At 36.0% G+C, this 144,179-nt stretch overlaps 5 protein-coding genes across 5 annotated transcripts; 4 read left to right on the forward strand and 1 right to left on the reverse strand.

Annotated features, from left to right (window-relative positions):
• Window positions 1-27,763: 27,763 nt before the first annotated feature.
• LOC143588339 (SH3 domain-containing protein 2-like) lies at window positions 27,764-33,336 on the forward strand. The gene is made up of 10 exons (XM_077069395.1): window positions 27,764-27,840; window positions 30,383-30,505; window positions 30,674-30,743; window positions 30,828-30,979; window positions 31,064-31,165; window positions 31,235-31,435; window positions 31,510-31,572; window positions 32,806-32,979; window positions 33,054-33,128; window positions 33,198-33,336. The coding sequence occupies exons 1-10, from the start codon at window positions 27,781-27,783 to the stop codon at window positions 33,312-33,314; spliced, it is 1,137 nt and encodes a 378-aa protein (XP_076925510.1). The 5' UTR covers window positions 27,764-27,780; the 3' UTR covers window positions 33,315-33,336.
• A 6,195-nt stretch (window positions 33,337-39,531) lies between these two features.
• Window positions 39,532-40,829, forward strand: LOC143595055 (small ribosomal subunit protein uS3z-like). Its single transcript, XM_077074221.1, has 5 exons — window positions 39,532-39,590; window positions 39,655-39,974; window positions 40,074-40,128; window positions 40,204-40,335; window positions 40,417-40,829. Exons 1-5 carry the CDS (start codon window positions 39,561-39,563, stop codon window positions 40,615-40,617), a joined length of 738 nt encoding a protein of 245 aa, XP_076930336.1. The 5' UTR covers window positions 39,532-39,560; the 3' UTR covers window positions 40,618-40,829.
• A 3,467-nt stretch (window positions 40,830-44,296) lies between these two features.
• LOC143586876 (uncharacterized) lies at window positions 44,297-45,139 on the forward strand. Its single transcript, XM_077068353.1, has one exon. It carries the CDS (start codon window positions 44,297-44,299, stop codon window positions 45,137-45,139), a length of 843 nt encoding a protein of 280 aa, XP_076924468.1.
• A 33,583-nt stretch (window positions 45,140-78,722) lies between these two features.
• Window positions 78,723-80,408, forward strand: LOC143586972 (uncharacterized). Its single transcript, XM_077068416.1, has 4 exons — window positions 78,723-78,831; window positions 78,888-79,117; window positions 79,211-79,368; window positions 79,448-80,408. Exons 1-4 carry the CDS (start codon window positions 78,723-78,725, stop codon window positions 80,406-80,408), a joined length of 1,458 nt encoding a protein of 485 aa, XP_076924531.1.
• A 35,171-nt stretch (window positions 80,409-115,579) lies between these two features.
• On the reverse strand, window positions 115,580-116,671 carry LOC143588437 (small ribosomal subunit protein uS3z-like). Its single transcript, XM_077069458.1, has 5 exons — window positions 116,613-116,671; window positions 116,229-116,548; window positions 116,076-116,130; window positions 115,869-116,000; window positions 115,580-115,787 (listed from the first exon to the last, which is right to left on the reverse strand). Exons 1-5 carry the CDS (start codon window positions 116,640-116,642, stop codon window positions 115,587-115,589), a joined length of 738 nt encoding a protein of 245 aa, XP_076925573.1. The 5' UTR covers window positions 116,643-116,671; the 3' UTR covers window positions 115,580-115,586.
• Between the last annotated feature and the right edge of the window lie 27,508 nt (window positions 116,672-144,179).

Below are 144,179 nucleotides of genomic sequence, written 5' to 3' on the forward strand. Positions count from 1 at the left end.
TTCTCTTTCAAAACCATTAGAAATGTTGAGTAAGAACTTGGAAGCACACTTTTAATAGTGTCAATTTTATCCCTTTCAGAAATTTCCATTTTCATCTTGTCCATTTCAGCAATTAAATGACTAAATCTTGTAGTCATCTCTTCAACTGTTTCTCCCTTCAATAGATTAAAGTTTCGAAATTGAAACTTGAGCATCACTTTCTTACTTTCAGTTGTGTTTCCCATGCTTCTCATACGCAGATGTTAAAATAAAGACGCACATCTCTTGATACTACCAACTTGATGAAAGATATTTTCTGGTAATGCCATAGTCAGAGTAGAATAGGCTTTTATCTCGATTTCTAAAGCTTTCTTCTCTTCTTGTGAATATTGAGAAACAACTTTAGGAGTATACCCAATAGTATCATCACCAATCATTGGTGCCACATAAACTTCATCAAGACAGTAAGAACAATCAGGATGAATAGATCCCAAATGTGCACGAAACCGAGGTTCCCACTTGGCAAAGTCACTGAACTTCATTAATCTTGGACATTTAGAATGCGAACCTATCTCGGTATCAAGTTGCAACATTTGTTGCATCAACATGTTTTGAGACGCTAATGCATACATACCGGCCATATTTGAAAATTAAACAAGTTTAAAGAACTAGGTTTAACGAACTGTGTAGCGAATTGTGAAGTATTATAGCGAACTGAGAACAGTTATAGCGAACTGTTAACAGTGTTTAACGAATCAACTCTTAACAAGGTTAAGATTGACCAAATGGCGAAACAGATAACGAATGAGATGAAGGTTTAGCGAATCACAAGTCAACTTAGCGAATCACAAGTCAACTTAACGAATTGACCAAACGAATCACAAAGGATTAGTTTACCGAATCACAAAAGATTAGTTTAGCGAATCAGATGATTATCAGTAACGAATCACTAAGGAATACTTAGCGAAATAAGATAACGAATCAGCTACAGTTGATAGCGAATCAACTATAACGAATCAGGTTGTTACAACCGTTTGTAACAAACTCTGACACCTTATGCCACGTGGCAAAGGTTGTTAGGACACAAATTCCAAGAAGAACCCGTGTCACACGAATCAGTTAATCTAGATAACGAACTAGATTACACGAACCAATAACTCACACAAACTGGCTAACGAACAAGGTAACGAAGTAACAAATTTGATAACGAATAACGAATAAACATATAACGAATCACCAGGAAGATGATAGCGAATTACGTTCATCTTCAAATCTTCAAATCTTCAAACAAGTTTTCCAGAAAATTTGAAGATTAAACCCAGAATTTTTAAATCCGTAATACGACTTCGTTATTCAACCAAATCGCACAATCGACCTACCAATATCCTCGTAAACCAATTCTGAATCCAGTACACAAAATCTCGTAACCGATTAACACCCTAAAACAATTCAGTTACACCAAAAACTATCCCCTGTTTCGGACTTAAACCGAATCCAAAACCAATCCACACAGATCCAATTCAAACCTCAATTCCACCTCAAAAATCCTTACCAATACCTTAATCAACCCAAATCCAGTCCAAATTGTTCATAATTCAAACAATTTAACCATAAATCGATTCAAAAACGCTTAAACAGAAAAATTAATAAAAACGATAACAATATCAACACCAAATCAAGTGTATGAGCACCAACAGCTCTGATACCACTTGTTGGAACCCGATTGAATCGTATCAATAACAGTAACAACGAACAGATCTCAGATCTGTGTTTATACTATTAATACTATTAAGAATCTAGCTCATAATTAACATTGATTCAGTGTTATATATGTATATCTATTATCAATATGTTATCTTCAGTGTTTGTATAATATTAGAGTGAAGCTTGAGAGAGAGATTGGACAGCCATTCGTTATTTAATCTCTCTAAAACTTAATAAATTGTGAACAGGAGTTCACTATATATAGAAGGCGATCTGGTTCGCTAACATCCCCTAGCGAACCAGCATTTCCTTCGTTACATACATTAACATAGCGAAACACCCCCTGATTCGTTAACATCCCCAAACGAATCAGGAGGGAATACATTTAATGTCTAGTTCGCTAACATCCCCTAGCGAACTAGACTATAACTTAGCGAACTAGCTATTAAATAAACTAATTATTACATTAATTAATAAACAAAACATTAACGATAAATACAAAGACTCTAGACGCAAAACCGTGCACTAACAAAAAGTACGCTCTTGGGGCTGAGGTTGCCATGGCTTTGCCGTGGGAAGACCTCAAGAAACTCATGCTCGAAAGGTTCTACCCAAATTATGAACTCCGTAAGTTGGAAGAGGAGTTTTCTAACTTGAAGCAAGAAGGTGGTAATAATGTCGCGTACAATAATCGATTTCACGAATTGAGCCTTCTCATCCCGCATATGGTCACTCCTTTAGAGTCGGCCATTGATAAGTACATCTCGGGTTTGCAGATGCAAATCCAAGATTCCGTACTGAGTCGTGACCCGAAAGTTCTTCATGATGCCATCACTATAGCCGGTACCCTCACAGAGAACCATGTTAAGACTGGAACCTTGACCCGGAAGAGTTCTAAGAAACTCAATGATAAGCCCACGATCAAGCCCACTAAGGAATCTAAGCCCGAATCCTCTCAGCCCGGATCCTCCAAGAATAACAACCATAACAACTCTTCCCACTACCGCAATAACAAGAGAAACCCAACTCCCAGAATTATATCTTAGCCCAACCGTAAACCCAACAAGCCCCTCCAAACAAGAAGCCCTGCATCGGCCCACACCCATTGAAACATCGAGAAAATTTCGAGTTCAAATTAATAACTTTCCAAAGTCTAAGGACCAAAAATTCCAAAATTCCAAACCTTAGGGTTTAAAATAAAAATTCTGTTTTCTTGTCCTATCGCGATACGCGACGGGAAAAAAGGACAAACCATCGCGTATCGCGAAGGTCTTGGTCAAAAGTTTCTGGAATGGTCAATAGCGATACGCTATCGTTATTGAACCGACATCATCGCGTATCGCGATAACGTGGTCGTACACAGTGTGACAAGTGTGCCACGTGGAAGACGGTGGCACAGTGTGTCGCCACGTGACAACACGTCCGCCACATGTCGCCACACGGCACAACGCCTGCCACATATTGCCACCTGGTAGGTCTACGTGGTGACGCAGAAGGCTTACGTCGCGATACGCGACGGGCTTGGCCAGGAGGCCATCGCGTACCGCGATGGGTTCCAAAATTTTGCCTATAAATAGCAAGTCCGGGTTCATAATCTCAAATCCCAAACTCAGCCCACTACACTCTCTCTAGCATCTCTCTATGATCCAACAATCATATACTCGAACCACCTCGAAAACCATGTCCCGATTCCTCGAAAAGCGTGCCTCGATTCCTCGTTTGTTGTGTTCGTTTCCTCGAAGTTCGTGCCATCTTCCACCGATGTATCCATCAAGAAGGAATTTGTGATTTCCAACACCATGGTGATTAGTCTCGAGAAGTGTGCTGACAATTGGTGAAAGCATCAGTGATCATCGTGTGGTGTGCCAAGGAAAGGAAAACGAGAAGAAGATATTGAACGAGGAGGAAAGAAAGATGAAGCAGGCGTTGGGTTGCTGCTCGAGTTATTAGGGTTCCATAAGCCATCAAAGGTAGGCATAACACCAATGAAAATAATAATTATAAAAGGCTTGAACCTTAAGTCGAGGTTATACTCGATACCTCGATAAAATAAAAGAAAACATAACAAAGAAAGAATAAAAGATAGAATTATAAATATGTATATATGTGTGTAAGTATATATGTATATTCTTTGTTATAAATATTTTTTAAGGAATAAATAACTATTCTTAAATAATAAAAAGAAAAGAATACGTTTCTTAGATAAGAAGAAACGTCGGGTTTTATAAATAAACTAAAGGTTTATAAATTACTTTCAAACTAAAGGTTTTTAAGTAAAAAGAGATTTTTAACTAAAGGTTCATCGAGGTAGAGTTTATAAAATAAGACTAAAGGTCTTAAGCCGGATTGTATATCCGACTAACAAATGTTTATACTCGTACTATATGTGCGAGATAACAAGGGAAAGACCCTCAGACGGTGTTTGAAGCCGATCCCAAAGTGAAAAGGTGAATACGCCCCCAAACTTTTACAAACTTATTTTTAAACGAGTCAAACATGTTATATGAAAATTATTTACAAGGGACAACGTGTTCCTAAAACCGTTATAAATAAGAGTATAAGCCTAGCCCTCAGTCTGTAGTATACGTTTGTCTGGATCCTTAAATATGTGGTAGTACGTGGTGGGCACATCGCACCACACCTGGTCGTAGGACGCTTTCCTGCGGGGAGCACGACCATGTGTATACATACAGGTACCTAGCTAAGTCGAACGTTGCGGTGTTTTCTGAGGTGACCTAGTGTTGAGACTCAAGTTTATAAATGTGTTGTTTTAACTTTGTTATTCCTAAGCCACGATGGGCCGAAAAAAGGCGTGGTCTCGAGGGGTAATAAAGTAAAAGAAAATATTTTAGCGTCAGCATATCCACCAGCATTCGTTGCTGACGTATTTTATTTACATTTTGCAGGTGAACAAGGATAGCGCTTGGAGTGACGAAGTGCCATAGATATCCGATGGCTCGGATCTTTTCTTTTAAACTCAAATATAATATTAATGATGGTTTTGTAAATCTTAAACAAGTAATACTAAGCGGGAAACTTTTATATCCCGTTTCTTTTGAATATAAATATTTACAACTTTAATCCACATGTTTTATAAGACTTCCGCTAATAACTCGTAACTCTGATTTAATTACAAATGTGGTACCAACATATTTGTTATACACCTAGGCCGTGGTTTGGGGTGTGACAAGTGATGGTATCAAAGCCATCGATCTTAGCGAATTAGGTATTACAAGATAATACCTAAGCTTCGATCCAAGTATAGGAATTATTTGTATTACTTGTTTTAGGGATAAGATAAGCTGGTAACCTTTTCTTTCCCTCTTCACTCTAAACCACCCAAAATTGTTAGATGTCTTTCAAGAATATGATGGCAAGTTTTGTGCGCAAGGCCAAAGAAGTTGGAATCGCCGAACCATTCCCCGAGGACAATATGAGTGAGGGTTACTATGAAGCATACTTTGACCAAGATGTAGAACATGACTTAACCAAACCTATATACTACCCCGGAAGCAAGCATTACCCAATAAATGTTCCCGATAGTCCACCGAAACAAAGAATTGAACCACCGAGGCACTCCAGCTACCATCCACCAACAATCCATATGTCCAATATCTCAAGGAACTCAAGAACCAAGATACATCAAGTTTTCCACCGTTCCAAGGCATGGTCCCAACTGAAGAGGAGCAAGCAAACGAACTCCGAGAACAGAATGAAGTCGCTGAAGCTTTCTTCCACTACCCATCTGACGTGACAGCATCCCCGTATCCAGAACCAAGAAATCATTATGAAATGGTGACAATGGGTTTCCGCGACCCACCTCCGAGATATGGATACCCCAACGAAATTCCGCATTCATACGAGGAACACTTGGACCGCGCTTTGCATGAGTCGGACGATTGGAGGAAAAAAATGGCCGTTGAAGGAAAGAAAAAGAAGAAAATAGGAGAGACGCTTCTTCGAAAATGCAACAAGTTGACGAAGGTGGTGAGGAAGTTCATGAAAGATTGAAGATGGAGAAGAATGTAACGGAAAAGTTGTGTGTGTAAAATAGTTGTATGTGTTATGTGTTAAAATGTAATAAAGAACGTTGAGACGTTCTTATGTAAAGATAGGTCTATCAATATATATATATATATATATATATATATATATATATATATCTATGTGTGTAAAATGAATATATATATCATTTATGATATATATATATTGTTACGAAATAAAATGTTATCTTAAGAAAAGAAGATTTGTTAATTTCAGAAAAAGAAAAAGATAAAAATGTCTGAACAAAGTAATAACAATGAGAATGCACTAAAAGAAGAGGAGTTAAGAAAAGGAAAAGGGAAAGACCCCGTAAATAAAAAATATGACCCGATCCCTGAAAAATACATGAGTCAAATACAAAAGATGATTAAGGACGCGGTTAGGGAAGAATCTGTGGCTAGGTCCCAATCGAAAAACTCAAAACATTCTCATTCCGTTAATCCTTCCCGAAGATCCGTGAAATCTCGTCCGAAACCGTCTCGTATCTAGGAAAGTGTTCATGAGTCCAACGCTGATGGTGAGGTTAGGCAAGAATTCAAGAAATTGAAAATAAGTGGTTGTTCGTTTAAAGATTTCAAGTACTATGGACCAAGGAGTTTCATGGTGATAAAGGATCCATCACAACCATGAGGTGGCTTGAAGAAATGGAAACAATTGTTATAACAAGGAAGTGTACCAATGAAGAGAAGATTCAATATTCCGCTTTTAAGTTTAAAGGGGAAGCACTCGGGTGGTGGAATACAATGATCATGAGTAAAGGAAGGGAGATGATGTACAATCTGACTTGGGATGAGTTCAAGGCAATGTTAATGGCGAAGTTTTGTCCCATGCATGAAACCGACCAAATTCAAACTAAATTTATAAATCTTAAGGTCGTGGGGATGAATCTTCGAGAATACAACACCAAGTTTCATGAGTATTGTCATTTGGTTCCCCAGCTGGTTAGTCCGGAATCCAGCAAAGTTACAAGATACATTTGAGGACTGTCGCGGGAAATCCGCGACATGGTGAGATCACACTTACCAGAAACCGCCGACTCCGCGATGGAATTGGCTGGTTATTTGATGGGCGGCATGATCCGCAATAAAGAGGAGGATAAGAAGGTTGTGTCAACTAACGAACATAGAAGGACTGGAGGAAACAATCGATTCAAAGGCAAAGGTGTAAACCAACACCAAAATAGATTCAATTCAAATGCTACGTCGTGCAAAACATGTAAAAGGTATCATAAGGGTCGATGTAACTTCGCTTCGCCTCCAAAAGTTTGTGAGTCATGCAAATGAACTGGCCATGCAACGGTCGACTGTTGGAAGAAGAAGATGACCTGCTACAACTGCAAGGATATGGGGCATCTAAGCTTTGAGTGTCCCAAGAACAAACCCGTGACTGGTGGTGCGGGTGGTAGTGTTCAAAACAAGAAAGGAAACGCAAGAGTATTACTCGACACAAAATAAGCCGCTGACATGCCGGAAACCATCACCGGTACGTTTCTAGTCAACGACACCTATGCTAGAGTTTTGTTTGATTCGGGTGCAAATTTGAGTTTTATAGATTATAGTTTTTGTAGTCTATTAAACGAACCTTTAACAAAATTAAATAAAACTCTAAGCGTCGAGACTACTAGCAGTGAAATCGTTAAGATCTCCGAAGCCCTTGAAAACGGAAAAATTCATTTAGCTGGTTATATACTGCATATCCAACTCTTACCAATGGCACTAGCTGGTTTTGATATAGTACTTGGTATGGATTGGTTATCCAACAACCATGCTTGTATCATCTACAATACCAAAACCGTTGAACTTCAAGCCCCCGATAAACGAACCATTCGAATTGAAGGGGACAAAGACGCTGGCCAAGTTAGCATAATTTCCATGATTAGGGCTAACAAATGTTTGAATCAAGGATGCTTAGCATTCATGGCCTACGTCACTAAATAATCAAAGCCTAAGGAGATAAATGGCGTACTTGTCGTCTCCGACTTTTCTGATGTTTTTCCTGATGAACTTCCCGGAATACCTCCCGATCGGGAAGTAGAGTTTAGGATCGATCTTATTCCCGGTACTGCTCTGATCGCAAAGGCACCATACCGACTCGCCCCGACTAAAATAAAAGAGTTAAAGAAACAACTCGATGAGCTGCTTGAGAAAGGTTTCATTCGATCGAGTTCGTCACCATGGGGAGCGCCAATCTTATTCGTCAAGAAGAAGGATGGATCTATGCGTATGTGTATCGATTATCGTGCGTTAAACAAAGTCACAATCAAAAACCGCTATCCACTCCCTCGAAATGATGATCTTTTTGACCAACTTCAAGGTGCTAGATTCTTTTCCAAAATCGATCTTCGTTCCAGCTATCACCAACTCAAAGTCCAATCCGAGGATATCCCGAAAACCGCTTTTCGAACAAGGTATGGTCATTATGAGTTCACTGTTATGCCATTCGGACTTACTAATGCGCTAGCCGCGTTCATGGACATGATGAATCGTATCTACAAGCCTTACTTGGATAAATTTGTTATCGTATTTATCGACGACATACTTATTTATTCTAAGTCTAAGGCTGATCATGAAGTCCATCTCCAAACCTTGCTTGAAATTCTTGTAACCGAGAATTTGTGTGCTAAATTTTCAATATGCGAGTTCTGGTTACACGAGGTACAATTTCTTGGTCACATCATCAACGTCAATGGTATTTAAGTCGATCCTGCTAAGATTGAAGCTATATCTAAGTGGGAGATCTCAAAATCCCCAACCGAGATCAAAAGTTTCTTAGGTTTGGCCGGCTATTACCGCAGGTTCATTGAAAACTTTTCCCGAATTTCTGTTCCCCTCACTTCTTTGACTCGCAAAAATATCAAGTATGAATGGGGAGCGAAACAACAAGAGGCGTTCGATATACTCAAACAAAAGCTCACCCAAGCACCTATACTGGCCTTGCCAGAAGGTACTGAGGACTTTGTGGTATTTAGTGACGCATCTCACTCCGACTTGGGATGTGTACTAATGCAACGCAAGAAAGTAATCGCTTACGCCTCTCGTCAACTTAAAGTACACGAAAAGAACTACACAACTCACGATCTAGAGTTATGCGCCATAATCTTTGCACTTAAGATATGGAGGCACTATCTCTATGGAGTAAGATTTACCGTGTACACTGATCATAAAAGCTTAAAGCATATCTTTGATCAAAAAGAGCTTAACATGCGCCAACGACGCTGGATGGAAACTCTCAACGACTATGACTGCGAGATTGTCTATCATGAAGGCAAAGCCAACGTTGTGGCTGATGCCTTAAGTCATAAAGAGCACGAAAAGCCAAAAAGAGTCCGCGCGTTGCAGCTAGAACTTCAAATCGATCTTTTCGAACAAATCAAATCTTCCCAAACTCAAGCGATCACTGAAAACCAAATCTCCGACGAAAAACGTAACGGCACCATTGACTCACTAGTCAAAGGTGATGATGGTATTCTTAGACTCAGCAATAGAATTTGGATACCGATCGTTGGAGACTTGCATGAGAAAATTTTGGACGAGGCTCACAAATCCAAATATATGATGCATCTCGGGAGCGACAAAATGTATCATAATCTCAAATCAAACTATTGGTGGAATGGGATGAAAAGGGATGTCGCTTGGCATGTTGTGAAATGTCTAACATGTTTGAAAGTCAAGGCTGAACACCAAAAGCCTTCGGGATTGCTTCAGCAACCCTAACTTCCCGTATGAAAATGGGAGTTAATTACCATGGATTTCATTACCAAACTCCCTAAAATGACTCGACAACATAATGCAATATGGGTTATTGTGTATCAATTGACAAAATCCGCACATTTCATACCCATCAATGAATCGTACTCAATGGATAGACAAGTGCGTATAGATGTGAACAACATTGTTGCTTTACACGGATTACCGCTGTCTATAATTTCTGATCGAGTTAGTCGTTTCACATCTCATTTTTGGAAAAGCTTCCAACAAGCCTTAGGCACAAAGCTTAACCTTAGCACTGCCTATCATCCGCAAACTGATGGGCAAAGCAAAAGGACAATTCAAACGTTGGAATACATGCTCCGCGCTTGTGTGATTGACTTAGGTGGAAATTGGGATGACCACTTACCCCTAATGGAATACTCGTACAACAACAGCTATAACACAAGTATCCAAGCCACACCCTTCGAGGCGTTATATGGTCGTAAGTGTAAAACGCCCGTGTGTTGGTCTGAAACTGGAGACAATGAATTATCTGGACCTGAAATTGTCCAAGAAACCACCAACAAAATTATTCAAATCCGAGAACGATTTAAGACGGCACGTGATCGCCAAAAGAGTTACGCCGATGTCCGTCGTAAGCCATTGGAATTCAATGTTGGTGACAAAGTGTTATTGAAAGTCTCGCCCTGGAGAGGTGTAGTTCGCTTCGGTAAGAAAGGAAAACTAAGTCTTGGATTCGTTGGACCCTTTGAGGTACTTGAACGAATTGGCACTGTTGCATACCGTTTGCGACTGCCCGAGGAAATGCAAGGGATACACGAGGTATTCCATATCTCAAATCTGCGAAAATGCTTGACCGACGAATCTATTTCGATGCCATTAAAAGATGTTGAAATTAATGAAAATTTAAAATTTATTGAAAAACCAATTCAAATAGAAGATTCGAAACTAAAGAAACTAAAAAGACGAACATTGAAAATTGTGAAAGTTAAATGGGACTCACAAAGAGGACCCGAGTATACATGGGAACTCGAATCAGAATTGAGAAAGAAATACCCCCACTTGTTCTTGTAAAGCAATCTCGAGGACGAGATTTGTTTCAAGGTGGGGAGGATGTAACATCGAGAAAATTTCGAGTTCAAATTAATAACTTTCCAAAGTCTAAGGACCAAAAATTCCAAAATTCCAAACCTTAGGGTTTAAAATAAAATTTTTGTTTTCTTATCCTATCGCGATACGCGACGGGACAAAAGGACAAGCCATCGTGTATCGCGAAGGGCTTGGTCAAAAGTTTCTGGAATGGTCAATAGCGATACGCTATCGTTATTGAACCAACATCATCGCGTATCGCGATGACGTGGTCTTACACAGTGTGACACGTGTGCCACGTGGCAGACGGTGGCACAGTGTGTCGCCACGTGTCACTATGTGACAACACGTCCGCCACATGTCGCCACGCGGCACAACGCCTGCCACGTATTGCCACCTGGTAGGTCTACGTGGTGACGCAGAAGGCTTACGTCGCGATACGCGACGGGCTTGGCCAGGAGGCCATCGCGTACCGCGATGGGTTCCAAAATTTTGCCTATAAATAGCAAGTCCGGGGTTCATAATCTCACATCCCAAACTCAGCCCATTACACTCTCTCTAGTATCTCTCTAAGATCCAACAATCATATACTCGAACCACCTCGAAAACCGTGTACCGATTCCTCGAAAAGCGTGACTCGATTCCTCATTTGTTGTGTTCGTTTCCTCGAAGTTTGTGCCATCTTCCACCGATGTATCCATCAAGAAGAAATTTGTGATTTCCAACACCATGGTGATTAGTCTCGAGAAGCGTGTCGACATTTGGTGAAAACATCGGTGATCATCGTGTGGTGTGCCAAGGAAAGGAAAACGAGAAGAAGATATTGAACGAGGAGGAAAGAAAGATGAAGCAGGCGTTGGGTTACTGCTAGAGTTATTAGGGTTCCATAAGCCATCAAAGGTAGGCATAACACCAATGAAAATAATAATTATAAAAGGCTTGAACCTTAAGTCGAGGTTATACTCGATACCTCGATAAAATAAAAGAAAACATAACAAAGAAAGAATAAAAGATAGAATTATAAATATGTATATATGTGTGTAAGTATATATGTATATTCTTTGTTATAAATATTTTTTAAGGAATAAATAACTATTCTTAAATAATAAAAAGAAAAGAATACGTTTCTTAGATAAGAAGAAACGTCGGGTTTTATAAATAAACTAAAGGTTTATAAATTACTTTCAAACTAAAGGTTTTTAAGTAAAAAGAGATTTTTAACTAAAGGTTCATCGAGGTAGAGTTTATAAAATAAGACTAAAGGTCTTAAGCCGGATTGTATATCCGACTAACAAATGTTTATACTCGTACTATATGTGCGAGATAACAAGGGAAAGACCCTCAGACGGTGTTTGAAGCCGATCCCAAAGTGAAAAGGTGAATACGCCCCCAAACTTTTACAAACTTATTTTTAAACGAGTCAAACATGTTATATGAAAATTATTTACAAGGGACTACGTGTTCCTAAAACCGTTATAAATAAGAGTATAAGCCTAGCCCTCAGTCTGTAGTATACGTTTGTCTGGATCCTTAAATATGTGGTAGTACGCGGTGGGCACATCGCACCACACCTGGTCGTAGGACGCTTTCCTGTGGGGAGCACGACCATGTATATACATACAGGTACTTAACTAAGTCGAACGATGTGGTGTTTGCTGAGGTGACCTAGTGTAGAGACTCAAGTTTATAAATGTGTTGTTTTAACTTTGTTATTCATAAGCCACGATGGGCCGAGGCAGGCGTAGTCTCGAGGGGTAATAAAGTAAAAGAAAATATTTTAGCGTCAGCATATTCACCAGCATTCGTTGCTGACGTATTTTATTTACATTTTGCAGGTGAACAAGGATAGCGCTTGGAGTGACGAAGTGCTATAGATATCTGATGGCTTGGATCTTTTGTTTTAAACTCAAATATAATATTAATGATGGTTTTGTAAATCTTAAACAAGTAATACTAGGTGGGAAACTTTTATATCCCGTTTCTTTTGAATATAAATATTTACAACTTTAATCCACATGTTTTATAAGACTTCCGCTAATAACTCGTAACTCTGATTTAATTACAAATGTGGTACCAACATAGTTGTCATACACCTAGGCCGTGGTTTGGGGTGTGACACCCGTATTGCAACACTTGCCAACGCCACCACCCGGCCCAAGCCACTTGTCGAGTGTGCACCAATTGCCACCGATTCGGCCACCTCACCCAATATTGTCGAGAAGCACCTCTTGTGCTAGCCGCTCCACCACAATTCGCACCAACAAACCAACCCAACCGAGCCATCCCTCATGCTCCAATCATTAACCCCGTTAGGGCCGGCTACAATTGTGGTGACACAAATCACCTCCGTAACGTGTGTCCTCGACTCGCTCAAGCCCACCAATCCTATGTTTCACCACAACCCTACTACACCTCCCAAGCCTATCAAGTGCAAGCTTACCAACCCCAAATACCCCAACTCATGGCTCCTCCAACTCTTCAAGCTCAACCTATGGTCATGCAAGCCTATCAAGCTCCAACACCTCAAGCTTCGACTTCTCAAACCCAAGCACCTCAAGGAAGACACGCTCACCATCAAAGCTCATCAAGCCCGAAACTCGAATGATGTGGTGAACGGTACGTTTCTAGTTAATAAGCACCATGCTTCGATACTATTTGATTCGGGAGCCAATAGGAGCTTTATTTCCTTTGATTTTGAATACATACTTGGTGTGCCCCGTAGTAAATTATCTAAGCCCTTCACGGTAGAGATAGCCAATGGTAGTTCGATCACCATTGACTCCGTTATTCGAAATTGCACGATTACCCTCAATGGGCAAAGGTTCTCTATCGACCTTATCCCTATGCAAATGGGTAGCTTCGACATTATCATTGGTATGGATTGGTTCTCTCTCCACCATGCCGAAATTTTATGATTCGAGAAACTCATTCGAATCCCTATCAATGGGGGCATGATTCTAACCGTTCTCGGAGAAAGACCCTTCTCAAAGCTAAACCTCATGTCGTGCCTCGAAGCCCAACGTTACTTGCGCAAGAAGTATGTCGCTTTCTTAGCCCACGTCGCCACAAAATCCGATGAAGAAAAGAAACTTTCCGACATCCCGATTGTCCACGACTTCCCCGAAGTCATTCCCGATGACGTTTCCTGACTCCCTCCCATTCGTCAAGTGGAGTTCTGTATTGATCTTGTACCCGGAGCAAACCCCGTCGCCAAAGCACCTTACCGTCTTGCACCTTCCAAAATGCAAGAACTCTCCAACCAAAGCCAAGAACTCACGGACAAAGGGTTTCATTCACCCGAGTTCGTCTGCATGGGGCGCACCTGTATTGTTTGTTAAGAAGAAAGACGGTACTCTTCGTATGTGTATCGATTGCCGTAAGCTCAACAAGCTTTCTATCAAGAACTGTTACCCCCTTCCGCGTATCGATGATATTTTTGATCAACTCCAAGGAGCCGCATGTTTCTCTAAGATTGATCTCCTTCGGGTTATCACCAACTTCGTGTCCACGAAGATGACATACCCAATAACGCCTTTCGTACTCGCTATGGCCACTTTGAGTTCCGAGTTATGCCTTTTGGATTGAATAATGCTCCCGCCATTTTCATGGACCTTATGAATCGTGTTCGTAAACCCTACCTCGACAAGTTCGTGATTGTTTTCATCGACGATATCTTGATATATTCTAAATCTGAGACCGCACACGAAGAACATTTGCGCGCCATTCTTGACTTGTTACGAAAGGAACAACTTTATGCTAAGTTCTCGAAATGCGAATTTTGGCTGAAGCAAGTTCAATTCTTGGGCCACATCGTCAACGAAAAGGGTATTCACGTTGATCCTGCTAAAATTGAGGCCATTAAAAATTGGATAACCCCCTCCTCTCCAACGGAGGCTCATTCATTTCTTGGTTTAGCAGGGTATGACCGTCGTTTTATCCGCAACTTTTCGAAGATTGCTTCACCCCTTACCGCACTAACCCACAAAGCGAAAGTTTATGAATAGGGTTACGAACAAGAGGAAGCGTTTCAAACTCTTAAGGACATGCTTTGCAATGCTCCAATCCTTGCTCTTCCCGAGGGCAACGACGATTTTGTTGTCTTTTGTGACACTTCTATTCAAGGTCTTGGTTGTGTTCTTATGCAACGAGACAAGGTCATTGCTTACGCTTCGCGTCAACTCAAGGTGCACGAGAAAAATTACACGACGCACGACCGCGAACTTGAAATTTTGGAGACACTACCTTTACGGCACGAAATGTATGGTCTTCATCGACCATAAAAGTTTACAACACATTTTCGACCAAAAGGACCACAATATGGGACAAAGACGATGGGCTAAATTGATAAGCGATTACGATTGCGAAATTCGCTACCACCTCGGGAAAGCGAATGTCGTGGCCGATACTCTTAGCCGTAAGAGTCATATTAAATCCGTCTTGCTCCATTGTGTCACCATCCAGTCTGACCTCCAATACCACATCTTCGACGCACAACACATCTTCATCACCGAGGGTAACTTACACGACGAGATGTCGTGTGGCGCCGAACTCCAACTTGAAACCAAACGTAATGGCTTACTCGATTATTTGGACCATTTATGGGTTCCCGATCATGACGGTCTTCGCATGCTCATCCTCAATGAAGCTCATAAGTCACGATAGTTTATTCATACCGGTGCGGATAAAATGTATGCTGATCTTCGGTCCATGTTTTGGTGGCCGGGAATGAAGAAAGATATCGTGGTGTATGTATCTAAATGCCTCACTTTCTCCAAGGTTAAAGCTGAGCATCAAAAGTCGTTTGGTTTGCTCGAGCAACCTCCGATACCCGTTTGGAAATGGGAAGACATAACCATGGATTTCATTACCAAACTCCCCACTACTCAAAGCCGCAATGATAGTATTTGGGTGATTGTTGATTGTTTGACCAAGTCGGCTCACTTCATACCGTTCCGTGGAAAGTCCTCCGTAAGTAAATTAGCCCGACTCTATGTCAAGAACATCATTTGTCGCCATGGAACACCTTTGACCATTATCTCTGATCGCGATGGTCGGTTTACCTTTCATTTTTGGAAATCGTTGCAAACCGCCTTGGTTACTCGTATTGTCTAAGCACCACTTATCACCAGAAAAATGATGGTCAATCCGAGAGAAATATCCAAACTCTCGAAGATAAGCTCCGCTCTTGCATACTAGATTTTGGTGGAAATTGGGATACTTACTTGCCACTTGTAGAGTTTTCCTACAATAATAGTTTTTACAATAGCATTGGCATGGCACCTTTTGAAGCTCTCTATGGCCGAAAATGTCGTTCCCCGATTTGTTGGAGTGAGGTTGGTGAATCGCAAATCACCGGTCCCGAGCTTGTTCAAGAAACTTCCGATCGAATCGCTTTTATTCGTCAAAATCTTCTTGTCGCTCGTAGCCGTCAAAAGAGCTACGCCGATAAGTGTCGTAAACCTCTCGAGTTCAATGTTGGTAATCGAGTTCTCCTTAAAGTATCTCCTTGGAAAGGGGTAGTTAATTTTGGTAATAGGAATAAACTATCTCCTCGTTTTGTTGGCCCGTTTGAGATCGTTAAAAGGGTTGGTAGAGTAGCTTATCGTCTCGAGCTACCCGAAGAGCTCTCCAATGTTCATCCAAATTTTCATGTTTCCAACCTCAAGAATTGCTTCGCCGAGGGGAATCTCCACATACCCCTCAAAGAAATCCGAATTGATGAATCTATGCACGTTATCGAAAAGCCTACTGAAATCGTGGATCATATGGATAAAGAAACCAAGTGTAGCCGTATTCCGTTTGTCAAAGTTCATTGGGAATCTAAACGTGGTCCCGAGTTCACTTGGGAGCGTGAAGACCAATTGATGACCAAGTACCTGCACCTCTTCCTTACAGCTTAATCTGTAATTTCGGGACGAGATTTCCAAATGTAGGGAATGCTGTGACATTTCGGGTTTTCATTTGTAACCATTACCCAACCCGGATTCGGGTTCGGGTAGTTTATCAATAAAGTTCGGTATTTGTTTAATATTTTTATTTGTTTTCTTTATATAATTGATTATAACTATTAGACTTGTACAAAATCAACCCCAAACTAACAATTTATCCACTTTTGCATCCAACTCCATAGATCAAGAACCAAGTTGTAAATAAACAAAAATAATAATAATATCCTTCCCTCCTTTCTCTACCACCATCGTTGACATACCCCCCCCCCCCCACCTTTTTCTTGAACCTTAATTTACGGAATAATCAATGAAATTGATCTAGCCAAATCAATCTTTAACCTAAATCGTGTACACTGACGCTTTTAATTGTAGAATGTATGACCAATTGACAGCTAATAATATCAAAAACGAACCGCGGCTAACCGATTCCTAATACCCTATATAAACTCGTTTATATTTCAATTAAATCACACACACCACCTCTGCACCATCGCGAACCCAAACCTTAACTCAATTTTGCTAAACAAAGCCGCCAATACCCGTTTTAAGATCAAAACATAGGCGCGCCTATTGCTCTTCGTTCCCCGTCAATTCTTCACCATAACATGTAAATATGTAATTAAAGCATGCTTCATGATCGCCTTTAACTAATTAAGGATAACCCCAACTCAATTTAACCGATCTATGAACGAATGGGACAATTTAAATTCTAGGGTTATGGTCGAAATTGGGCTCTGTGAGTAACTTGTTTTATTTAATCAAACTGATAGTTCTAACTGATTAACACACCAGCCTGATGGCTGGTGCGTGCATGGATAAAACTCTGGAACCGGTCCAGGCGCGGGTTCGAGCCCCCTGGACCCGGTTTTTGTTATTTATTTTTTAATACTTTTAACCAAGTTTCTTTTATATTAATATGTTTTTATAACATTTAATAAACGTAAATTAGATAAACTGAACCTCTAGTCTTTTTGTTTTCTCGTCATTGAACTTTAAATTTCTCCACAAAATATTTATATGTATGTATGTATGTATGTATGTATGTATGTATGTATATGTGATAACAACTCGCTTAATAACCCAAATTTTTGTTCATTATAAAGACTCAGTTTCGTCTTAGCTTTCACGACTTTATGTATATATTACTTTATTAAATATCTATTTTATTAATGTAAAGAAAGCAAGCATAAATAATAATAATAATAATAATAATAATAATAACGTTAATGATAATAATCACAACAACTATAATAATATGACAATAAGACTAATAACCCCATCAAGACCCAAGATCCGTCATATTATTTTGTCATTTATATTTAACTCACTTTATCATTAACAACGAGGAATAATTGTCGGCAAACCTCGAGGAGCTTGACCGTTTTCATCCAAGTTCTTTTTATTATCTCACCTTCACTAAATCCACTTATTAAGGTAAGTAAGTTCACATCCCTTTTTTTACCGTTTTACATTTTTGGGGACGTTATGCGTTCACAATCAAGGTTATTATAAATTTTCATTACGATTCCAATATGCGCGTTTATTGAAATTGCTCGACTAGTTGATACGTGTGAATGACTATGTGTTTACATTTGTTATGGTGGTTGGTATCTCATCCTCATCCTCATCCTCAATAGTATGATCATACGTCGTCGAAATAACTCGTTATCAATATGATTCGGGTGAAAAGACAACTTTTCATTATTGTTATACTAGTTGTAGTATTTACAGTTATCGCATGGAATTATCTTTTTAAATATTATATATACACAAAACTGTGATTTACTTGTTCAACTTTATGTTGACAAATATATATATATATATATATATATATATATATATATATATATATATATTCACGCATGACGCAGGTAATTTTATTGGATGAATCAAGTATTGAAGTTAAATGATACTTTGGGTTGCTATGATGAATGAAGAACACATTTATTATAAGTTATTTATGAATTGAATATTTATTTGTAACGGTATTTCTTTTGAGACAATGTTTGTGCTTTTGAAATTTGATATATGAATGAATAACTTAGATATTGATACGTGTATTTCACTTAGTGTCTTCTGAGTTATGATACAATATTGTCGCCCCCCAGCATGTTTCGCCGTAGGTTGGGGTGTGACACAAGGAAGCATAATACCGACGGTGGGTACTGACCAGTTATTGACTCGTCATATATTAATTTGTACCTGCAAACACGGCACTCGGCCGACGGATGGTGGGCACCGGCCCACCGTAGTAAAGCTCTAAATCCGCCTCTGCTCACACCTCGAGCTAAAAACACCAGACTTCATGAAACGGTAAAGCATCCCCACTCACCCTATTCTTATACTACCTCTCTGTGTTTTACACTCTTGTATGCGCTGAGAGACCATTCTGAAGGTGACGATAACGCTTTTTATGAGTTGTTCTAATTAGGGATGGTACCGACAGGGGCAGATCTACATATGTGTGTACGGGTTCACGGGAACCCGGCCACTGAGTTTCAGATTTTATATAGAATGCCTATATAAAATATGAGAGTGAACCCATATAGAAAGTAAAACTATGGTCCGGTTGTAAACTCTTTCCCTTCCTATTGTGGTAACTAGAGTTCGGTTCTCTATTTAAGCGGATTTTTCCTATTTTTTATTAATAGTCAGTGTGGAAATATGGTATGGTGGTCTTTATTTTTCCTAATGTTTATCACTGATCAAAGTTGAATTATATTACGGTGGTAAACTCCTTTCCATCATATTTTGGTCACAAGAGTTCGATTTCCTCTTTGGGCTGAGTTTTTTAAATGGTTAATAAATATGGTTTTGTCTACTCTCTATCCTCAAATAGACCGGTATATATTGTTCCTAAGATTTTTTTGGTATGATATATGAGAGAACAAAAATATGCTACCAATCAATGTTTCTCAAAAATAATTTTTATAAAATCGTAGCTTGTGGAACTATCATATAAAACATTGCATATTATAGCTTTCATCCTGCTTGTATGGAAATGAATCAATGATAATTGATGATCCGAAGAAATAGGAGCAACTTTTGTGCTCCGATTGCACCTATGATAATGATGCAAAAGGAGCACTGATTTCGTTCCCGGTATCATGTCTACCGAGGTTAAGGTGAGATCCGTCTCATTTACTTCTAATTTTCTGTCTCGAAAGGCGAAAATATGGTATTTGGCCAAAGTGTGAAACTATCGAGAACTTTTGTGGTTTGATATTGACTTGATCAATAACACTACCACCATCGTCACCCCAGATCCATCGAAACCCAACACATAACATATCCACCATCGCCCGACCACCATCTTCACCACGTTGCCCTCCGCCTCCCCATGACCCTTCAGTCCTTCATGGTAAGCTTATATTTCATGTGTATTTGATGTTTTGATTCAAATATTTTTGTTTATTTGTTGAAATTAGAATTAGAATTGGAGTGAATGAATGAATGAAAGAGATTAAGTCGAAATTTGTTAATTTAATTAGACAACTAGTTTATGTGATAAGCCTTAAACCGACCGAACCGACTTGAAGAGTCGAACCGAACAGTAAACCTACTTGAAAAAATTCTTGGATCAGTCACTGAGTACTGATACAAAAAAATTGAAATTATTTAGTACCGGTACCAAAATGTAGGGCTGTCAATTTATGACACATACCTGTTAAAATGACACGACACGGGTTTTAGCAGGTTTGGGTTTGAGATTAACATGTTTCGTGTCTTAAACATGTCAACATGTTTAAGACATGTTAAAATTCGTGTCCTAACAGGTTAAAGACATGTTAGCCTGCAGTGGCGGATCCATGTTTTTTACCATGTGAGTTCACAATTTGGGTTGGTTCAGCGGTTCGGTTCAGTTTGAAGGTTCGGGTTGCTTCGACGGTTCAGATTGGTTAAGGTTTATCACATAATAAAAATACGAATCAATAACAAAAAAAAATCAAATCAAATGTCAAAACACCAAATAAACAAAAAAACTTCAACAAATTTCAATTAACAAATCTCAACACAATCGTTCATCCTAATTCTAATTTCAGTAAATAAACAAAATATTCAGATAAAAGTCAAAACACCACAAACAAATAAAAATAATCACATGAACTAAACTCTGAAGGGGTCAAATGGGTGGCTCGGTTGGGGTTTGATGTTGAACGATGTGGGCTGAGGGCTATGGCCTTAAATAATAGCAGAACCACTTAAATAAAGTGAGAAAAATAAAAGCTGGCCATATAAGGGATTCAAACCCGGCAAAGCAGGAACCCAAGTTGTTTACCACCATGTCATTGATGCAATTTGTGTATGGATTCACACATAAAATATATATGGGTTCACTCTTATATTTTATATAATGTTTTATATAAAATTCGAAACTCAGTGGGTTCTCTGAACCCGCACCATTCTACCTAGATCCGCCCATGTTAGCTTGTGTAGATTTTTAATTTAAAAAAATATATATATACACACCTAAAATCTTAAATTTAAATAAATAATATATACGACATTTCAATCATGACTGTCAGAACCCGTTATTATATTTTTATTATATATGTTATGATTTGCTTATACGATTTTTGTTTCAAGTACGTTATGGATTTACTATTTTTTATATGTTAAGAATTGTGGTTTTTTTATGTTATAGATTATTTTATTTTTGTTTTGAAATTTTTTGTTTCACTAAATAATGTTTAAACAGCTTAACCTGCTACTAAACAGGTTTGTGTTCATGTTTGGAAAAAAATAACACGATTAGTTATTGTGTCGTGTTCGTGTTTAGTACAACATGTCATCGTGTCTTTCATGTCGTGTCTGACATGTTATGACAACCCTATCGAAATGTTCGATTCGGTACCGGTATGATACCGATATTTCGTGCAAAATTCGAGAAATATAGGTACCGTACCGGTACCGAAAACTCAAAACTTGGTACTTATTCGCTTCAGTCGCGACGATATCAAATTGGTACCAAATTCGGTACCAGTAGCGGTAATAAAAACAGTGTTTTGAAAACAGTGTTTCTAAACCGGGTTGGGTCAAGGTATATGGCCCGTTTTCTAAAAACTCTGTTGGGTTTTGCGGGTGGCGGTCGGCCCGGACCCGGTGACCCTGCGGGTCAACCGGTAAAACCTTTTTTTTTTCATTAAATCCAAAATGAAATGTGCATGATGTGATTCGAACTTTGGTCCTTTCTTAGATGGAAGCTTTAATAATTACACATTAGCCAACCAACCAAGCTTCATTGATGTCTTTATTAATCAAATATTAATCATCTTACTACTATAATAAAAGACTATTATATATTGCCACTTGTCATCCTCTAATCACTCCTCACCTTTTTTAACCCATCTACCTATATAATACATCTACCTGTATAATAAAACAATGAAATATTCGTAAATTGCTTCAAATTGCCAAATGTGATTCTCAAAATTTGCAGTCCAAAGTGGCAATTTTATCTTAATTAGAGCATTCTCATCCCACCCTCTATCCCTAAACTAAAAATTACACTAAAACTCACTATATTTTCTCTCTCTATTTCAATTAAATAATACTTTTTATACCTTTTATCATTATCTTTTCTCTTTCCTTCACTCACAACCACTCTCAAAATATATTAAAAAATTGTAGGGGATGAACAGTAACTTTTCAAATATACAGAAAAATCACTACTTTTTCTAAAATATAAAAACTTTTCACTCACAACACCTTAAATCACTCTCTAAATTATAAAAACACCAATCACGTTAAATGAGGGGTTGGATGAGAATGCTCATATCTATTTTCTCCTTTATTTTCTCTTTTTTCAAAATTCATCTTCGCGGCTCCTCTGCACAAACCATCTTCATCCTTCAGCCTTAAACCTAATAATGAAATTAATCATCATCTACCAATTTCTAATGACTGGGCCTAACCCTAATGTTTGTGGATTATTCAATGTTCATAAGAAACCTAATGTATGTCGATTGATTGCCAGATCTCTTTTCATTCGATCAAATATTCAAAATCATTCAACATCAATATCATCATCATCATCAAATATTCACAATCGATCTCTTTTTATTAACGATTCACAATCGATTTCGGTCGGTTTTTTATTGTTTTTTCTCTTTGATTTTCATTCATGGGTGATCCATCTCCGCACCATATCTACCAATCTTTTTGTTGCCATTATTCCTTTGCTTCTAGGGTTCCTCTGTTTAAATCTTATATGATTTAGCTTTCATTTATTTTCTATGATTTAGGTTTTTATGTGTTAGTAAAAATGTTAATTATAAGGATCTATAGTTTTATACTGTAATGCAGAGTTTTATAAGCTCCTATTTAGACTTTTTGTGATTGTCCATGTATAACCAGTTTGAAGACTTATAATTCAAATGGGCTTTTGTAACCCTTGAAAGATTCAATCAATCTCTAGGAGCTACATTGAGTTTATAGATGATCAAGATGTTTTAGATCCCACTGAAAGGGTTATTTATCTCTTATCTCAAATTGGTTTGTTTTTAGCTTTAAATTTAATGTTGGTGTTTTTTACGTAGATTACAAATGTTAACAATGTGTGCCATTTATCAAAAAATCCATGTTTTCAGTTATTGTAGTCTTACATTTTAGTTGTGGGTAGCTTTGAATTACATATTGTTTGTGTTATAATTTTGATCTAAGCTAAGTTAAAAGTTGATTCAGTAATATGTATCTTAGAATCACGGGTCAGTTTTTTAGATTTGCTAAAATTTTGATTGCAGGACAGTTTGGGCCTAAAATGTTTATATTTTTTATTTTTTATTACAGTAAATGGTATCTTAGAATCATAATACAACAAGCACAAATCTATGTTACAGTTTTTGTTGATTTATCTTCTTCATTCAAGTTAGGATATTAAATATAGGCATTATATGTGCATAAAAAATTAAGGTTCTTCATCAGCGCAGTTGGAAGCACCGGTTGTGGTGACGGAATTACTGGTATAGCAGCAGAAGTGGAAGCGGCTGTGGTTTTATTGATGAAATTGATAACATCAGGAGTGAATCAGTTACCGGTTGTGAATTCACAACTGCTATACTACCGGATAATCAGTTGGTAATTTTCTTTTATAAATTTTTCATAATCTCTATGTAGGATTACCGAATCACTATCTGAGTGACTTTTGATTATAGGCCACCAGGTCATTAGCGATTCGCCATCGATTCACTTTCAGTTTTTTATGTATACTTTAGATTAGGGTTCACATTAGGGGAAAAATGGCCGTATTGGTACTGAGGATTGCTTCTATAAGTTTGAGTAGACAAGACTGCTACTAGTGGGTTCACTCCTGATCGCGTTGTTGTGTGTATTATTTGTTGCTCTTTTCAGAAGTAGTGGTTTTTGGTGTGAGTTAAGTTTTGTGTAAACTTATGGTGTCAATTGGGTTTTTGGTTCAGTGTGAAGGATGGTTATGTTGTTGGTTGGTTTTCTTTCTGCTGCAATTGTCCTAAAGCTTATCATGCTTTTTTGTGTTAATTGGGATGAAGCTTTCTTCCAATCTAAGGGTCATTGGAATTGTGATAAGTAATCTAATATGTTTGTAAAAACCTTTATTTATTTAGCTGTTTTAGATCTAATACTACCATCCCTGTTTCATTTTGTATTAATTTTTTAATTATAGCCGGATTTTAGGCGATGGTGTATTTAGAACTAGAATAGAGCTTTTCAGCTTTTGTTTCAGTTAATTCATGGCTTTATAGAAAAGTATCTATTGAAATTATATTTATCAAACATGATTAGCGAATTGTGAATAGGTAGAGATTCTTTACAGCTTGCATATGATTAGATTATCCTATACATTGCCTTATTTATAAGATATCTTCCCATGATCAGGTCCTGAGGAAAAAATGGACAGCTTGGATCGAATGGAGCCATCCTAACATGCCATGGGATCGATCCCAACTTTGTATTGATTGCATTAATGACAATGGGTAAAATTATCAACGTCATTTGTTGTATTCTTAAATGCCTAATTTACCAAGGTGTCGTTAATTTTTTTATTCATGTGGGGTATCACATTAAAAAGTTACATGGTTTGGTTTGATTTTTGTTTCGAGTAACTATATTTATTTTCACCCACAAACAACTTTCAAAAGTTTTACTATAAAGGAATATCCAGTTTGCCAAATCTGTGTTGGTATTGACCGAAATATATGCAGTGGAGAACAATACCAACAATTACATAATGATATTTGAAAATTTGACCTTGATAAATTCTTCTAAAACGGGAGTAAAAAAACACATATTTCATCGTTACCTCACTAGACTAATCCATATTAGGGGTTTTTTCAGATTCATATATCACTATGTTTAATCCATATCTCATTTACATATATGACTATATGAGTAGGTATATTAAGTTAATTATTTTAATATAAATTGTATTTTACTGTAACTAAAAGGCAAATTTGTATTCGATTATCAAGGGTTAGTGACATTCATCCAAACAAAATCCTTACATCTATGTATAATTTGGAACAAAAACAGTCCATAAAGATTTGACATAATGGTTCTTTAGTATTTGAAAAAAATAATATAAAAAAATATCAAAAGAGATAATTGAGCTAAGAATGGAAACCAAAAGTGAAAGGAAATGCTTCTATGTTTCCTCTTTGTATTTCTATTTTATCCAACATGCTTGAGTTTGTGAAATATAGTCTTTGGTGAAATGAGTTTCTTTTGGATTGTAAATGGGGACTTATTATGGGCTAGAATATTATATAACTAAGTTTGTCAAATGGTAACGAGTTCTAAAAAACATTAATTTGTTTTGGATAAAAACAGGTTATAAAAAACATTAATTGTTTCGGTTCAAAACCGGTTTGAGCAATATAAGCTCAAATCAAAATGGTTGTTTTCCAATGAATTATTCAAAAACCACTATCAATAAAATGTTTACTATTAATTTGTTAATATGAGATGCCACACTAATATGTGTTTTGTCTCTTCAGAAACAGAAGGCACGTAGCCACCATTACCAATAAGAAGTGTAATGGTACGCAAGGCTGACCGTCAGCACCATTGGCAAGAGCCAAACTTGCTAACGTGTTGTAAATCTACAAATGTTAGATACAAAAAGTTATTTAGAGAATCATTAGTTGTAAATTATATTACCAAGTAAAATTTAATTTAATGTTATATGGATCTTTGTTTCCATATATTTCTCTGTATTTCTTAATTTTAGTGGTATGAATCGAAATTTACATTGTTATAATATTTTTTTTGTTGTTTTTGTATTATTGTATTATAACAATTCCGTGTTACACCACTCTATATGTATGTCTATTCAAGTGAAATTAATATGTAATTTGTGAATTAATATTATTATTTATTATAAATTATTCTTTAATTTAAAAAGTTTGGCGTCAAGTCCTGTGTAGTACACGGGTTATAACCTAGTATATATATATTAAAAAACAATGTATGAAACATAAATAAATATTAAAATTTGTTATTATTATTATATTATTATTTTTGCTTATTATTATTATTATTTTATATTTATGTGAATTATATATATAAATAAATATATATTTAAATTATTTATGTTGTCATCCGGGTCAAACACCAGTCCGCCCTCCTGGGTCGGTCCGACCTTTGACCCGGTAAGGCTTCCAGGTCGACGTCTGGACCGGGTCTGAAAACATTGCTAAAAACGTTCATCCCTAGTTATAATCATCACCACACGATTGTTTTCCTTGCATCTTTCTTCATTGCAAATCCCAATACTCAGTGCCCTCCAGATTCGGGACTCTCGACTAACAACACCCTGTGAAAATACTCGTTCAGCCTCACGTTTCATTGGAACTGAAATGAACCGATGATTTAAAACCAAACTCGAATTCGATTATGTTTTCGGTTTCAAACGAATGCGTTTTTCTAATCGTTATTTATTATTGTATTGAGTTAGGCTAAATAAGATTCGGCTAAATTTTTATTTGGATTGAGATAAAACTAACATAACTATTATTTGTTATTCGTTTCTATTTAATGTTAACCAAATAAGGATATTTTGAAACTGAATAACCAATTCAGTCTCAATTTATAATTGATTTGAAAACTGAACATGTGATTTGATCCAGTTATAAAGGCTTCCACTTACGTTCATTTACGCATATAAATATTCGTTTATTAGATTTTTACCATCGCTAATTTATATATATTTTTTATCCTTAAATTTAAGCCCAAATGTGGGTCTGTTTGGTATGGGGTAATGGAATGGACGTGGTAATGGAATTGACAAATGAATGGAATGGGTTATTACCATTCCAATGAAATGTTTGGTCACTACATTGGAATTGAATGAATCATTACTTTATATTGTTGGTAGGTAAGAAAAAAATAAAATTAAAATGGTAGTGAGTGGTGGCGGTGGTGGGAGCGGTGGAGGTGGTGGTGGCGGTAACGGTGGAGGTGGTGGTGGCGGTAACAGTGGAGGTGGTGGTGGGCAGCGATGACGGTGGGCGGCGTGTGTGTTGGTGAGGCGATGATTGATGGATATGGTGGGCGGCTAGAGGTGGTCGGTGGCTGGCACTGATGGCGATGGTTTGTGGAGATGGGTGGTGGTGGCGGAGGACGCCGATGGTGGTGATTGGTGGCAGTGGCGGCGGTGGTGGGCAGCGGTGACGGTGGGCGGCATGTGTGATGGTTGATATATGCGGCTGGCAGCTGGCGGTGCTGAGTGGCTGCCACCGATGGCGATGGTTGGTGGCGGCGGTGGGCGTCGATGGTGGTGGCTGGTGGCAGTGGCAGCGGTGGTTGGTGGGGTGGCGGGTGTTGATGTTGGGTGGTGGTGTTGTTGGGAGGGTGGTGGAGGTTATGTAGGGTGAAGGAGGAAATGGAATGAAAAAAAAAACATGGGGTATGGATGGAATGAAATTATGGTATTTTAGTGGGAATGAAATGGACTAGGTCCTTTGGTCAACCAAAGACACTATTTTTCATTCCCTCACAATGGGTCATTCCATTCCATACCCTATTTTTACATACCAAACGCTACTTTAAGGAAAGTTTTAACTTCTGGCTTAAATAGTTTGTCAATTAAGTTTAACAAATTAACACCAATGAACACAAACACAAAATTTATTTCGATAAAGCGTGGAGAAACAAACAAACCGCCGACCAGAAACCAAACAGAGACGAAGGGTGAAAACTTATTAATACGAGGACAGGCGAGGTGAGATTTCGTCAGGGAGGTTGAAGACGACTATTCAAATTCAAAGTCATCATCGATTTACTTACAGACTGGTAAATAAATCTATCTATCTCCGATCAGTTTGTGAAGAATGGAAGCCATCAGGAAACAGGCAACGAAGCTTCGAGAGCAAGTCGCCAGACAACAACAGGTAGGTAGTATTACTTCATTTTCACCTCTGATTGATGTTAATATTGTTGGCAACTGTTAATTAATTTAGCTAAGATCTGATATCAGAAACTACAAAGTGATGACGATGATTTGTTATATATATATATATATATGCAATTAGGCTAACGCTGCCAGAGCTGGATTGGATCAACTCCTTAACCTAACCTAGAACATTTATCTTTATCTTACTGCTGGATTCAATTAAACAGCATCAATCAAAATCTCTTACTTATAATTTACTTCTTTAAACCTAACCTTGTAGTTTGACTCACTGCCTCAAGCTACTCGTGGTGATGTTACTTACATAGTTTATAGGAGCTGTATAGTTTTCAAATTTATCAGTTTTTTTTTTTTTTGAGAAATAAATAAAGCAACTGCTACCGGAAAACCAACTCGACAAGTTCATTTGGCTAAACATCCAAATACCTTTATTTTTGACAAACTTCTCAAAACTCAATTAAAATCTCAAATATCGATATTTATAATCTAACCTATCCTATCACCTTAGGCTACGACTAGGATTGTCTCTCTAATTATCCCTTAAACATCCAACCCTAACTCATATAGGATGCTAGATAATTATAATTAGTTTAATCTGGGACATGATAATTATCCCTAATAATTAAAGAAATCCTAAACACATTATATTATTCATATCTATCCACTTCAAATTAAGCTTCTTACTTAATCTTGCACGTCAAGTAACTCGTTAAACCGAAATTCCCAACAATAAATTGCCAATTTCTGAGGTGAGTTAGTGAATGGAAGAAGCATCTTTGATAATCTTATTGGGTGATTTGGAGTCTTGTATAGCCAGTGTAATTTATTTGATGACAAGGTTTACATTGTGTGACATGATCAAATGGCTTATTAAAGTGGTCTTGTCTTGAATATTTGTTTTGCTTCCAAAATGAACACGGCACAATTTACTCCTAACAGAAAGGACTTATATAAGTATAGGACGTCTTTGCTAGGATCAATGGGTCATCCAGTTTGAATCTTTTCACATCATTATCATAATCAAGGATATTATATATTTAAATTAAAATTTTCATTTCATAGGCACCAAATTACTGAGCATATCCTTTCTTACTAACTTATAAGTCTTCTTACAGGGCACACTTTGTATGTGGTTTCCAAAAGATATTGACCTGGCAAAACTAGATACGTGATCCACTTTAGAATTGGGCTAATTACACTAGTACCTTTTGTTCAGCTAGTTTTGAAAACTAGCAAGTGATGATTTGCTTTCAACAATTTTAATGCCAGACTAAATTTGATAGGATTTGATATGTTCTGATTGTAATTGGTTTAAGTCTAGAGAAGAGAATAATAAAGACAAAGGACATATTACGAAAACGTAAAATGAAAAGTTACAATAGATTCCCGGGCCTAGCCCTCTCTCACCACATACGCAGGAGCCATGGCAATGCCATCTTATACATAAACATACTCTCCATCTCCCTATTAGCTATTAATACCTATATATTTATAGAAATATAAGTTGCACTTGACCACCTCCCAAAATAGATAAACGACATTTAAGTTAGAACTAGAGCATGATTCCTATCAAAATTCCAAGAAAATATCTCTTGTTGCCCAACAAACCTAATTATTAATTGGGAACAACCTGTCTAGGTGTCCAAGATACATATAACATACTTTATTCAACTTCAAATCTTTAGTTGCAAGTAGGGGTGCTCATCGAATCGAATAACAAATTTTCAAGTAATCGAATCGAATATATTTTTTTTTGCTGGTATTTGTATTCGATTCGTATAAAAGTTGGATTATTCGATTCGTATTCATATTCGTATTATATCCTATATTCAAAATTCGATTTCATTTGTATTTGAAACTCGAATTTTAATTGAATTCGATTTGATTCAAGTTCACCTATGTCAAAAACTTCAAAAATCATAATCATAATTGTAAAACACATAAAATATTAAGTTCAAAATTAGAGTATTGGCAAAATTAAGGAATATCTGTATGGGTTATTGGGTTTAATTATTATGTGTTGGACATTTATTATTTACGGATTTAACAATTAAATATATATTAATATATTATATAATTTGAATTGAATATTTCAAAACCCGAATTCAAATCTTCATATTCGAATTCGAATCGAATTTCGAATGTTTTGAATTCGAATCAAATTTTGAACACCCCTTCTTGCAAGACTGAAACAAAGCAAATCAGTAATTTAGAACTCATTTTTGTATATCAGTAACTTCATATGTTTACAAAGTACATTGGTTTTGCTATAGATAGAAGTATAAACCAATAAACAATATTTGTAATTCCCTTGCAATCGTAAACATACATACATTAATAAAAGTATGTATCTACAATTCTACTCATGAAATATTAACTGCTGACATATGACCAACCTCTAGCTCCTAATGGTTATCAAGAAAATTAACATGTTCAGAAACTCTATACTTTGTTACTGATTTGATATTATACTACCTAATTACAATGCAAGAATATATTATAAAACTTGGTTTCAATTTCAGGCGGTTTTCAAGCAGTTTGGTGGTGGAGGTTATGGAGGTTCAGATAATATGGTGACTGATGAAGCAGAACTAATGCTTCACCAGAAACTCGAGAGACTATACATATCTACCCGTGCCGCCAAGGTTGCTTCCCTCACATATTAGTGCTGTATGTTTCATATATATATAAAGTATGAAGTAGTTCATCAGTTATAACATAAGTCATGAACAGAACTATTAGTATTTTATTCTGAAGTTGAAGTTATGTTTTACATTCTTTTCTTGCCATCTGCTGAGTTTTTTACTTTTCAGCATTTCCAAAGAGACATTGTTCGTGGAGTTGAAGGATATATAGTCACTGGTTCCAAACAAGTTGAAATAGGCAAGTTTTTTATACTTTCCGGTTTTAGTTGTACTTTAAGAATTAAGATTATTATAAGCATTTATGAGTGTGATATTTTCACAGGAACTAAATTATCAGAAGATAGCAGAAAATATGGTACTGAGAATACATGTACTAGTGGAAATACACTATCAAGAGCTGCAGTCAGCTTTTCACGAGCTCGTGTCCAAATGGAAAAAGAACGAGGAAATCTACTAAAATCTTTTGGAACACAGGTTTGGAGTAGATTTTGTGTCCCCTTTATAAAAGAGTATATTATTATTTGTTTAATTGCACCTTTTTACTATCAAATTATGTAGGTTGCAGAGCCATTAAGAGCAATGGTGATGGGAGCCCCTCTTGAAGATGCTAGACATCTTGCTCAACGTTATGACAGAATGCGACAAGAAGCAGAAGCACAGGTTGTAATTTGTAAATTATAGTTTTCGGAATTTAATAATTGTTCAACGTTTAATATTAAAAAGTGACAGGTTATTGAAGTTTCTAAACGACAAGCAAAAGTGATAGATGGAAGTGGGAATCCTGACTTATTTTCAAGACTTGAAGCAGCGGAAGCAAAGTTGCAAGATTTGAAGTCCAATATGGCAGTATTGGGAAAGGAAGCTGCATCAGCAATGGCTGCAGTTGAAGCTCAACAGCAAAACATGACACTGCAAAGACTTATTTCCATGGTAAAGCTTTTTTTTAATGGTTTATTTGAATTTCACATGTTATGATATGTTATCTGAAACACGGATTTTGATAGATTGAATCAGAACGTGCTTATCACCAGAAGGTTATTCAGATTCTTGATCAACTTGAAGGAGAGGTATGCAGCTGATCTGTCACCCTTACCATCACATATTTTCCTTATAGCATGTGCCCATGAAGAGATTATATGTGTATTATAGTTAAACTGTTAAATGCGTAGATTTGAAGGATAATGATGTTATCACGTAATTGTGACTCTGCATTAAAAGGAAGTGTTAGTGATAAAAAAAACTGGCAAGAAGTGAGTAAAGTGGTTTTAGTTGCTTTGGAATAGGACAAAAAAGACTCAAAAATGTGCTATGCAGTCTATATCGCCGAGAAATCACCGATATATCGGTTATTGGTCCCTTAGCGAAGTATCGGTGCGAAATATCAGTCCCAATAATAGCGACAATATTCAATATTGGACCGATATATCACCGATTTTCCTGATATCAGCTTTTTAAGTCTTATTTGTCAATTTTAAGTGTTTTAAGTATTAATTAGCTTCTACTTGCTACAATTGTTAGTGTTTTGTAAGTTGCAAAAGGTTAATTTGTTAATGGTAGGATTCACTGTAGGAGAGTATACTGAATTGTTAGTGTTAAATTGCTATATATATAAACTCTACATGATATGAAAATTACCGATATCTCACCGTGATGACTGGTATCTCAAATATCGGTCCTTGACCAATATCCGATATTATTCCACATTAACTGCATAGAAAATTTGTATGGAACATGGTCCAAACATATTTTGGATCAAATCTAATACTTTAGGTAACTGGTAGGTTAATCACACAAAGGCCGAGTGCCGTATGTTAGGTTTAAATACCAAGTGCTTGAAGGAGACAGATAGACAGTTCCAGATTTAAGCCTAAATTGGTTATGGTATGACCCTTGGCAACCTTTGAGTTTGACAGACAGATTTTTAATAATGCCTGGATTGAATTTTGTGTCCTAAGAGCGTGGGTTCCGAGTGTCTTTCTTTCTATTATTTAATTGTATGGCAGTTTAACTATGCAGTTAGCAAATGCAATGCAAATTTTAGCTTTCAGCTATAGCAAAAAAAATATCTGGTTTTCGGATCATACGATTAAACATACCCATAGTGATTCCTAGTTACTTACCAAACACCCCCTAAGTTTTAATTTAAACGTTCACTCTTTAGTCATATATTTGGTTTTTGGATCCTACTTTCTGGCAGTCTATATCCTAAGCGAGTAGAATGTTTGTGTTTTTCTGTTTCTAAGCTTAATACAAGATTTTTGTTTTAATAATGTTTAATGACACGGTTTATGAATCATTAGATGTCATCTGAACGCCAACGGATTGAAGCAGCTCCTTCTCCTCCTCCTCCTCCAACTGTGGAAACACCTTCGTCTCCGCCCCCACCCCCGCCATACGAAGTTCATATTAATAACATGTCCTCCCCTCCAATGCAAAATGGTTCCAGTTATGATGTGGATTACTTTTTAGGAGAGGTTAGTTTTTCTCATGTGTCTTTTTTCAAGTAACTTATATTTTTGTACTGTTATTAAATCATTTCTAAATGCAGATTATGTTCCCATATAATGCAGTATCTGATGTGGAGCTCAGTTTATCATCTGGTGATTATGTTGTTATCAGACAGGTATGCAGCTCATACATATTATTGCGTTTTATTATTATTTTTAAATTTTGTATTGTTAATGGTTTACAGTTGGCAAAGAATGGTTGGGCAGAAGGTGAATGCAAAGGGAAAGCAGGATGGTTTCCGTTTGAATACATCGAAAGACGTGAGCGTGTTCTGGCAAGCAAGGTTACTCAAGTCTTTTAGATTATGTTCCATCTTGAATTTGGTTGTGTTTTTGTTTGTTTGTTTGTTTGTTTGTATGTAATTTTTTTATATAAAAAGATGACATTGTTTTTGTTCTCACAAGACCTCCATCATCCTTGTCTGGTTTTGATTTGATGGTGTTGTAGGAGTTTCAAGTTTAATAAACTTTTGTATGTATTGTGGTTTTTATCTTTATATAATTATTATTATATTCTTTTTTCTCTTTGGTTTAACAAGCCCGCTTTGTGTTGCCATGATAACCTACCTCATCACAACTGTAATAAGAGATCTCTCTCGATGAAGTATATGATATCGTATCAGAGTGTGTGATTAAAATGAATTCTTCGTTGATAATAACACTTGTGTGTTTAGTATAGTGTTAAAACTTATGAGTATGTTAAAGAACATATTAAGATAATCGACTAACATCTCATTGATATTTATGGGTCACATAATATTGAGATTAGTTGGTCATGAGCTACCGGTGGTAGCATGTGAGCCAATATAAATTTGTTTTTGTTTTGCAAAGAAACATACTTACTATAAAGGAACAGTAGTGGTAAAGGGCAATTTCATATAATAGCAACCAAGTTTCAAAAGTGTTATAATTTGGTCACTTAACTTTAAAAAGTGTTCAAATTGGGTCACTCAACTTTCATATTTTATTAAATTAAAGGTTTTAAAATGTTTTTTTAACGTTTTTGTTTTTTGTTTTACATAAGAAATCTTTTTATCTTTTTTTTATGTTGATGTTGAGTGACGACGTGGATTTTATTTTTTATTTTTGAATTTTAATATAATTAACGTTTTTTAATTTTTTAAAAATATAACTACATATATTGCAAATTCCGACCCCCACATCTTATCCTCCATTTCTTTCTTAACAAACAAAAAAATCAGGTAGACTCGATTTGAAGATTTAGTGACCCGATTTGAGAAAAATATGCATAAGTGACCTAATTTCTTTCTTTCTTACTGGGCATGATTGATTGATTTAGTGACCCGATTTGAGAAAAAATCAGTGACCTAATTTGAAGATTTAGTGACCCGATTCCGACTCCCACATCTTATCCTCCATTTCTTTCTTACTGGGCATGATTGATTGATTGATTGATGCATAAGTGACCTAATTGGAACACTTTTAAAAGTTAATTACTATTCTATGAGATATTCCCGTAGTGGTAAAGCAACAACACATAAGCTAAGTTGGACATAAAGTTAATAAATAATCAGAATCATGGAAATAAAAAAGATGTTATAATGAATGTTTTAAGGATTAATTTCATATATACCCTTACTAACATTACAAATATCATATATACCCAAGCAAAACTTAAAATATCATATATACCCTTACAAAGTAACTAAAATATCATATATGCCCTTATTAACACAATTAAAGTATCATATATACCCATATTAATTAATAATAATTTATTAAATGACCATTTCACTGTTATTTTTCAAAAAATTTAACTTGTATATATGCTAATTTTAACGAATAGACCATACTACCCCTTTCTATTACATAATGTGTTTATACCCTATGTGATTATTTTATTTATTTATTTAGGGTTTGATTATAGAATAGGTAGGTAATCTAATGATGATGCTGTTTGGAGTTGGCCACAAGATCCATAATAATCCGGCCCATATCAACAAGAACCAACACCAACACCCCATTGGGGTTGGGGTTATTGTTTTCACCATCCACCTGCAACAATACATCATTACCATCATCAAGGTTTAGGTTTATACAGAGATACTCGCTTTCCTAAACGAAGGCCTCTTGATCTCCCCCGAAGGAAAAACCCTAACCCTCCAGGTTTCTTTCTTTCTTTTTTTATTATTATTATTGTGTAACAATTGCCCATCCTCAAGCAGTTTGTGTTTATAAAATTTATTAATTATTTCTCCACTAAAATCATCTTGTCTTAAACGTAGCTTAACTACTCAACATGTTGCTCTAGCTGATAAGTGTTGAACCATGATGAAGATTGAAATAATATATGTTTCAATGATTCAAGACTTTATATACTAGAATATACAGCTACCTACCTACAGTATTATTCTTATTATTATACATAAGATACGAATTCCTAGTAGAAACATTATGAGATTCTCTTTTTTCTCTAATAGGCCCGATTGCAAAAACAATGCTGAATTCTAGATTAAGTGAAAGAGATAGTTCTTTATTTCACCTTTTTATGAGTTATCAAGCAAACAACTAGACTTGGTACTTAACTTTAGATTCAAATTCAATTGTATTATAAGCATTAATGTTAGGGGACTAAATTATGTTTTCATGCATTGTGGGGTGCTTAAGTTAACTAAATCCGGTTAATACTTTTTGACCCTAATTAGCTTATTCGGCTTCGGGTTTTTTGGACACTCCTACTTGTATATCTCAATTTTGGGGCCACTCAAAATGTGATTTGGGAGTTTTTTTAATACTTCGGTGGTCCACTTCTTTTACCCAATTGTTGAGGACCCTTGTGATTGATACTCGGGAACAAGAGTCGAATCGTATTTTCATTTCTGAATTTATAAATGTTTTTTCACTGGGATATCACTTCCTTTACTGAATAAAGAAAGTTAACTTTTGTGGTTAAATATGTAACTACATAATCATACACAACATGAATCACCTTGGTCTAACTAACTATATGATTTTCATTCTTGTAATCGGTGCTCACACAAGTATCTTATTCCTCAAATCCAGAAATGTGCATTAACTCATTTTTGTTTGCTAAATTGCTATTCTATGTCAAGAAAATTTGGTTAAGATAATAAGGTGTTGTATATAATGATTTTTTTTTTATTTTGTTGGAAATGCAGGGCCTTATGCTTGGGTTAAGCATCTTCCTGGTGATTCACCAATACCTGCAAATCAACCCAATGTTGGAAGTGTTAAACGTAGAAATGAAAAAAAGCGGATAAGACTGCGTAAGGCCTTTATACTGGTATGACTTTCTCATTTTCATTTTCTTTTTTTAAACGGCTGCTTTTTTTATTCCACATGTATGTAAGGGCAAATTTTAGTTGATAACCTTATGGGTTTTCACTTTTGTGCAAATAAGGACTCAACTTGTTATTTTTTGTTTCACATGATTAAATCCTCTAACTTGATAAAAATTAATGACAAAAGGTCTTTTTTATTAAGTGAGTGGATTTCATCATGCAAAAAAGGACCTTTGATCATCTTTTAACAAGTTAAAGGATTTAATCGTCAAAAACTGGGCCATTAAACGAATCTAACGTCTGGTGAACCGGTTGTTGGGAGGTTCGTTTATTTATTATGTGAATGAACATGAACAGTTTTTTTTTTGTTCATTTAGTTAAAGCGGACATGGACACCTGTCTCGTTTGTTCATTTCTTTTGTTTATGTTCGTTAATATATTCGCTTAAATTTTTAGGTCAGTTATACTTCAATTTAGTTTTTAAAACTTTTAGGCTCAACATATCGTTGTTCATATTTACTTTTGATGGTTTTAGCTCAGTTATGTTCATCATCTATTTTCAGTTATGTTCATTTACGGTCGCGAACCATTTGTTTATGCTTTATATTGTTAATGAACTAACATAAACGAACACGTCTCTTTTCTTAATGAACGAAGACGAATAAAATTCTTTTTGTTTGTTCGTTTGTTCGGTTAAAGTTAAACAAACGAACACGAACGTGTCCGTTTACAGGCCTAGGCAGTTGTGTTAAAAACAGTTTCATTAAAGTTAAATCTTAACAAGGGATTGATTTTATAATGTAATACTAATAAATAGTAACTTGTAAAGAAGATATAAAATTTTGAGGAAAAAGTGTTTTAAATCAAACAAACAAACATACCAAAAAAGGGTGGCTATATTGACGACCACCTATAGTATTAATTAATCTGATTTGGTGCAGGCTGAAAAGAAGCAGCGAAAGGGTGATATGCAGGAAGCTAACAAGAAGAAGAAAATGAAGAGGATAGAAAGGAAAATGGCAGCTGTAGCAAGGGATAGAGCATGGGCTGAAAGGCTAGCAGAGTTGCAGCAGATTGAACAAGATAAAAAGGCAGCAGCAGCCGCAGCTATGACTTAATTTCTGCATCTTCTTAGTTGTCTTTTATGCTTTTCTCAATTGAGTTTTCTATTAAATAAATTCATGACTTGGATATCATCTGATGTTTGTTTCAATGATGCATTTTAATGTGTACTTTTTATTTTTATTTCAGGAACAAGTATACCTTTTTTCCAAATAAGTTATTAGTTTGTGTATGTTGGTTGGTAATAAACTTTTTCATTATATATTACAGGTTGTATTATTCTATTAAGAATCAGAACATAATACTTGTTATGTAATTAAAGGAAGGCACATACAATTTTTAATTTTTAGTCAAACAGAGGTTAGAGGTAGCCTCTCATATGCCTTGAGACCATGGGATTGATTATACGGTTTCTGGTGCGGTTGTTTGTCCCTAATGTCCCATTCCTCATGTCCTTAGTTCCTGCTTATACGAGAAAATGTGAGTTCAAGAGAAAGTTATATCTAATAACTAGGAATAAGGGTAAATAAACATGTATAACTGCGTACACAAAGCCTTTTTTTTTCTCCGTTTCTTAAAAGAACCCATACTGGTTTTCTCAACAACTGTGTGCTGGTAGGGCCATGTTGCGTACACGACATGCCCGTGCCTATCATTATCATAGGTTAATTAAGAAAGTTACCCAGCTGACAGACACACAGACATACGAAATCGATCTACTTGGCCTTCACCTACCGTTGTTGTTGGGTTCAATTTCTGAAAGCGTAGGTGTGGTGATTTGTGCAGTCATAGGCTATTGTTGTAGGGTTACATTTCATGACCCTAGGGCTAGGTGGTGGGGGATGTGCATGTGCTGGCTGTTAAAGGCTTTGGCTTTTGATGTCGGAAAACCCTAATCCATCTAACCCCAGGCTAATTTGGTAAATTAATCTTTCTTTGTTCATTAAACTGTTGATTATTATTAGAATATCATTGTATCTATAAACGACCGGATGATTTAGGGTTGTAATTGGACAAAATTAGGTCTGGGTATACATGTGCATCATCACTTTCGACTTGCTGACACGAAATAATACATAATATTTGTTCATGCAGGTGTGGCATGCCTTATCCTTTTGGAATTTACAAATACAAAGGCCTTATTATTGTGGAATTTACAAATACCTGAAACCGGGTATTTGAAAAACCCTTCTAAATTGGTATGGTCCAGATTAGAGGTTCACGAAAAACCCGAACCCGATAAAAATACCCGAACACGTACCCAACCCTCTAGGGTACGGATAGGGTATGCATTTAAGTACCAAAACTCGTACCCGGAACCGGACCCGTTTTGTACCCGGTAATACTCGAAAACCTGAACCGCTTCCATACCCGAACCGGGTTTTACAAATATCTGGAACCGGGTTTTTCAGATACCCGATATTACCCGGAATAGTAATCTTAAAAGGTGAAACCTTAAAAAATCCAATATAAGCATAAAAAAGCAAAAAAAAACCCCGAAAATAGGGGTTTTTCAATACCTGGAAATAGGGTATTCAAATACCCGGTTCTATACCGACCCGAACCCGATACATAGGATATGTGTTTTAAAGACAGTACCCGGACCTGAACCCGAACTGGTGTTGTGGCAAACTCGAATCCGGTTTCATATCCGTCCAGAGTATTTGAAAAACCTGATTTGTACACCTCTAGTCCATATAGATGATAATGGGCTAGCGGCTGGGCCGTGTGTATGAAATACAATAATACCAAACCAAACCCTACCCTACCCGTTTCCTTCATCTTCATTTCTTGTCTTGTCTTGTTGTTCTGTTGTGTCTATCATCGCCGAATCTACCTTCCAACTTCATCGAGGTGCGATTTCTTTTGCCTTTAATGTAGTGATAATCTTATCTCATAACCACTCTTATGTTAGATTATTATTATTATTATTATTATTTGTGCTGGTAACTAATTATGATGAAGCACTACTGTTATGTTTTTTTGGATACTCATTACTAACTATTTACATTCTCCATGGATTTTATTATGCCAATTAACAAATCATATACAAATCTCTTAACTCTCATTCACTTTCAAATAACATTACAATTGTTTGTTTGTTTGTTTTTATTTTTCACCCAACTCTCAATTGCTTCAGTGAATTTACCATCCAATTTTAATGACTCTGTTGAATCTTGATATTGATAATCAGCACCAGTCTTTTAAAGTCTGCCGAACGAAATGGCCTCTCAATTGAGCAAAAAGCGAAAGGTTAGTATCATATCACAAGTTGAAGTTATCTCTTCATTTTTACTAATAATTGTTTTGGCCTCAGTTTGTTGCTGACGGCGTGTTCTTTGCCGAGCTGAACGAGGTCCTCACCAGGGAACTTGCGGAGGATGGCTACTCGGGTGTTGAAGTCAGGGTTACACCCATGCGCACAGAGATCATCATCAGGGCTACCCGTACCCAGAACGTTCTTGGTGAGAAGGGAAGAAGAATCAGGGAGCTGACCTCACTTGTTCAGAAGAGGTTTAAGTTCCCAGAAAACAGTGTTGAGCTTTATGCCGAAAGAGTGAACAACAGAGGCTTATGTGCCATTGCTCAGGCCGAGTCCTTGCGTTACAAGCTGCTTGGAGGTCTTGCTGTTCGCAGGTTCTTTTTCTCTCAACTGCTAATACTTTAATAATAAAGCAGCAGCACATTGAGCTTGATAAGATACCATTAACTAATTTTTTTTTTTTTCGTTTTCAGGGCTTGCTATGGTGTTCTAAGGTTTGTTATGGAGAATGGAGCTAAGGGGTGTGAGGTATGTATGTATGGTTATCCTTTTGTTACTTTATCTATATGGCAAACAATTGTTACATTTGTCAACTATACTCAGGTGATTGTTAGCGGAAAGCTTAGGGCTCAGCGTGCGAAAGCAATGAAATTCAAGGATGGATACATGGTATCGTCTGGTCAACCAGTCAAGGAGTACATTGACTCTGCTGTCAGACACGTGCTTCTTAGACAGGTTGGGAATTCGATATATTGTTTTTATATGTTATCGTTTAGATGTTTATAGAATTAACAGATATTGGTGTAAAACAAACAGGGTGTTCTTGGTATCAAAGTTAAGATCATGCTTGACTGGGACCCAACCGGAAAGCTTGGGCCTAAAACACCGCTACCAGATAATGTTGTAATCCATATGCCTAAGGATGATGTGGTTGCACTCCCACCCAAAGAGGTTGAGGAATACAGGCCACCACTTGTGCTTGGTGACGAGCCTTTGCCCATGTCGGTACCCGTCTAAATCCTCAGTCTGCAACACAAGGTTAGAAATCTATGGCAATCCAAAACTTTATAAGTTTTGGATATGCTGCTGGTTTTACTTGGACAACAACACTTTTGTTTTCTTTACTTTTGTAAGAGGGTGAGTTTTTTTGAACCGCTGTAACCTAGTTTTGCTAACTTGGATGGTTAATGTAAGATTATATATTGAATTCCAATGGTTGTTTTATTTAATTTCTGCATTTAATGGGACAAAACAACTTGTTTTGGTTAGATGTTTTGACACCTTTTTATAGGTTTATATTATTATCATCTTATAATAAAATCTTTTAGTGCGTTATGTATCTCTCTTGACCTCACGGAATCCGAGTTTTCACCAGGCAGGGGCCGATACATCCAAAGATGTTGGACCAAATCCTCCTTTAGTGCGTTATGTATCTCTATTGACCGCACGGAATCCGAGTTTTCGAGTCGTTGCTCCATACTTGCCGGAGTCCGTGGTGGATCCGGGTCCGGTATGAAAGTTGGACATATTACTCTTCCCTCGTCCTCGATGATCATGTTATGCATTATGATACACGCATACATAGCACATCTCATTCTTTCTAAAGACCACAGACGACAAGGATTTTTAACATAATGCCATCGTTGTTGAAGAACACCAAAACACCTCTCGATATCCTTTCTCGCAGACTCTTGCACTTTCTTAAAATACTGTCTTTTTTCATCCATCGGGTCTCTGAATGTTTTAACAATATCGCGAACTCTGGATATATTCCATCACTCAGATAGTACCCATGATCGTAGAAGTTATCGTTAGCCCAAAACGAAGCGACGGGAACGGTCCCAGATATGTAACTCTCCATCACAGGAGACTGCTCTAATACGGTTATGTCATTGTTGGAACCGGGAACACCAAAGAATGCCGACCAAATCAAAAGGTCGTATGAAGCGATCGCTTGAAGGCTGACCGTTGGTCCCTTTTGGTCACCTCGTGTGAATTGACCTCGCCATGCAGTTGGACAATTAGCCCATTCCCAATGCATGCAATCTACACTTCCTATCATGCCGGGGAAACCATGCACCCTTGTACGTGCCTCGTAAAGACGTTGTAGATCGTTAACGTTGGGCTCTCTCAGATAATGTGGTCCATATAGTTTAAATATTCCTATATTTTACAAAATTTTTATAAAATAAATGATCACAGTAAACAAGTGATAAACTATTTAAAAAAAAACAAAACGTACCGTAACAAAAATACTCCAAGGTGTCCCGGGTTGTTTTTTCGGCCATCTTTAAATAATCGTCGTTGATGTCGGTCGTGTTTCCGTAGGCGAGCACGCGAACGGCTGACGTAACCTTCTGAATAGCCGTGAATCCTAGCGTCCCTCGAGCGTCAGGCTTTTGCTTAAAGTAATCAAACTCACGTTCCAAATCATTGGTGATGCGCATAAATAAATTTTTAGACATCCGAAAACGGCGCCTAAAGGTCTTCGGGTTCTTGTATCTCGGCGTGTCGCAGAAGTAATCCGCCATCAACCGGTTGTTGGCTTCGGCATGATCTCGTTCGATATATGCTCTTGTTGAAACGGGGGGTGGAGAGCTAATCGCACCCGTAACGGAACTCATATACTGTGTCGCGAGCATAATCGCACTCGTAACCGCCTGTTCCTCCTCCACGTCCTCGGCTTGTTGGTCGGGCCCGAAAAACTGTTTATATATAGATGGAGGATCCATATATAGTGAATTTGGTGTAAAGGAATTTTTATAGAGTTGAAAGATAATTTTTATAAATTTGATGAGGTTTGATTGGGAATGAAATGGTTTAATATATAGAAAATAAATTTTTTTTAATTATCCAACGGTCAAATGGTTTAAAAAAAACGGTCAAATTTTGATTTACGTGCCATTTCTCAGCGTTTTATATACAACGCACACAAAATGGAAATCAACATAACGCAGAGGGGGGGGGGGGCGGTGTACCCCCGGCGTTTTGCTTCACAACGCTAGGGCCAAAGCCACCACTACGGGTGGTCTTTAGGATGAGTGTCTTTTCGATTGTTCAATGGAGATGTAAAAAGAAGCTCGTAAGAATTTTCTTCCCTATATCTGTAACAAAAAAGTCGTAGTCTTTTCATTAAAATAACTATTAACTTAACTAACTGCAAATAAAAAATGATATTAATGACACACATTTGGACAGTTGGCTGGATAGGTAGTTTCCACTGCAATGTTTAATGCTTACTGACCAATAATGTAACAGTCAACTGATCAATTTTAGTCAACATAATCTTGTGTGCAACTTCTTCTAAATTTCTCAATAGAAAATGTGGCATGCTATAAGAAAATAAGAAGACAGCTTAATGTTATCAAACAATTAGATTCAAGTTTCCCATAACAAATATATTTTCCTGAGCATGAGTGAACCGTATCATTCGTCTCATGAGTGTAACAAAATCGTGAACTCGTTATCTTTGCAAGTCGAATATTCACGGGGACTATGTGTAAACATCACACGTGAAAGGTTGGAGTCTTTGATGTCTTTCTGTGGAAAGATACATGATTCAGAAGTAGATGATATGCATAGCGAACCTATGGTGTGGATTGGGATTTACATCACAATAGCGTCAGGGTTTTGCATCCTTGCTATATTGGCTGATTTATTAAACGGTTTAAACGCAAGAAAATATGGTTTCCATGTAAATTGTTCTCACTCAACGCGACTTCTGTTACAGTCATAACTGTTGTGATGAAGCTACCCATGGATCTGAGTGGTGGGATGCCTGGTTATGTTGACCAAGCAGCCAAGCTCGGAAGTATGGCTTTCTTGTGCACAATGATGACTAACTTCATGCCTTCTGTAGCATCTATGGACAGCAAGGCACTTGTTTCAAATGTTGTAGGTTTGGTCATTCTTGTTATCACCATGATTGTGAATGTTTGCATCGAGATTAGTACCGGCGTTATTAATCATGATGATATCATGTGTATAGCAAACACTTACATAGCTATAACAATCTTGTTACTCATAATATTGATTTCTTTAGCTGTAACAGTTCCAACAACTAAGCGAATTCTAGAAATGAAATATCAAGCAACATGCCAAAAAGCCTTAGATGATCAACATCTACAGCATACAAGAATGTCTACTGTTGATAAACTGAGAATATATTGGTTGATGGCAGAAACCGGTAGCCCTCAGTTTGCGATGGCTACCAATCCATTATCTTTCGCTTCTAATGTAATTTGTGTGATTGGTGTACTTGTCTACATATGTGTGGTGCAACCAATCTTGTTAAAACAACGTCATGGGAGCGCATACGGGTCACAATATACTTCCGTGTATGGGTCACAATATAGGGCGGCAACGATTTCAATTCTTGTATCACAATCAATTGGAGTTATGGTGGGTGCCATTGCCCCAATTCTTAGATGCTACATGGTGTTGAAATGGAAATTTTTGATGAGATTAAAGTAGAAGAGTATTGGACACAAAAGTTGTATGAATGGAAAGAAAGTGATTTACCTTTTGTATCAAGTGACCGTGATCTAGAAGAGCACTTGTCCACAACTTGAAAAAGATCATTCTAAATCTTTGGATCACATGTCAGAAAGTAATTGTTGTATCATACAAAATGATAGTGATCATGGTTGTGTATTGTTCATACTGTTGGAAGCCAGTGAGTGTAGTTTTTTCCACCATGTCTATTGCATCAAGCGGTGACAATACGAGCGAGGATGTTAGTGGTTACGCTGTGCAACTTGAAGACGGGATTCATCCTACTCAAGAAACTATGATAGGCATTTCAAGATCTTTCAATCATTTCATGAAAAAGGCTGAAAAGAAACAAAGCAAGAATCTTCTGAAACTTGTTGAAAAATCTACTTCATTTGAGGGAGTGATGAACTTTGACAATTATCAAGTTCAACTCTTGTTTTCACCCCGGCTCGCGAACACTTGGAGCTTACCAGTAGTGAGCCTAACATGCATTGCAATCACGTTTCCAAAAATTAGTAAGGGGAAAGCTCGTAGCTTGTTTACAAGTGTCGGTGAAGGTCTTTTGTACACGGGTATGGTAGAAGAATGCCTCAACACTGCAAGTGAATATGCAGATATTCAAAAGGAAACTGTTACCTTATGGCATGAGGTCCAAGATAACAAGAAGTGGTTGGAGAATAGTCTAGAAACACACGCTTTTAGACGGAAAACACTAGTTGAGATTCTTACATGGTTTGTTAATAAAGCACAAGAAATTGTGACAGAAATAACCAACAAAGGTTTCAATGCGAATAATCCTCCTAAGAAGTTGATTGCTGCCAATTCAATGTATCGTGTTGCACAAACAATCATGCTCGACTACCAAGGAAATAATGGATCAATTAGCGAAAAAGAGTTGTTTGATTTGATATGTGGCATGATTGCAGACATATTGGCCGCCTGTCTAACCAACATACCTCTAGTAATAATGAAGAAATGTAATGAAAGCGCAAGTGAAGCTAGTGTTGAGGCTGCAGCCAAGCTTCTTGGTAGTACTAGAGAATAATTAACAAAGCTTGAAGCGCGTCAATTACCAAGGATGGATCCAAATAAAATGGCATTTATCGATGAATGGAGACTTCATTGAATCAACCATGACTTCATTTCTCTTGATATTCAACATCTTTTTGTGTTGGGAATAACTACTTTAGTGTATTGGTTTGTTGTTATGGTGTGTTAGCTTGCAACTCATCGAGTGCATGATGGGGCGCATAGACTTTTAAAGGAGCATGCGGTTACCTTAAATGTGATTAGTGCTACTTTTTCTTCTCTTTCTATGTTACACTATTATTATTATTAGTTGTTGAGTGCTCGCATTGCTTGCGGTGCTCGCATATAATGTATATATGTGAACCCTCGGGTGGGCAAAAGTGAAATTGCACTAATTTTGACATTATTTTACAAATCTCGTGAAAATAATGTTAAAAGTGGTGGAAGGTTAATCAGACATCATGTGGTGGCGTTGATAGCCGAAAGACAAGGGTACATGCACCAATCTGTTGGAATATATGGTCGTTTCGGGTCAAGTCAACGGACCGACCCGAATATGACCCGGTATGAGTTACACCGAGGGTAACGAATCTTAAACCTACTTAATCGTTAACTGGGCCGACACAACAAATTAAAAGGATTGGATGATAGATTAGGCTTTGGTTTTGTAATTGGGCTTTAAGCCCAATGGGTTTAAATTGGTTAAATCATATAATTACTTTCTATATATAGTATAATAGATATTATTTTAAAAAAGACCTAATCACTAAAAAGCAACAAACCGTAGACACTATCATCACCTCAAGCCGTTTTCCAGTGCCGTTTTCCGGCGAGTCGGTTTTCCGGCGACCCGGTTTGCCGGCAGTCAGCCCTTTTTGGCCTGTATTGCTGCTGCTGTGCGCTGCCTGTATTGTATCGGAGATGCTGCTCCACTGGTGCCGTCTGTTACCGCCAGCTGCCGCCATCTGCTCCGACGCCGACGCCACCAACTATCGCCACCACCAGATCCCATCACCGCCACCACTGATCGCTGCTGCTGTTCAGAACTGTTGCTGCCGCGCCGCCGCATCACCGCTGTCCGGACTCATTGCCATCACCGGTTTCTTATCGTGTCTAGATCTAGCGCCATTTTTTATCTATCCGTGTTCTTCCCGGTTTTGATAACCGAGGTACAAAAGTTTAAACTTTAATCTATGGTTTGGTTTATATTAATCGTACTCGTATATTGTTGTAACCGGATCCGGATTCGGGTTTCGGTTTATGGTTTGTTTTACTCGTTTAATTATCCGCTGCGTTTTTTAGTTCATTTATATATATATATATATATATATTAATATTGATTAATATTTATGAAACGAAATATACTAAAACGGGTTAAAATAGTTTGACCGTTTTTGTCTCGAACCACCGTTGAAACCCAACATTGGTATCAGAGCCGCGGTTACAACGTACGAGTCGATACCGGTTCGTTTAAATCGGATCTACAACACAAACTTTAAATTGTTTAAAGTTTCTTGATCTAGACTTGTTTTCGGGTAATTTTAGATTTGGTCAAAGTTTTGTTTATTTTATTTGACCAAGTCAAAACGACCCGAATATTATTTTATTTTGAATATGTAAATCCGGCCCGGACCTATGTTTGTTTGGTTGTTGAGCTTGTTATTTGGCCATATGGATGGTTCAAAGTAGTAAACGGTTATTATTTTAGTTTTCGGTTTTCTTTTGGCCATATTGATGGTTCAAATTTGTAATAGGGAATTTTTGTTAGTATTATAAATTTTGTAATAAAGAAGACACGAAGATAGCCGATGACGAGCTTAAGGATTTCTTGGAGTTAGTGGGAGTTCGGACAAGATGACGGGATGCACCATGAAGTCCATCCTTGTGGTTGTTTTGTGTTGTGAACCCCTTGACCCGATCGGTCTCCCTAATTGGCATTAGCGAGAATGATCACCTTTTTTGGCCATAAGGATTTACATATTATTATTTGCTATTGTGGTTGCTTGGATGGTTTATAATAAGATTATAATATCACCGACCTAATACCAAATAAATTTGAAAATAAACATTTTAATTAACCAATAATGTTTTGCAAATTAAAAGCGTTTTGATTTCCAAAACTAATAACTTAATAGATTTTCCATTAACTTAAAATTGGTTAGCCATATCGCGACAAACTTAGATTTTAATAGGTTATTTAAAACTAAGTGTCCTGAGAGATGAAAGGGTTCATCAATTTGTCCCGATAATAAATACAGTAAAATTTGACTTTTACTCTATTTGGTAATTATAAAAATTAATCACAATTTAAAAACCAATAGTTTATGCCAATCCTACTACAAGTCACACTTGAGGCATACTGCGAACTTTCGAGTGTTTGGAGCTACAACACCGCACTTGTTTTCTAGCCTATCCCATCAAGGTGAAAGCGTTTCTTTGACACATCCGGCCCTTTCACACGTCATTGTACTAGGACAACTATTACTTTACTCTCCTGTTACGTGCTACAGCTGTCTGAAGACTTAAAGTGGGCAAAGATGAGGCTAAATGTATCTATTCAGACAATTGTTGTCTCAATAGGCCTCATAACCGAGAGTTGTGCTCTATTCACAATTGGCAATCGTTGTGAGTCTGCCTAACCACTTATTAATGTTGTGTGCTACAGCTGTCTTTAATAACTGGAAGCCAGATTCTCATGCTCCTATTTTATTAATGTTATTGGGTCATTAATAATAGGACTAAAACGTCGAAAATACTAATTAAATTTAGTTTTTCTTATTTAATCAGATGTCATCAAACGAAAACTCACCCTACGCCCTTAAGTCAATCCTTGAGAAGGATAAATTGAATGGTACCAACTTCATCGAATGGCACCGCAACTTGAGACTTGTTATCACCATGGCAAAGCGCCTGTATGTTCTCGATGGACCTGTTCCAACCGAGCCTGAAAACAATACATCCGCTGCTCGAAAAGTTCTTAAGAAGCATAAGGATGACTCGGCTGATGTCTCCTGCATTATGCTAGCCACCATGACTTCTGAGCTTGCTAAAGTCATGGAAGACTTTGGTGCCTATGAGATGCTTGAGAAACTCAAGGGCATGTTCCAGAAACAAGCCCGTCAAGAACGTTTCGACACCATGAAACAACTCATTAGTTTCAAGATGGCAGAAGGGTCTCCCGTCAGTGCGCATGTTCTAAAGATGAAGGGGCACATCGATCAACTCAAGAAGCTTGATTATCCCCTGCCTGATGATATGGCAGCGGATTTCATCCCCAACTCTCTCCCCAGCTCTTACGGCCAGTTCGTAATGAATTTCAACATGAATGTCGGGGTGAAGACAGTACAGGAGCTTCACAACATGCTCAAGACGGCTGAGATGAACATTCCTTCAAGGACCAATCATGTTCTGATGATCCGATCTGCTGGTGTCAAGAAGCCTAATCCCAAGAACCGGGGTTATAAGGGTAAAGACAAGAAGAATGTTACCATTGCTGCCCCTCGTGCCACCAATTCTAACAAAGGGGTTCCAAAGATACCACTGCCGCTCCCTGAGGAGCGCCAGTGCTACCGATGCAACCAAATGGGACACTGGATGCGAAACTGTCCCGAATACCTTGCTGAGATCAAGATGAAGAGAGCCAGTGGTGAAGGCTCCTCTCGAGGTATTCCTATATACGTTATTGAACTTTTCACTGTCTCTAGCAACATATGGGTATTTGATACCGGATGTGGTTTCCACCTCGTTAGTGTCTTGCAGGAGCCTGAGAAGTGGAGGAAACTGAATAAAGGCTGCATGGAACTCATCATTGGAGATGAGAAGAGAGTACCAGTTCTGGCAACTGTAGTTTTTCATTTTACTTGTTCATCTGGCCTAGTTTTTCATTTGAATAATTGTTTGTATGCTCCTGGCTTGACCAGAAACATCATTTCAGTTTCGTTGTTGTTTGAACAAGGATTTAAGTATGTTTTTAATGACATGGTTATTTCTGCTTACTTGAATGACATCTTTTACTTTGAGGCTAACCTCGAAATGGTATTCATGAGATTGATGTTCAAACTAATAATAACGTATATAATCTTTCAAAACGTATCCGTCTGGCATCAATGATACATTTCTATGGCATTGCCGACTTGGCCACATAAGCAAGGCAAGAGTTAAAAGACTCCAATCCGAAGGGATTCTTGAATCCACAGGACCGGACTCTTTGACGATTGTGAATCTTGCTTAGCTGGAAAACTCGCCAAAGACTCCTTCACTCATAAAAGTGAACGAGCAACAGATCTGTTTGGACTCATACATACTGATTTGTGTGGACCTTTCAGAACCATGTCTAGAAACCATGAAAGATACTTCGTTTCTTTTATCAACGATTTAGACAAACTTAGAAAGTTGTTGTTGCTGATACATCAGACATAAACACGAGCGCTCGCAGAAGTAGTAGGACTCCCGTACCAAACTCTAGATACTTATTGCATCTAGATGGTCCCGAACTCTTATTAGTAGCCAAGTCTGGCGACGAACCTACTAACTACAAATCTGCAATCTTGGATCCGGAATCTGAGAAATGGCAAGATGCCATGAACGCCGAGATGCAATCTATTCATGACAATCAAGTCTGGAACTTGATTGAGCTACCCCCCGAAGGTCGGGCAATAGGGAGCAAGTGGATTTTCAAACGAGCATCTCGTAGCTGGAATCTACATTTTGATGAGAAAATCAAAGAGTTTGGTTTTATCAAAAATGAAGATGAGCCTTGTGTTTACAGAAAGGCTAGTGGGAGCACTATGTCATTCCTCATCCTGTATGTGGGTGATATACTGATAATTGGAAACAACATTCCTATGCTTAAGGAAGTTAAGCACTGGTTGGGATCTTGTTTCGCAATGAAAGATCTTGGTGAAGCTGCTTATATTATGGGAAGCAAGATCTATCGAGATAGATCTAAGTGGCTTCTAGGGCTAAGTAAAAGTACATACATAAGCAAAGTCATGACACGCTTCTCAATGGACAACTCCAAGATAGGAGTTGTTCCGTTGCTAAAGGAATCGTTTTAGCAAATCGCAATCTCCGGCAACGGACATTGAGACAAAGCACATGCAAGCAATTCCATATGCTTCAGCGATTGACTCTGTCATGTACGCTATATTATGCACTAAACCTGACGTCTCGTAAGAGTGTTTGGAGGAGTGGAAGAGGAGCTCACTGTAAGATGTTACACTGACACTAACTTCCAGAATGACCGCGATGTTTTTCGCTCATAATCTGCGTGGATGAAGAAATTCATAGCCAACCTCGATCTGGTTCCAAGTTTAGGAAAATGATCGACGTAATATTTGATAACACAGGTGCTATTGCTCAAGCCAAAGAGCCCAATTTTCATCACATGGCCAAGCACATTTTTAGTTCCACTATGTACGAGAATTACTGGAACATAAAGACATCGTGATAAGCAAAGTAGACACAGATCAAAAACTAGCTGACTCGTTCACTAAGCCAATGACTCAGGACAAGTATGATCAGCATAGAAATGCTATCAGGATTAGAGTTGCTAGTGATTTATTTTGATTTATTATTTGGATGTATAAACATTTAATCAGTTGTACTTTTCAGTTCACTTTTGATTTAAATTTAATGGTTAAATGCAAACGTTGAATGATACAACTGTGTTCATTTTAATACGTTTAATCCATGAATATTATATTCTAAATTATCCGTAGTTGATCAGACTCGTGGGAACGATTCTGAATTAAGACTATTCTGACTTTAGACTCAAGCAGTTGACTTCCAAACTCACAGACCTCATTATGAATGACGTTGGATGTAACTCGCATCAAATCATCTTCATGGATCTTGATCATAAGATGTTTTGATAATAGTATGCTCATTTAGTATCCTTAGACCTGAGATACATATAAGAACTCTCGTTTACCAATGAATATTCTTTGATCATGTTAACCGCTGTTGCGTAACTGCCAGTCATAAAGGCATTGATTGAGAATATTCTGAAGTTCAGTGAGAGTTGTATATAGTCAAGATGGGATTCTGTACTCTTACATGAGATGTATCAGTTAGACATCTTGGCACCCTCGTTGATTCAAACTGGTAAAGTGTGAGGCCTCACCCAAACTTACTGTGTGTTTGATTGGACCACTTTGACTTTATATCAAGAACTATAATAATTGAACACTATATGAGATTGATTTGATCCATGTCTCATCGTTCAATTGATGTATTTTACAGAAAAGATAAATGACAACGATTACTATAAGTTCATTATCTTGCAGTAATGCATTTCAAGATATTTTGGTTATAAATTTAAACATGTCAAAATCGGTTCGGGACAGATATGTGTAGCTAGAACACCTCTAGCTGTCAGCGTTGTGCTACTTGATTCGATTCCGTCCAAGTGGGAGACTGTTGGAATATATGGTCGGTTCGGGTCAAGTCAACGCGGACCGACCCGAATATGACCCGGTATGAGTTACACCGAGGGTAACGAATCTTAAATCCACTTAATCGTTAATTGGGCCGACACAACAAATTAAAAGGATTGGATGATATATTAGTCTTTGGTTTGGTAATTGAGCTTTAAGCCCAATAGGTTTAAACTGGTTAAACCCTATAATTACTTTCTATATATAGTATAATAGATATTATCTTAAAAAGGACCTAATCACTAAAAAGCAACAAACCCTAGACACTATCATCACCTCCAGTCGTTTTCCAGCGAGTCGGTTTTCCGGCCGTCGGCCCTTTTTGGCCTGTCTCGCTGCTGCTGTGCGCTGCCTGTATTGTATAGGAGCTGCTGCTCCACTGGTGCCGTCTGTTACCGCCGGCCGCCGCCATCTGCTCCGGCGCCGACGCCACCAGCTTTCACCGCCACCAGATCCCATCACCGCCACCACCTGCAGCTGCCGCTGATCGCTGCTGCTGTTCAAAACTGTTGCTGCCGCGCCGCCGTTTCTCGCCGCCGCGTTACCGCTGTCCGGACTCACTGCCATCACCGGTTTCTTGTCGTGTTTTGATCTAGCGCCATTTGTTATCTCTCGGTGTTCTTCCCGATTTTGATAACCGAGGTACAAAAGTTTAAACTTTAATCTATGGTTTGGTTTATATTGTAGCACCCTGGCTAAAGCGAAAACGCCTGAATGTGACGTACAAATTGCTCAAAACACATGTGACACTATTATGTGACAATATTATCATTAATTGATTTACACATCAAGTACACAAGTTTGTAACAAGAAATACAAGGAAAATACAAGAACAATGAACATCTTGTCCATTTATTAATATAACCTAAGTACTAATGTCTTTATCACGGCAACATCTTCTATATAAGGTACCTGTAGCATATATATAAAATAATGTTAGCTAACTGAATAGTTGGTGAGTTCACAGAGTTTAAATAATATGTAAAAACCATACAATTCCATGAAAACTTGTGAAAAAACACATAAGGGTTCTTTACACTAGAAATAATGGTCCATGAGTGTAAAGAATAAATGAAGGTCTTTTCCAGTTGGGATTGTGCACCAACGTACTCAGATCGGAGTCCCTTTTCCACCAGGATCAGATGTTCCATGGGTGCAAGGGGGGGGGGCGTATGATCATACTTAACGAAGAAATCCATGCACGTAATAATTAAGCAAGTAACAAGTAAACACACAAGTCCATGATGCGAATTGTAGTTTGTAAATAATAAGTAAACAGAATTGAATTTTGATAGGATATATATGCTACCCCCAAAAGTAATAAAAATGTAAAAAGGGGGTGTGAGAAACTCACCTTGATGTTGAAGACAAACTTGAAATAAAATCGAAAGTACGTAAATGAAATCGAAGGAATTGAACGTCACGAACTAGAATTAAAAGCATAAAAATTAATATTAACTGACGACTCATAAAAAGTAGATATTCATACAAGCATTATAAGTATTTTCTAAGCGATTCCTAGAATCCTTAGTATCCAAACAATCCCATGGATTATTAAAAGTTTGACTTTCCGTTGACTTTGACCAAAAGGTCCAAGTTGTTGACCGTTGACTAAAAATATTGACCGTTGACCAAAATATTGACCGCTGATCCTAAATGTTGACTAACGACCCGTTGGTGACTTTTGACCAATTATCTAGACTTAAAATAGTCATAAGATATTCATAGTCGCAACCTAATAATCGATCATGTAATTTGTAGTTAATCATTTTTCATGCAACCCTATGACTAAGTCACTCTTTTACCAATTTCATTTCTCATAAGTAAGACCAAACATTTAGTAAAATAATTTCAAGTTGACCAATAAAGTCAAATTCCAATATAACATAACAATCTTTGTACAAACTACAACTATTTTTACCAAACAACATGTTGGATAAATTTGGGCAGATTTTAAGTCACCAAAACCTATTTTTCTAACCAGTCAAAACATGCAAATAATTTACCAAATAATTCCTACAGATACTTTCAAGTATTAGGAACAAAATAAAATTTTCTTGTAATTTTTCAACACACACAAACATCATGAAAATTCATACACTACAACAACCTATTTTCAGCTACCTTATCAGCACAATAGAATGTAAATATTTTCTAAAAATTCCATATATGTCCAATTGATGCATGACAAATTGGATTGGATTCCTAATTTAATTTATAACATTCTAGAAGTGTAATAACACCCATATCTATTTTCAATCTCAAGTTATACAATTTACAACACAGCTCAGAAAATTTCTCTTTCAATCAGGATTGCAACCCGATTTTGTAAATTAATAAAAACTAGTCAAACAAGGTCCAAAAATTATGATTCTTGACTTTCTGAAAATTAGATTCAATTTACGTAATCATAGTATCACAATCAATCAGAAACACCGACGTATCATCATGTTATACAATCTACAATCTAAAACACAGAATCTGTCAACAAGAAGATTTAAACCAAAAGTCACAAAAATCATGATTCTTATATCCTTATGATCTTTAATCATCAAGGAACCATTTTCTATAACCAAATCTCATGTCTTTTATTATTTTAATGATTTATAAAATAATATTTATGTACAAACGGTTTCTGTATTTTCTTTTATGACAAGACACACAATTTCTTTTAAAACCATCAACTTGATCATCATTTTATTTCTTATGATTACATGTGTCTGGATACTCAATCCCACAATCCCAAATCAAAGAAACATAACAAAATATATATTAACCATGCTTACTTACTTGCTTGATCAATGCTATCTCACTATTTGTTCCAAGAATCACCCAACTTGATTATGATATTTTGAGAGTGTTTTAGAAAAATAAAATGTACGTGTGTGTGATGTGATATGGACGGCCAAAAGGAAGAAAGAGAATATAACCTTAATTGTTATTTACTCATCATTAACACAATCATTAAGACATAATTAATTTTATAAATACATGTGACATGTTACATTCTATTATAAACATTTTCTAGTAACCATATGTTGTGTACTAGTCTTTTTGTTATTTGTCATGTAATATATCATAGGTTATGTTATTTTAATTATTCACTTCTCCTACAACATATAAGTATACAACAACTAATCATGTAGCATGTAACACAATTTCACCCACCACATATAATACATGTAACATATCATGTGTGACAAATTTATTATAACCTATCATATATTATAACATGTATGACAAGTTTATTATTCTAGTTATCAATAACTAGTTACTCTCACTTAGGTCAGTAACGACACCACTGACTCAATGTATGCATACATGACACTATATGCATGGGAGTTCATTAACTTAGTTAACAGAACTAACTGGGTTTACTGACACAGTCAACAGGATTTAACTGAAAATGCCGAGTGTCATATCGGGGATTAGAAATGTTGAATGTATATTTTATTATGGAGTTGGATATTATAATATGTTTTTATACATATATTTATAAATAAAAACCAAAAATTTAAAACGGGTCGGATTTTCGGGTTTGAAAAGTAACGAATGTTACAGGACTTACAACTTTTGGAAATTTCGTCCCGAAATTAAAATAAAAATAAAATTTTAAAAGAGAACAACTAATATACGAAGTTGTTAGAAGTTTAAACAATTTTATACATACATAATAAAAAAATAGAATAACGCCGATCTTTTAATGACCCAAGAGAACGCCACAAATAGAAAATATGACAAGGACACTTATATATAGGATGTACCAGCGGCGTATCCACCATGCTCTTATCATATTGTGTTTATCCCGTTCCCCGAAATCATTTCAAGTTCCGAGTTATTTCACACAACTAGACTTATTATATTTTCCATGCGAGAACTTTGATAATTACGTGTCGACCCTAATTACCTCTATCGTCGGATGGTCCATATAATGTGCCCATATTGTGTGGTTTTAAGACATAGACCTTAGATATATAAATAAAATTCTCATATATAACGTTAAAAATAAAAATAATGAATTAAAAGGGTAAAACATTACAAAACACATTGTTATACCATTCAGGCCAAGGATAACGCAAAAACACTAAGTCAAATAAATGAAATCATCATAGTCTGAACCAAGTAAACGATGTTGAAAACAAAATGAAAGAGGTAATGAAATTTAAGAATGAAAACATTTGCATTATGAACATCGTAACATGTAATTGAAATAATGGGATTGAGAATAACGTGGTGAGTAAACGTAGCATTTAACCAACGAAATATGAACATGTAATTTGTTAACGCATTGGGTTCGAGAATAGTTTAAATGAACGAAACTTTTAAGTATCAAAATATCATGATGTTTAAAAAAAATGAAAATCTCCAATAGAACATTGACGTGACCAATGACAGCGTTGAGATGAATAAACAATTATTTATGGCTATTTATATCTTACTCTCCTCAGACCGTACCATAGCTTTGTTATTGGTGAGATACGATGATGATGAGTTGTAGAGCTACTTTTTTAATCAGGGTATTATTACTATTATCAGTAATTTACTGATTTTTGTTTTGTTTTCTTTAGCCACACTATATGTTATTTGTATCGTTATTCTTTGTATTTTAAAAATGTTTGAGCCATTGGTCTCGACGGGGCATCATCTCTGTCTCCTAGGATAGATTTGATATTGTCTCATCTCGCCATCTCAGACTCTACCAATACCTTGCTATATGTGGGATTTTACTGGGTATGTTTTCTTGTAGGGTATGTTAGCTCGGTGACATTATTTTCAGATACTACCGTGACTGCTGGTATTCGAAGTCGACGTGGCTGCTGGTCTTCGAAGTCAATTTTGCTATTATCGCGCCTATTCATTTCTTCTATTTATTTAACTTATATTGATTAATTAAAAGTACTTGGCATTAGTAGAGTATTTTATATGACTCAACAAATGACATGGTGACCACTGACAAACCCATATGGCAATATGCCAATATGGCTAACAATATGATCAATGATTTAGAGTTCTAAGACGGACGGTGCCATCAAGCTTTATATGTAGCAAGTTGGGCATGCATAGGCATAACATCACATGAGTAGCAATGTTAATTATAGATATTAATAATTTAACATATGGTTTATTTGTATATTGTCCAACAAGTCCATAGATAGGTTTCTTTAGTTTTTTTTGGCTTCTATCTTCCATATATTAGCGGTTTCAATAATTTCATTTTGTTGTATTTACACTATTCGTTAGACATGTAGTTAATTTTACAATTATCTCTATCTCTGTTATATATAAAGAGTGAATGAATGACCTCTTATGTCTTTCAAAATTTGAGTGAATGTTCAATCAATTATGCAATATGTATAATTGTAAATGTTTAGGGGGGACGGGGCATCGCGTGATGAAGCTCCCATCACGCGTGATGGGTTTTTGAACACCGCCGCCACTCCGTTATCAAGCTTGATGGAGGTGTTTTGCGTGATGGCCATCACGCTTTAAGTGGGTTTGAGTGATGAAACTCTCTCTCTCTATATACATATATATACACCTCAAATACAATCATTTCACTCACATAAAAACCTATATGTATATATATATATGTATGTATATATACCAAAACCTATCACACCACACCACCCCTACCAAATTCTATCAAAATGTGATGGATTTGGGGTTGGTGACGTGGCATAGTTTGATTGGGTGGGGTGTGTGATGATTGATGCCATCACCTCCACCACCCCTCCCCCCCCCCTTATATTTTTCAAAATTTGAGGGTATTTATGTCTTTACTCAACACTCACTAACCATAATTTTCATTTTAATTCGATAGTTACAATAATTACCATTCAGTAGTTACAATAATTACCCTTAAACTTTAGATAACATTTGTAATATCTAATAATAGTTACACATCTAACCCTCATCTTTATCACAAAAACTTGACAAATTTATTTATGTTTTTTGTTTCCGTCTATATCTTTAAATATATTATGTTTTAAAAAAAACTGAACATACCAGTACGACGTGCTAATATTTGTCGACGTTTAGATATAAAAAATCTTCCAAACCAATATGTGTACAAGTTAACGAAGCATTAATGTACAAGTTAGATATGCAACTATAAATCTATAAATAAATTTACATTCTCTAACTATAGTTACAATAACTACCCTTAAACTTTATTATTATTATTATTATTATTATTATTATTATTATTAAGCTTGTTGGGACCTACGCTGTGTTTTTTGTATTTATTATGGGTGAAAGTAATTACTAAAAATACTGTATATTGTTTTGTTATAGTTTACAAAATCATTCTTATGTTAATAATATATGGAATACCGTAATGCAATGTAGTGACAAAGACAAACTTTCAAACTTTCAATGACATTGATAAAAAAGTGTTATGGTTTCACTGATAACAAAGAGATAATTAAAACTATGGAACAATTTCATACAAAACACTATACTAAATCCGTTATTACTGATTGATATTAAATAACATAATTAAAATTATATAATAAATATTTTATATTTTATATTGCTTTATGCCTTTTCTTTTTGATGTTTTAATCATGTTGGTTGTTTCGAGCTCAAGCCGAGCTAGCTCGACATGTATTCGAGTCGAGCTTGGCTCGGCTCGGCTCATTGACAACCCAACATACATGTTTCAACCGAACCAATTCAACAATTAACATAATAAACTTTTGTAAAACATTAAATGATTAAGAAAACTATTATAAGCATAGGAAAACTGTTAATCTATGAAGGGAGACAAAAACAAATAGTGTGAGAAGTATTTGTGACATCGAAAGAAACCCATAAAAATTTTCAAGAAAGATATTAAAAAAATAATAACTCAAAACTATAAAAAACCTAATATAACATAATGCCGAGAAAAATATAACACAATGTTGATTAACATAACACAATATTAAAAAAAGACACTATCAATAAAAAAAAGACACAATCAATGACGGAAATAAATAAAAAACACAATGATATTTTTTCAACATTTTTTTTGAGAATAAGGAAGAAGGGAGGAACATTTTTGTTTTTTTTTTTCACTTTTATTTAAATTTTGGGTGATGAGTTTTTTTTATTATATATATTCTTTATTCTGTTTCTTTCTTTCTCTATTTATTATTATTTTTAAGGGTTTTTTTAATGAGCACAAATCCTTTGCATCTTTCTTAATGTTATTTCATTTTTGTAGAATAACTTGAACATGTATGGATAAATACTATACACTATATCATGAAAAGATTGATAAACTAACATAAACAAGTATCAAATTGCAAATTCTTGCCGCCGCAACATCACAAAGGTTTCAAACTAGTAAAATCCTTAAGTTAAGTGAGAAATATCCTTTTTTATACGTTTGGAATTACTAGTAGGTGTGCCCGCACGTTGCGACGAGGACGCAACACGGGATCTGTCGGTATGAGTTCGGTTTGTGGTGGAGACGTAGCAGGAATTTGATGGCACCAGTGTTGTTCGTGACCGTATCGTAGTTCACTATAGGTTAACTGTTAACACAAGACAATTTGCAAGATGGTACTCGTTTATGTTAACTTGTCCATCATATTGCTTTATTAGTTTCCTAATTATTTAGTTTCCTAATTAGTTTATTTATTTTATTGTTTTATTTAAATTAAAGATTTCGAGTTAATAGCATTAATGTGGTCTATCTATGTCATAAGTGTTACATAATACAACAACAATAACAACAACAATAATAAAAATACTAATAATAATAATAATAATAATAATATCTAAAATAGTTAAATTAATAATACTAATAATTGTAATGAAAATAATAACAGAAGTATCATAAATTATAAGTAATCATAATATTATTAGTAACACTTTTAACAACCACAATAGACACTTAACAAAACTTTAATCACTAACAAAATATTATAAACAAATTCTAATTAAAAGACATCACAAAATCTAAATATATAAATATGGACTAATTTAATTAATATTCAAATAATAAATTCCCGAATATTTATGTTATTCCGAAACTTTTTATCACTATTAATTATTTAATTGGTTTTGACCATCAAAAGTTCAAAAGTTCAACTATTGCAATCAATTCCAACATATCAAAGAAGTAAAAGAAAAAAGTCAACTATGACATGTGGTTTCAAAGATAAATGCATTAACTAATGCTTATACTATAAGAAAATATAATGGTCTATTGTGGTACTTTTTTGTAAAACGACTCATTTCCACCAAGTAAATTGGCTGTTACATGTTATAATCATTGGTTAAATTGATAACTTTAAATTGGCTATTACATGTTATAATCATTAGTTAAATTGATAACTTTTTAAGACCGTACCCTTTGACCAAAACTTACTTTGCTCATGGCATGTTTTGACCCAAACACATTATGATAAGTCACTATTCTTACATTTACACAAGCCTTTTTGTACGTTCAACTGCATCTTTCACATTCAGCCAACATGGATCATGTATATTAAGATAATGCCACATGTGTCGAAATTTAAAACAACAATAATATGAACTTAAGAAAAACGAAATATCAAAATTCTCTTCTCCATCATTCAACATGGTTCCACTACCGCCATGTGATGACGTCATACCACAAAAACTGCTAAAATTCCCAACATTCTCCCCCACCGAACCCGTGGGTGGTTCACTCTCGTTTGGCACCACCCTGCTCCAGCAAATGATTATAAGCAAGTCCTTATGTTCTATAAGAACCAACAACAACAAATAACATTACCTTTGTAGCAGCTAACAAGACTATACAAATATGAAAAAACAACACTTTGTACCTCGTAAACTACTCTATATTTGGTATGCTAAAAGTTCGAAGTCGAGCTTAAACTTGAGATATCTATTATATATGGTTATTATGTATATAAATATAGCAACAAATAACATTACTTCTGTAGTTTAATACCACCCAAAACTCTTATCAATCTGAAAAAACACCACACTTTGTATCTCCTAGCTACTCTATGTTGGTATGCTTAAAGTTCGAATAAGGCGAGCTTAAACTTGGGAGATCTATTTAATGAAACAGTATATATAAGGTTATTTATGTAACTACATTATAATATCATAATCATTAAAACTTGATCATGTATATTAAGGCCTATATATAGCTAACCTGTTAGTTATATATACACAATAAAAATAATAAATAGTTCAAAAAATAATGAATGAGTCAAAAGATTTAGATATAAATATGTAGAAACTCGAATAGTCAATCATTTATACATTTGCATGAATATATACATGTCATGTCACAAACTTCTATCCAGTGTGTATACACATATACACTCATGTATATAGATAATTACATACATTGAAACCACCAATTAGGATGAAGTCGAGCAGCCATAAAACAATTGATCATCAACAGTGTTATAGTACAAGGAGAATAACTTGTTATCAAACTCTGAGACGACTTTATGAACCGATAATCTACAATATCACTTACTGATCCTAGCAATGCAAATGCCTATTTTTCATTTTTATGTTGATTCTTATGATTAACGGTTGTTCAACAAACTCGGTAACTCTGTCCACTACGTAACAAAAAAATATTAGATATTTTATTGTGGTTATTTGTGTTGATATTTGTTACACAAAATCAGCCGCGTTTACCTTGGCTGCTTGAACTTCAAGATGATCGGTCTTGATCTCACATAACGGGCCACAACACGCATATGAAGAAAATATCCGGTTTTTTAAAGGCCACATTGTGCGGGTGCCAAAAAGCTATAACTTCCAAGAATGTCGTATCAATCTAAAACACAAATACGACCCGTTAAACCCGATTCTTTTACATGTTATTACTTTAAAGTACAAGTTAAACCGGAAAAAAATGCTAAGTTACATAAAATAGTTGTACTTATATAAAAATATTATACCGGGTTCATTTTAACTTTTTATTTTAGGATGAGGTATTCGAATTAATTTAAATTTGAATTTTGACATAAAGTGATGAAACACATTTAAAAAAAAAATTAAAAAAATAATAAAAAACTAAACAGTTCAACCTGTGACCCGTCAGGTTGACATGAACATGACTCGTTTAGCCAAACGTGTTCACAGGTTCAACCCAAAACTGCCCGTGCCCCGTTTTTACTATACATAAACCAACAACATTATGAGTCTAATATGGGAATTTACCCGGGTTCATCATCAAATGCATTAACGACTCACCTTTCAGTAACAAACACGGGGTTTTGCTTGATCAATCATAACGATATGAATAACTTCCCATCTTATATGTTTCTTGCCCTACAAAACCAACAGAATTATCTATAAAACAAGGGAAATATTAGCTTTCTGGAAATGCTAATGATATTCACAATCATTAACAAATTCATCACATTTTCGTTCAAAGACTGTAGAAATATGATACCTTTGTTATAGTAGTTGAAGGGGGAAACAATAAAGGAACCAACTTTGTAGTTGGAAGTGCTGAAAGACAACATAGGACCCGTCAATGTTGACAAAAAAAACTGATTTGCATAATACAGTTTCAAATCATGAGTAATTTTGAGTTGCATGCCTGTTTTATACAGTACGTCACAGCAAGAACAGCCCATGGCATCATCTCAAATCTGCAGTTTGTGTAAACTTTGATAGTTTGATATCAAAGTTCTTGTGAATTTGATGGTAGAGTTTCATGCCATATGAGACCAAAAATAATTACTTTAGCAAACACAAGTTATGATAAAAATGACTAATTTAGATATGCTCACCCAATGGAAATCAGAGATTATGTTTCCTGATCAAGAACCCGAATTAGTGGAAGAAGGTGCTAGATGACCGTGCACATCAACTACAATGATCAGAATTTAGAAGCACAGATAGTATATTATTAATATGTTGCATTATCTGGATTATTTCTCATTCTTACCTTTATGTATAAATATACACAGGCGACCAATTGTTTATGTGGCTAATTGATTTACAAAACAACAAGGGAAAAACAAAGCATAACTGAATCAAATACCTGGAAAAAATGAACCCTAAGTTTGAATGGGAATGATCAAGAATTGTGAAAACTGCATACTTATTAAGGTTGCGGGGAATGGTTAAAAGCTGCAGAATATATGATAGTTGTTTAAGGATTTAATTCATCTACACAAACAATATAAGACAAACACACACAAAAAAGACATGAAAAAACCCCACATTTCATTCAGACATATCATCAAACAGTTAACATGCATGAACCGAACATCAGTTGAATCTAACATTGAACAATGAACAGTGAAATAAATTCGGTTAGATCAAACAATATTAGGCCGATTAGGTTATACTGAAAGTAAAATCGACCTGGTAATGAAGATTAGGTCACTCTTGAAGCCGTTTGAATTCATCAAAATACATCTCCATCATATCAATAAATCGATCGTTATCATGAGCAGAACATCGGGTGTGTTTTACGAGCAATGATCTGGTGGGCTTGATTGACCTCTCCATCATGCAAATTAGAGGGGGGTTTTAAAGGTGAAGGAAGCGCATAGGTTGTAATTGAAACGCACAGGTCATCAAATCCGATTGACTTATCAACGTTAATGCTGGTAACATAATTGCGGAGATTAGGGACTTCCCGGAGATTTGCCGGAATTTCATTTTAAGGCGTCTCAGAGAGAGAAAATAAGAAATATGGAAGGTTGTTTATATCTATTATTATAATATAATGTATATACATAAATTCACTTTATGTATAACCAAAAAGTCGTGGTCTTTTCATTATATTAATTAACCCAACTACGTACGTACGTACGAATAAAAAACATTACCAAGTAGGTTGTGGTGACAACCACATTTTCACATTTGCACAGGTGACTGCCTGCCCCTACTATAGAATATAGATCATGAATATGTTTTTCAGGTTTTAGGTGTCATTTTAAACAAATTCTCAAAATAGGTATTATAAACTAGTCGTGACGAATAGTTTATGATTGTCAACGAGTAGTTTGTATAACCAATAAAAATTTGCCACGTGTCTATAAACTAATCGTAACGACCAGTTTCACTAATCATCTACTCGTAAAGATTAAATAAGTTTAAAGCTTCGTAATCAACGCCCACGAGTAAATAAGATATCATTTAGTCGCGACGAGCAGATTATAAAACCTTAAGAGTCGCGAGTAGTTTATCAAACTATCCATGACGATGAGTTTGATTACCAAATGCATTGAACCGGTTTGTTTTTCAAATCACTAACCGGAATGGTTAATTTGTTTGGTCAACTAGTCGTTACGAGTAGATATTGGTCAACGATTACTTTACATCCATTATACGAGTATTTTATTGGTAATTTGTTGGGCCTAGTTTTGTGGTTTGAGCTTGTTTGTACTTATTTCTTTGTATTTGGGCTTGGGTTTTGGGTGCACATGTAAACCGAGAACACTTATGTGTTCTCGGTGGGCTTGGTGTTGTTTGGGCCGGCCTTTGGTTGTTATCCCTATATATAGAGGTGTGATGTATAGGGTTATGGTTGTTCATTCCTAGTATTATTATCTATCATTGTAAGTGCTTAAGCACCCGACGTATTCAATAATATACGTGTGTTTTGAAGCAATTCCGAGTTACCTTTACTGTTCTTATTCATATTCTTGAATCACCGAGTGTTGGTATTCCGCACCAATACTCGTTTGGTTGATATCATATTGTAGTGATCCAGATTCGGGACTTACAATTGGTATCAGAGCCTTTGACGAATTCAGGCTCGTTATTGTGATATCAACGATTCAAGGATATTATCTACAAGGTTTGGTGAATATTTCCGGCGAGGCAGTGTTCGGAGAAGAAAGATCAGTCTATTATTGGATATAATTTGGCTGACTTAAAAAATTAAATCGAATCCCACATTAGTTGGAAAGTTGTTACAGTTAAGTTGAAGTTTTCTCAGGTTTTCGGCCTACATAGTTCTCGGAAACATTGTGTTCTCGGCGAATAAGTGATTTCGGTCAACTAATTTGGTCAACCAACTCAGTTCTCGGTCAAAAGATTGGTGAAAATTGAGTTCTCGGTGAATATCTTGGTCAAACCTTGGTTTTCGGTCAACTATTGTTTTCGGCCAAACAGTGTTTTCGGTCAAGCTTTGGGTCTTCGGTCCGTCTTTGTTCTCTGTCAACAACTGATCTCGGCTGTCTGTGGTTCTCGGTCAAAGAATTAGTCAACCAGCTTGGTTCTCGGTTTACGCATCTCAGTGTATTCAACCCAGACTGTTTGTTTGGGCTTTGCCTTCTTGGACTTAATATTTAATTGGACCTAAAATACATCAGTAACAGTTTTGATATGGCCCAGTTAACAAATGGCAGCAACTCAACCAACTCGTCACTTCACCAAGAACTTGATTCAATCATGGGTACTGTTACACGTGTACCTCGTTTATTATCCCCTGAATGGTTCAATGAATGGAAATTTCGTTTTGAGCACTATGCCAAGATGAAAGACTCAAAAATTTGGAAAAGCATCGTGAGAGGACCTCAAGTAATCACCTACCAAAGGGATGGATCAACCGAGGTCCTTATAAAGCCGGTTGCTCAATATGATGATGCTGATTTTGAAAAGGTCGAAGAAGATGAGAAAGCTCTTTCAACTCTAACTATGGCATTCACACCCGAGATTGCACTTCAGTTTAGAGAACTCCGCTCGGCTAAAGAGTTGTGGGCCGCCCTGATAGAAGTTTATGAAGGAAATGAGGATATGAAAAGAAGTCGTCAAGATCTGCTGCGTCAGAAATTTAATATGTTTAATCACGTTCTGGGAGAGACACTGGAATCTCAGCTTCAAAGGTTTATATCCCTTGTAACTGAGATGAGAACTGCTGGAATCTTTCTACAAACCTCAGAGATTAACAACAAGTTGGTGAACTCTCTGCCAAAGAATTGGGAAATGCATGTTGCAGTCATTAAAAAGACCAAAGACCTTAACAGAATAAGTATGACTGAGATGATAAACAGCGGGCAATAAATCATGCTAGTTCTTATAGCGCTGCTGGATATAACGTTACTTCTAACAGTGCCCTCATGTCTAAAGATAGTTTCTCACTATTTAAGCCCTCTCAACTACCACCACTGGGAAACTTTCAGATGTTCTCGTCCACCCTCGGTCAATCATCGTCATCAAATTCACCTAATCCAGCTCCAGTATTTTTTACCAAATCTGGTCAGTCGGTCAGTGATTCTGGCAAAACCACTTCCAGTGTAAACTCGAGCCAGATTCCCACTATACCAAAAGAAACTCAAGAGAATATCGCATTAATGACGGGATTTATGAATTGTTACCATGCTTTTCTGGCAGGAGATTTAGTCCAACCCATGGCGGCTACTGAATTTGATCAGATTCACCCTGATGATGTTGAAGAAATGGACATCTCGTGGCAAATTGCCATGGTGGTTTTCCGTGCTAAGAAGTTCACCAAAAGGACGGGTAGAAATAATTGGAATATGCCAAATAATCAAAAAGTGGGTTTCAACAAGGAGACTCAGGTGTTACAACTGTCACGAGCCGGGTCATTTTGCTCGTGAATGTACTAATCCGGTTAAGGATGGGAATACGGAACGGGCTTTGGTTCCAGTTGGAAATGCTCGGGGTGAAGCTGGAGGTAGTTCAGGAAATAATGAAAGGGGTATGGATGCTCAAACGTTCTCTTGGGAAGATCAGATGGCTGCGCTGAACATTGGAAATCAGACTGCGAACTTCGCAACTGTTGAAGATTCTGAAGATGAAAACACTGCTGAGGAGAAGGTCAGGGAACTTCAATTTGCATACATGGCGTTCACTTCTCCGGATTTAACTGAGGTACGTTTTCAACCATGTTCTTTGAATTGTGGCGAGAAAATAGAAATGTATAAACTACATAATGACAGTTTAAATTGAGATATGGAAAGAATAAAATCAAAGAGTTTTAAACTTAAGAAAAATGAAAAGGGCTTTCTAGACAAAATAGAATCTTTTAATAAAGACATTAAAAAACTTAAGTCTGATTTTAGTATAAAAAGTTGTCATCACCTTGATGCCAAATAAGAAATCGTTGAATTAACTGCTAAACTGGAAGCCTCCAAGCTAGAAGTCTTAAATTTCACTAGCAAGTTTGAAAAGGCTGAACTTGATTTTAAAAAATTCGATGGTTCCAGCAAAGTAGTTGATTCAATGAATGAAAATCAACTGTGGTGGAAAGAAAATGAAGGTGAAGGCATAGGATATAGTCAGGTTCCCCCCTCCATATAATCACAATTATGTTCCTACTCCTGTCACCAAAGAACAAGAAGAAAAGATAAAGGGTATGAAGTATGGTAAACCAAACAAAGGTGATGGAACCAGCTCTACTGATGCTGGTTCTTCTAATCTAAAGATGAACGATTCTAATGTCTCTACTTCATGTGCAGAAAGAGTAATTGTGAAGGAATGGACTGGTGAGGATGACGACCCGTGTTTTGATTTTGATAATAATGTTGTTTCTGATGTTTCTTTAAAACTTCCTGTTTTGAATTCTGTTATTCCGACTGTTTATGTGGGTTCTGTTTTAAAGAGCAAGGATTCTTGTGTGGTTGATTGGGTTAAGACTTTAAAATCTAATAATGTGGTTTCTAATAAAAGCAAAATTTTTTCAAAAAATTCAAAAACATCACAAAAATATGTTGCACCTAAGTTTGTCAAGGAGGGATGCTCTAAAGACAAACAAGGTGATAAGTTCAAAAGGCAAAATGTGAATTCTCACAAATCTAAACAGACTGGTCCACACAACCAGTTCAGACAAGGAGCTGCCCAGAGTGATTTTTTCATAAAACTTCAGACATGTTTTAACTGTGGCACTCCTGGTCATATTGCCAGAAATTGTCCACATCGTCCGTACATTCCATACTACGGATTTTATCAAAGGAATATGCCATATGTGCCTCATAATGAATATAGGCCAGGGTTTAGACATTATTCGGCTAGTTCTTTTGACGATGACTGGAATCGAAACAAATCTGACAGGTTTAGTCCTCATCAGACCAAACCTAACATGATCAAAAGAAGGGTTAGTAAAGGTGTCTCAAGTTCAAAATCCCATATAAACACTAACACTAGACCTAAACAGGAGAAGAAAATGGTTTCATCTAATCATTCTACATCTAAAACACCGGAGATCATGACAACCATTCGTACTTATAACTCCAAGTCACACAGACATAAATGGTTGCCTAAATCTCCGGCTAAAGAGTCAACAAAATCTATTTTTGATGATCAAAAGGACATGTCATGGCAATCCGTGACAACTGTAGACGAATCAGGGTCACCCAGTGTAAGTATGGACTGGGTACCAAAAACTAACTAATCCCGCGTTTCGTGCAGGGACAGCTATGGAGGAATATCATCAGACCTTGGTATGTTGATAGTGGCTGTTCCAGGCACATGAAAGGAGACATCACCCAGCTACGCAACATTCAAACATTTAAGGGTGGGTATGTGTCCTTTGTGGGAGGAGAGAAAGGAAAGATCACTCAAAAGGGTACTGTAAGTAACGGTGTTCTAAAATTTGAAAATGTTAATTTTGTTCCAGAATTGAAGCATAGTCTTTTGAGCGTGTCACAAATTTGTGACAAAGATTTTTAAACTCACTTTACTAAAAAGGAGTGCTTAATTCTGAAACCTGGTATAATCATACAAGAAGAGTGGATTCTTGTTCGATCACAACGAAAAGATAATGCCTATGTGATCGACATGAACAAAAATGTTCCTGACGAAATAACCTGTCTGTTTTCAAAAGTGTCAGAACATAATGCGATGCTTTGGCATCGTCGGCTTAGTCATGCAAATACTAAAAACCTGAATCGTCTTGCTAAAAACAATCTTGTGCGTGGTCTGCCAATCAAGGATTTTGTGACTGTTGAAAAATGTGTGGCTTGTGATTTGGGAAAACATCATCGAAAATCTCATAAACATAAGTTAATTAATTCAATTTCGTCAGTTTTTCAGCTTCTTCATATGGACCTCTTTGGGCCGGTTCATGTCTTAAGTTTGTCTCGTAGCTCTTATTGTCTTGTTATTACTGATGACTACTCACGTTTTACATGGGTATTTTTCTTGTCAAATAAGAGTGAAACTACAGATCTGATCAAGAAATTTGTAGTGTTAATGGAGAATCAACTGAACCTAAAGCTGAAAGGAATTAGATGTGATAATGGAACAGAATTCAAGAATGCAGTTCTGAATCATTTTTGCCCAGAAAAGGGGGTGTTTCTTCAGTATAGTGCTCCAAGGACACCGCAACAAAATAGGGTTGCTGAAAGAAGAAACCGAACTCTAATTGAGGCAGCAAGAACGATGTTGTGTGACTCCAAACTGCCACTGTTTTTCTGGGCAGAAGCCATTAATACGGCATGCTATGTTCAAAACCGGGTGATAATCACTAAGTCCAAGATGAAAACTCCGTATGAGATCGTTTATGGTCATCAACCCACTGTCGCACATTTAAGAGCCTTCGGGTGTCCGTGCACGTTGCTAAAACTAGAGACCACTCCAAAGTTTGGAGCTGCAGCAGATGAGTGTTACTTTGTTGGATATGCGGGAAATACAGCTTACAGGGTTTACAACAAGTCCACCAAACAGATTACAGAATCCTATGAAGTTGGTTGGTTAGAAGAAAATGAGACTGACGCCCGTGTCGGTCCCGACTGGTTATTTGACTACAATGAATTCTTTAAACCCTTAATGTATTTCCAGTTATCAACACAGAATCTCAAAATGGTCCCATAGTGGAAGCTGTGCAAGTCAGCTCTCAGTCTCTGTCTCATATATCTCCATTACTAGATGATGAGATTGCTGAGCCGGCTAGTACTTCAACCTCAACCGACAATAAGCCTGAACAGTCTTCAGAAGCTGACTGTTCGCCAATCTCGTCTGAGAATACTGCTAATGTTGAGGGGGAGAGTTCTGTTCGTCAGATATTTCGAAGCACACTGTTTCTCGATGCCATTCCAGATGAATACGTTGCCAGCACCTCGTACTCTCACAGTACAACAACGTCTGGATGGAAAAACCCCCTTACTGATTCCGGGGAGAATGTAACAAATCTTCAATCTAGCAGTGATGTTTTCGATCATTCAATTCCTTTCAAGAATCCAAAAGAATCACCCGATTGAGAACATCATAGGTACAATTGAAGCAGGTGTGTCCACCCGAAGTCAGACCGGACACATAAAAAGTTGTATGTTTTCCTGTTTCATATCTCAAATCGAACCAAAGAACGTTGAGATGGCCCTTCAAGAACCTAGTTGGGTCGATGCTATGCATGAAGAACTGAATCAGTTTGATAAGTTGAAAGTGTGGAGATTAGTTAAGCTGCCGGAAGGAAAGAAAGCTCTTGATACAAGATGGGTGTTCAGGAACAAGCAAGATGACACCGGGGTTATTGTTCGTAATAAGGCACGTCTGGTGGTCCGCGGGTTTCGCCAGGTTGAAGGGTTAGATTACACAGAAGTCTATGCTTTCGTAGCTAGACTTGAGGCAATTAGAATTTTTCTGGCTTATGCATCGTATATGGGCTTTACAGTTTATCAGATGGATGTTAAAACAACGTTTTTGTATGGTGAGGTCAAAGAAGAAATTCATGTCGATCAGCCACCGGGTTTCGTTGACTCTAAGAAGCCAAATCATGTTTACAAGTTAGACAAGGCTCTGTATGGGTTGCATCAGGCTCCACGGGCGTGGTATGCTACACTGACTGCGCATCTACTTGACCATGGTTACAAGCGGGGAACGATCGATCAAACCTTGTTCCAGAAAATCATCGGAAAGGATTTGATTCTGGTCCATATATATGTTGATGACATCATCTTCGGTTCCACCAGTGCTGATTTGTGCAAAGAATTTGAAGGTGTTATGAAGAAAAGATTTGAGATGAGCTCGTTGGGTGAAATGACAACTTTTCTTGGGTTACAGGTTCGTCAGAGTTCAGAAGGGATTTTACTTCATCAAGGGAAGTATGTTGAGGATATGCTAATAAAGTTCGAGTTTTAAGATTCAAAGAGTGCAAATACTCCCATGGCGGAAAGACCACTGCTGTCATCTGATCCTGATGGGAGTCCCGTAGATCAAACTTACTACAGATCGATGATCGGGTCTCTGATGTATTTGACGGCAAGTCGTCCTGACATTTTTTTTGCAGTTTCCCAGTGTGCTCGTTTCCAGGCTAAACTTAAACTCTCTCACTTAACTGTTGTTAAACGTATTTTTAGATATCTGAAGGGACAACCGAAGTTAGGTCTTTGGTATCCCAAACAATCAGAATTTGATCTTTATGCTTTTGCTGACAACAATTATGGTGGAGATGACATTGACAGGAAATCCACGTCAGCCGGTTGCCAGTTTCTCGGAGACCGCCTCATCTCATGGCAGTGTAAGAAACAACAAACTGTGTCCACCTCAACCGCCGAAGCATAGTATGTTGCCGCATCCGCTTGCTGCTCTCAGGTTATCTGGATGCAAAATCAGTTGCTGGATTACGGTTTGGAATTTCTTGATACTCCTATTTTCTGTGATAATGATGCGGCCATTGCTATTGTGAAAAACCCTGTCCAACATTCTAAAACCAAGCACATCAATATTAAAGTTCATTTTATTCGTGACTATTTCGATCGAAAATTGATTCATCTTGAACATATCCACACCGATAATAACGTGGCGGACTTATTTACAAAACCGGTCGGAATAGCAAAATTTAATGTGCTTGTGAGTTTTCTTAAAATGCTTCATTTAGAGGATTGAGTTTTTTTTCTTTTGGGGATAAACTTGTACTTTTTTGTTTAGTGTTTGCACAAATTTAGGGGGAGAAAATTTAAAAAAAAAAAGTGTGTGTGAGTTGTTTTTTTTTTTAAAAAAAATATTTTGGGTTTTTCAAGACTCATTTTCGCTTAAAATTATGTCGGTTGCTCAAGTTTGAAGGACATATACTTATATATGGTTGGTCTGGTGTTCTACTTGTAGTTTCACAGGATAGCCATTTACCCAACGACTGAAAGCACCCGGGGCGACTATGATATGTTTTAGTGTTTTGTGCTCTTTCACTTAAAATTATGTCGGTAACTCTGAGTTGGAAGGACATGTGTTTCCATGCATGTTTGGTCCGGTTAACCACTTGTGGTTACAATGGATAGCCATTAACCTGAAAGCTTAAAGTGACCGGGGTGACTGAATGCTTAACACGTGTGTTTTACTCAACTCTCTGGGAAGTGATATTACTATTCAGTTGACAGCTTTTAAGATCTTTAAAATGTTTTTCAAATGGAAATTGATCCACCTTTTGGAAAGTGATAGATAAATTGTTTTTGTGTGCCTAACGGGTGAAGTTATTAAGCTTAAAAGGCTCTAGAACAGTCATTGATATTGTACGGTAGCTTTCCATGATGCGTAAAAGTTAAAGTGATATAAACTAAATTTGTTAAACTTAATGTGGAGGGTCATTTTGAAGACAGGTGCATGTCTCCAGATACATCTCTCCGAATGATAGGCAGAAAAGCAACTACCCAGTCATACACGAGCCCGTTAGTGCCTTGATCACCAAAAAAATATTGTGCTATTGTGTTTATTGTTATGAAAAAAAAAATTAGCAAAAGAGTTATTTATGAGTTACTTTTCTATTATTAAATTACTTTTAATAAAGGCTTAAAGGGATAAACTAGAACTACAGAGATGGGGGCACACAAGTAAGTCCTGTCATGTCGCGAATGAAAGGTTTGTCAGTTTACTGGCACTAAATCCAACGTTCAACCTTAAAGTCTAAAAATTTGCGTTTATAAATTTTTTTTTGATCAAGCACTAGGGGGTTGGAGTCAAATTGGGGTGATTTGGGGAAAGCCAAATACGCTTTGAGAATAGATAGAAGGCACCACAGGTCCATGAGTGACGTCCATCTAAGCTTTATGTCGAACTGAACCCTAATCATATCACTGATGCAATGAAAATCATGCTAAGTATGCTATACCTGCTATCAACCTGTCTCTTTATGTCATAATAACGCTGAACATGAATCTTTGTGACAGCCTCTTAAACAATATGATTCCTTGTTCGGATCTTTTCATAAAAGGGCGGCAGTTTTACGAAGAACTGAAATTTGATCCCGACGTTAAAATAAAGAGAGTTTGTCTTCTTGTGTGTGGATAATTTATTTTTGTTTTATTTTATCTTATTTTATTTTATTTTATCCTGTCTTGGCTAATATTACCTTTCTTCGAAATTACTCTCCTCGAAACGTTTGTGTAAATGGTGTTTTTTCTTAAAACTTGGGCTTTGAAAGATTCGGATATCATCTAATGGATCTTGAGTTCTGTTGGGCTGGTTTTTGGGTTTTAACTCACCTTGAGCCCACAAAGAGTTCTCGGCCCGCTGAGTTTGACATAAATATATTAAGAAGTTTTCTTTTTCTTTTTCACTTTTATTATCTTTTAAATCTCAAAACCCTCCCAGCCGAGATCCTAAAATATTTCTTGCCAAGATCAAAACTCTTTCACTAATCAAAGCTTCAAGTGTGTTTGGTAATTAGCAGGTACTGGAGATAATCACAAATGGTTTACATGTCACTAAGATCGATCGTTGTGGCCTCACAAACTGTCTTTACGGATGACTTGATGAACTCTGATCATTGGTGTTATGAGTAAAAAAGGGTTTTTGATGGATTTAATAATGGTTATTTAGGGGTTTTTAGCTGTTTATGTATGTGTTTTTACAGGTTTAATGGAGGTTTTTGGGGGATCTCGGTAGGTGGAAGATGATACACATATTCCAAGGTGGAATCCAAAGGGGTTCTCTGCCCAGGTGGAAAGGAGTTCTCGGTTTGACTTATGTTGACCAAGAACTCCCATATATTATCATATATCGTTCTCGGTCACATATTGACAGAAAATTCGTCTGTTCTCGGTCAATTTTGGTGACCGAGAACCCCTGTTCTCGGTTGTTTGTCATTGACTTCTTTTGACCGAGAACCCCCTTACTTGACCGAGATCCCCCCTGCCTGGCCCATATTCTCACTGCTTGGGCCCAGATTCTCATTGCGGTACACTATTGGACCACTCCAACGTAACCTAGACCGCCACAGAAGTTCTTTTAAGCCCACCATGCCTAATAATCCATTTGTACTTTAATTTATGGCTCAAACGTCTATTACTTCTATCTAACTTGCTAAGTTTGGTACAGATATGGCTGATCAAAATTCGTTAAAGTTTGTAGAGACTCATAATATAGCTGGTCACCTGTATGATCCACCTTTGGCTCACAAGGAGTTCATGTCGATGGACTGAATACTTGCAAGATCTCTCATGCTCTTCGTGAGAATCCTGTCATTTGCAAGAAGATGGTCACTGACTTCTGGAAGAATGCGAAGATCAACTCTCAGGGAGCAGACGGAGTTATTTCAATCGACTCCAAAATACAGATGAAGCCTGTTACTGTTACTGAAGCCATTATCAGAGAGGTACTTTTGTTTGGGGATCAACCCGACTACCCAACTGAGTACTCTACAGCCGAAGTTACTGAAGTAATTACAAGAATGGGGTATGAAGGCACTTATCCACCGGAAATCAAGAAACTATTTTATCCTTACTGGAGATACCTATTGCACACGTTTTTCACATGTATCTCAGGAAGAAAGGGGGGTTCCGATGAAATCAGCCACACCCAAATGTCTGCCGTTGCTGCTCTGATCATGGGATGGAACTACAACTATTCCAAGTTCGTCTTTAATGAAATGATAAGCAATCTAAGGGCAAAGAAGAAGGAGATGTTTTTGATGTACCCTAGGTTTTTACAGATGATTTTTTACTCTCATTACACCGACTTGGTTAAATCTGTTGAAACATTGGATATGAAATCTATGGGACCCAGTTCCTATGGGTTAATGAAACAGTCAAGAAAAGAAGCCAAAGTGGTTTACAGGGGATTGAGACCACTTGAAAAATTCGGTCATTTTGCTGAGACCGAAGATGAACCTGTCATAACTCAGGTTGCTGACGAACATGTGGTACCCGCTCAACCACGTGTTGCTACTTTCAAACTTTCTGATGATGAAGATGATGAAATTGAACACCGTCAGACATACACCCCTCAAAGTACTAAAGATTTAAGTGCTTTTGAAGCCGTGAAAGCATTATTACAGTCAACTGCACTGAAACCTCCTCAGTCTGTTGCTGAAGTCAATGAAGAAAACATAGCTGAAGATCCAACTGCAGACTTAGGTCCTCGAAAACGGAGAAAGAAAGATCTGAGGCCTGGAGTAATGATAAATGAATCTGAAACAACCACTACACCAACAACAAACGAAACAACCAACCCAGTTCAACTTCCCACACAACCTGAGACACATGCTTCAGAAACACAAGCTAAACAGGATATACCTGCTGATGAGCCATCATTCCATGATCTGCTGCCTAGTGATTTCGGTGATGACTTTGACTTTGATTTTGAGGCAGAAATTCCTCACACCGACACTACAGACAATCCCTCCGGCTCATCTGGCCCAGACACTCAGGGTCAGTCAAGCACCAGTATGTCAGATAAAGTTGCCCAGATTCTGGCGATGCAGGAAACCTATCTTCAGAATAAAGGTAAAGGGGTGATTTTTGAAGATGCTCCTGTTGATGTTCATGCATTGCAACGTAGAGTTTTTGAACTCGAACAAGATGCGGTAGTCAAAGATGTTCGTATTCAGGAATTGGAGGCGGGAAATTCCGATAAAGACTCCAAGATTAAGGAATTACAGTCCAATATGGGAGAGTTAATTGCACTCTATCTTGACCTCCAACAAAAGCTCTTTCAAAAGTTTGGAGATGAATTTAAAGGCAATGATGATGTAACCTCTAAAGTACCCAATGTGAGTCAAGGTGCTAGGTCTACTGCTCGTCCTGTTGAAAATATTGATGACTTGGAATCTCTGCAACAATATCTAGATGCTCCTCCTGTCTCCAAAAAGAAATCTGATAGAATTAAGAAGAATCTTCTTGAAAAAGGAAAGAAAAAGCTGCTGGTGATGAAAAACTCAAATCAGAATGTGAAATCGTCGGATCATCTAGACATGTTTGTTATTGAATTTCAAAAGGGCTTTAATAGTAAATATGGTGATCGATCGGGAGTTCTATCATGGGGCTTTGATGCGGATAAAAATATGTGGTGGGTTAAAAGGAAATCAGGGGCCACCGAATACTACAAGAAGATGAAAGATTTTGGCTCCTGGAAGAAAGTGGATTTAAGTGATTTAATCAACTCTCCATTCACTAATCCAACTAATGATAAAAGAGGTATTGATTTCTGGAATTTCCAGAAACGAGAGGTATATCGAGGCTTCCCGAATATGAAGACTTCTGAGTCCTTTCTAAAGAAAGCCAAGGGAGTCCAGGATCCGGGGACTGGAAAAACTATGGTTAACGTAATGTGGCCAGCAACAAACAAGGCTACTCACATTCCTGTTCATGACAAGATACCTGATGGCACATTGGATGATATGAGATTCTGGATATATGATAGTGTCACCGCCACTGTCATTATCAAGCTGAAAAAGGGAAAGGGTCAATACAAATTTTTTGAGCCAAGAGATTTATTAAAGCTGGGAGAACGAGACATCAAGACGCTTAATACTCATTAGCTTGTCGCAGATTCGATTTTTGAGACGGCTGCTAAAGAATTCACGAGTATGGTAGCTACTATAATCCGGTGCAAGTTTTGGGCAGGTGCTTTAAAGGATGCTGATGTTGACTACATGGAGCAAGATTAAAAACCAAGCTACAAACCAAGGGGGAGATTGTTGCGCCTAGTTTTGTGGTTTGAGCTTGTTTGTACTTATTTCTTTGTATTTGGGCTTGGGTTTTGGGTGCACATGTAAACCGAGAACACTTATGTGTTCTCGGTGGGCTTGGTGTTGTTTGGGCCGGCCTTTGGTTGTTATCCCTATATATAGAGGTGTGATGTATAGGGTTATGGTTGTTCATTCCTAGTATTATTATCTATCATTGTAAGTGCTTAAGCACCCGACGTATTCAATAATATACGTGTGTTTTGAAGCAATTCCTAGTTACCTTTACTGTTCTTATTCATATTCTTGAATCACCGAGTGTTGGTATTCCGCACCAATACTCGTTTGGTTGATATCATATTGTAGTGATCCAGATTCGGGACTTACATAATAAACTCGTCTCGATAAGTTTACCTGGTAAACATTACTCATACGAGCAGTTGATATCTAGTTAACTCCTCCTGACTAGTTTACCTTGTTTATATTCCCGATACGAGTATTTTATTAGTAATTTACTCGTTCTGATAAGTTTACCATATTTACATTAACGATACGAGTAATTTATTGGTAGTTAACTCGTCGCATCTGGTTTACCTTGTTTACATTACCGATACGAGTAGTTAATTAGTAACAAACTCGTCTTGACTAGTTTAACATAACAATCTACTCGTCTCCTTACTTTATAGTCTAAACAAATATACACCTTCAACGACTCTTCCAAAATTCTTTTAACTATCACGGTTTGCAATCCTATTTTTTGGGTCCAACTAAAACATCTTGGAATGGTTTCAGTATACTCGAAGTGTGACGTTATATATTTAACATAGGGTAGGCACTCATAAATCCATATCTACAAATATCAAAAAATTTAAATACATGTCAAAGTAACTAACAAAATATTATAGCCTACTAACCACAATAACTAAGTAACACCTACTACCTAACTAAATAATTAATAATTAATACCAAGTATATTTTATTTGATATCTTATAAAGTAAGGAGACGAGTAGATTGTTATGTTAAACTAATCAAGACGAGTTTGTTACTAAGTAACTACTCGTATCGGTAATGTAAACAAGGTAAACTAGACGCGACGAGTTAACTACCAATAAATTACTCATATCGTTAATGTAAATCTGGTAAACTTATCAGAACGAGTGAATTACTAATAAAATACTCGTATCGGGAATATAAACAAGGTAAACTAGTCGGGACGAGTTAACTAGATATGAACTACTCGTATGACTAATGTTTACCAGGATAACTTATCGAGATGAGTTAATTACCAATAAAATACTCGTATAATGGATGTAAAGTAATCGTTAACCAATATCTACTCGTAACGACTAGTTGACCAAACAAACTAACCATTCCGGTTAGTGTTTTGAAAAACAAACCGGTTCGATGCATTTGGTAATCAAACTCATTGTCATGGTTAGTTTGATAAACTACTCGCGTCTCTTAAGGTTTTATAATCTGCTCGTCGCGACTAAATAATATTTTATTTACTCGTGGGCGTTGATTACGAAGCTTTAAACTTATTTAATCTTTACGAGTAGATGATTAGTGAAACTGGTCGTTACGGTTAGTTTATAGACACGTGGCAAATTTTTATTGGTTATACAAACTACTCGTTGACAATCATAAACTATTCGTTACGACTAGTTTATAATACCTATTTTGGGAATTTGTTTGAAATGGCACCTAAAACCTGAAAAACGTATTCATAAACGCCTATTTTGGGAATTTTTCCCTAGTTATATACTGACTAACTATAATATTGCCACTTACCAATTCTACTGGCCAGAATTAATCTGTAGTGAAGCTTCTTCAATTTCAAATTTCTCAATTTAATATCCAACAAGTTCAAAGAAACAATAAAATGAGCTAGTTTAGAATCAAGTTACACATCACTTAGACAAATATATTTTTTTCAAAACATGGGTGTATCGTATCAATCATCTCAGGAGTGCGACGAAACTGTGAGCTCGCTATCGTCACAAGTCGAATATTCCCGGGGACTATGCGTAAACATCACACGTGAAAGCTTGGAGTCCTTGAAGTCTTACTGTGGAAAGATACATGATTCAGAAGTTGATGAGATGTATAGCCGACCCATGGTATGGATTGGGAACTATATCACAATAGCATCATGGTTTTGTGTTCTTGCTATGTCAGTCGATTTATTGAACGGTTTCAAACGTAAGAAAATATGGTTTCCATGTAAGTTCTTCTCTCTCAATGCTGCTTCAGTTACCATTATAACGGTCGCCATGAAACTACCTATGGATTTGAGTAGTGGGATGCCTGGTTATGTTGACCAAGTAGCCAAGTTCGGAAGCATGGCGTTGATGTGCACGATGATGACTAACTTAATTCCTTTTTAGCATCCATGGATAACAAGGCACTTGCTGCAAATGTTACAGGTCTGGTCATTCTTGTGATCACTATGATTGCCAATGTTTGCATCCAGATTAGTACCGGCGTTATCAATCATGTTGGTATGGCAAATATCTATATAAAACAATCTTTTTACTCATGATATTGATCTCATCAGCTATAACAATCGCTACTACCAAACAAATTCTAGAAATGAAATGTGAAGCAACAAGTCAAAAAGCTCTGTATGATCAACATGATATCGTAATGTCTACTGTTGAGAGACTGAGAAGATACGTGAGAAGATATTGGGTGATTGCAGAAACCAATAGCCCTCAGTTTGTGATGGCTAGTAGTCCGTTATCTTTTGCTTCTAGTGTAATTAGTGCGGTTGGTGTATTCTTTTATGTATGTTTTGGGCTGCCAATGTTGAAACAACCTTGTGAAAGCGCGCATGGATCGCAATATAATTCGACAACGTCTTCAATTCTTGTAGCGCAGTCCACTGGAGTTATGGTTGGTGCCATTGCCCCAATCTTTAGATGTTATATGGCGTTGAAATGGAAAATTTGGATGAGCTTAAAAGTAGAAGAGTATTGGACACAAAAGTTGAATGAATGGAAAGAAAGTGATATCACTTTTACATCAAGTTCCTCTAGGTCTAAAGTCCTTGCCCATAATTGTGCTATCATGCAAAATGATGGTAATCATGGTTGTGTATTGTTCATATTGTTGGAGGTGTGTAATGTGTTGCTTTACATCTATTGCTTCAAGCAGTGACAATACGAGCGAGGACGTCAGCGGTTACGCTGTGCAACTTGAAGACGGGATTCGTCCTACTCAAGAAATTTTGATAGGCATTTCAAGATCTTTCAATCATTTCATGAAAGAGGCTGAAAAGAAACAAAGCAAGAGTCTTTTGAAACTTGTTGAAAAATCCACTTCATTTGAGGGAGTGATGAACTTTGACAATGATCAAGTTCAACTCTTGTTTTCGCCTCGACTCGTGAACACTTGGAGCTTACCATTAGTGAGCCTAACATGCATTGCAATCACACTTCCAAAGATTAATAAGAGGAAAGCTCGTCGCTTGTTTTCAAGAGTCAGTGAAGGCCTTTTGTACGGCCGTATGGTGGAAGAATGCCTCAACACTGCAAGTGAATTTGTTGATATTCAAAAGGCAACTGTTACCTTATGGCATGAGGTCCAAGATAACAAGAAGTGGTTGGAGAATAGTCTAGAAACAAGCGGTTTTAAAGGGAAAACATCAGTTGAAATTCTTACATGGTTTGTTGATAAAGCACAAGAAATCGTAACAGATATAACCAACAAAAGTTTCAACGGAGAACCCGTGCATAACCCCCCAAAGAAGTTGATCGCTGCTAATTCAATGTATCGTGTTGCACAAACAGTAATACTCAACTACCCAAGAAGTATGGGATCCATTAGTGAAAAGGAGTTGTTTAATCTGATATGTAGCATGATTGCCGACATATTGGCTGCTTGTCTAACCAACATACCGCTAGTAATAATGAAGAAATGCAATAGAAGCGGGAGTGAAGCTAGCGTCGAGGCTGCAGCCAAGCTTCTTAGTACTAGAGAGATATTAACAAAGCTTGAAGCGCGTCAACTACCAAGAATGGATCCAAATAAAATGATATATATCGATGAATGGAGACTTAATTTGAATCAACCATGACTTCATTCAACGAGTCAATGGGGTGGCTTGGCATCTCTATCTCCTACGATATATTTAAGATTTGCCCTCATCTAGCTATATGTGTGATTTTATTGAGAATGTTTATTTGTTTGGCGTGTTAACTTGGTGACATACACGGTTTCGATATGTGTTAAACTTGGAATTTGTATTTGCAGACCATTTTTATTACGCAATTTCTAAAGCCTATGTATCTAGTATACGTACACTTTGTGTTTACTTTTGTTTAACAGCCACCATTCCATTAAAATCTCACTCGAAACAAAAGTATTAGTAGGATCTGGCAAGAGTGGGATGTGTGCAAATTATACCTCTATCTGCTTCAGTGAGACCCTCGACATAAAGCCATATCATGACTTGAATAGTATATTAGAAAATAGAATGGTTCTCAAGTTTCCTTTTGCATATAAACACAAAATGCATTTTTTTAACTATGAAGTCACTATTACTTTTACTTTTAAATGAGCATAAGCAAAAAAAAAACGTATGAGCTAGAAAGTTATTATTGTTAAAAAAATATGTTTATTTATAAGTTGCTATCAGTTTACAATATTATTCAAAAACTAAGGTAAGAAAAAGACAAATAATAATAATAATAATAATAAATAATAATTACTATAATTATTATTAATTATTATTATTATTATATATATTAATTTGAAAGTTCAGCTATACTCACATTTAGCTACTGTTTCAGTGCTGCCGGTATTAATGCACAGGTTATAGCCCTTATATGCGTTAGGATGTTGACATGTTTGTGATACGTGTTATTTGCTAATATCATTTATCAATTTGATCTCTCTCTCTCTCTCTCTCTCTTTAAAAGCTCCCTGTCCTAAAAAAGCTCTGTCTTCACTCTAAGGGTTAGGTCATACGAATTCGTACACGCATCAATCGGTATGTAAAGCCACAAATTGTGTATTCATTTTGATACTGAGTGTGGTAAGAGCATGATCATCCGGCTATGGGTATGAGAATCGTTGGCATCTGGGTGAGTATAAGCTTCTAGGTTTCGCTTCTTATTTCCTCTATTTTGTCATATAATAAATTTCTAGGGTTTCATAAGTAGTCAGAGTTTGCTAAAATTGAGTTTGAGAAATTGTTAAATAAAACTTACCGTGATAGACTTGAAAATATGTGGGAGATCGAGAGAAATGGGAATATGTAGAAATCATGCTAGAAGAAAGATCTATAATGGTCTTAAATGGATTTAGAAGAAGAGAATATACCTGATAAGGTTTTGTCCTGAAGCATAAGCACTAGAGATTGATCTTACTGCTACCAACAAGGTACAACTTCAACTGATACAGGTAGATTAGGTAACAGGTAAAAAATGACATTTTTTTACAAGTTGACTCGAAATACATTTTGGCCAAGATTACTGTTTTTGTACTAAATATGATTATAAAACTTCTTCGTAATGAGTAAAATGGCAAACTTTTGGGACATTTTTGAAAGGGTCGGTCGAGTAACAAGTATCAAAACTTTCGGTTTTCTTGCCAAAGGTGTAAAGCAATACATTATTATAATATAAAACATTTGAAGGTAACATAAATATTATGAATTCAAACCATATATTAGTATACAACTCAACCCATCCTCTTTTATTAACTACATATAACAATTCAATTTCCATATTAATTTGAAATTTCAGGCATACTACATTTGTTTTGTAACATCCCGTTTTTCGGGTTTCGGTTAATAAATTAAAATACAAGTTATTATGAGTCGGGCTAGTTTTGGGTTAAATGGATATTGGTTATGGACTTGGGCTATGAAAGAAAGAGGAAAGGACCATGGGCTTAACCCATGATCCATAATTATATAAGTCATTAAATGGCCATTAATCATTCATTTCACACATTCCATACACCTCCCAAAACACACACTTAAGCTCTCTCTCTCTCTCTCTAAACCGAAACCAAGAAGGAAACCGATCCCGACCCAAGGTATGATAGTATTTTATTGTATGAGCTTAAACCCGTTAGATATAAACACGAAACGACGAGCCGACACCGTTAAACCGTTTAAGTCACGAGATCCGGGTGGAATCGGGTATAAACCGAACCTATGATGAGCTTAGGGGTCACCCTAGCTCAGATCTAGATCGAACGGGACGAAAAACGGTGAAAAACGAGTTAAAACTCGTTTTTCCGCCGTGTTCGCGGTTTTCCGGCAGCCTTCCGGCAAAGGCCCGGAAAGGCGGCGCCGGAAAAGTATGTACGAGGTTAAGGGATGTCAGGGAATGTTAACATTCCCTGACCTAACCCTAGTTCGCTAAGGAATAACCAACGAATTAAAGTGATTCGCTAGCTGATTCGCCTAAGTAAACATAACGAACTAACTTCAGTTCGTTAAGGGGAAAGGATAGCGAATTACCCTTGATTCGCTATAGTTAAAAGATAACGAATTGAAAGGTCCAATTCGTTACATATACTGGTTCGCTATGGACTGATTCGTTAAGGGTCCAGTTCGTTAGAAGGGTTCGATTAGTTAAAATAACCAGTTCGTCATGACAAGTCAGTTCGTTAAGGATAAGTAACGAATTAGAAGTTTAACAGAATGACAGAATTGTCCATGGACTTAGAAAAGAATGATTTAATTACAAATAAGCCATTGAACTTTTAAGTAGCAAATTATTCTATGATTCAAAATGCTAATGGAAAACGTGTTAAGACAGTTAATGAAAATAAAACTTTTTCAGCTTAACCCCAGCCAGGGCTCTGCCCCTTGGACCCCGCTAGGGGCTGCCGCCCCTAGAACCCCGCTGCCAGGGGCGCTGCCCCCGGACCCCCGTTCGTTGTGGGTTATATAAAGATAGATGTACCATATGTAAAGAAATAGTTAATTGATGCACGTAAATTATTATACAGTTAGCCGTGCCCAACTGAAGAAAGGAATAACTATTAACGGTGAACGTAACCGACTTCAGGTGAGTTTCTAGCCCAACTTCCTTGTTATGTTTTCGGGGCTGTGTGCATACTCGATGTGATAGTTAATACACTTACCTTAAGTGGTAAGTGTATGCCTTGTATGATGTATGTATGATGATTGCTTGACGGTGCGTGAACGATCTTCGGATATTGCATACACCGTCAGGTGGTAGCTAAAGATGTGATTGCTATGTATGATGTAAGATAAAATGCATATATGAATATATATGATGTATGCATAATGTACGTATAATATGTTAATGGTACGTGAACGCTCTTCGGAGATTGCACGTATTGTCAGGAAAAGTATCTAAGAACAGGTATAATATATATGATGTATGCGTAATGTACTATGATATGTTAATGGTACGTGAACGCTCTTCGGAGATTGCACGTATTGTCACGAAGAGTATTTAAGAACAGGTGTAGTATGAAGCGATGTAAGAAAGGGTACCGGACCTTAATAATATCCGAGGATGAAGGGTACCGGACCCTAATAATATCCGAGGATGAAGGGTACCGGACCCTACTAATATCCGAGGATGGAGGGTGACCGGACCCTAATAATATCCGAAGATGAAGGGTGACCGGATCCTAATAATATCGGAGGATGAAGGGTACCGGATCCTAATAATATCCGAGGTAAGTAGGGTGAAACGCCCTTTATAATGCATGGTTAGATATGAATGTGTATGGACGAATGCTGAACATGATATGTATGTAATGTGTACCTTCGGGCACGTATATGTGTATGAAAAGTAAGTTATGTGATTAACTAGAACTCACTCAGCGTAGCTGACTTTTAGTATGCACGCAGGCAAATAGGTTGAGGCAGCTCGCGTGAATGAAGAAACATGGCATGGAATCGAAGATACTGGCATCTCGAAGAAATGTTGTGATGTTTTAAAGACTATGTTTTGTTTTAATTGACTACGAATGCTTTATAAGACATGATTTGATGGATATGTAAAATGTTATGGTTGAAGTTTTATTATTCCGCGAAAGTTTTTATTAACTCTGATATTTAGAACTGCGTTTATGAGTAAATCCAACACAAAAGTAAGGCTACCGGTAACGGGGCCTTACATGTTTACTGTTCTACTGCTAGCAGTTAACACTTGGTTTAAGTCATTGACATTTGATGGTAATAACGTGTCTGCCGGCCTGCCGGAGCCATCCTCTATTGTGAGGGCCATATAACATGTGCCGCAACTGTTGCGTTTCTGGCTGTCAACCTTTTGGTTTTACTCGATGATGGTAAGAATCTTTTTGTTTAAATAGATTATGGTAAAAACATAACGCCCTGCCATTTTCGGCGGCTCCGGTAGCCTATGGCCACAGCAGAATTAAATGAGTGCCACCTTTTGTTGTTGTTTGTTATGCCAGCGTCCCAATCACCCTCCCGGAGATGGCAAGAATGTGACTAGGCGTTGTCGTGCTGTTGTCGGCGTCTGACCATCTTTGGCAGCGGTTTTTTATGTTGAAGGATATGATGATACTTTTGGACTTATCTGATTCTCCTTAGTCACAATAACACAGTGATATCAGCCTTTGCTTCGTCTAAGAGCTAATTTGTTGTTTTATTTTTTTTTCATTTGTGTATTTGTTTGTAATTTTGTTACATTTTTTATGTTTCGTTACAATTTTGGGTTTACATTTGTTTGATTGGTTTTGGCGGAAACTGTTGTGATTACACGCTTGTGTTGTATGTGAAGCTACAATTTGTGTTTTGAATGGATCAACTATGTTATTTGATACTTTTATTGTGTTGTTTTAATGTTCCATCATGTCATAAGGTTTAGCATATATATTGCATTTTGTTTTATTTACTATATGGTCACGTTTGTTTACTTTAGTATTGCACCTCAACTGGAAACATATGGTGTCTACGATAATTAGTATGTATACTGCATTTTGTAAGTTTATTTAGTATATGATCAACTTTGGTTTGTTTGGGTCTATCTTGCTTGCTTTGGTATGCAATTAGAGTGTTTTTGTACTATCCTATGGTTCTAGGTTCTAATAATAGCTTCATGTAAAAACAATAATTTATACTCCACACACACTTGACGTAACACTAACTAATGAAACCGAATTGTCAATTTCACGGCCTGCCGTGAAGCGCGGGTAAATAAACTATTGTGAAAAAAAGGCTTACTTGTTGAGCCAAGTTAGGAATGCAGAGTTTGTAGCGAAATTCTTAGCACTCTAGGTCCACATAACCCAATGTAGAAACCATGAGCATACGTTTGATTCAACCTGCAAAATGTTATTCAAATTTAATAATTCCTTTGACATTAATTAATCCTGTAAATATAACCGAAGGCTACTAAAAAATAAAGCACAATTGTTGTGCTCCTTCCTCTGCAAGCTTTGGAAGTAAACATATGTGGTTCTACAATGGCTTACATTTTCTGTAACCAAACACAATAAGTATAATACGTCAAGACCCACAAATGGATCTTTACAGGTAAAGAGTAAAGAGTAAATGATCCACTTTTGCTTACCATGAATGAAATTTACAATCCGTTCAAAGTCCACAAGTGAAGGGGAAAAAAGGAAATCTCGTGAAGAGGTTGAGGTTTCTCCTGACACGATACATAACATCAATATCATATACACAGTATCTCAAGAACTATCCAGGAAGAGCATACCTTGAAATCGATCATCTGGTGATTCTGCAAGTTGATGTTGTAAAGAGCTTCTTGTTTGATGAGCAGACAGAGAAGACAGAGAAGACGAAGGGTATGGTATTTGTGAAGAAATAAAGAGCTTCTTGTTTGATGAGCAGATGAAGAAGGAAAACAAATGAGAAAAAGAAGAATCGACATGCAATTGAATCAATCAAAACGACTGAAGAAAGACACGCGTCCCAACAGGTGTCGGAATAAGGACACAACAGATACTTGTAAGTCACACATGAAAATCTATCCCCAAATGTGAGTACAAGCAACTTTCACAATTTTTTTGATTAAGTGATAAAATGCTTATAAGACTCATATGTTATCGCTAATTGCATTGTATAGCAAATAATATTACAACGTTTATATACCCCTTGTAATAGTCACGTATGATATTACAAAAAATACACAATTATTTATTTGTTGTAATCACGCAAACATAAAAGTTTGTTAAATCTAAACCAACAATTAGAAATAATCTATGTTACACTCACGCCCCTTTATAAGAAATAAAATAGACATGCGTTATTTAATGAGACTTTGCACGGTTTCAGAATCAGTCATGTGCTGGGAATTAGGAGTGTGCGTGGTGCGGTTTGATGTGGTTTTGGGCTAAACCGAACAAAAAATCAAAATTTCGGTTTTTGAAATTTTAAAACCGTTTGGTTTCGGTTCGATTTCGTTTTTTCGGTTTTCTTTCATTTGAGCATTGAAAATTGTAGTCCGAAAAGAAAGTTTGTCGAAAACAATGAATCTAGGTGGAAATAATTTTGTTAGTTTTTACCTAACATACTATTATACATTTGGCCAAAAGTTTTGAGTTACTTATATAATAAATCCTTAAAAATTACTTAAACTAAAAATAAAATATAATAAAATCTAGAATTTCGGTTCGGTTCGTTTTTCGGTTTATTTACCTGCAAAACAAAACCGAACCGTTAGTTCGGTTTTTACAAAAACATAAAACCAAACCATCGTTTTTGTTTCGGTTCGTTTTTTTCGGTTTGGCTATTTCGATTTTGAATCGGTTTTTTCGGTTTTTTGCACACCCCTGCTGGTAATTATTAAAGCTGCATAAAACACTAATACTTATCATATTGACGATTTAAGAGATCTGTTATATAACTGACTTATGCATGACAATTAAAACAAAACATATACATATTTTATAGAGTTAATGGCCATTTTTGTCCATGTGATTTGTTGTTTTCGCCACTTCAATCCGAAGTTTGAAATTTTGTCAATTTAGTACTCATAGTTTTAAATATTAGTCAATTACATCACATCGTCTAACAACGTCCAGCTATGCCGTTAGTTTAAGTGTATTTTTGTCTTTCTCCTTTTTTTATTTTGAGTTAATGGTCATTTTCGTCCCTGTGGTTTGATACTTTTGCACTTCAGTCCAAAGTTTGAAAATTTATCAATTTAATGTTCAGTTTTTTTTTTATCTATAACCATGAAGAGCATAATCCAAGCCCAAAACAGGTCTGTATTTACTCTACGACAACAGTAATCATACCCCCTTCTCTCGTATTTAGTTTCTAGACGGTTCCTAAACTCTCCTCCATGGTGGAATTCAATGGTAAAGTGGTCAAAACAATTCCCTGAAACCGAATTGTACGGAAAAACTAAAAATCGTTTCTTTGATGAATGCATAATAGTTAGGGTTTAGAGATTAACATATCGTAACGGAAATCGGGATCGAAATCAACTATTATACGTTAATCAAAGAAAAAAGTTTTAGTTTTTTCTGTACAATTCGGTTTCAGGGAACTACCTTGACCACTTTACTATTGAATTCCACCATGGAGGAGAGTTTAGGAAATGTCTAGAATCTAAATACGAGGGGGGGGGGTATGATTACTATTGCCAACATAGTAAATGCATACCAATATTGGAAGGGTATGCATTCTGTTATGTATATATTGTAATGCATCATTAAGAAATACAAACCCTAGCCGTCGTTGCCGAGTTCAAACCCTAGACAGGGCGGCGTACCGCCATCTCCACCGCCCTATCCCACAGTCATTTCAGTTTTGTTGCATATTATTTTCTAGTTATTGTTGAATAAAGCTTTGTTATCATCGACGATCTCCTTCTGCAGCCTATTTTCAATCCTTAATTTGTCATCCAATTTATTTATGGGGATATTACCCTTTAAACAATAAACAAGTCGAGTATGAATAAGGGTTTCAATGGTCCAACCCTTTACCCTATAAGGGCAGTAATCACGTTTCATGTTCAGCATCTACTAGGAATGAGCACGGTTCAGTTCAATTATGTTATTAGACGAAACCGAAGTCATCGTTTTCTTAACATACAAACTGATCAATTTTCAGTTTTTCGGTTATTTTCGACTTTCATTCGGTTTTAGTTGGGGTTTTTTTTTATTTTGTTTAGACATTGCAAAAAAATTTAAAAATGAAAATGATGATTTTAAATGAAGGAGGAATGGAAAGGGAGAAGGAATGGAATGAACAAGGGAATGAAATGGATCATTATCATTCATTTGTCTTGTTTGATTAACCTACGAGAATTGAATGAATTATTAGTTAATGTTCTTTGGTATCCAAAAAAATTGTAGGAATGATATATAAATAATAAAAACACTTTTATCTCAAAGTAATTTTTTTTTACCAAAAATATAAAAAATAAAATTAAAAAAAATGCAATGGCGACGGTGACTCTGGCGACAAAAATGGTGGTGGCGACGGTGGTGGTAGTGGAGGTCAGGCGATAAGGGCGATGGTGGTGGGAGGGATGGCGGTGGTCAACTGATTGTAGCATTGGTAGTTATGGCGATGGTAGGGTGGTGGCGACAGTGGTGGAGCTTAGGTGGTGGTGGTCAGGCAGCGAAAATGGTGGTGGCGATGATGGTCTAGAGCCGGCGGTGACAATGGTTGAGATGGTTACGATGAAAATAGTTGTGGTGGTTATGGTGACAACGGTGGCGCCGGTAGTGGTAGCGCTGGTAGTAAAGTGGTGGTGGTGGCGGCAACGGCGGTGGTGGTGGAGTTGGTGGTGGAGACGACGACAGTGGCGATGGCGGTGGTGGTCAGGTGGTGGTGGTGGCTATGGCAGCCGTGGTGGTTGCTGTTGTTAGGTGGTGGCGTTGTTAAGAAAGTAGGGTGAAGGAGCAATGGAATGAAAAAAGAAGAAGAGGGTGGGTAGGAATGGTTTTGATAAAATGAGATTTATGTGTAATGGATGACTAGGGTATAGTCACGTGTTACACACAGGTGGAAAAACATGTCAATAAACATAATAAATTTAAACAACAAATTAAAGCAACACAAACCTCTTCAACTTTCGGACGAAAACGTCAACCATTTCTAGATATTAAAAGTTTAAAGTTACTATAAGTTAGTGTACAACGAACCACAAAAAACATAAACAAAATATCTAAACATGTTCTTTCATATTAAACCACCATCAACTTCTTCAAATATTCTAACAAAAGAAACTCATTTTGCTTCACCATCTGAAAATTTAAAAAAACATTATCATCCAAATTAAATATACCATAAAAATAATAACATGTTTAATAATGAAAGCCCGTGTTACACACAATACAAAAAATATATTTACATATTTGTGATATAAATTTTCAGTTAATCAAGATTTATTAAAACCAATAGCAACTTAGAGAAAAACAGAAGCAGCACCATGGCCATCACAAGATCATTATATTTACATATTGACCAACATTTTTCAAAAATGTTGGACAATCAGCAAATTAGTCTGCTTTTTTTATTTATCTGAAAACTAAAATATATAAATTACACAAACATAAGCATAGAGACCAAAATTAAGCTTACTAGAGTAATGCATGACAACAAAACCCCTTTTGACAAACTTAGAGTTTTCAGAAAATTCCAAAATTACCCATGATGCAAAATAATTCAACAAATCAAAGTAACCCATAACCAATTCTTTCTTTGACCAATTAGTAGTTTAAAACAACCATGATGCCCAAAATGCCTTTTTAGAAATTTAACCTGCATAAAATTTCCAAAATATCTCTTATCCGAATGTAAAATATTAACTTGAAACATATTTTACCAAATTTGAAAAAGCTAAACCAGTATATGACTCAAAATTTTGATACTAACCTTAATGGTGCTTGGCTAGGTTTTGAGAGCATCAAATTCATTAAGCATGGTGAAAGTTTGAACCTCTATTTAACTCTGAAAGTAATAAATGAATTAAAAAAACATTTGGTATATACAAAACTTGAATTGTGTTGGTAAGAAAAAATTGTATGAACAACTTACACTGTGAATGTTTGAATCTTCATTGTAAGCTATATTTAAAATAAAATGAGAAAAGATTTTAATGAAAATACTACATTTCATATAAAAATATGTAAATAAGGGATGAATAATAACTTACATTGTAGAAGTTTGAAAGGAATAAAATTGTTATGAATGTGGAGAATGATTATAAACTCTGGTTATAAAATAGTAAAAACAGACGGTGCTATTTTTGTTAAACCTGTTATGTTTAGAAATAGTTATAATTAATAATTAATATAATATAATTTAAATTTTAATGAGTTAATAATAAGAAGCATAAATTTGGAACTACAAAAAATTACACTCGCTGAATGACCACCATAATTATAGACAATTCCTAAAATATTATAATTCAAGTCAAATTAAAGATTCGAGTACAATTATGAATTTATATACATTTCCTAACTAACAGATGTTGAGTATCATTAATAATTAAAAATAATAAAGTCAAAAATCTATCATCATAGTAAACATATAAGAATCATAGTTAAATAAACAATATATTTTACGAAAAAATAAGGTATTTTCTTAATCAACTATACGAAATATCTTACTAATTTGAAATAACCAATAAGGTTAATGTTAAAAATAAAGTCATAATCAACTGTCAAGATTATCTAGTTGAATGTCATATGAAGTATTTTATTGCTTTAATAGTATTGTAAGATATAAAAAAGGTTATTTTTGTTAAACCTCGTAAATTTAGAAAGAGTTATACAAAATAATCAAATTGAATAACGCCTATACAATAAAATATTATATTTAGTATATAAAAAGACTATAAATAACCTATAATACAAATATATGTACCATTTAATATAACCTGTATAATCTATACGTGTATACAAAATAGTTACATTGTATATATATACAAGGCCCGTTCCCGGTTCTCTACTTTGACGTTGGATTTACTCATAAACACAGTTCTAAATATCAGAGTGAATTAAAGCTTTCGCGGAATAATATTAAAAGTCAATCACTCATTACAAACATTCATAACTTGTCTTTTTAAAACATAACATAAAATACATTATCAAAACATCATGACAAGTCTTCAGATGCCAGCGTCTTCAAATCCTGCCATGTGTCCCCCTCAAGCCAGTTGCCTCAGTCTATTTACCTGCGTGCATACTAAAAGTCAGCTATGCTGAGTGAGTTCTAGTTAATCAGGCAACATACATTCATATATTCACTTACTTACATACATGTGTATCCGAAGATACATATTACATACTTAGTCTATTACCTTTCTTTCGTTCGTACATATATATACTTTCTTTCTTTCATACCTTCATACATTCATTCATACATTCTCTCATAACATCATACTTTCATAATACATACATAACTATCTTTACCATCTCAGATATTTGTAGGGTTTGGTCCCTTTCTTCTCTATCTCAGATATTATTGGGGGTCAGGTGTCACACCCCGACCAAAGGCGGCGGAACATGCCGAGGTATAACGATTGCCCATAAGCACATGACACTATTAAAGCGACAATATTTAATAAACTCATTTCATTTCACAGCATCGAAAATGTCTCATAACAATATTCATAACAAGTCATAACAAAATATAGCAAATCAAATATTGTTCATTTTTGCTAATATCCTAATGGTATTTGTGACGTTTTATTCAAGTATCCAAAATCGACCAAGATGTAAACCTGTAACATTTCATAAAATAAAGTTTGTCAACACAAAGGTTGGTGAGCAATTCATAAGTTTGAACATATAGGTATATAGTAAGAAAAATCCACAAAACTAGTATACGAAACAATAAATAAAAGCTATAAACTTGGATAAAATAGTTATCGCTAAACAAGTTAGCGACACTTAGCTATAAGGGGATGCCAAATAGTCTAGGATTTTATAGTTATCGTTAATTGAATTACGTTAACGACACCTTGCCATAAGGGGTTGCCAAATGGTCTAGAATTTATAGTTCCACCATCCAAAAGCGATAAACACATAGACATTTAAGCATAGAACACCAAATCGAGCAATTATTCAAGTAAAGTATACAATAGCGTTTGTGGTTTAAGACCCAAGTATAAAACATTTAGTTTAGATAAGATGAAATGTCACCCCCAAAATAAAAGATAAAAACGGGGTATGAAGTTACTCACGTTCAAGTAATAAGCTTGAAAGATTGATTATTTGGAGATTTGCCGGAACGAGGATTTTAACGTATGAAGCCTAAATAAAAGAAAGTCTTGGATTTAGAAAGGTTTTCTTGAAGAACTTTAAATAAAATAATTGTTGCAAAAAGTAAACAATTAAAGTTTAAGGTTTAAAATATAACTATTTAGGAATTTATAATAATAACCATTTAAAAATGTAAGTTTGCTCGAAACCGGGTTAAGTATCTAACCTTAATATTTACTTAACCAATGTTAAGTAATAAGGTGGGAAAAATGCTAAAATGCAAGTTCCATTGGGCTAAAGATACTAAAACGGGTTTTTAACGAGTGTTCGGGTTGTTGGTTCGGGCCTTGATAATTGGTCAAACCCAAAGTCGACTCTCCAAAATAATGAATGTTATGAGATAACTCAATAAAAATTTATAAGACTTAACCAAGTATGTAGATCAATTGTTTTAGAACTAACAACGTACGTTAAGCGGGTGTTCGGTTTTGTCGGTCCAAACTTTGTTATGAGATCAAGTTGGATCCAACATTTCCAAGTACTTAAGAAAATAATTAAAATCAGTTTGTAAACTATTTTTAAAGAAATATACAAGTCTTGATACCTAAAAACACACTTGTGTGTCTTAAGCGAGTAAAAATCGGATTGGTTCGGTTTCCATCTCACAATACGTTCCTTGATGGTATCCATATGCCCAAATAACCAAGAACTTGTATAGATGAATTTTAGAAACTTAAATCTAACATAAAGCATGTTTAAAACAATTATTTAACAAAACTAGTAACAAGTTCGGTTCATGGTTTGGACTATTTACGGTTAAACCGAGGTTAGTCTCTACAAACCCCCACCATGGAACTTCATAAATATGACAAACAAACTAAAAACAGCATAAGTTAAACATGGTTAGTATGTATAAACAAGTTATATAAGTATATATATATATATATATATATATCAAGAACACGAAGTTCTCCATAAAGTCTTGCCTTACGAGGTCCGAAACTTAACTAACCGGAGTCGGAGAAGTAACTACCAAAGGTAACAAGGGGTATTATTATATATATGTTGTACAACCATAAACAAGTGTTAGTAAAGTTAAATGAACAAATTAGAAAGAAATATTAAACTTATTTTGACATTTGGAAGTCAAAACTTCAAGAAAATATAAGAAATATCAACCTTGAATCTATGGAGTTTTGAGACAGTTTTTAGAGATGTAGCAAGAGTAAAATGAAGAAGATGGGTGTGTACATATAGGGTAAGAGTCAAGGCTTCTTTAAAAGGTTCTCTTTTATGTTTATATGAGAATGGGTTGGTTAAACAAACAAACAAAGCACAAAACAACAACAAAAAAACGAATATGTGCAGCAGGGGTGTAGGCGTCGCGCGGCCTCCCCCTTTCCCTTGGTCGCGTGACGCGGCGTGCACGGGGGGGGGGGGGGGGGGGGGGGGCTGGCCAGCTCATCTTTTGTGGTTCGTTTGTGCGTCTGGAAGTTCGTTATTGATGTAATTTGCTCATTTTAAGGCCGTTTTCGAATCCGTAAAAGGCGTTTTTCAAATTAAACAAATGAGAATGATTTGGTAACATAAAAATCCAATATTTTATATATCATGAGTTTCGGTTTACAAAACGGGCCGGTTTACATGTTAAACGAATACAAAAAACGAATATAAACAAGACTCGAAATTGACGAATGTCACAGTCGCTACTACTTTAGAAAATTTCGTCCCGAAATTAAGATGAAGACGATAATGCAAACAAATGTGGATACTTCTATTTCATTGCGTCTTCTCGTTCCCATGTAAATTTTGCGCCACGCCGTGATTCCCTTCGAACTTTGACTAACCGAATACGACTATGTTTGGTTTTTTTCTCGTTGAGATCCATGATCTCAACGGGACGTTCAAACATGATCATCGAATCATCGACATGTACTTTGTCGAGAGGCATATGGAGATTACCCTCGGCTAGGCACTTTTTGAGATTTGAAACATGAAATGTCGGATGAACACCGGAAAGTTCTTGCGGTAGTTCGGAAAGTTCTTGCGGTAGTTCAAGTCGATACGCTACTTGCCCCCGGTAGTTCAAGTCGATACACATCACAATCGCCCCAGATGCTTTCAGTCTTTAGATAAATGGCTATCCTGTGAATCTACAAGTATATCACCGGACCAAACATATACAAGTATATGTTCTTCAAACTTGAGCAGCCGACATAATTTTAAGCGAGAGTGAAGTTTGAAAGACATTTATTATATTTTTTTATAAGAACGAACGTACACTCTTTTTGAATTTTTTTAATTTTCTCCCCCTAAATTTGTGCAAAAACTTTTATGTACAAATTTAACCTCAAAAAGACTCAATCACCGAAACATGGCATTTTTTTAATAAAAACTTTTATGAAGTGTGATTGTCAGCCAACTAATGTACTATCATTTCTCATGCACGTTCAAGTCATTTTCTCATTTTTGGGAAACAAAATACACTATACTTGAAAAACTATACGTGAACATATTTTTGTATTTTTTTATAAAAATTTAAAATTTTAAAATATTTTTGATTGATCAATCTTTCATACCAAAGTGATACGGTTACCTTTATCTTCAAGACATCATTTTTCCATTTGTTAGAATCTCCCCTAGGAATAAGCTTGTTTTGAGATTCTGCATCCTTGCGAGTTGAATGTCTGGAACAAACCATTTTATATGCAATGTATTTCCTCATTTGTTCCTACACACTTAGAGAGCAGATTAAAAACGTTCTATCACCCTAAAATTCCGTCCAGGCAACAAATAATCCATTTCATGGTTTAAAGATTTAAAAACAATGGATATTTGCCCTGTTATGTGCCTGGAACAATCCATTTAATAAACAATGAATTTGTGGTTGCTCCTACACGCATAGCGGGATCAGTTGGACATAGGAACCCAAGTCATAAATGTCTTGGGGTTCCCTTGAGCATCAACATATGTGACCTCTTGCCAACTCATATCATTCCCATCTTTAACAGAATCATTTGTTATGACAGATTCTGGTTGCTGAGTTTTAAGTTTCCAAGTTTGTTTTGGTTTAGTGAAATTAAAAGGAACAGACTTTGAAGTGGAGCAATTCGAATTTGAACTCTTAGAACTCTCAACACTCTTTGATTTCTGAAAATTTATTTTTCTTTTAACAGTTTCTAAATCATTTGAGTGCAAACCTGTTATATTAGCTTTGAATCCTTGAGTATATGTGACCCGTTGTACAGATACTCGTGGTTTTCTAAAAAAATAATTTTGTTTAACCACTGGATTCGATTGAAACTTGTTACCTTTCACCTGAGGAGCTTGTCTATTAATAGCACGGTAGTGACACTCCTTTGCCAAATGCCCGCCTTTCCCGCAGACGAAACACGCCTTCATCCTTCTTCTAATTTCAACGGAAGCACTTGCCTCATGTTGGAATTCCTTCTTATGAAAGGTTTTTCCATTCTTCTTTCCCCTTGGAACAGCCTTCTGATTTTGCTTGTAGTATGGAACATATAGACGATGAACACAATTTCTGGCTATATGTCCTGGCGTGCCACAGTGGTAACATGTTTGCCTCTTAACATAAATGGCACCCATTGATTTATCAACACATGGAGATCCAGTGGATCTATGAGGACGAGACTGTCCTTGTTGTGTTGATTTCTTACGTTCCTTCCCTTTGTTGCCACGACTCTGTGTATTATTATTAGTACAATTTTGAGTTGTGGTGTCATCTGAGTTTGATGACACGTTAGAATGAGAGTCATTTTCACTAGCTTGAACCCCTTTACTATCAGAAGAAACATCAGTTACTATATCTGCACATGAAGTAGAAGCATCAAATATGTTCACACATTTAAAAGCAGGCTTGATTTCCTTTAGGGATCCTGATCCAACAGTTTCAGATTGAACCTGTTTACCATACTTCATGTCTTTTATCTTTTCCTCCTGTTCTTTGGTGACAGGGGTAGGGACATAATTGTGGTTGTAAGGTGGGGGAACTTGACTGTATCATATTCCCTCACCTTCATTCTCTTTCCACAACAATTGATTTTCAATCATTGAGTTGACAACTTTACTGGAGCCATCGAATTTTTTAAAATCAAGTTCAGCCTTTTCAAACTTGCTAGTTAGATTCAAGATTTCTAACTTGGAGGCTTCCAGTTTAGCAGTTAACTCAGCGATTTCTTGTTTAGCATCATTATAGTGACAACTTTTTATGCTAAAATCAAACTTAAGTTTTTTAATATCCTTGTTAAGAGATTCAATTTTGTCTAAAAATCTCTTTTCATTTTTCTTAAGTTTGATACTCTCTGATTTTATTCTTTCCATATCTCTACTTAGACTGTCATTGTGAAGTTTATACATTTATATTTTCTCACCATAATTTAAAGAACATGGTTTAAAAACGAGTTGTGAAGAATCCATTGAGTAATTAATCAGATTAAACTGATTTTCCCGCCAAAATTGTTCGATAAAATATGATCGCCAAAATTCTCAAGAAGAAAGTCCCAGTCAAGAGAAGTGTCTAAGAAAAATTTCGTTCAAGACAAATTTTTCGAATTTCCCGCCAAAATTTCACCGAAAATCACCCAAAAAAAATGTTTTCGCCAAAATTTTCAAGGATGGATTTTTACTAATAAGGAGTATTCTGGAAAAATTTCGTTCAAGAAAATTTTTCCCGCCAAAAAACTCTATGTTGACCGAAAACTTCTTTGGTCGAGAACAATGGTTGACCGAGAACCCTTCCTTTTGACCGAGAATTCAAGACTTTGACCGAGAAGTCAAGAGTTTGACCGAGAACCTGATAGTTTGACCGAGAATCTGATATTTTGACCGAGAACTCAGTTTCTACCCGAATACCCTTTATGATTGACCGAGAACTATAGTTGTTGACCGAGAACACCTTAATTTTGGCCGAGATCCTTTAAAAATGGCCGAGAACAATGGGTTTTCTGCCCTTATTGGCCGAAAACAATGACTATTTGACCAACTAGTTGGTATCTTTGACCGAAATCCCCAAAATCAAACAAATTCAGTAACAAACTCCCGAGAATTATGGTATTTTGATTTATTTCCAAACTAAAATCAACTCCTTCCCAAAACCTTACTGTTTCTTCTCCGGTCACTTTAATCACCGTAAAAATAATCAAACCACCAAGAACACTATTCTTGAATCCGTTGATATCACAATAACGAGCCTGAAAAGGTCTAAGGCTCTGATACCAATTGTAAGTCCGGAATCTGGATCACTACAATATAATATCAACTAACACACGTCAAATATGCGGAATCTAGTTAACGTGGTGATTCAAGAACAATATAAATGAAGAACACGATGTCATATGGTTTCAATGCATACGATTATATTAACAATATATCGTCTAATACATAAACCGATTCACACAGAATCTTTTGCTCTCTAGATGGTGGCTACAACTGATTCAATACTTCTATGAACTCAACTAGCAACACTAAACCCTATACATGTATTCTCTATATATAGGGAAGCTAACAATCAGGCCCAAAGTAAAGCCCAAAGCCCACCGAGATCCCTTAGTGATCTCGGTTTACATACATAGCCCAACACTAAACCCAATAAACACATAACTAAGTACAAACCATCAAATATTGACCCAACATATGTATCTTCAGATACGTATGTATGTAAGTATGTGAATGTATTGTATGTTGCCTGATTACCTAGAACTCACTCAGCGTAGCTGAGTTTTAGTATGCACGCAGGTGAATAGATTGAAGCAGATGGATTGAGAGAAGGACACATGGCAGGATTGAAGGGACTGGCATCCAAAGAAGACTTGTCATGATGTTTTAAATAAACTATTTTATGTTTTGTTTTAAAGACAAGAATCGAATGATTGTAATGAATGCTTGAAGTTTTATTATTCCGCGAAAAGTTTTAATTAACTCTGATATTTAGAGCTGTGTTTATGAGTAAATCCAACGCTAAAGTAGGGAACCGGGACCGAGGCCTTACAAGTTGGTATCAGAGCATAAGTTCGAGAGAATTAAGCATCCTACATGCTTAGACTCGAACAGAAAATGGGACTTAAGAAAGAAAAGAAAGAAGATGCCAATTCAAGATAGCCATGTGTCGCTCAAGTAAGATAAGTAATTGTAAAGTACATGATTAAATTCGTGTGTAATGTAAGAAAGTGTAAGCAGTAGCTTAATTGCTAGAGATAGGAGTAATTGATCATGTGAAATGTTTGATTGTTTAACTGTTAAGAGTAGAAACCAACACAAATAGACTCGCAAAGGGAAGTGTACAAGACACAAAGAGTAACATGATCAGCTAATCACAGCTGGCCATTGTTATTACCTGTTATCCTTATTATTCTTGTACTAAATAGTTCCTTGAGTGATGAAGTTTGTGTTTCCTTATAGAATATCAATGGCTGGAGCAAGAAAGGTCGTCGGATATGGTGGTCGCACTGGACGTCGTGGTAGGCCACGTGTTGTCCGAGAACCATCTGTTGAGTCAGCTGCTATCACAAGAGAAGAAGAAAGTGCAGCTGGACGGAATCCGAGCAACAGTGAAGGGTATCAACTTGACCCTGCTGTTCAGGCAGCCATTGCTCAAGCTGTCGCGGCTGTGGTGAAGAATTTGCAACTTTTATTAAATAACATAGCACAAAAGGCTACTTATCTTAATAAAATGTAATTTCAGGTAAACCCAAGTCTCAAACGAAGAAACAAGCGAAAAGACGCAGAAAAACGGAAGAAAACACAATAAAAACAAGAAACACGCCCCCATGCTTCTCGAAACAAGAAAAGACAAAATTCTTCAAGAATTTAAGCACATGTCAATAAAAGCACGGGGCCGTGCCTCTTTGGCCACGGGGTCGTGGCCACCTCCAAATAAAGACAAAAAAGAATGGAAGCACATGTCAAAAAAGCACAGGGGCGTGCCTCTGAAAGCACACCCCCGTGGTGAGTCATCATGTACGATCTGACTACATGCAACTGGGACACATAGACACGGGGCCGTGCTTAATAAAGCATGGGGCCGTGCTTCTATCTTCAGACATCCTATAAATAGATGCTCTTGTGTCATTTGAGAAGTGTGCTTGAAGTAGAGTTCTATACGGTTTTCACTTATAAAAACACCCCCATTACACTCATATTGAAGATCTAGTGAGGAGTTTGAAGGCTTGGAGGTTACCATCATCATCATCAACACCATCATAATCCATTATTAAGAAGAGAGGTTCATCCACATTTGGTTACATTGTTCTATTTAATCATGTGTTTGTTATCATCTTCTCTTATTATGTTCATAACAATGCTCATTATGAGCTAAACTCCATTTACCATCTATAATCTATGGAGAAGCTTTATTTTACTTGATGATTACATGAAACATGTGGTTTAGTTTGGTATAGTACATGGTTATATTGCAATTATCCATTGATGAAGAAATGTTTTATCACTTTAATTCAATACAACAAGGTTGATGATTTTATAACCATTCATGGTAAATCATGTTCTTGGAAACTAGAAATGGTAAAAATAATACTTTGATACTTTATTCAAGATAAAACATGGATCCTTATGTTGTACTTAGAAATGATGAGTTACAAGCTATGATCTATTTCTCTAGTTTTGTTAATTCTGAAATAATATTGTTAACACGATTGCTTAGTTTATCATACTAGTTAAAGAAATCATATGTTAATGGAATGTGTACTTATGACCTAATTAAATCAACCAAGGGGAGGTTGTGTGAGTTAACTACAACCACTCGAAGTTGTTAGGAATGATATTTGAGAAATCGAAGTCACTCCTAATCGTTCTACTATACCAAACTGTTTTTCTACTTAAATTGACATTCTCGTGGTAACATGACATTAGGAAAGGATGGACTTTAAAATGTGCATATTACTTTCTTTTATGTCATAGAATATGTTCATTTAGAAATGAGGGACTATTCTATCATATATTATTAGGACAAGTCTATCACATGTTCATTTAATAATCATCAAGGAATAATGGGGTGGATCCTTGATATTAGATGGTAAACCTTCGTATAATTGAATTACTCGCTTAGAAACTCTCTTCTTGTCACCTAAATATTATATATAAGTATTCATATTTTATAAAAAGTAAAAATCAACCCCAATATGATTAAAACCTCCGATTAAAGTAAAACGACGATTCATTATTAGAAACATTTGTGTCCACGGATCGATACTTGGTTCTTACCAATACTATTCTACATATATGATAGGTACACTTGCCTATTTTGTGTGTGTTTAATCTTAGTATAAGTCACTTTTTTAAATTTAAAACACGATCTTGTGCAAAAGCAAAAACACCATTATCTTATAAATATTACTAGCATGCGCAACACACATCAGAAGGTGATTCGAGTGAGGTCCGATCTGTGAAAGTTGGTGACAGAAGGAGAGGACGAGGTGGGTGTAACTATATGTAGTTCAAAGGTTGCGACCCACCGAAGTTGACTGGTTTGGGGGACGCAAGCTACTCTCCAGTGGATAACCGCAATGGACAAAGTTATCCGCATTAGCGAGTGTCGTCCTGACCAAGCAGTGGGTTATGCTACCCAATCAGCCAATCGTTCGGAGATGAAGCTATGTACTAGTGGGAGTTTGTAGAGCAGAGAAAGAGTCAAGAAGAGATTAAGGCGATGAGATGGGATGATCTGAAGGAGTTGGTGATGAGAAGATTCTGTGCCGATGCTGAAGTCGAGAAGGCTGAGAGATTTTTGAATTTGAAGGCGGGAAAGATGATACACCGCGAGTATACTACTAAATTCAATCGCATTTCGAGGTTGGTGCCTGACATGGTGAACACCGAAGCCAAAAGGATCAAGTGTTATGTGAGAGGACTACCACAGAACCTCCGCACCTTGGTCAAGACCAGTAAACCTGCTACTTTCGACTCTGTTGTAGATCTTGCAGAGATGGTTTACGATGATCTAGCTGTAGATGAAGTGGTGGTAGAAGAAAAGAAAGAGAAGAAATGGGTTGTTCCTAATAAACAACCCGGTAGTTGTGGAACCCTAGAGATAAGAAGCAGAGAGTTTGGGAGAAGAGGTCATGCAAGACGTGTGGTAAGATACACGGAGGTGAGTGCAAATGGGGTAAGGGCACTGATGTCTGTCACAAGTGCGGTAAAGCTCATGGTGGAGAGTGCAGGCTTGGGTCGAATTCCTGTTACAAGTGTGAAAAAGTGGGACATTATGCGCCGGATTACACTGCAAAGCCCGCGTGTTATAAGTGTGGTACGACGGGCCACATGGCTAGGGAGTGCACTGATGAAGCTGGAGGAAGTGGAAGGAAGGATGCTGAGCAAGCTAGGCCTAGGACTAGGGCCTACATGCTGACTCAGGAACAAGCGAGGCAGATCCCTAATGTTATCACATGTACGTTTCTAGTGAATGGTATTTCTGCTTCAGTGTTGTTTGACTCGGGTACGAATAGAAGTTTTGTAGCTACAATATTTAGTAAGTTAGCCAAAATGAAATGTTGCCGAGTGCCGGAAACTTTTAAAGTAGAGACCTCGAGTGAAACCTCGGTTAGAATAATGAAATGGTTAAGGACTATAAGATTGAGTTAGAGGGACGTGAGTTCCCTGTTACCTTGTAAGTCATGACCTTAGGAGGGTTCGATTTGGTTTTGGGAATGGATTGGTTGTCTGAGTTTGAGGCTCAGATAGTGTGTAAGAGTAGATTAATAAGATTAAAATCCTTGGATGGTGGTACGGTGACGGTTTATGGTGATAAAGAAATTTCAGGGCTTAATTTCATTTCGATGATAAAAGCCTACGGATTGTTAAGGCGAGGGTGCGGTGCCTACCTGGCGTATGTTGTAAAAGCTACGGATGAGGAAAAAGAAGTGAAAGATGTTCCTGTTGTGTGCGACTATCCAGAAGTGTTCCCGGAGGACCTTCCGATGTTGCCACCGGAGCGTGAGATAGAATTCTAGATAGACTTTATACCAGAAGCCCAACCCATCGCGAAAGCACCTTACCGCATGGCGCCGTTCGAGATGAAAGAATTGATGTCCCAACTGCAAGAACTCCCTGATAAAGGTTTCATAAGGCCGAGCGTTTCCCCGTGGGGTGCACCGGTGTTGTTTGTTAAGAAGAAGGATGGGAGCATGAGAATGTGCATAGACTATCGCGAGTTAAACAAGGTTACGGTGAAGAACAGGTATACGTTGCCGCGGATTGATGATTTGTTTGATCAACTACAAGGTTCGAGCTGGTTTTCGCGCATAGACCTTAGATCAGGCTATCATCAGCTAAAGGTGAAAGAGGCAGACATCCCTAAAACAGCGTTTTGGACGCGGTATGGACACTACGAGTTCCTCGTTATGTCAATCGGTCTAACGAATGCTCTCGCATCATTTATGGATATGATGAATAGGGTATGTCGGCCGATGTTAGATAAATCAGTTATCGTTTTCATTGACGATATATTGATCTATTCAAAGAGCGAGACTGACCATGCAGAACATCTAAGAGAAGTATTGGAGATTTTGAATAAAGAGAAGTTGCATGCTAAGTTTTCAAATGCGCATTTTGGTTACGAGAAGTGCAGTTTCTTGGTCACGTGATCAATCCTGAAGGGATTACCGTGGACCCAGCTAAGATTGAGGTGATAACAAACTAGAAGACTCCGCAAACCCGACAGATATACGAAGCTTTTTAGGGTTGGCTGGCTATTATAGGAGATTCATCGAAGGCTTCTCCAAGATAGCTACACCGTTGACCGGTATGACCCGAAAGTCGGTAGTATTCAGTTGGGGTAAGTTTCAGGAAGAATCTTTTGAGGAATTGAAGAAAAGACTCACACAAGCTCCAATCCTTTCTTAACCCGATGGTGATGAGGATTTGGTTGTTTGTACTGATGCCTCGCATCGTGGGTTAGGTTGCGTGTTGATGAAACGAGGGAAGGTGATAGCTTATGCGTCCAGACATTTGAAAGTTCACGAAAGTACTTATCCGATGCATGATCTAGAGTTAGCAGCAGTAGTGCATGCTCTCAAGATATAGAGACATTATCTATGTGTACTATCTACACAGATCATAAGAGCTTAAAGTATTTCTATGAGCAAAAGAAGCTGAACATGAGACAGAGAAGATGGTTAGAGTTGATTAAGGACTACGACTGTGATATCGAATACCATCCTAGTAAGGCTAATGTGGTCGCCGACAAGCTAAGCCATAAGAATGAAGAAGTCATTGCATCAGTGAAGTCGTATAAGTTGATTGTTAACTCAGACCTCTTCGAAGAAATAGTCAAGGCACAGTCTGAGGTGCTTGCAAATGAAGGGCTAATGAAGAAAGAAAGAATTGTTGGGCAACAAGACGAGTTCATGGGAAACACTCATGGTGTTTAATTAGGTTTGACCGTATGTGGATTCCACGCCATGGAAATATCAGAGGTCGAATCTTAGATGAAGCTCACAAGTCGAGATACTCAATTTATCCTGGATCCACCAAGATGTACCAATACCTAAAGAGAGACTACTGGTGGTCAGGGATAAAGAATGATGTAGTGGATTATGTTAGTAAGTGTATAACTTGCTTGCAAGTCAAAGCAGAACACCAGAAGCCTTATGGGAAGATACAACCCTTAGAGATACCTGAATGGAAGTGGGAACACATCACCATGGATTTCATAACTAAGCTACCCCGTACACCTACACATCATGATACCATTTGGATGATTGTGGACCGTTTGACAAAGAGTGCTCACTTTCTGCCTATACGAGAAGCCATCTCGTAAGAAGTTTTAGCAAATGTGTTCATAAAGGAAGTTGTCGCTAATCATGGAGTGCCATTGTCAATAGTGTCTGATAGAGATACTCGTTTTTACTTCAAGATTTTGGAAGAAGTTTCATTAAGTTATGGGAACAAGACTGAATATCAGTATAGCGTATCATCCTCAAACAGATGGGCAGTCTGAAAGGACTATCCAAACCCTTGAGGATATGCTACGTGCTTGTGTTATAGACTTTGGGGGAAGTTGGGGTGATCATCTACATCTTGCAGAATTCTCTTACAACAACAGCTACCATTCGAGTATTGGTATGCCATCGTTTGAGATGCTACAAGATAGACGATGTAGAACCCCTGTATGTTGGGGAGAGATTGGTCAGAAGGAGCTTGGAAGTTTGGAAGTTTTTCAAGAAACCTCTTCGAGATTTGATCAGATCAAGGCAAGAATGAAAGCTACTCAAGACCGACAAAATTCATATGCTGATAAGCGGTGACGACCGATCGAGTTTAATGTTGGCGACAATGTGATGCTCAAGGTCTCGCATTGGAAGGGAATTATTCGTTTCAGAAAGAGAGGAAAGCTAAGTCCAAGGTACATTGGACCGTTTAAGATTGTTGATCGTGTGGGCAAAGTAACTTACAAGCTGGATTTACTCGAGGAGTTAGAGGGAATTCACTCGACCTTTCATGTTTCTCATCTAAGAAAATGTCTAACCGATGACACGTCACATGTGCCGTTAGTTGACATTGAGGTTGATGAACGGTTAAACTATATCGAGTAGCCTGTAGAGATCGTTGACCGCAAGGAAAAGAAACTCCGTCACAAGGCTATTCCCTTGGTAAAGGTGATATGGAAGCATCGTAAAGGATCGGATGCCACATGGGAAGTTGAAGAAGAGATGCGCAAGTTTTATCCAGATTTGTTTTAGTAATAGTTAGGTTTCGGGGACGAAACCTCTTTAAGGAGGAAAGACTTGTAACATCCCGTTTTCTCGTTTTGGTTAATAAATAAAATATGAGTTGTCACACCCTCACTTAAGGCCTAGGCGTGTGACCCAATAGTTGGTACCATATTTGTATATAAATCAGAGTTACGTTTGATTAGCGGAAGTCTTATAAAATATAAGGATCAAAGTTGTAATTTATTTACATAATCAAAAGTCGGGATTATAAAAATACCCGTTTTAAGTTATCAAGTATTACTTGTTTTATATTACAAACCCACCATTTATATAATTAAGTTTATACAAAATAAATCTGAGCCATCGGATATATAAATAGCACTTCAACATCCCAAGCGCTAATCTTGTTCACCTGCAAAATGTAAATAAAATACGTCAGCAACGAATGCTGGTGAACACGCTGACGCTAAAACATTTTCTTTTACTTTATTACCCCTCGAGACTACGCCCGTCTCGGCCCATCGTGGCTTAGGAATAATAAAGTTAAATAACACATTTATAAATTCAAGTCTCTACTCCAGGTCACCTCAGCAAACACCGCAACGTTCGACTTAGTTATGTACCCGTAAATATACACAATGATCGTACTTCCCGCGGGAAAGCGTCCTACGATCAGGGTGGTGCGATGTGCCCATCGCGTAGTACCACCTATGTAAGGATCCAGACATACGTATACCACAGCCTAAGGGCTAGGTTTATACTTTCATTTATAATGGTTTTAGGAACACATAGTTCCTTGTAAACAATTTTCATATAACATGTTTGACTCATTTGAAAACAAGTTTATAAAAGTTTGGGGCGTATTCACCTTTTCGCTTTGGGGTCGGCTTCAACACCGTCCGAGGGTCTTTCCCTTGCTATCTCGCACCTATAGTACGAGTATAACCATTTGTTAGTCGGATATACAATCCGGCTTAAGACCTTTAGTCTTATTTTATATCTCTACCTCGATGAACCTTTAGTTCATAGATTTCTTTTACTTAAAAACCTTTAGTTTATATAAAAACCCGACATTTCTTCATCTCAAAGAAACGTATTCTTTTTTTTCTTTTATTATTTAAGAATACTCATTATTACTTAAATAATAACTTCATAACAAAGAATATACATATATACTTACACACATATATACATATTTGAAATTCTTTCTTTTATTCTTTTCTTTGTTTTGTTTATATCTCTTTTATCGAGGTATCGAGTATAACCTCAACTTAAGGCTTAAGTCTTTAATATTATATTATATTCGTTAGTCGTTACGCCTAAACTTGTTGGCGTTTTAGAAACCCTAGGAACTTGAGCAGCACTCCAACGCCGCTTCTCTTTCTTGATCAACTTTGGTATACCTTCCTTGGCACGCCAACGATCACCAATCTTCGACAATTGCAGACACGCCTTTCGAGAAAAAACACCTTCCTTGGTCGTATGTGGGTGGAGGGTGGCACAAACTTCGAGGAAACGTTGATATACAAACGATGAATCGGAACACGCTTATCGAGGGATTATGGCACGATTATCGAGGTGGATCGAGTATGTGATTATGGTATTGTAGAGAGATGTTAGAGAGAGAAAGGGAAGCTGATTTGTGGTGTGTGAAATGAAGATCCTGACCTTGCTATTTATAGGCAAAATTTGGGATCCCATCGCGGTACGCGATGGGCTCCTTGGCAAGCCCGTCGCGTAGCGCGAAGTAGGCTTGCCGAGTCACTGTGTAGGCCTGCCATGTGGCGACAAGTGGCAGGCGTTGCGCCGCGTGGCGACACGTGGCACACGATGCAGACGTGTTGCCACGTGGCGGCAGACGGTGCCACCGTGTGCCACGTGGTACACGTGTCACAACGTGTCAGGCCAAACCCCATCATGATACGCGATGGGCTTGTCCTTTGTCCCGTTGCGTATCGCGATAGGACAAGAAAACAGAATTTTCACTTTAAACCCTAAGGTTTGAAATTTGGCATATTTGGTCCCTTGACTTTAGAAAGTTGACATTTTTTAACTCGAAATTTTCACGATGTTACATGAGTTGAGTCGGGCTCGTGTTGGGTTAAGTAATATGGGTAATGGACTTGGGTTAATAAGGAAAGGAGGAAAAGACCATGGGCTTAAGCCCATGATACATAATATATAAGCAATAATTATGCATTAATCAATCCATTTCACTCATTCCTTACACCATCAAAAACACACACTTAGCTCTCTCTCATCCTACTTTCTCTCACTAACCGATATAGCAAGAAGAAAACGAGCATCGATCCGAGGTAATGATAGTATGATATTGTAGATATCCAAACCCACTAGATCTAGTCGCGAAACGGAGCCGACACCCTAAACTGTTGAAATCACGACATCCGGATAGAATCGAGTATAAACCGGTCAAATGATAGGCTTAAGGGTTACCCTAGCTCAGATCTGGATCGAACTGAACGAAAAACGGTGAAAATGGTGCGAAAATACGTTTTTCCGGCCACTGCCCGTGTTTCCAGGGAAGGCGGCGCTGGAAAAGGTGTACGAGGTAAGGGAATGTCAAAGAATGTTTCTGACATTCTTTGACCTAACCCTTGTTCGCTAACGGATAAATAAAGTACTGACAACAATTCGTTATGTCAATTCGTTAATGAAGAATAACGACTAGCTTCATTCGTTAAGCAATTCGTTAAGGAAAGAATGACGAACTAACCCCAATTCGTTAAAGGCCAGTTCGTTATAAAAAAAATAGTTCGTTAATAAGACTAATTCGTTATATGGATTAATCGATTCGTTATATGGACCGATTCGTTATTAAGGCCAATTCGTCAAGAGATAACGAAGGAGCCTCCTTCATTAACAAACTGAATGACGAACTAAAGTTTGAAAAAATGACAGAAAGGTCCCTTGACTTAGATAAAAATGGATTAATTACAAAGAAGCCCTTGAACTTTATGAGTTAGCAAATAAAATAATAATTAAGAATTCTAATGAAAAATGTGTTAAGACAGTTAATGGTATTAAAATTTTTCCAAGCTGACCTGGCAGCTCGACCCCAGCCAGGGGCTCTGCCCCTTGAACCCTGCTAGGGGCTGCCGCCCCTAGAACCCCTCTGCCAGGGGCGCTGCCTCCGATTATAATAAAACTAGATATACGATATGGATAGTGATAGTAACTAATACGCGTAATTGTTATACAGTTACTCGTGCACAACTAAAGAAAGGAATAACCATAAACGGTGAATGTAACCGCATTCAGGTGAGTTTCTAGCCCCATTCCTTGTTATGTTTTTGGGGTTGTGTGCATACTCAATCAGATAGTTAATACACATACCTTAAATGGTAAGTGTATGTCATGTATGATTTATAAGAAAATTAATATATGACTTGAATGTGAATGAAAGCTTGTTGGTATGTGAACAATCTTCGGATATTGCATATACTAACAAGGAAGGTATGTGTATGAAAGATGTATGTGTATGAAAGATATATGTAAGGCCCCGTTACCGGTGCCTCACTTTGGACGTTGGATTTACTCATAAACACAGTTTTACAATTCAGAGTTAAATAATACTCCAAGCATTCATTACAAAACATACAAACTCGTCTTTAAAACGTACCATAAAACATGATATATAAAACATCATTTCTTCTATCTTCATATGCCAGTCGTTCAATCCTTGCCATGTGCCGTTCTCATGCTAGCTCCTTAAGTGTATTTACCTGCGTGCATACTAAAAGTCAGCTATGCTGAGTGAGTTCTATTTAATCAGGCAGCTTACCATACAACCATTACATGCATTTATATATACGTGTCGGAAGACACATAGTCGTCCATTAACCTGCTCACCTCACTGCTAACCTCTATACTGCCCCTACATCTTAGCCACTTAATTACGGAAGCACATTGAGGCTTTCCATCCCACGTACTTACGTTATGTCACTTATTTAACGAAGGCAAACAGAGGCTTACCCTCCCACGTACTATCGTTGTGCCACTTAATAACGAAGGCACGTATAGGCTTACCCTACCACGTACTATCGTCATGCCACTTAATAACGAGGGCACGTATAGGCTTACCCTACCACGTACTATCGTCATGCCACTTACACCCTTACCAACTTGTAACCACTTCTACCACACTCTAACTCGACCTACCTACAACATACTTATTATTGCTACATCATTTACATAATAAACAAGTCACAACATAACATTCATACACACTGCTTATTACCTGACAATCATTCTCTTTGGCGATACGTGCAATATCCTAAGATTGTTCACGCACCGAAAAACATAACTTTCCCTGTCGTTACGTGCAATATCCGAAGATCGTTCACGTACCGACGAGCAATCATTCATACTTTCACATAAATCATATATGGCATACACTTATCACTTAGGATAAGTGTATTAATTAATCACATCGAGTATGCATACAACCCCGAAAACATAACAAGGAAATAGAGCTAGAAACTCACCTAGATCCGGTTACGCTCGGAGCCAATAGTAATCCCTCTCTTTAATTGTGCACGGCTAACTGTTAAATATATATTTGTTAATTAACTATATAATTAATTAAGTTGGTATTTTAGTTAACCAATGCATTGTCTAGATTAGGCTCGTTTGTTCAATTCATACAGATGGGCCAACTAGTTAGATCAGGCCCACTGTTTATAACAGCTCTTGGATCTAGCTGGGCCAGGCCCACAAACCATATCAGGTCACTAAGTGGCCGGGAACTCCAAGGCAGAGAACTCAGCCGAGATCTCAATATGAACCGAGAACTCAGGTTGACCGAGAACTCAGGTCTGATGCTTTTTAGCTCATATTTTCCTATCTTTTCATTTCTTCTCTAGCCCAGTTAACTGTTTTATGGTGCGTATCATTGGTTTTAACCACCTTTTTTTAATCTCCCTAACCTTTTTACACCCCATATTATTACATCATCAAGATTTAACCCATTTGGGCATAAAGCTTAAACCTTTATCAATCGCAAACCTGTTTTTAGCTAAGTCTCTAACTAGTAAGTTGATTAAGTCCTTTTTTAACATCAAGTTCACATTTTTATTGCATAAGGATGACCGATCTTCCTTCCTATCAACCCATAGGGAAAACGAACTATAAAAATGTAACCTTTAAGATAAAACGTACCTTTACGATTCACTTCTAGCTACGGTTTGCTTTAATACGTGACCTTGGACTTGTTTCTTGTTTGTATGATTGAAGATCTAATTCTATGCTTGATTTTTGGGTTGGGATCTTGGCCGCCGGTTATGAAGGTGTTTTTGGCTTAAGTGTGTGTTTTATGGTGTAGGCTATAGTGTGGAATGGATGGAAATGGAGAGGATTAGGGTTTAAGGGGTATTTATACTCCCTTAAGCCCATGGACCTAAGGCCCATCTTTCCTTTTTGGTTAATAATTAATTCCATCTAATTAGCTTACTTATCTATCCATATTTATTATTTTATTATTATTTACTAACTCAAGCAAACTTTTTCTTCATAATAAATCATATGTTAATAATTATTATTCAAAATTATGGAATGTTACAAGTCTAGCCCCCTTAAAAGAGGTTTCGTCCCCGAAACCTACTTAGTTACCCAAACAGGATACGTCCTAACTTTCTCGCTTACCGCTTTACCTCTTGTCTTAACACTCATCGAGTTGATCATGGGTTTTAGCTTTCTTAGGTAGCTTCCCGAGAAGTTCCCAATGATAGATTTTACCACACTATAAATGGCACGCTACTCTAATCATTATTGTCCACTTTTGGCCCGATAGGTCAATCACAAATCATTCGTACGAAATCACAAGTCATTCATAAAAAAACATAAAAGGAATCATGTAAGCTTACCAATAAACATTGGTTCATACTTTAACACAAGACACCCCTTAACAAGTACTAATATGAAATAACTACGACAAGCCACTTATTCTCCTGCAACTTGCTAGGTGGATGATAGACCATCCTTCTATGCGCCTCCCTTCCTTCCCTCCACTGCTATGGCTTCTCCACAATCTCTAGGTATATGACCTGACTTACCACAATTGTAACATTTCTAATTTTCGGTGCATTCACGAGAGATGCGTCCCTTCTTACGGCATCGGTAGCACTGGTTTGGACCAGCCTTGCATTCTCCCAAATGCATATTCCCGCACACCTTGCATGCATCCTTGTTTCCAATCTTAAACCTCCTCTCATTAGTTTTTGTCCCCACATCGCCAGACCGTTTAGCAGGGGTAGTCCCTTTCTTCTCCTTCTTCTCCTCCACTACCACATCGTCCACAGCCAGGTCGTTATAAACCATTTCTGCGAGCTCAACAACAGAATCAAAGGTTGCTGGTTTACTAGCCCTGACTAACGTGCGGACATTCTGTGGAAGTCCTCTGACGTAGCACTTGATCCGCTTAGCTTCGGTGTTCACCATATCCAGCACTAACCTGGGCAGGCGGTTGAATTCATTGGTGTACTCGCGGTGCGTCATATTACCCACCTTCAGATTCAGAAACTTTATCTCAGTCCTCTCAACCTCAACATCAGCACAAAAACGTTTCATGACCATCTCCTTCAGGTTATCCCACCTTAAAGCCTTAATCTCTTCCCGGGTCTTTCTCTGCTCCACACTTTACCACCAGTACATTTCCTCATCACCGAATGATTTGGTAGCGTAACCCACAACTTGATCAGGACGACACTCGCTAATTCGGATAACCTTATCCATTGCGGTTATCCATTGGAGAGTAGCGATTGCGTCCCCTAAACCAGTAAGCTTAGGCGGGTCACAACCTTTGAATGACTTGTAGTTGCACCCACCTCGGCCTATCTTCCTATCATCCACCTTAATAGACCGAACTTCACTTGAATCACCTCTCTTTTTCATCATCCCTCCTACCGTGGTTACCAGACCTTTCAGCAGTTCTCTCGCGACTTCTAGCAGATCCTTCGGGACTCAAGTTCTTCACAGCAGCGGCTACAGCTTGAACAATTGTTGCTTGAACTGCATGATCAAGCCGATGTCCTTCGTTGTTGCTCGGGTTTCGACCTGCTGTGCTTCCTTCCTCTCCGGTGTTAGAGGTTGATTCTACAGAAGGTGGTCGGACATTATGTGGCCTGCCACGACGTCCAGAGCGACCTACTGCTCTCACAACTTCTCTAGCTCCAGCCATCGTATTCTAAAAAGGGAAAACACAAACGTCATCACTCAAGGAACTATTTAATATAAGGATAGTAAGGCTAACAGGTAATAACAATGGCCAGCTGTGACTAGCTGATCACGTTACTCCATGTCCTATACACTTCCTCTTGCGTGTCTATTTGTGCTAATTTTATTTTCAAACAATTAATCCATCAAACAATCAATTAATCATATCCCTAAGATTCACATATCCTTTCTGTAACAGTTAAGTTAACATGAACATTCATTATTTAACCATACTTTTACCTTTACTAAGCTTGCCTGAGTGACACATGGCATTCTTGAATTGACATCTTTCTTTTCTTACTTTAATCTCATTCTCTGTTCGAGTCTAAGCATGTAGGATACTTAAATCTCTCGAACTTTACTATGATACCAACTTGTAAGGCCCCGTTACCGGTGCCTCATTTTGGACGTTGAATTTACTCATAAACACAGTTCTACAATTCAGAGTTAATTAAAACTAGAAGTATTCATAAAGAACATACAAACTCGTCTTTAAAACGTATCATAAAACATGATTTTTAAAACATCACTTCTTCTCTCTTGAGATGCCAGTCGTTCAATCCTTGCCATGTTCCGTTCTCACTAGCTCCTTAAGCGTATTTACATGCATGCATACTAAAAATCAGTTACGCTGAGTGAGTTCTAGTTAATCAGGCAACTTACCATACAATGATTACATGCATTTATCTGCTTCATATTCGATTGTGAGTGACGAAGGTAACTGAATTGTCGCGCCGATGAGATAATCCGGAAAGATCTCCTTATATTATGAAGGGGGTGAGAGTGGCGCGATGAAAGACACAGTGTGGTGATGCGACGTACGAAGAGTGACCGCCCACGTGATCGTGATTGAAACGGAGATCAACATGAAGATCGCCACATGCAACGTACGGAGAGTGACCGCCCACGTGATCGTGATTGAAACGGCGATCAGCATAAAGATCGCCACATGCAACGTACGGAGAGTGACCGCCCACGTGATCGTGATTGAAACGACGATCATCATGAAGATCGCCACAGATATGAAAATACATCGTCTGCGGTTGGTGGGTGCCGGTGGTGAGTTGGAAGTTTGATCGCCTGATCCGTTCTTGTTGAATATATTTTCACCCCTAGTTATGCATCCGACATGAGATTGAACATTTTACTAATATTGTCTAAATTATTATATATTCACTTCTAATTTTATAAGTTGAAGAAAATAATCCATATTATTTAAAATCATTTGGTTTTAGTATTTGAATCTCTAATGTTAATAATCGAAAATAATAATGATAAATCCTATAAATTGAATACATTACAAAATACTGCTGAAAAACATTAGAAAATGCTATTGTACAGGGTCATTCGTTTCCTAATCTATATCATTTTGCATAAATAATTTGTTTTAATCTCGAAGTTTAATTAAAAATATGTAACCATGTTCTTATAATATCGATCTAGAAGTTATAAAAAAGAAAAACAAGATTGAACACAATGCAAATATTAAAATATATGGTTCCATCCATAAAATAAAACACACAAAGCAACATTTATGATATACAATCATACACAATACTTTTAACTTTGTATTAAACAAAATACGTATATTATTATTGTTATTGAGAGCCAACCAAAAAGGTTGCCTCCTTAAACAAACAGCTACAATAACTTTCATTTCCAAACCAATTAAAATACACATGAAATGCAACTATTATTAGAGCCAGCACCATGTTGACCTTTGAGTTTGCAGTTAGGCGTTCAGTTCGTTTTCTAATTAACTTTCATTTCTCACGTTTAGCACGTTAATTTCATTTGTACGTTAACCTTCCCTTTTATATATATATATATATATATATATATATATATATATGTATTACAACTTTGAAAAATTACACATAAATGTTGACATAAATTTTCAAATGTAGACAATTAAACGTAACATAACAAATCAATGACAAAACCAAGATCCGACTGCCTTTGAAAATAAATAAATAAATAAATAAAATATTAAAAAGGACTTTTTTTTACCGGTCTGACGGAAATGTCAACGATTAGCCAAAATTTAATCAGTAGTGACCGGTTTGATTGCAAGAAAAGATTTTTGGAAAATAATAATAATAATAATAATAATAATAATAATAATAATAATAATCAGTTGCTTAAATCTAACATTTGTCTAACATATGATGATCTATGGCAGCAAAATATATAAGGCTTCAAGTTTGAAACAATATTGAAAACTAATAAAATGAAAAATAAAACAGACATACCTTGTTCTTGATTAGAATTTGAAGCTAATAAACAGTTGTTAACAAACTCTGTATCATGTTGAAATTTACAAGGAGATGTTCATGTTCTTGCTGCATCTTTTTTCTTTTGTCCAGTCAGCTTCATCCTCAACTTACTAGGAGATATTATACCAACCTATATATAATAATATAATATAATATTCAAATCCACAACACAAATACTCCATAATATTATTACCAAGTTTATAAAGGTTGAGTAAATCATATTACTGTATAGATGTTGCGTGTAAATGGAAACAAGAACAGAGATCCTACTGGTTTTGCTGTATACATACATACATACATACGTACGTACATATTATATTTATTTACTGGTATTTGCAGAATAGTAAAAAAAGGAAGATGAACAGGGGTAATGAAATAAATTATTAATTAATAACCTGAGGAGGCTTGTGACTGTGAATCCTTTCGTACTCCATTAGATTCTGTGAAATGAACAGTGAGCTAACAAGCTGTATAATATAGAGAGAGAAGAGAAAAGAAGATGAATAAAACAAACCAAACTTGTACGAAATTAATGGATAGTGACCGGGAACTAAAAAGGACAAAACTGAGTTTAGCCTGTCAACACATGCGGGTCCAGTACTGCAACAAAACAAGTTGGAAGTCACAAGTGTAATTGTTCCAAAAGCTACCTATTTTAATTGAGTTGATCTATATCACCAAATAATTAATTTGATGACCACCAAGTTTAACTTGTTTTGATTCATATGACACATTGTAGTATTATACAATGACCTACATTATCTCATCACTCCTAAAGTACCATTAAACTAACAGTAAATAGTATGATTACAGCATCAGTACACATTAAAAAGCCCAAATGCAAATTCAAACAGAAAACACAACCAAAATTTATCATGCAAATTTTTAAATCTGGTGTTGCAGACTGAAGATTTAGACAGGAACCGACATGGGCAAAGGCTCGTCACCAAGCACAAGTGGTGGCCTGTATTCCTCAACCTCTTTGGGTGGGAGTGCAACCACATCATCCTTAGGCATATGGATTACAACATTATCTGGTAGCGGTGTTTTAGGCCCAAGCTTTCCGGTTGGGTCCCAGTCAAGCATGATCTTAACTTTGATACCAAGAACACCCTGTTTGTTTTACACCAATATCTGTTAATTCTATAAACATCTAAACGATAACATATAAAAACAATATATCGAATTCCCAACCTGTCTAAGAAGCACGTGTCTGACAGCAGAGTCAATGTACTCCTTGACTGGTTGACCAGACGATACCATGTATCCATCCTTGAATTTCATTGCTTTCGCACGCTGAGCCCTAAGCTTTCCGCTAACAATCACCTGAGTATAGTTGACAAATGTAACAATTGTTTGCCATATAGATAAAGTAACAAAAGGATAACCATACATTCATACCTCACACCCCTTAGCTCCATTCTCCATAACAAACCTTAGAACACCATAGCAAGCCCTGAAAACGAAAAAAAAAATATTAGTTAATGGTATCTTATCAAGCTCAATGTGCTGCTGCTTTATTATTAAAGTATTAGCAGTTGAGAGAAAAAGAACCTGCGAACAGCAAGACCTCCAAGCAGCTTGTAACGCAAGGACTCGGCCTGAGCAATGGCACATAAGCCTCTGTTGTTCACTCTTTCGGCATAAAGCTCAACACTGTTTTCTGGGAACTTAAACCTCTTCTGAACAAGTGAGGTCAGCTCCCTGATTCTTCTTCCCTTCTCACCAAGAACGTTCTGGGTACGGGTAGCCCTGATGATGATCTCTGTGCGCATGGGTGTAACCCTGACTTCAACACCCGAGTAGCCATCCTCCGCAAGTTCCCTGGTGAGGACCTCGTTCAGCTCGGCAAAGAACACGCCGTCAGCAACAAACTGAGGCCAAAACAATTATTAGTAAAAATGAAGAGATAACTTCAACTTGTGATATGATACTAACCTTTCGCTTTTTGCTCAATTGAGAGGCCATTTCGTTCGGCAGACTTTAAAAGACTGGTGCTGATTATCAATATCAAGATTCAACAGAGTCATTAAAATTGGATGGTAAATTCACTGAAGCAATTGAGAGTTGGGTGAAAAATAAAAACAAACAAACAAACAATTGTAATGTTATTTGAAAGTGAATGAGAGTTAAGAGATTTGTATATGATTTGTTAATTGGCATAATAAAATCCATGGAGAATGTAAATAGTTAGTAATGAGTATCCAAAAAAACATAACAGTAGTGCTTCATCATAATTAGTTACCAGCACAAATAATAATAATAATCTAACATAAGAGTGGTTATGAGATAAGATTATCACTACATTAAAGGCAAAAGAAATCGCACCTCGATGAAGTTGGAAGGTAGATTCGGCGATGATAGACACAACAGAACAACAAGACAAGACAAGAAATGAAGATGAAGGAAACGGGTAGGGTTTGGTTTGGTTTGGTTTGGTTTGGTTTGGTATTATTATTATTATTATTATTATTGTATATTCCTTCCATACACACGACACGGGCCATTATCATCTATCTGGACCATACACGGGCCGCTAGCCCATTATCATTATCATCTATGGTCTGTCTATTCTATCTGGTTGTTGAGAAAACCAGTATGTATGGGTTCTTTCTTTTAACAAGATACGGAGAAAAAAAGGCTTCATTTTATTTACCCTTATTCTTCCTAGTTATTATTATTACTAGCAGGTACCCGTGCGATGCGGCGGGATATATATACAAATCGCTAATAAAATAACACCATGTGAACGTAGGCTAAGGTGAAGCCGAATGTGCAAGTGAACGACTAATGATTACCGATATGGTTTCCCGTTATAAAAAATTTAAATGTGGTTATAACCAAATAACCCATATTAATTGATTAACCAATATTCATAATACTTGTTTTAGAAAGTTTCAAGTTCAAATTCATTATTTTGGGCTAGTTTTTAGCTCAAAGATTTCATGCCTAAAACCAAAACAAAATCAAAAGCATCATAAAAATGAAAAAATAAAATAAAAAATAAATCAAAAACTTAAAACCGAAACTGAACCAAACCTATTGTGAAAATCGAAACACAACTATTCAACTATTCATTGTACTTCAACTTAAGTAGATGTTTAAATTATTTTATCTATTACAACACGTGTTTCACACAACCAAAACAAACAAAGAGGGATAAAAAAAACAGTTATATTACACCTAACAAAATCAAAATAAATAGATGGAACATAGAGAGACAAAATATACCCAAACAAAGATATGCAAACAAGTCAACTCTTCCAAAAATCATCCAAATGATGCGGTAGACCAGATGTGTAGTAGATGATGTCAAACAGGCCATAATGAGTTAAGCCGGAAACCACTTCAAGTCTTCCAAACTCATCCAAATGATGCAGTAGATGATGTCAAACAAGTCAGAATGGGTTAAGCTGAAAACACTTATCTGTAGTGATGTTTTTTAAGAAAAAATAACTAAGTTAATTGTGATTAAAAAACGATAATTTTAGAATAATAATCTGAAGATGAGCTGAAGCAACAAACCCTTTTGTATATCTCAAATCATTGCTGCAAACATTTGAAAACAAACTGGGGTATTACTTATCTTTTGGGAATAAGCTCCTCTTGGTGGCGAGCACAGAATTCCGAAGAGCAAATCTGCATATGTTAGGAGAATTCATTAGCACAAAACTCAACCACTTATAGATCTTTAAAACATGTACATGTGTTCACGTTCCGATTTAAAACAGTGAAACCGTCCAAACCGGTCATTGGTTGGTTTTCACGATCAACTTTTTTGTTACTTCAGTCGGTTTCAGAACTATAATCTATAGCAAAAAGTTTAGTTTACATTATATACTAATAACCGATCGTATGAAACTTGAGCATACCGTGAAACTTAAATACATGTGAAAAATGATTAGATTATATAAAGTTTAATTACTTATTTATATTAGCTTACTATATAAATTCACTTCGGCTTGGTTTGTTTTTTATCACATGCAAGACCCAAAACGAACCGTAAGTTCAGTATAAAATCAAACCAAACTAAACAATTTAATAGCTTTAGAGAATGATGAAAACCAAAGAAAGTTACTGATACAAACTTCATATGTGAGATGTTAACACCTCTTAATAAAAAAAATCAAACTTTAATTTTCATTTTTGAGTAAAAATAGCATCTGCAATTCGGTTGCCTGAAACAAAGTAGTTCCTTGAATTTAACTATAAGAAAAGGGGTCAAAATGAGTATGTAAAGCATAGGCCTTTAAACGGACAAAACTTTCAGCCGATAACCAACTGAATTTCATAAACAAACCAAGAAACATACATATCATTATTCGGTTAAATCAATTAACCAAAAGAGTTCGAACAAACCAATTTCAAAATAATGTATACTCGAAAACCGAATCGTGAACTCAGATACGAACCATTTCAAAATAATGTTTTTGTATGTTGGTTCATATATGTTCATTTAACTTTGTTCATTTATTTTCGTTTATGTTCTTGAATTGCTCGTTTAGATTTTAAACAAATGAACATGAACAAAGACGAACATGTTCATATTTTAAATGAACGAACTTGAACGTAAATACTTGTTCAATTAAGAGTTCGATCAAGAACCACGGGTTGAATGGTGAATTCAGCCGTATAAAATGGATGTATAAAATTTAGAAATAAGTTGAAAATACATAAAGATATGTATGGTTCAGTTTGGTTTAGGTAACTCGAATCACCAAGGGTACAAAACCAAAACCGTAACCGAACTTTCGGTTAATTCGATTTTTTGTTAAGTCAGTTCTCAATTAATTTTGGTTCAGTTTCAGTTAATGGTAATCAATATACTTTAATCAAATCAAACTTCAGTTAATTCAATTTTCATTTCAAGTTCAAATTTGTAAATTGTACAAGAATTACTCTATGTTTAATCAATTTTTAATATACACGAAATGAATCTGAAAACGAAATGAAACATGGTTACATCCACTACAAAGTAAACACCTCCTGCCAAAATCATACAATATATATTACCTTAAAAAGTGAATTATTAGAAATAATCTCTGTAAGAGGTGCATTTTTAGCATCAAAATATTAGATTGATCCCGCGTATCGGATCACAAAAATCAAAGAGATCGTTATGGTAAGGTATTAAGAAACCGTTGTACTTACCTGCAAGGGAGTTGAAGATGAAATGAAGCTGTTGGGAACGATGAAGAAGGAATAGATCTAGGGTTCTTTTTGTGAGATCAGATCTTGCAAAAGGGGATTTCTGATATTCAAAAGACAATTTTGTCCTTCTTATATGTATTTATTGTAAGATAGTATAGATTATTATTATTATTATTATTTAGATATAAGCAGGACATGAAAGAATGGGACATTGATTAGGGACATAGACAAAAATGAGAAAGATTTGTTACCATATAAAAAATCTCTTATAAATCAATTTTAAAACAAATAATAAAAAAGTTATAACTCAAATATAAATAAAAAACTAAAATGTTTCCTCCGTCAATCCCGTTAAAAAAATCAACAAAAAGACAATGCCGAGATCAAAGACACAATGATGAAAATGAACAAAAGACACAATTAAACTAAAAAAGACACAATAGATCGCAACATATAACACAATGTCGACAAAATATAACATAATGTTGAGTAATATAACACAATATCAAAAAAAAAAAAGACACAATGTTAAGAAAAAAATACACAATTAATGGCGAAAATAAACACAAAACAAAATGATAAACAAAAATACACAATGATCTTTTTCACTCACTATTGTGTCTTTTTTTAGAACGAGAAAGACGGTAGAAACATTTTTATGTTTTTTACTATTTTCGTTTTTTTATTAAATTTTGACTTATGATTTTTTTATTAACTTTTTAAAAAACTTTTTGAAGAGTTTTTTTGCATGGCTACAAATCATTCTCATCTTTCTCATTTTTTGTTTCCCCTTTTAGAATAACTTGACCCATGTAACATAATAAAGCTATGCGTTGTCATTGAAATCGGGCTTTGAATTCATCCAATAATATTGTGTTATGCAACGTTGACTAGATGTTGAATGGACACTTGTTGAATCCGTCAGAGCGTGTTGTGGTTCATGTGGCATCAGCGAATTATCTGATTTATTTAGTTAATTTTTTCTTCTAAATTTAGAAACTAACCAAAATCACATTAAAATAAAGAGATTAACAAATAATACTAGTCTAGTACAAGATTATCGGGACGTCTAGCCCACAAATGCTCGATCAACTCATGTCGAAGGTTTCCGTGGACCTTGTGGTTCTTGAGATATATGACGTTTTGGAGTTTTTCATCATCGGTGATTGTCGATTCGAGTCGTGGGATGTCACCTTGGTAGTTTTAATAAATAGCCATACATTGGTCCTCAAGAATCATGTTATGAAGAATTATACAAGTGCAGACAATATCAATTATATTCTCCCTTGACCACATCCGTAGTGGCCTTAAAACCAAATGAAAAAAATTTTTTAGAACTCCAAACGTCCTTTCAATATCTTTTCGTGTCGATTCATTCTTCTTCTTAAAGTGTTTCCGTTTGTCTTCAACTAGAGATGCATAAGCTTGAACAAGCGTCGACCTTTCGTTTTAAATTCCACCAACCAGATAGTAGCCATGCTTGAATTGTTCCCCATTCGCATAAAACGATTGAGTTGGCTTAACCCCTTCAATAATGTCTCGAATATTGGTGACTGTTTGATAACATTTATGTCGTTATTTGACCCGACAACACCAAAAAACGCGTGCTAGAACCAAAGATCTTGGGAGGCCACTGCCTCAAGCATAATAGTGGGGCCATGTTGATTACCCAAGTGGAACTGACCTCGTCAGGTCGTAGGACACATATCCCATCCAACATGCGTACAGTTGATGTTACCGAGCATTTCGGGGAAACCATTTTTTCACCGTGCAACTGGTGTATGCGTTGGATATCCTACAAAGTTGGTTTGTGCATATATCTTCGTGAGTAAATCTATATGATCCCTATGTATAAACATTGTCAAGTAAACCCTCGAACAATATATAAATATAAATAAACGAAACAAATATGTATATATGTATACCTTGACAGAAAAAATGAACTGAGTCTTGATGGGTGGACCGTAGTGCGACCATTAATTGCCATAAATATAATAATCATCGTCCCGCCTCAAGCATAATAGTGGGGCCATGTTGATCACCCAAGTGGAACTGACCTCGCTAGGTCGTAGGACACATATCCCATCCAACATGCGTCCAGTTGATGTTACTGAGCATTTAGGGGAAACCATGTTTTTCACCGTGCACCTAGTATATGCGTTGGATATCATACAAAGTTGGTTTGTGCAAGTATCTCCTTGAGTAAATCGATATATTTCTATGTATAAACATTGTCAAGTAAACCCTCGAACAATATATAAATATAACTAAACGAAACACATATGTATATACGTATACCTTGACAGAAAAAATAAAGTGAGTTCTGATGGGTGGACTGTAGGACGACCCTTAATTATCATAAATATAATAATCATCGTATGCTTAATTATTTAATTTTAAGGAATTGGATCACTACGGTGTACTTAATCATGATAGGTACAAGGAGCGTAATGTAACATTCATCATTTTTCAAACTCGAACCCCGACCTATTATAATAACTTTTAATTTTTCGGATTGTTCATTTAGTCCATAAAAACTCGCATTTGATTAGTATAGATATTTCATACTTCCAAGGGTTGAAATGGTCATGGGATGGACAAGTTTTTTTAAAAAAAAGAATAAAGTGGTTATTGGTGATCATCCCGGTTAAGACATGACATTGTACACTTATGTCATTATTCTCTTGTGGGAGGTTATTCTGACTATATTCTACACTCTAAAAACTCAAACAATTTTTTTATTGGAAGAAGTGTAATAATGATGTCAAGCAATGGGTTCAAGGGTACTAAATCAGTCACAAATCCAAATATGAACGAGTCTCTACCCCTGGTTTGTTGCAACCTCCTCCTGCTCCTACTTCAGTATTCAATGATGTTTCCATGGATTTTGTCAATGGGTTGCCTAAATTATTTGGTAATAATGTCATTTTAGTGGTCATTGATAGATTCGCCAAATATGGACGCTTCATTGCCTCTCAAATTTCTCAGTTAGGGTTTGAAAATGTATTAAAGTTATATGGTTGCCCTAACACTAATGTTTTAGACCGTGATCCTATCTTTCTAAGCCAATTTTAGAAGGATTTTATGAATCTTCAAGGGGTTCAATTAAAATTTTCTCCGGCTTACTTCCCACAAACTGATGGTTAAACAGAGGTTTTGAACAGATGCTTGGAAACGTATTTGCAATGTATGGTGATGGATGATTCTAGACTATGGCCTAGATGGTTTACATCGGCTGAATGGTAGTATAATACCACTGTTCATTCTGCCATTGGGATGCCCCCATTTGGCATTATATGGAATTCTTTCACCTTTGTTCATTCCATATATTCCTAATGATACACAGTTAAAGTCAGTAGAGACTTGATTTCAAGCAAGGGAAGCAAGTTGGTAACTTTGAAAGCTAATTTGGCTAAAGCTAAGAATCTATGAAGCAATTAGCTTATCATAATAGATCAAAACGACATTTTAATTTTGGTGATTGGGTGTATGTTAAATTGCAAGCCTATGTCCAGACTACACTTAAACATCACAAAAATCAAAAACTGGGTCCAAATATTTTGGTCCTTACTTAATATTGGAGAGATTTGGTCAGTAGAGTACCATCTTGACTTACATACTACTTCTCAGATTCACCCATCATTTCAAGTTTCTCAGTTAAAAGTTGCACCGGGTTCGAATTCTTCCGTGACTCAATTACCTCTGGGTCTGTTATGAGTATTCATTCTCAAGCAATTTTGGATCACAAATTGTTAAAAAAGGGTAATCAAGCGGGCGTTCAAGTGTTGGTTCATTGGCAAGGTATGCCAATTACTAAGGTTGCTTGGGAGGATTTGGAGACATTCAAATTGCGTTTTCCAGATTTTGAATCTTGAGGTCAAGCTCCAAGTCAACCAGGGGTATTGTAACAAATGTTATGTTAGAGGGACCAAAGTTGTACTTTTGAGAAGATGTTATAAATCGGAGATCAAAATGTAATAGCTAGAAAGTAAAGGACTAGATTGTTAAATAATTGTTGGGTAGTTCGTATCATGTACATGTAACGAGATGAACCGAATAAACAGTTACACTTGATTTGGCTAAAACCTTTCTCTCTGAAATATATTTCGATTGTATCAATGATTTTATATCTCAATGATAAATCATAGTATTCCTTTTAGGCCTTTTAAGGTGCGGTGTCTACGTAGGTTCACATATCGGGTTCAGGGCCAAAACGGTTCGGGTTGGGTAAACAAAGGTCAAAATCGGGTTATTGGTGTCAAGAGGAAACAATTATGAGGGGAAAGGATCGTTTTTGACCGATCAAACCGGTTCCGAGGCATAGGGTTACAAACTTATTTCAATTATACGGATTATGTCACATCCCAACCTAAGGAGGAAATGCCGGGATGCGAACTGATTGTTCACAACTTACAAGGTACTATCATGCAATTTAACATGTGCCAATATCTAATTAATTTATTTAAATACAAATAACATTTAAGCACATCAAGTAAAAAAAGAAATTACAAACCAAGATCAAATAATTCTTGAATAAGTTTTAATCCTAAAATTTATCTCTACATGATCTTCATCTTGATAAACAATATGTAAGGCCCCGTTACCGGTGCCTTACTTTGGACGTTGGATTTACTCATAAACACAGTTCATAATATCAGAGTTAATAAAAACATTCGCGGAATATTAAAACATTCAACCATTATGTTACATAACCATCATTTCTTGTCTTAACCAGCATTCAAATTATTTAAACATAAACATTGTCTTTAAAATAACATAACATTTCTTGAGATGCCAGCTTCTTCAAGTTCATGCCATGTGCTTCCTTTTATGCAAGCTGCCTCAATATACTCACCTGCGTGCATACTAAAAGTCAGCTACGCTGAGTGAGTTCTAGTTAATTATACAACATACAATATGTTCTCATACTTGCACACGTTCCCGAAGGGGTGTACATTAAATCATACTTACTTTTCATATATAACTATCCATCCTATTTAAAAGAGCCTTCCGCCCTATAACCTCACAGATATTATAAGGGTCTGGTCCCTAACATCACATATATTATAAAGGGTCTGGTCCCCAACATCACAGATATTATTAGGGTCTGGTCCCTTTGTTTCATGCAATTGTACCGTACCTGCTCTTACATACTTTCCTTGACAATACGTGCAATCTCCGAAGAGCGTTCACGTACCATCAACATAACATACGTACATTATGCATACACCATATATTTATACATACATCATATCTTACATCATACATATCAATCATATCTTTAACTACCACCTGACGGTACATGCAATATCCGAAGATCGTTCACAGCACCGTCAAGCAATCATCATACATAAATCATACAAGGCATACACTTACCACTTAAGGTAAGTGTATTAACTATCACAGCGAGTATGCACACAGCCCCGAAAACATAACAAGGAAGTGGGGCTAGAAACTCACCTGAAGTCGGTTACGTTCACCGTTAACAGTTATTCCTTTCTTCAGTTGGGCACGGCTAACTGTATAATAATTACATGCATCAATTAACTATCACTACCCATGTCGCGTTTCTAGTTTAATTAATACCCTCAACGAAAGGGGGTCCGGGGGCAGCGCCCCTAGCAGCGGGGTCTAGGGGCGGCAGCCCCTAACAGGGTCCAAGGGGCAGAGCCCCTGGCTGGGGTCGAGTTGCCAGGTCAGCTTGGAAAAATTTTATTTCCATTAACTGTCTTAACACATTTTTCATTAGAATTTTGAATCATTATAAATTTGCTACTTAAAAGTCCAAGGGCTTCTTTGTAATTAAATCATTCTTTTCTAAGTCCGGGGACCATTCTGTAATTCTGTTATACATCTGGTTCCTTACTTATCCTAGCGAACTGGTAACGAATTGAAACCTTTAACGAACTGGTTAATTAAACGAATTGGACTTATAACGAACGGGGCTCTTAGCGAATCAGTCCGTATAGCGAACCAGTCCAAGTAGCGAATTGGACCTTATAATTCGTTATTCCTTTTAACGAATGGTCCATACGAATTGGGATCTAGTTCGTTAACTTTTCTTAACGAATTGCCTGACGAAATGCTTCTAATTTGTTAACTCTCCGTTAACGAATTACCTCTAATTCGTTGACTTCCCTTAGCGAATTAGGGTTAGGTTAGGGAATGTCAGAACAATTCCCTGACATCCTTAACCTCGTATTAACTTTTCCGGCGCTGCCAGCCGGAAAGCCGCCGAAAAACCGCGGATTCGCCGGAAAAACGAGTTTAGACTCGTTTTCACCGTTTTTCGCCCCGTTCGATCCAGATCTGAGCTAGGGTGATCCCTAAGCTCATCTTAGGTTCGGTTTATACCCTAATCTACCCGGATCTCGTGACTTAAACGGTTTAACGGTGTCGTCTCGTCGTTTCGTGTTTATCTCTAACGGGTTTAAGCTCATGCAATATCATAGTATCATTACCTTGGATCGGGATCGGTTTCCTTGGTGAATTCGGCTAGAGAGAGAGAGCTTAAGTGTGTTTTGAGAGGTGTATGGAATATGTGTGAATGAATTAAAAATGGGTATTAAGGGTTTATATATTTATTGGCCATGGGCTTAGCCCATGGTCTTTCATTCTTTCCTTCATAACCCAAGTCCATAACCCATATCTATTTACCCAACACTAGCCCGACTCGTAATAACTCCTATTTCATTTATTAACCGAAACTAGAAAAACGGGATGTTACACAATCCAACCTGATAACCTGCAAATGCGTACAAAGTATAATAGGTTAGTCAACACGAGGTTCACCAGTTTTGACACTAACAATAATATATATAATAAAAACATGCAGAACTATTATTTGTGAGTATAAACAATCAAACCATAGCATGTAAATATTGCAAACAAATAATGGTGTGTGGGCTAAACCATTTCCATGCGAATCGGGCGTTGGTTACCATGATATAACTATTGAGTTGTCGGTGAAACCATTATCATGCGATCGGATGCTGGTCACTACGACATGATGTGATTATAATGATGGACCTCTCCGAATGCGATAAAATAAACAAATAAACATGTTAACAAATAGCAAATAGTCATTTAATTGATACATAACACAAATATTAACAGTTTGCATTTGAGAATACAATATAATATGTAGATTGAGAATTGGTACGCATAAGTCTCCAAAACATTTGAAAACATGTAAAATAGGGGGAATGATTACTCACCTGATTAGATGAGCAAAAGTCAGAGGATGATGCCATAAAGTAATCTGTTAAACCCTTCGGAATTCACCGACAAGGATTTCTAGTTAAATAATATAATATTACGAGTTAATTATAGATGACATAACATGTACAAAAAATAAGGGTTTCGATGTGATTTGAATTATTATTGTGATTAGAATGTTATTGATTAAACGAATAATTTCTGTTGTTATTATTATTGCAAAACCAGTATTATTGTTTATCATTTTTTAAGAATTATTACTTTATTTATAAAATCACTTGTTATGCCAAACATAATAAACATATAATCTAATTTATAAATAATTAGTTTAAATATTATATATATATATATATATATATATATATATATATAACGGATGGATCTTGCGAGAAGTGATATTACAACGAGAAGTGCGAGAAGTGAATCTCATCCATTGATTACATAAATCAATGGCTTAAAATATAGTATGGTATTCTTGTAATTATCTTGAGAATGTCATTTGTGTTTTATGCTTAAAAGGGCAAACTTCTCTGTAGGTATAAATGTTGTAACGTCTGTTATCCATATTTCACTCACTTGTTTCACTCCCTTTTTTTTAATGACCAACTAAGTAACGCCGGGTACTCTGTACGTGGCCCCCATTGGATAAAGGTAGCCCGAGCCGGCCACTAGTCCGGACGAACGGAGCCCCTAGCGGTCCACCTATTGAGGGATTCACCGAATAAAACCCGACTCACACGTCCGCCAAATGGCACGACAGCGAAGAGCCGGTAAAACTGGGTGAGATCAGGACTCGAACCCTGGCAAGCCAGTGTCATCACTCCCTTTTAAAGTATTAAAGTATTTTAAAGTATCAAATTCATCTTTCACTCTGTTGTCTGTTAAAGTATTTTAATACCTAGATCTAACATCCAAAAGTTTAATTGCCGTTAAAATAAAAAATCATCAAAAGATTATTTAGTTAAAAAAGTTCAAACAAATAAGTTGTACATAAGAGATAATATGGAAAATAAAATTATATGGTTCACTCATTATGCATTAAATAGGTACGATTGCTAAATTGCTTAGGTTATAAATAATTTATCTATTATTAAACAAAAAAATTTCAGGCCCTTAAAATTTTATTGGCCTTGTGCGGTTGCACGACCTAGGCGGCCCTTATACATAATACACACGCGTACATCCCTAAACACATACACACGTACCTACATACGTACGTACATACACACGTACCTACATACGTACATACACACGTACCTACATACGTACATACACACACACACGTACCTACATACATACACGAGTACATACGTACGTACTACGTACGCACATAATACATACATATGTACGCACGTACATGCATGCATGCATGCATGCATACATACATACATACATACATACGTACGTACCTACATACATCTAAAATTTAATGAATTTGATCTTTCAATAAAAAACGTTTTATCACATATTATGATACTTAACTAATAGAATTTTAATTTACATGAACGTGAAAATTAATATAGCTAACATTAAATTGATTAACAATTGATATATAGTATAATAATCAACTTAAATGTAATGCATGTAATATCCAACTTGTTATAGTCAACCATGGCAAAAAATAATAATAATAATAATAATAATAATAATAATAATAATAATAATAAAATTGAACATGTTTACCGTAAATATAATAATCCAATTGATGATTTGTTTATCTAAATCATCACGCTGTGAAGATTATGGAACATCGAATAAGCTAATATCTAAATCAAATTAGGAATCTAATTAGTCTAAAATATTATAATTTAATAAGCCATCTTCTGATTCAATACACAATTCGTACTAAATACTATTTGCGATGGAGTTGCTTGAAATATTGAATTTTAGGTTAGATGGTATGCTTGAGGTTATAGATTTAAAAAAGGGGTGAAGATGGTTATTGGCGCATTCATATTAAAATTAAGTGTAGACAAACAAAAATAATAGTATTATTTATTAACTGTGTTTGGTTTTCTTAGTGAACCTGTTATCAAATATAAGTGTTATGTTCTTGTAAAAGTTGTTAATAGCCTAATAAATGACAAACTTGATTCATATATTGTAATCATAAAAATATTTCAAATATTGAGTGATGAAAATAAAATATCTCTGTCTAATTATTATTTATTACACATTTTATGTGTCACAATTGATATCAGGCCTATATTAATATAAAAACAATCAATTTGATAAGTAACTTTTAAGAGAATTAGTCGACACAGCTGAACTCAATGACATACTTTTATATGGATAAATAGATGAAAATTAAATTAAAAAATGATAATATAGATAAAGACAAAACTGAATAATAAAATAAAATAAATTTAATTCAATATAGTTGGTCGGGGTATATAGTAAAACTGAAAACAATAAAAAAACAAATTAGTGATAACTCCTTCATAATTTATGATTTGCCAAATATGAATAAATACATCTTTTACTATAATACCTTTAACATTAAATAAATAATAAAATAAAAGAAAAAAAATGTGATTGGTTGGATTCATCTCTCGTACTTCTCGCACTAAGAAACACTTCTTAAATGAACCTAATGTTATATATATATATATATATATATATATGATTAGATTCATTTCAGAAGTGTTTCTTAGTGCGAGAAGAGATTCTAACCAATCACATAATTTCTTTTTAACTTTTTGATTATTTAAATATAAAGATATATTAGTAAGATATAAAATGTGTTGTTTTGTAACTTATATTCATTAATGATTTAGTTACTAACTAACTAATGATAAGTTACTATTATTATTATTATTATTATTATACAGAAATCAACAAATGAGTGCTTTTGTATTTGACCAAACAAATACCGATTTATATAATAACAATAATAATAATAATTTACAGAAAAGACAATATGGCTTGAATAATATATACACACATAATGCTTTTGTATTTGACCAAACAAAGACCGATTTATATAATAATAATAATAATAATAATAATAATAATTTACAGAAAAGACAATGGCTGGAATAATATATATACACATAATACATACCTTACGGTTGTGGGTGTAATAATCCATCACATATACAGTGTTTATTAACGTTGTATTTACATACATTTCATTTTATTAAAAAAAAGAAAAAAAACTTATCTAAAACTTTGATTCTTAAACATGTTTAATTATTATTATTATTTTTCTATTTAATTTCAAGTGTAAATTATTTTCCCTCGATTTTAATCAACTAGTGTAGTGTAAGTATTATGTAATGTAGATGTAGCTAGGTAATGTAATGTATGCACACTTTCAAATGTTGTGTACTTGTGTAGTCATAACTAATTTAGTGTAGACATATCTAACGTTGTTTAGGTACACTTTAAAATGTTGTGTAGTTATAACTAATATAGTTAATGTAGACATATCTAATGTTATGTAGACAAAACTAATATAGTGTAGGCACACTTTCAAATGTTTTGTAGCCATAACAAATATAGTGTAAACATATATAATATAGTGTTGCCAAAACTACTATTTTGTATAATCACTTTGCTTATATCATAAAGTGTATGCAATACAAATTGATGTCTCGGATGTAATCTTTTATTATTATTATTATTATTATTATTATTATTATTATTATTATTATTATTATTATGTGTAGTATATTGTTTGATGTAATGTTACTATAGTTTATATGTTTGTGTAGGACTATTAAAGTATCATATGCTTGATGTGTTATATGCAATGTAATATGATTATAATTGTAGAATGTAATGTATAAAATAGATATGTAAGACGTAATGCGTATGATATAATTATACATGTTTGATGCTTTTAATGATTACAATGTATGATTTAATGTGTTTTTTCAATTAACTTTTTAAAAGTGTAGCATGTATTGTTCCTTGTTTTGTATATAGTCGTTTAACGTGTTTGATGTTTTGTTTTCTGTGTAGAGAATATTAATTGATGTGTATGATGTAAATGCTCAATGATTATATTTTCTTTTTCTTATATTTGATGTGTGGCGTGTAGTTTTTATGCCAAAAAAAAAAGGTTATAGTGTGTAGTATTTAAGGTTCATTGTGATATTGTAGGAGATGAGCTATTATTAAGGAGTAGAAAGAGGAAGCACATTAATACGTTTTGTTTGAATATGCATACGTAAAAGACAAGTGTACCCTTTTCTATTTAAACTAATATAATAATAAACTCAGTAATTACAAAATATCATATTCATTGAATACCATTGATTATACATAATCAATGGTTCACATCAACTTCTCGCATTTCTCGCTATAATTTTACTTCTTGTATGATCCATCCCCTATATATATATATGAGTTGAGATATAATATACTAATTAATGTTTAGGTAGATAATTATAATATGTAATAATATGATAAATATTTACATAGATAATTAAAACATGTAATATATATATAATAATATTAAATAATTATAATACAAACATTTAAATAAATAATTATCATAAAATATATATTTTAGAATCTTTAACGAACGCCCAGCTTGCGATGCGCGCATATAATGTATATATGTGTGAACCCTCGGGTGGGCAAAAGTAAAATTGCACTAATTTTGACTTTACTAATCTCGTGAAAATAACGTTAAAAGTGGCGGAAGGTTAATCAGGCATCATGTGGTGGCGTTGATAGCCGAAAGACAAGGGCACATGCACCGATCAGCCGGTGTCCCGATGATTGAGTGCTATGTGCCTTATGTCCAAGGCTTGATGCAAAACTACTATCGAGCCGGGGGTCTCACCGGAAGCAGCCTCTCTATCCCTATGGGATAGAGGTAAGGCTGTCTACATTTTACCCTCCTCAGACCCTACCATAGCATTGCTATTGGTGGGATATACTGAGTACGATGATGATGATGATGAATCTTTAACGAAAATCTAATGGTAAGAACATTGTTAATACATTTAATACGTTTGTCATACTTTTGTTTAAAAATAATACACACACACACACACACACACACACACATATATATATATATATGGGTGGGTTAGCGTACAATAATGGCTTATCATACATTACGTGCGCGACCTTCCAGAGCGTTAGATTAAAAAACAAGTTGTGGCAATTTGGTAAATAACCCAACAGTAGTTCGTAATTAAAATTCGTCGATTACAAATCGACTCTGATCCAAATTCGGAACTCGTCGCTCAACCTAATCCAATTTCTAAACTCTAATCATAGCTTAAATTAAGAGATCTCTAAAGTCAAAAACCAAATCAAAATCGAACGGCGTTGAACATTAAGAAATCTTCAAAATTGATCAAAAATGATGATTTAATCAATCGAATTGATGTCTAGAAGTATTTAGACTCATCAATCGATTATGGAATTGCAGAAAATAATGCACTCAATCGAGCTCTAATTAGGGTTCAAAATATTATGTTTAAACGTTCCGAAAAAAAACTAAGGACCTCTAAACGTTCTGACCAAAAAAGAACATCTTTAAACGTTCTAATTCGTTCAATGAAGTTCTGGGTGTTAAAAAAATGAACATCTTTAAACGTTCTAATACGTTCAATGAAGCTCTAGGTGTTCAAAAAATAAACATCTTAAACGTTCTAAGAAGTTCTAGGTGTTCAAAAAAGTTTAGAAGTTCAGAATTTCTAAACAGAACTTCTAAACTAACAAAAAAGATTAAACACCTGTAACATGAAATTGAACACTGAAATTACTTCATATAATCTCATAATCATCAAACAATTATCAATCGACTGCCAATTTGATCATCGATTCGATCATATGAACAAAATATGGAACGTCTGCAACTGGGTTTCTGCAAATTGCGCTTAATACTTTAGACGTTTAGTTAAAACCCATCACTCAAAACTCAAAATTGATCAATTGAAACTTCAAATTGATGATTAACTGGACCAATTTTAAAGTTTAATTGATCAATTTGTTCAACAATTTCAATTTCAGTTGGTCAATTTTATCAACTGACCTGTGAACAAGTCGTGACGGAGGAAGATGGTGTACGGTGGACGGAATCGTTGGATGGTGGAAGGTGGACAGAATCGTTGGATGGTGAAGGATTGCTGAACGGTCATGGTGAAAGTGGACGAAATCGATGGGAGCAGCGAATCAGATTTGATGAAAATTACAGTATTTCCATCGCGTGTTATTCGAAACCGACGGGGATACGAGTCGCGTACGTAATGTACGATTAGGGATTATTGTATTGGATCCTTTATATATATATATATATATATATATATATATATATATATATATATATATATATATATATATATATATATAAGAAGTTTGTAAAAACGTTCAACGACAACAATCATTAATAATGGTGTTAGGTTTTAATAAAACAATGTTTATTAAATATTCATTTAAACAATTAAATCAAATAAAAAATATAAACTAACAAAACTGGGCTGGGGGAGGTTCGAACTTGCGCCCCCGGCTGGCTCAAGGTTTGGAACACCTGGTCGGTTTGTAAGTTGGTTAATACATGAAAACAATAATATAAATACAGAAACTGAGATCACCCAATTTGATTAAAAACCATAGAATTAATAATCAATATAATTGATTATCGTTTAACCAATTTGTTATGGGGTTATTGTTGGTGGTGTAATGAAGAATCTGTAGCATAAATCAATAACCTAAAACAATGATGAATTGACGGTGAACAGCGACAAGGAACCTGCGGCCAACGGGGTGATCCAATACATGTTTTGGAAGAGAAGATAGTGCAATTAAACAGGGGGCTTAGGTTCGCCGGGTTACAGAGGAGATGCATACACGTTTAATTGAATTATTAACAAGTATATATAGTATATCACAAGTTCAAATAGACGGTTTTGTTAAACTTTCGGAATACAATCAATACATTATCTTATCACCTAATTGTTGTGTCGGTGTTGGACGAATTTGGTATGTGAATGATTTGCCAAAATCAAGTTTGGTTATACTACAAGGATTAAGGTGCACGAAATTAAATGGGTTACGGGTTAGAAGCTGGATACGGGTTAATAATATAATAAGATATTTTGACAGATTTGCAATTTAGTCCCTGAAGTTCTAATGTTGATACACGATAGGTTAAAACTTAAGTTTTTAGGGTGCATTTGGTATATAATTCAAATACTCTATAAATGCGAAATTATATTGATTAAATTACCCGATCATAGAAATGAGTCAGGTAACAACTAACAAAATTGAAAAGGAAAAATCCAAGTTGTTACAGATTATGTCGTTTTTTTCATTATTTTATATATTTTTCATCTGCATGCTTGTATGTGATTTTTAACATGGCAAAACTATTGTTGGCTCAGGCGGATGTTTGAGCATCAACAAACTGGGTATGTTTATTGATCTTGAGAATCTGGCCTTTTAATATAATTTCCTTTAAGTGTCATTTTTATACAAGTGTTTTATTCAATTACGCAACTTTAGTACCGTTTTCAAATTTGTTACAACTAAGTACTTCACATTTCAAAAACAAGTCATTTTAGTATTTTTTTTCTAACCCCGCCTATTTTGTCCTCAAGTTAGGGGTACAATGATCATTTTGTTTTTTTTCTTTAATTTCTCATTTTTTTAACTTGGAGTTAAGTGCCATTATCATGCATGATGCTTTGCAAACTACGCAACTTTAATGTGTTTTTTTAAATTTTTTACAATTAAACACTTGACGTTTTAAGTTCGTACCTTTCGCCAGCCCATCTATTTTGGCCTTTAAGTCAGGGGTGAAACGATTGTTTTTATATTTTATTTCTGTAATTTCTCATTTATTGCACCCCCTTTTACATTAGTATATTATATTAACTAAACCCTAACACAAATTCATTCCTCAAACTAAGAATTTGGTTCTTCGATAACGCACACGTAAGACTCCTCTTGAATGTTATTTGTGCTGAGCAATGGTCCAGGCATACGTGTGAAGAATCGAAAAACCAAAATTATGAGTTTGATTGAGTTTGAGCGTCGGTTAAGTTGTCGATTTAGTTTGAGGAACGAGTTTGTGTTAGGGTTTAATTAATGATAAACTTATATAAAAGGTTAAAAAAATGAAAAATTAAAAAATATAATTGCGAAATGATCGTTTTGCCCCTGACTTAACGACCAAAATAGACGACGTTAGCGAAAAGTATGAAGATTGCATGACTCTTAAAACGTCAAGTCTTCAGTTGCAATAAAAAAATTAAATAATATACCGAAGTTGTGTAGTTGGCCAAACCTCAAGTATGAAAATAACACTTAACTCCAGGACTAAAAAAATGAAATTAAAAAAAGTAATACAAAATGATTGTTTTACACCGACTTAACGGATTAAATAGACGTATGTTAGTAAAAAATAAATAAAATGACAAGTTTTTGAAAAATGAAGTATCTAGTTGCAATGAATTAAAAAAGATACTGAAGTTGCGTAATTGAACATACAACATGTATAAAAATGACATTTAACTCATTCCTATTTATTGATTTTTAATCCATTTTTAAATAAAATTCCTTTTTCAGCAGTTTCTCCTTTTTCATAATTTTTTTCTTCATAATCTATTCCAAATAGGATGGGAGAAAAAAGTATTTATTAAAATGGGTAATTTGAAAAGTATTTATCAAAATGGGTTGCTTTCCGTAATTTCTTTAATTTTAACTAATCCATTATAAATTTTTTACTTTTCTTTTTTCCGTTTTATTCAATCAGCGAGATATATATATATATATATATATATATATATATATATATATATATATATATATATATATATATATATATATCATTTTTATTCGATCAACTTGTAGTGTTCCTTTACTATTATTATTATTATTATTATTATTTAATTAGCTAGCTTATTATAATTCTTTTACTCTTAATAAACCCATGTTAAATTCAGTTAAAAGAATAATTTAAATAAACTTTAAAAAAGTCATCTAAATAATTCTTTTTTTTAATTCAATTAACCTAACTTTCTTCACGAAATCGATCTTTCTCGTCGTTAGTTAGTTATTAAGTCAGAACCAATTGGTTCGTCATCGATACTGATACGGTATTGCACTCGTAAAAATTTCGATTTAAAAGCTTTTTATTTGGAATGTTGAAGAAAAAATTAAGCACGGTTGTGAAAAGTATAAAAACAAATGCGGTAGCCTGTACTAGGTTTCAATAAAACCGATACAGGTTCCAATGTTGTCCGGTCGGAAAGCGCTCGATTCGCTATGGTATCGGTGCAGTACCAACACCCAGATAACTTACGATAACAAAAATAATACTCTGCTTTGAATATTACATTTCGACAAAATTTATACTGAAATGTCGAGAATAAACGAAACACAACTATGTTTTCGATTTTCTTCTTCTTCTTTTTTAGGAAAAAAAAAAGTTAACAAACGCAAGCCATCTTTGATGTACTAAAAATATAAAAATGAAAATGAAATTAAATAAATAAATAAAACTTTTACTGTCCGTGGTTCTAACTTTAGTTTATTTTCTTCATTTTGTTACCCATCGGTTTATATCATGTTCTGTTTTGATACTATATATCTCCAAATCAAATTTAAGCAACTCTAATCTATATAAAATTATAAACAAACAGCGTGAGTAAAAAATAAAAACAGTAATAAAATCAAAAACAATAATATAAAACATTTATTGTAAATTACTTTTACCCAATAAACTAGATAGAAGTAATATAAATGTGTGTTCTTTAATAAAAAGACTATTTTTGGTATATACTTTTCAAATCATCAATTTTGATAAATACTTTTTCCTTCCACCCTATTTTAATAAAAAAAAAATCTATTTATGAGTTTAGAAATTTGTTTAATTATTTAAACTAGCCATACAACTCTTACTTGTCTATATAACTATACTTAAATTTAAATTTATAATCCAGTCTTATCCTAAATAATTCTCGAATTCATTATCAAGTTTAGTAACTCTTTTTAAACATAGAGAAAAATATTGTTTTAGTCCCTGTGGTTTTTAAGCAGAGTCACTTTTAGTCCCTGAACAAAAACTTAAACTATTTTACACCTCGTGGTTTAAAAACTGAACCTTTTTCGTCCCTCCGTTAAACAGCCGTTAACAATAAGGTTAAAATCAGGGTATATGTATAATATTGGACCTATGTGTAATATTGGACACTTAAAACATATTTTACCCTAGATTATTTTATTAACAGTTTGTTCAATCAATTCACCAGACGACGGCTACGCATTCTCAATACAAGAACAAAAAATCAATCACCTCTTTTTGGCCTTCACGAATCACGATTGACGGAATTCATTTTCTTGGCCAAACCACGACAGCTCACATTCTCCAGTCACAAGTCGCCGGATTTTAAGCCGGTCACAATTCGCCGAATTTTTAAGCCGGATTGACGAGGTGTGACAGAATTTTATATTCTTCGATGACCCGTGGAGCGTGGAGGCTACGTCTTCCTGATGGGGAATTTGATATACAAACTTACAGTAAGTTAAAGTTAGGCCTTTCTTCTTTTTTGTTTTTTGTTACCAGTTCATTATAATGAAAGAGTGATTTTTTTTGTGTTAATTATATATGATAACAACTTATTTACCTTTAATATTTTCCATGGTGGTGAGTTTTCTCAATTTCTGGGTAGAGCTTATGGGGGAGGCCGATCGGTTTTCATCAACAATGTCGGGGTTGGAAAATTCGGTAAAGGTGATTTGGTGGATATGGCCAGGAATCTAGGATATCCTCCTAGCGAGGTACTTTACTTTCATTTTAGAGAACCAAATACGTGTATTGAACGTGTGTAAGAATAAATATATTTTATATATTTATTTATATGGCCATCATTATCATTTATATAATAATAGATCAAAATAATTAATTATACCTTATTATATATTAGCTTAGTAATTGTTGATGGGCCATATTACTCTTAATAGCTAATAAAGGGTTTTCCTTGGTGTATATAGAGAGAGAATAAATTAACATCATAACCTAATCTCATACACATATGAAAATCATGTGTCTCCTCTCTCTTCTAAACCGGGTTCCTCTCAAGAACCCTAACCATCCTTAACTATACATTCTAAAGGGGAACTCGATCAAGATGACAAACATGTCGACTACATCATACCCTGCTGCGGTTACTACTCTCCATGCTGTAACAGGTACACATATAATTATAAGTTTATCATATTATTCATGTTTTCCATTATCACCATGAGAAATTGAGCAACATGTGGTATCTGAGCGATGTTGTTTAATCGGTTCTTCATGGTTTTCCATTAAATATGGATTTAAACCGGAAGACTTGAATCTAAAGTATGATAAAACCTAATTTTGATTTTTTTTTATGTTTGTGCTCATTGAAATCGGTTTATAAATAAACTGTTTAAATCTTTAGAACCCGATTTCACATTAAAAACCCGTCAAAAATTTATGGTTTTTCGATGATGTTCTTCGTGTTCATCATGAGTTTTTCGAAAATAATACATATTTTGGTTAAAATTTAGATTATGATTGTGTTTTTTCCTAAAATAATTGAAAAACAAATCTCAAAAGATTTTTTGAAATCTGTATAATTATTAAAAATATAAATTTCAAAATTAAACAAATCTTGGAGATAAAATTAATCTCTAACAATTTGAACCAAAATATTATTACCTTAAATAATTTTGGATTTTAATTCTTACCGAAATCTCGATCAATCTGAGATTTCATCAAAATCGAAATCTCTTTAAAACCAAGATCCCATTAAAATCAAAAACTTATCAAAAACCGAAAACCCAATAAATCGAGAACTCATAATTTGACCGAGAACTCATTACTAGAATCGAGAACTCATTACAAAACCAAAACTTTTCTAATCCAAACAGGTTATTATTAACTAATTAAATGTTTTGTAAATACTTAAAACTTAAAAATCTTTTACAAAACATAAAAGCTTTACTTGAATGAATTTTGATGTGTCACTTCTGCCCAAAGGTGATGTGTTACACATCTACTCCTCATTCAAGTCTAATTACAAAGATTTGTTAATTATGCTTACATGATTTAAATGTCTCATTTCTGCCCAAATGTGATGTGTTACATTTATATCCAACAAAGTTAACTCGTGTATAATTAAAATAATTGTCTCACTTCTGCCCAAAGGTGATGTGTTACAATTGTTTTGCACACATATACTTAAATAAATTTTAATTCTGTCCAAAGGTGATTTATTTTTTTGTTTAAGTAGAACTTTTAATTATAGTATATTAGTTTGATGTTAATAATAGACATATCACATCTTCAATAAAATATAATGATCCTCACATTAATGATCCTTCATTAATCTAATGATCATAAATTTTAATATGTATTATTTTAGTATCTCATAACATTACTCACTATAATTTTCTTCTATAAATAATTATCTCATTCAAATCATCCACTCTAATCTCAAACCCAAATATGTCTTGCTTCATAAAGAGTTTCATTAACTTTTAGCTCTTCTCGTTTTTTGATTATCCTCAAGAGATGACCATCTCGTTGCTCCTAATAATAGTAATAAATAAGAAACCTAGAGCATGAAAAAATGGGATGAGTCAAACATAATGTCTCTTATGATAATCAATAAACCCATGCTATCAAATAGAGTTATCCTAGATTTAGTTTTTCCTAAAACTAATCTAATATCTATTAAATAATTAAAATAACTCATAAGATGCATGTGTTCCTTGAAAATTCTAACTATAAGGTTAAATGGAATTACCGAATACATCATAATGTACAGTACCATGGCCCATAAAAATTAAGGGCTCACACATGGAAATAAGTACACTTTTCTTATGCGTTACATACTAAAATTTTCTATTATTACAATTTGTTGCCTTAAAAATTAACTATAACACTCACAAGTACAAAAGGAAAAACGAGTATGTTGATTAGCAACACATGTAAAAGAAAAGAATATGGCAGTGGAACATAAGATGTTATTCAACTCACTACCACTAAAACCTTAAAGAGGATAATTCTAATGTTCATTGACAAAATACAAGTATTACTTCCAACTTTAAGTTCTCTAAGGAGAAGTCTCATTGTAAAAATATGTCATTATATTAGGCATAAGTAACAAGACTATCCATAATTCAAAGAATATCTGGCTAAAACAGTAGTCGTATATTAATGATATTTAAATATGCTAATCCTAATATTCCAATTAATACATGATAGATTGAGTCTAGTTCTATAGGTTTCTTTATTCATATCAACAAATAACTAACATGAGTGTTAGTGACAAAATTTAAATGTTAAAGCTATTATAACCATAAAAAAACTGTCTTCTAATTATGCTTTATGATAACTTAAATATTCTAGATATTAATCAGAATTTAGTATCATACTTAAGCTACAATATAACAGTTATGAGGTTTGCATAGCCAACATAAAGTCACTCTTACCTTAAACTCTCAGATTATTTGTTATCAATATCTGGATTGAAACATTTTTTAAATAGAACTAGATGATATTATATACTTTCACAACTTTTGTTATCATGCAAATAAAAATTTAACAAAAGACAAATGAGACCTATAAAATTCATCCATTAAAAGCAAATTTCTTGAGAAATCATGACATGGTTGATGAGGGTAATTTTTCATCTAATCTCATTCTTAGTGATTTTAATCATGTGTTAGATGCCCTAAACATTACTTGGCATGAGGAATAAGTATGGGTCCATCATAAGTTATATTTCACTGACATTCGTGGAACTTATTCAAACGGAATATTCAGACATAATTCTTTTATCATTTAAAAGACTTTTACTTGTATCTAATCTGTCTTCTATGGTCCACGATCTTAAAGAAATCCATTCATATATACTTAATACGATTTCTTCTAAATATTTCCCTAAGTTTATTATGACATCTGGACGTCAATGAAATCAAATCAAGTCTAGCACCTATATATAACAGATTCCCATGTCACGTACATCATTGAAACTTCTCTTGTATATTTCCTAGAGATATTAAAGATCAGTGAGAGCCTTATGTGTCTCAATCATAACTTACAAGATTTGCAAGAGGTGGGGGAGTGAAAACTTCATATTATCTAAATTACACCTCTTGTACAAGACACTGCTCCATCACAACACTATTCTATCAAAACTTATCTCTTTAGAATTTACAATCTCTTACAAAAGTTTCATTGTTGCTTAAAGTGGGAAAATTCGGATTTCTTACTAAACAAATCCTCAACAAGAGAAACTCCAACAATTTATATTATTAACTTGTTTCTCTGTTAGAATCTATTGTTTTATAAATATTGACCCTAAGCATGCTAATTTCCTAACGGTTTCTAAGGTAAGTTTCCTGTGAACGACTGTTTTGCTTCTGTTTTGTTTGACACTGGAGCTGATAGGAGTTTTGTATCGAAAGCCTTTAGTAAACTCTTAGACTTAACTCCAACCCCGTTAGATGCTAAGTTTCCTGTTGAATTAGCTGACGGTAAGTCTATAGAAACAACTCATGTACTTGCGGGATGTAAGTTGAAACTGTCGGGTCATACTTTTGATATCGACCTCATACCTTTTACACTTGGTAGTTTTGATGTCGTTGTCGGCATGGACTGGCTATCCGAGAACCGAGCGGAGATTATATGTCACGACAAGATAGTCCACATCACTACCCATTCCGGCGAGATCATTTCGATCCAGGGCGAGAAGAGCGGCGTGACCACCAGCGTCATCACCCTCATGAAGGCGCAGAAATATCTACGAAAGGGTCATCTAGCAATTTTAGCCCATATTGTCGAGAAACCCGCGGAGGAAAAGCGAATTGAAGACATACCGATTATGCGAGATTTTCCGGAAGTCTTTCCGGAGGATTTGCCTGGACTCCCACCTATTCGGCTAGTCGAATTCCAAATCGAATTGACCCCCGGTGCAGCACCCTTAGCACGAGCCCCGTATCGGCTCGCACCAGCAGAGCTTCAGGAGTTGTCTACTCAATTGCAAGATTTGTTGGATAAAGGTTTTATCCGACCTAGCTCATCACCATGGGGAGCCCCTGTCTTATTTGTCCGAAAGAAGGACGGGACTTTCCGCATGTGCATCGACTACCGAGAGCTGAACAAGGTGACGATCAAGAACCGTTATCCCTTACCCCGAATTGATGATCTGTTCGACCAACTCCAAGGATCGAGTTACTACTCGAAGATCGATCTGAGATCTGGTTACCATCAATTAAGAGTGCGCGAAGAAGACATTTCAAAGACGGCCTTCAGAATTCGGTACGGTCACTACGAGTTTTCGGTTATGCATTTTGGCTTAACCAACGCACCAGCCGTATTTATGGATCTCATGAACAGAGTATGCAAGGCGTACCTCGACAAGTTTGTGATTGTTTTAATTGATGATATTCTCGTCTACTCCAAGGACCAGACCGACCACGAAGAACACCTGAGATTGATCTTAGAATTGCTAAAGAAGAAGCAACTGTACGCTAAACTCTCGAAATGCGAATTTTGGCTTCGCGAGGTTCACTTCTTAGGACATGTGATCAATGAGAATGGTATCCATGTCGACCCCGGTAAAGTAAAGGCCATCAAAAACTGGGAAGCACCTAAGACTCCGACTGAGGTGCGACAATTCCTAGGACTGGCCGGCTACTACCGGCGTTTTATCGAGGGATTTTCAAAGATTGCTCAACCCCTCACCGCTTTGACTCACAAGGGTACTAAGTACAATTGGGGTGACGCACAAGAATCCGCTTTCCAACTGTTGAAAACCAAACTTTGTAGCGCCCCTATCCTAGCCCTTCCCGAGGGAACAGAAAATTTTGAGGTACGTTGTGACGCATCGATACAAGGTCTCGGTTGCGTGCTGATGCAACTCGAAAAAGTTATAGCCTATGCCTCTCGACAACTACGGATTCACGAGAAGAACTACACGACCCATGACTTGGAGCTCGGAGCTGTGGTGTTTGCTCTTAAGATATGGAGACATTACTTGTACGGTACCAAGTTTACCATTTACACCGACCACAAGAGTCTCCAACATATCTACGATCATAAGGAGCTGAACATGCGACAGCGTCGTTGGGTCGAGCTGCTTAAGGATTATGATTGTGCAATCAAGTACCACCCTGACAAGGCCAATGTAGTGGCCGATGCTCTCAGCAGGAAAGAAACCGATAAACCTAGGCGAGTGCGAGCATTACAACTCACGATTCACGCCAACTTACCCGATCAGATCCGCGATGCGCAACTCGAAGCCTTGAAAGGCGATAATCTCCCATCAGAACTCATGCGAGGCATGAACAAGCAACTTGAAACCAAATCGTACGGGGTCCGATATTTCAAAAACCGGATTTGGGTCCCTCGATACTGAGAGCTGAGAACTCTAGTAATTGACGAAGCACACAAGTCCCGATATTCCATCCACCCTGGCTCGGATAAAATGTACCATGACCTTAGAGCACTTTACTGGTGGCCAAACATGAAAGCCGACATTGCCACCTACGTGAGCAAATGCTTGACTTGTGCGAGAGTCAAAATAGAATATCAGAAACCATCTGGTCTGCTACAGCAACCGGAACTTCCAACGTAGAAATGGGAACACATTTCCATGGATTTCATCACGGGATTACCCAAAACACCGACGGGATGCGATACCATCTGGGTGATCGTTGACCGGTTGACTAAGTCTGCACACTTCTTAGCAATCAAGGAATCGGACAAGATGGAAAGACTGACTCGCATCTATATGAAAGAAGTAGTGTCTAGACACGGAGTGCCTGTCTCCATCATATCTGATCGAGATTCCCGTTTCACTTCGCACTTCTGGAAGTCACTACAGAGTGCACTAGGCACCCGCCTTGATATGAGCACAGCATACCATCCTCAGACGGATGGGCAAAGTGAGCGCACCATTCAGACCTTGGAGGACATGTTGCGTGCATTCGTGTTGGATTTCGGAAAAGGTTGGGAACCTCACTTACCTTTGGTAGAGTTTTCGTATAATAACAGCTACCACGCAAGCATTAAAGCATCGCCGTTTGAAGCGTTGTACGGACGGAAGTGTCGATCACCTTTCTGCTGGGCAGAGGTGGGTGATAGCCAAATCACTGGTCCAGAATTAGTACTTGAAACCTCTGAAAAGATTG

This window comes from Bidens hawaiensis, unplaced genomic scaffold (assembly GCF_021521415.1).
Source record: "Bidens hawaiensis isolate Kalapana, Puna unplaced genomic scaffold, B.hawaiensis_p1.1 tig00000190_1, whole genome shotgun sequence".
NCBI classification, from domain to species: domain Eukaryota; kingdom Viridiplantae; phylum Streptophyta; class Magnoliopsida; order Asterales; family Asteraceae; genus Bidens; species Bidens hawaiensis.

Bases quoted from the DNA above. Each gene is read 5' to 3' on its own strand.
- LOC143588339 (XM_077069395.1), top strand. From the start codon at position 27,781: ATGGAAGCCATCAGGAAACAGGCAACGAAGCTTCGAGAGCAAGTCGCC. The intron at 31,166-31,234 runs GTTGTAATTTGT...AAAAAGTGACAG, and splicing joins GACAAGAAGCAGAAGCACAG to GTTATTGAAGTTTCTAAACG. The intron at 33,129-33,197 runs GTATGCAGCTCA...AATGGTTTACAG, and splicing joins ATTATGTTGTTATCAGACAG to TTGGCAAAGAATGGTTGGGC.
- LOC143595055 (XM_077074221.1), top strand. From the start codon at position 39,561: ATGGCCTCTCAATTGAGCAAAAAGCGAAAG. The intron at 39,591-39,654 runs GTTAGTATCATA...TTTTGGCCTCAG, and splicing joins AATTGAGCAAAAAGCGAAAG to TTTGTTGCTGACGGCGTGTT. The intron at 40,336-40,416 runs GTTGGGAATTCG...TAAAACAAACAG, and splicing joins GACACGTGCTTCTTAGACAG to GGTGTTCTTGGTATCAAAGT.
- LOC143586876 (XM_077068353.1), top strand. From the start codon at position 44,297: ATGTCTATTGCATCAAGCGGTGACAATACGAGCGAGGATGTTAGTGGT.
- LOC143586972 (XM_077068416.1), top strand. From the start codon at position 78,723: ATGGATAACAAGGCACTTGCTGCAAATGTTACAGGTCTGGTCATTCTT. The intron at 79,118-79,210 runs GTATGTTTTGGG...CTTGTAGCGCAG, and splicing joins CGGTTGGTGTATTCTTTTAT to TCCACTGGAGTTATGGTTGG. The intron at 79,369-79,447 runs GTCTAAAGTCCT...ATATTGTTGGAG, and splicing joins TTTACATCAAGTTCCTCTAG to GTGTGTAATGTGTTGCTTTA.
- LOC143588437 (XM_077069458.1), bottom strand. From the start codon at position 116,642: ATGGCCTCTCAATTGAGCAAAAAGCGAAAG. The intron at 116,549-116,612 runs GTTAGTATCATA...TTTTGGCCTCAG, and splicing joins AATTGAGCAAAAAGCGAAAG to TTTGTTGCTGACGGCGTGTT. The intron at 116,001-116,075 runs GTATGAATGTAT...AACTATACTCAG, and splicing joins ATGGAGCTAAGGGGTGTGAG to GTGATTGTTAGCGGAAAGCT.